Here is a 144,179-nt window from a genome sequence, read left to right on the forward strand (position 1 = left end):
CAAACCACTGAAACGATTTTGGAAGCATTATTTTAAGGTAAAAAATCTTACTTAGTGTTGCTTTAAGAGTTACACGTTTTGTCATAACAGTGAAGTAATTATGGAATGTGACTTTACATCTCGCAATTCTGACTTTTTTCTCAGAATTGTGAGTTTATATCTCTCAATTCTGAGAAAAAATATCATAATTTCAGAAAAACTAAATATAAATACTAGATATTAGCCTTTCACACATTCAGTCTTTACTGGTAATTTACCGCTAAATTACCAGTAACAGATCATGTGTGAACAGGACCTTTTCAAAAATACCTTTAAATTGGTTCTGGCATTTTACCAGTAAGGGAAGTTGTAACATTACCAGTAAATTACCGGTAATGTGCTCTGTGTGAACGCGGAATGAAGATTACCGGTATGATCGTGTACAAAGTCAGAATGTGCTGACGTAAGAAGTCTGCTTTGGGCCAATCATTAAGACTTATGAAGATGACATGACTACTCTGCGCTGTTTACAGTAAGCTTTTTATTATGTTTTCTATTTAAATATGCACTAAATGATCATCTTTGACCATTGCGCCACATCTCACAGCTTTTTCAACGTGCCGCGCTAGAGACCCTGACGCCTTTTCCATTCATCAGCAATACCGGCTCTTCAGTTGGTAATTATCATGCACGCCTCGCGTTTTTAAGAACAAAAATGCATTCTGTTTGATCATCCGTTATGCCTTTCACTCAGATGTAAAACTTTTTTTGTTAAATTGAACAGACAGTGAAACTAAAGCTCTTTTCCTCATGCGGGCGGCTGAAGACAATGGCACTGCGATTAAAGATAATTTCTGATGACTGACATCACAGAATTTACCGGTATATTGTTGCTGATGTGGGAATGGTCACTTACCGGTAAAAAGCCAGAGCGCCGTTGCTTGTGTGAACAGCATATTTGTAGCCTGGTAATACCAGACTCTGCTACTTCACTTTGCTTCGTAGACAGAGTCTGGAATGGCATAATAGAGAAGTGTTTTCTCTCTCGCAAGGGGGCGCTTCTCTGAAGTTTAAAATCATTGGTTACCCGTAAGCCAATCAGATAAGTTTATTTATGACGTATGTTATGCGCCGACACGGCCGCATCGAGACATTATGCATCGAACTCAAATCTATGATCGAACTTCCACTGTAAACAGGGAGCGGCGCTTTTGTAAGGGCTGCAAAATGTGTGCCAACCAGGAATGAACAATTCACAAACTAGGTTATTTATATGAATTACTGAGTTGCGGCCGCCCCGCAACTTCGGCGTGCCCCGCTCTCACGAGTCATGACTGATTTAGCTTCCGCCGCCCCGCAGCGCCGCGAGGGCAAGACTGAGCCGCTGCTCTCGCGAGTCATGAATAGGAAATGCATTTTACTGATTTTCCGAGTCATTTCATTTATTTAAGTGGCTTAATTTTATACTTTTAACAGCCAAATTCCCCAATCACATCCACCTACGCAATGTTGATCATATTCTGAATTAAGAAATTATAATGCAGTAAAAAATGATTTACATCACTTTACCTTCCGAGTCTTACATTCATTTGTCACGTGACATACGCAATGAACAGATCGTTCATGGATCACATATCTGGGACTAATGCAGCAGGATGTCGAAACGAAATATGGTGGATTGTTGTTATTATTATGATAATAATAATATGATAATAAGAGCACACCAGGAGCGTTCACAGCCGAGGAGACCGACTTTCTTGTCATGGCCGTAAAAGGCGGAGAACTGACGTTGAATGGGGGTAAGTTAAGTTATGTCCTTATAGTTAGGCATATAGTTATGGCCAAAACAGGTCTGATCCGTCATTACTACAATTAGCCTGAAAAAATTGGGTAGCCTAAATGCCTAAGCTTGAAGTGTTAATATTTTTCCTTGTTATAATGATTTGCAAAAATAAAAACGGCTGCATCTGTGTTGATGAGAGAATCAAAAGTGTATGCGCGTTGTGCAAGCTACATAATGGCCAAGCATGCTGGTTTTTGCTGGTATACGTTGCAAATAAATGGGCAGCAAAATAATTTTTTGCCTAGAGCGGCAGAAGTGCACGCGCCGGTCCTAGCTGTAAACACTGATGATGCGAGCAAAATACCGGAGTGAACATGGCTGTAAACGACTTTTGCTTCAGTTTGAAAAACCCTGGAATGTTCTCCATAACAGAGCGAATTGCATCCCGTGTCTTGTGTCCCATTTCTGCGGTTGTTTCGGTTTTCGATTTCTCTAACCTACAATGTAATCTCGGCGCTTAGCGTCTACGTCACGGCTCTCAGCCCGCCCTCTGTTTGTTGATTGGCCGGCTGTTTTCAGGCCGGTGGATAACTGAAAGATAGGCCGCTATCTCAGACTCACTACAGGAGCGAAATGAAATTAACGGAAGTAGGAAGTCTGACGTAGTCAGGCTAGCATATTTGTGCATTTACCGATAAAGTTATTCTGATAATTTTACGGTAATTTACCAGGATTGCTGTGTGAAAGGGGCTATAAACTCGCAATTGACCATTTGCAAAGGCCTGTCCCATACTGTTGCTTCGTCTGACAAGCCACAACACTCTCGCGCCACACATCATGTTCTCAATATACAAATACATCGTGGAACAGAGATGACATGGACAGCGCGCGACAAACAGGACAGAGCAGGTTACTTTTGTTATGAAAAAAAGTCTCAGCTTTCAAATATTGTCTTTTCTTTAAGAAATTTTGTGACTCTTTAAGTCGTGACAGATCGCTGTAGCCTCAGTTAAAGCTGCTTGCGAACCGATCAAGTCCATTTATAGTATCGAATGAACATCAGAAAGAATGTTGTTTCAACTGCTGAAAGACATCAGTACACACAGTTTTTCAAGTCCACCAACGTTAATCTACTAACTCTCCTGACTGTTTAGTCGGATAAAATGGTGGATTAGGCTGATGGCGGCCGGGATTATGATTGGTCAGATCGAAAAACACCCTGTCAATCAAACTCCCAGCGAAAGGGTGAATTCTGAGAAAAATGTCTCGCAACTCTTGACTTTACAATTCACGATTGTGTTTTTGTATTATGTAATTCTAACTTTTTTCACGTAATTCTTTTTTCTCGCAAATTGCAAGTTTATTTGACGCAACTTTGAGAGAAACACAGTGTGAATTGTAGCCTAAGATAAAAAGTCGTAACTTACTTTTTTTTTATTCAGTGGCGGAAACAAACTTCCATAGCCTACCATGCATCTTAGTTATTTTTAGTTTTTAGAAATCTTAATTTCAGTTCCTGAATGAAACGAATTTATAGCTTGATGCTGATATTCTACAGTCTAACAACTCTTTAAATAAAAAATAAATAAAAAAGAGATCAAACACTCTAAAAACATCAGGGATGATTTTTTCAATTAATAAAACCGTCTTAAACCCACTAAATGGCTGATTGTATGATTTATCCTGTCCAATATTGATTTTAGTTTAGAACTGAAATGCAACACTACTTTAAATTATGTCACTGTCAAGATTTAAATAATGCTTCACCCGTCGCCGAGGCGACAGACAGCGCGCGAGCTCGTTTCACACAGTTACGGCAAACCGAGAATTATATCTGCTCTGCGTTGGAGAGTAACATCATCACCCACTCACCTCAACTCACACACATACCCTCACACACCCAGTGAGGAGGAGAGACAGTGAGTGAGAGAATAAGCACAGCGGAAGGGAGGGTGAGAGCTCTGGTAGACGGAGGCAGTGTGGATATCAAACGGACGCTTCTATAGCTTTAGGATCTACACGACAGCATTTATTTTTTTTGCCTGAAGGACTCTTAAACCAGAGCAGAACAGGAAGGCAGCGAACAATCGCCGGCTTTCGCTTGTTTTATTTGGAAACGCGGGGTTTGTCTGTTGGCAAGCGGCAGTGGAAGATGCTCCTTTAATTGGATTCATCTGGAAAGCTCTCAAACCGCAAGGAGAGCTGCCGAAGTGACTATAACGCAGCGTAGTGAATTATCTTTCTTTCAGTCTTTCTCTCCATCCTCCTGTTTTCCATCGGCTGTGCTCCCCTCTCTTTTCTCGACAACCTCTCTCATCTTTTTCCCCACTAGCAGAAGAGTTTCTGTGGAACACGCAGGTCCTCGCGATGGGTGATAAAGGCACAAGGTAAGCCGTGTGTTTTTAGATGGATTAGCTGCTACAGGAGGACATTGTACTGCAATTGCTCAGTTTTTTTATTTTATTTTTATTACTGGTTTGTTTATTCTATGGTCTAGATGTAATTGGCCATTTAACATCACAACGCAGTTAGCTACTGTCAGTTTCTAATACATAGCCTACGGTCACTAAAATAATTCAATGAACATACATTTAACAACATAAGATGTAACATACAGCTCTAATGTACATTACTGATAAGATAAAAAAAAACTAAGAAGAAACATAATTATTAAAATAAAATAAAAAAACAGCAAACTCATATGTCAGTTTACAGCTTTTCACTGTAAATTATTATTATTTGTTCTTTTTGCATGCAAAACGGTACATTTAACAATATTTTATTGAAGAATTTGATGAAATGTAAGAATCTATTACAGTTTTCCATATAAGGGAAGTTACTGTTAACCAATTAGCAGGTTTTTAGCATTTTACAGTTGAAAAAAACAAAACAGAGTTTTATTTCAATTGAAAACAGTGAAATTGGACAGGTAAGTGGAGGGAGAGCATGTGATTGGGACACAGGCTGGATTTGGACCTGCCCTCTTTTTGAGCACTTGCACAGCCCAGCCTATTTGCTATGCTAAATGGATAATTAGCCAAATAGTCAGTTGCATTTTTATCCGCTCCTCTCTGTGACCCAAGCAGGAACAAACCTGCTACCCTTCAGAAACCACTGCAGAAATGTAACGTGTTTGTTGAACCGGTTATTCCTTTTCTTTAGTTCTCTATGAAGGTTTTAGAGGTTGGTGGAGGTATCAAACTGTTTTGGCATAGTGCCATTTCCATTGATATTTGACATTTCACACGAGGACACATTTGACCAGGACATACCCACTGTTTCTAAACTCTCAGCAGGATTGTAAGCCTGGTCAGTGTTCAAAGCCCAAAGCTTTGTGATATAACTCAACAGTTCATTAAACAAAATCATCTACATGATTAAAATGTTTCTTTATTGGTATCTGTGGTTCTTTGAAAAAGTTTTAACATCCATGGAACCTTGATTGCATAAAAGCCTCTTTAAGGTGTAAAATGATTTTTCCTTTTATTGCAATGTTCTTCAGAGTGAGGAAAATGTTTCTTTTAAGAAGTGTTTACTAGGGGTGTAACGGTACATCACAGTTCGGTACTTAACTTGGTTTCGGGGTCACGTTTCGATATGAATTCGGTACAACAGGAAAAAGCAACAAATCCCCAATGTTAGATTTCTTTTCAATTATTTTGAACAGACAGTAGTGCAAATTACTGTTTGTTCCACTTAGCGGCATTTAGTCCCACTCACAACTTAGTAACAATCACAATAAAAACGAAACAGTGTGCTTTTATAAAATAAAGAAAAAAGACAGGATGCCTCTTTCTGCTAGCCTGGCTAACGCCAGACCCAATTCTCGTTGACACTTGGGTCTGGGAACCACACGCACAATTTCTTGTATTTGAGGCGTGGTTTACGAAAGCCCGGCGCCGTTTATTGGGTGCTTGTCTATCAAATGCGCCTGTACGTAGCTCATATCGTTTCCATTAGAAAAACACAAGTATTAAGTACAGTTTAACATGTTGAAGTTGTTATTTGCATTGTAAATTGTTTGCGCTTGTACTTCACAAGTTAAACAAAATAAAAATTTAATTTAATGACTAAAGTGTCAAGTGTCAACCTTTAATCGGGTACGTGTGCACAGCTGGAAGTTACAGTATGCTACTAAAGCGGTAGCTGTATATTGATATTGAAAAACAACACTACTTAGTGGCACTGTGACAACCACAGTAGGTAGTCTACAGGCATAATGACAATATGATATTAATAAATACCTTGCTATTTATAAGTTAAAGGACTTCGTCGACGACGATGCCTAGCAGGATGGTACTATACAACTCCGTGGCTAACATGTCTTGCCACTTTGCGCTCATCCAGGCCTCGGGACTGCCGAACAGAAGTTGGTATCGGCAATTCTTTATCGCATTTTCTTTCTCGGGACACAGCTGAGCGGCAGATATTCCAAGGTTAACCACCTCCTGTACCTCCTGTAGATTAATGGCGAGACAACAATAACGACTGGGGTCTCGCGAAATTTAATGCCAAAAGCCAGGCTGATCTCATGAAGTAGCGTGTGTATGACACGCCAATTCGTATTTCCATTTTTGGCGTGCTATCAAGACGCATAATCGCCTTTCAGCGTGTTTATGAATGACGTTGACTTAACGTTATATAAATATATGACTTACCTTAACCCCGTCCCTAAACCTAACCGTCACTGGGGTTAATGGCATTTATGACTGTTCCCTTACCATCCTAGGTAGAAAAAAGATATGACTTACCTCAACCCCATCCCTAAACTTAACCGTCACTGGGGTAATGGCATTTATGACTGGAGATTTGACTGCGTGTTCGGACACGCGGAATGACGCGGACGTTAATGGCGTAGACATATACGCATACACGCGGATACACGCGGATAGCTCAAAATGCGTAGAGATAACACGCCACCTGACTCGAAAGTGGCGTATATGTTTACGCAAAAGTCATGATGTCATGTTGCAAAAGCGACTCTTTTTCTAAATAAACTTGCATTCTAAACTACTTAGAACAATATCTAAGGCTGCGTCAAAAGGTAGCTTCGTGTCTGCTGCCATGTTGAATCCATAGATATGAACAAACTGCTTTGGTGTGTGGCATAGATGTCGTCATCGTCTTGCTGCTCCCTCCCCGTTCTGTGATTGGTTCCCTAAATGAGGCGAAAATCTGGCCATGGTATCCAGACTCCCTTTCAGCGTGAATAAAATTGCGCATTATGGGGAAACTCAGACTATCTTTCTGCCATCTCGGTATCATTTTTCATGAAGTTAGTGGATTGTGTTTAAATTTTTATTTTTTTTTAATAATCGAAACAATGGCTTTTTTGCAGCCCAACAGCAAACTCTTGCGTGCCATCTGAAGTCTAGTTTTGGGTTGTGGAACGTCTCTTGTTGTTGTGGCGGTTAAATTTTTTTTGTGTGTATTTGAGGGTTTCTAAAAACTAATACTGTTATTGATATCTTTGTAAGACTGCCGATCTGAGGTGCCGGAACACAGTTACGGACCGTTCCAGCCCACTTTAACCCCTGGTGCAAAACCACTGCAAAAAACTTTTTTGGGAATCTAGCTTTGTAATTGAGATACTCTTAGGCAGTACCTCTTGGGGTGATGAACTGAGAAATCAAATTTTCCTTGAGTTTTTGACATCTAAGAGGTCATCATATTATAAGAATGTCCTGTAAGTTTCAGAACTGAAAACGTCCTTGTTAGTCCAATAAAAGCTTTTATTGACACCAGGCTCAGCAAACGACTCGTTTTTCAAAGTGGGGAACTATGACGTCAAAGAGGAAAAAACACCACCCCTGCAGAAGAAGAGCACCGCCTATGGCCGGTTTAGCCCCGCCCACCGATTCGCTCATTACACGCATAGCTGAATAACATAGGTCTGTCTACCTCGTGATGACAAACAGGATCGAGAGTGACACTCATTTTTATATGCAAAACTGTTATCCACTCACAGCACTGGGTGTTTACCTCCAAGTCTTCAATGTAAGACGCCCATAAAAACCGAACGTTTTTGAGCTGGGCATAAATCTAGGGTAGAAAATGGCCTATTACTTATTCATTTTGATGTTTTTTTTTAATGTAACCAAGCGAACATCATAAGTTGACCTCAGACAACAATATACATTTTTTTAAAAAGCCAGTTCATGACCCCTTTAAAGTAGGAAATATTTTTAAACTTTTAACTTTTAGTTGTTCCATCAGTGTTGTGGCTTGAAGTAGAATAGTGGGAATCAAGCGGACAGGTAGTACGGTGATTGGAAAGGAGGAGTTTGGAAACTTCTACCTCTGAAAGCTGAGAAAAGGAGTGTAGAATATGTGTGTTAGCTGGTAAAGATGTGTGTGTCAGTTTGTGGATTGGTGAATTGGTAAAACACATCATTCAGAATCACCAAAAAGATCCAGCAAAATACAGTCTTTTTAAAGAAAAGCACAGGCCTTTATGTTCAGTTTATGCATAAAAAGGGGGAATGTTGGAACATCTTGAAGAGAGTTTTACCTTGTGACATTCTGTTTGAATGTTGAATGGAGAATGATTTGCCCAATGCAGTTTCATAGCAATTTGTAACTATTTTAAGTTTTACTGCAAATTGGTGTACCAGTATCGAATTTGGAGCAGTCCTGTTTTTATTGATACCCAATTGGACCAATAAGATGAGTGTCAGATTGGCGCATTCAGCATTTCTTCACTCACTCACACCAGCTCAGAGATTCTCTCGGCCAACTTGCTGAGGTAAACGCTGCACAATGGTATCATTGTTTACAACTTCAGACACTTAAAGGACAACTCCGGCGCAAAATGAACCTTTGGTCTAATTACACATTGCTACCTAGTCAACCGTTATCCGAGATTTGTTTTCATGATTGCCGAATGTAAATAGTTTTATTTCTAAAAACAGTTTAGCCTATAACGCTAGTATAATGCTAGTATATAGGGCATAGAGTAATGACAAATAAAAATCGCTTGTTATTACCACTAACACGGCTCAAAATAGCCCCACACCAACGCAACAGCATAACAAGGGTCCCTACATTCAAACCGAAGCGTTGAGAACTTTGTCAGTGTCCAAACAGTTTAATAAGAAGATATTTTATACACACAGTCAACTTCGCGAATACAGGAAGAAGCCATCTTTGAAAAATAGTCTCGACCAGTCGATCTACGAGCGCCGATCCAAGTGCGCTGAACTGTGCAGAATCTCATATGGTCCGTTGTTTCCAGAAGAAACACAAACACAAACCGTTTACTTGTCTTCAATATGTACACGTAGCCTACTGTTCGCGCTCACATTATCACCTTATTCACATCTCACCAGCGCACATGGATCAGCGTTCGTAGATCGACTGGTCGAGACTATTTTTCCAAGATGGCTTCTTCCTGTATTCGCGAAGTTGACTGTGTGTATAAAATATCTTCTTATTAAACTGTTTGGACACTGACAAAGTTCTCAATGCTTCGGGACTCTTGTTATGCTGTCGCGTTGGTGTGGGGCTATTTTGAGCCTTTTTAGTGGTAATAACAAGCGATTTTTATTTGTCATTACTCTATGCCCTATATACTAGCATTATACTAGCGTTATAGGCTAAACTGTTTTTAGAGATAAAACTATTTACATTCGGCAATCATGAAAACAAATCTCAGATAACGGTTTACTAGGTAACAAATTAGACCAAAGGTTCATTTTGCGCCGGAGTTGTCCTTTAAAGCTGCAGTCCGTAGCTTTTTTTGGGTTAAAAATGATCCAAAATACATATTTGAGAAAATATATTACCAGCCAGTGTTCAAAACGATCTGCTTCTCTTAGCTCGTTTCAAAATGGTAAGCTTGTAATAATGTTTTTAATTCCAGTGGTACTGGTGGATTTCCGCAGGAGATTCGAGTATGTCTTTGTGTCATCACGTCACATCTGTTCACATAAAGAAGGAGTCTCTCGGGTAGTATAAGCCATATTGCGTGTGAGAAAGCTGGAGGTGGAGATTTATAAAAAAGAAGAAAAAGATAGTCTTTTCTCACAGCACTTGATATAATTAAACTTATCAATTTGAAACTTATCAAAAAATCACCAGTGACAACAGATTCGCCTGCTGTAAAATGCAAAAGTCTTCGTTCCTTCGTTCCAATTCCAGTTTCACTTACTGTTACACACTTACTTAACTATGTAACAAATTTTCATTATGCCAGTCTATGATCTCTATGGGCGAACATGCTTTGACCTTTTTAATTGTAGCTGAGGTCTGAAAGAGTTAAGTTCATATTAGGGACATATCGAGAAGGTGCTGTTTTCAATCAACTTTGTGTGCGCTTCAAAAGGATGAGGACTCATGCTGGAGTTGATATGGTAAAACCGACGCCATCATTATATTACTGTGCATCAAGCGCTGAGGACACCTCCAGAGCTGAGATTCTGATATGGCAATAGAAGTTTCGTGTCCAACATGCGCTGTAAGCAGTAGACCAATCACAACATTCTGGGCCATCTGACCAATCAGAGCTCTCGGAAAGTAGGGGTTCAGAGAGACTGAGGGTGTTTCTCAAAACCAAGAATGCAAAGAACGGACTTGTATTCTTGGGGAGAACTTGCTTGCTTGTTGTTTTTGCAAGAATGAACTGATGAGCACACAGAACGCTGCTGACAGTTTGAGACGATGTGTTCTTGCTGGTATTGCGCAATAATACCCCCGCACAGACACCATCTGTAGTACCCAAACAAAACGAGAATTATTGACGATAACAGACGGTAAAACGAGTCTGTGAGCAAACTGGCAGGTTGGCTCGCTAGCTAACAACCCGCAGGCGCTTATGGAGATACGCGCTTCCGAAAACGTTTGAGCACATTTTCGATTTGCCATAAATTTTTGTAAAAATGCCAATTTTTAAAATCTACACAGTTGATTTCTCGCATCAAATTAGAGATGCGCGGTTGGCGGTTACAGCCGCAGACTCCGCGGATAAACCACTGATCGGGTGGATGACGTGACTAAAAAAATATTTTAATTAAATTCGGGTGGGTGGCAGGCGGTTGAACCAATTTATGTGCGTGTATGTCTACGCCATTAACGTCCGAGTGATTCCTCGTGTCTGTACACGCCGTCAAATATTTTTCACACATTTTTTTTTTCACAATTTTTTTCACACATTAACATTTTTCAACTAAGCAAAATGTAGATCTACATCTGGGGAGCGATCTTTTTTTTTTCCCATGGTAAGGGAACAGTCATAATAGCCATTACCCCCAGTGACGGTTAGGTTTAGGGACGGGGTTGAGGTAAGTCATATATTTATATATACAGTAATAACGTTAAGTCAACAGCGTTCATAAACACGCTGAAAAGCGATTATGAGTCTTGATGGCACGCCAAAAATGGAAATACGAATTGGCATGTCAATGTCATACACACGCTACTTCATGAGATCAGTCTGTGAGGACACAGAAAGCATTCTTGTGAGAATTGAGATGTGCTGCAGTCTTGTTGCTCAGCTGACCGTCCTAGCATATAAGTAGCGGCTAATGGACAATTAATACAACATAACATCACAAACCCACATAACGTCACAACCTATTAAAACATTTCTTTCATATTATTATAGGCATTATTTTAATAGAGTTTTATATCTTTTTATTTTACTGTGTGTATATTTGAAAATGAGTAGCCTGTGTCTAACCTATGCTTTGTCAATGTTAAGATTTTTTTAATGTGCCTATAAAAAAGGCTGTAGGCTTTCTTCAGGCTATCACTTTATCAAAATTAAGCAAAACAAACAGACACGAGTTTACTTTCACAAATCAGATTTTAAAAACCTCTATGCTATCATGCTGACTTACACAGACATCAAGAATCAGCATATGAATCTCAACAATGGTGACCATTAGCCTCTTAACCGCTGCCAGAGCGCTGGCGCACTGAAGCGTTTTTCTTTTTTTTTTTTAAATATGAAAGTTACTGTCATATTTAAAAAAACGATTCATGCTGCAATGCATGCTGGGAGCCATGGATAAGGTTTGTATAATGGTAGTACCTAGCATGCATTGCAGTATGAATCATTTTTTAATGGTCACCATTGTTGAGAGTTTTGGTAATGAGTTTCATTTTCTGTAACCCCCCCTAGCGGTGATCTGAATGATGATTATGTGACTGAGCGTTTGTGCAGGGGTTTTCAAAACACTTATGAATGAGATAACAATAAAAGAGAACCATCTGAACTGTTCTCGAGTTTTCCCCTTTTGTACACCGCACACATCTGCAGCGCATTACAGCTCCAACAAGATTTTATTCTGTCCTCCACGCGGTGCCAACTCACACCAGGAGCATTTCAGAAGCAAAGCGACTGGTTCTTTGACCATTAGAGCCAGACACTGCGTGAAATTAAACATGGTTGTGAAAGAATCAGTTCTGCTTCTGCTCTTTGAAAGTTGTAGGAACATACAACCCCCTGAAAATCTATGGACTTGCATTATCAGCCATGTTACTTCTGAATCAACACCCCATTGAATCCAGAAACTAGGCCTCAGGCCTGACTGGCAGTTGATGTTTTGTGTGATAAAGTTCTGCATTATCTGCAACTCCTGCTTAAGTGCTTTTTTTGTGAGATAAAAATTCATTCCCTTTTTTTTTTTGCACTTAATCTAATTCAGGATTGTATCAGGCTATCAGCACTGATGTGGTCATTAAAATTCAGAGTTGATATCTGAGTTTCCGGTGCAGTAAGCAAGTTTAACATTTGTATAGCCCTTAATGGTTTATTGTTACTTGAAGTGCTTTTTATTTCAAAAGCCTTCGGTTCTAAAATTGTTGTTTTATGGATCTCTTGTGCAGTGATTTCAGCACATGGCGCCTGCTTGTGCTTCCCACATTTAAAATAAATTAGTATTCTTTCTGATTCATTGTTCACTTGGAAAAAATTTTATGCTTTAAGTGTCTTTGTGTGGGACTGTTTGAGTATCACAGAGCTCTTCAGTAGCTTTTGAATTCTCCTGCCAATCTGAAACTCCCATATGAGCACTTGAATCACAGTTTGAATGTCTACAATGAGTTGTCTCTTGTGCGGGATCCATTACGAGGCAAATCATTTAAATTGATGTGCAATCCAATAATAGAAGGCACATATTTAAACCTATAATGTTTTTGTTGTTGTATTTTTTTGTAAGAAAACTGTAATTACACAAGAAAAGCTGCTATTATAAACTACACCTGATAAGTGTCTTTAGACTTTCAAACAAAGGTTTTCTTCAACGTGGGTAACACTTATACTTAAATGATTATTGATGTATCTCTTCTTTGTTAAAAATAAAATGTCTCGTAATCTGTCAACAGGCTGTCGAAGTCCAACCCCCCATAATAAAAGCACACTGAAACAGCTGCAGTTTTCAACATTATTACTATTAAACAACTATTATTATGTGTAGATAATGATAAAACAAGACAAGAAATTATAAAAGCACACTGAATTAGCAGCTGTCATATTAGAAAATATAATATATTATATAATAATATAATAAACAGCTAAAAGATCATATTATTATTGCCAGATATGCATTTATAATATATAGCAATAATAGTAGCCTACAAATAATGTATAAAACTAACAGTTCCTGCATTTCAGGAGCCATTTACACTATGTTGCCAAATGTATTGGGACACTCCTCCAAATCATTTAATTCTGTTGTTCCAATCCCTTCCATGGCCACAGTTGGATAAAACGCCTCTACAAACATCGGTGGATCTCAGTGAGCTCAGTGAAGTCAAGCGTGGTGCAATGATGGGTTGCCGCCTGTGCAATAAGTCCATTCGTGAAATTTCCTCACTACTAAATACTCCATGTAGTGAGTATTTCAACAGATTGTGATGGTGGTATTGAGTGTGGCAACTCACACTCAACAACTCACTCCTAAACCTTAAGGAAAGCCTTCCCAGAAGAGTTGAAGCTGTTATAGATGCAAAGGGTGGGCCAACTCCATATTAAACCCATACTGTACATTGATCACTTAGACATCAAAATTCCATGTTTTGTAAAGAAAAAAACTATTTTCACCCTCTTGCATTTATAAATATAGGCTACCTAATTTGATAATTGAGAAATCAAAATCATGTAAATTCAAAACATTTTTGACCCTTGCATTCTTGTCTATTTTATAAATATATACCGCATATGTATTCAAATAAAGTCACCTTTATTTCTGTAGCACTTTATACAATACAAACAAATTCAAAATGTGTTTGGGTGTGTGCAGCTGTGTGTGTTTGTTTGTTTGGGTATTTGGTAAGATCACAGTATGTGCACATCTGTGACAACAACATCACTGGCTGGTATATTAAAAATAAAGTATGATTGGCATTCTGTTTGGTGTTCAGCACAATAAATGAGAATTTTGCAGATCTGCAGACTGATCTCATGAAGTAGCGTGTGTATGACACGCCAATTCGTATTTCCATTTTTGGCGTGCTATCAAGACGCATAATCGCCTTTCAGCGTGTTTATGAACGCCGTTGACTTAACGTTATAAATATGTGACTTACCTCAACCCCGTCCCTAAACTTAACCGTCACTGGGGTTAATGGCATTTATGACTGGAGATTTGACTGCGTGTTCGGACACGCGGAATGACGCGGACGTTAATGGCGTAGACATATACGCATACACGCGGATACACGCGGATAGCACAAAATGCGTGGAGATAGCACGCCACCTGACTCGAAAGTGGCGTATATGTTTACGCAAAAGTCATGATGTCATGTTGAGATCTGATTTCATTTACAGTAGTCAGGGATCAGTTATGTGCACCTTCCAGGTTACTTATTTTTTTTAAGTTAAACCAACAATATTTTTTTACAGTGTTAGTAATTTGAATGTTTTGAAAATGTTACAGTCTGTTAAGTGAGTAACTGTAATATATGTTACCCATATGGTTAAAATGTGCTTAAAATTTAACAAGGCGGTACACATAAAAGAACTACAAAATACAAACAAAAAAAACATTAAAAGATATGTAAATTACTACTAGTTTATAATAAATATTAAGCAAAGAGTACCACCTTAATTTAGAATATGTATGTGTTTTGATGGAATTTTGTCAATTAAAAAGCACATCCTTTTGAAAAACTGTTTTTCTATTTGTTATGTAAAGTTCTGGCAACTGCAGCCAGTGTTTTTATAGTGTATCGTATATCGTTTCAGTCCATTTTAACAAGAGTGGGACAATTTATTTTCACTTTGAACTGCAGATCTTAGATGCGTTAATCACAATAAATACCACTACCATTTTATTTGATGATTATCATAAGCACCTCTATTGGCTTAATGTAAAGGACGGCAGTTGTTTGCCACTGAATGAGTGGAGGTGGTGAGGGGAGAGGCTTTGCTCTCAGCCCACCATCTGAAAGGGCATGACCACTGTTTGTTAAGAGCACTGACTTCATTTATTGATTCAGCCTGAAAGCCTCTGACATAAGCATGAGCAAAATCTATTGCCACAGCAAGATCGTCTCAAGCAGCTGCCAATAAACTGGTTGTCTTCCCCTGAGTTTTGCCCTGTTGTTCTCTTTATTCATGGACTGCTAGAGAATGACTTTCTCTTCTTCAACATCTGATTAGTACAGCAGAGGTTATTCAGTGATCGCCTTGACCTGCTAATCGCTCACTTAGCTGTGCCAGCTTTGCTTTACTCTGGCTTACAAAAGATGATGCAAATGCTATTCTCTATGAATAGGGCACAAATGAAGGGCAGAAACAATTTTAAGTCGTTTTCTTTCTAGTCTAAGTCTATTTTTTGCAGTGAAGTGGACAATGAGGAGCTTAACCTTCTGAAATGTTAAAGGGTAACTAAACCCCTGGTCAGAGCCTGACTCCACCCACTGGCAATATTTGAAAAATGCTGGAAAAGTGGGCAGAGCCCAGCGGAGGGGGGCGTGCACCTGAGACGCATCTCTTTGTATGGAACTTGCCTACGTCACCAACAACCGCTGTGTCACGTACCACCGCAAACATGCAATAGGAAAATTCAACTGCAGTAGCCACCGTTCAACCTGAAGAGGGCAGCACTAAGACGTTTTTACACCATATATTGTAGAAATAGAACACTTTATAAACAAATGCCAAAAAAGTTACTCGAGTCAATGACTGGTATTAATAAAGATCCATTCTCACAGATCATTAATACTAAAAAAAGTTGGTTAAGTGTTTAGTTACTCTTTAATCATACCTCAGAATAAACATTAAAAGTGTATTATTTTATATGTTCTTTAAGTTAATTTTATTTTAGGTTAGATATTATTGCAGCCTTGTTACCTAATGTTGGACAATTCTTAATTATATGTTAATTAAAATCCTGATTTGTGTGAAATTGTTTTTGTTTTTATAGCAGTAAACATTTAAAAAACAAAATTCATTAAATTAAACAAATATATTGTAAAAACACAAACAAACAAAGGCAAACGGGGGTCAATTAGATTTGATTTAATTTATTTATTTTAAAGAAATTGTCACTTTTATTCAAGTTTTAACGTGTATTCATCCTGTTCCTGTTTTGCCTGCCTGAGTTTCTAGTTAGTTTCCTTGTTTGTTAATTAGTCCCTCACACCTGTTTCTTTTCAGTTTGATTATCCTCTCCGTGTATTTAAGCCCTCTGTTCCATTTTTTCTTAGTCAATTTCGACATTATGTACCACATACTGACATCTGGGGTCTTACTTGGTAGCCCCAATCACCTCTGAGTTTACAAAAAATTGGTGAAATTGGTGAGTGGAATTTTTATGCCTAGCTACTCCCCCAGACATACATGTATAGAAAATGATGCCTGCATCCATTGATTCAGATTAATGCTTCAGAGCCGAGTAGTTGCTGACACAACAATCAAAACTCTCTTGCTGGAAGAACTTACGAGGCATACAGCGATGTTTCGCCATCCCCATGCACAGTTAAGTGTAGCAATTCCCCCCTGGACGCTTCGTGTGAAAAAGCAGATTTCCCTGAAAGTGCAATTAGGGGCGGCGACAATCTTTTTCAAGATGCCGTTGTTTCCCGACCTCGCTGACAGCCATCATCCCCATATAATGATTGCCTTCATCACTGTCTCCTCTCCACCAGTAAGCTGGTGTGTGGTGGGTTTTCTGGCGTAATATGGCTGCCAGAACCAGGTGGATGCTGCACATTGGTGGTGGTTGAGGAGGTTCCCCCTTCAATGTAAAGAACTTTGAGTACCCAGAAATAAATCTATATAAATGTAACAAATTATTATTATTAATATTTACCTCGGTGGCAGGCAAAGACATGCCTGTCCTGTGAGTGAAGATTGCAGTCTTGTTGGCAAAGGACACAATAGAGCCTGTCCCTCCAGCATAGAGATGAAGTCAGGTTTTATTTCATCGTATCGAAGAAAGGCGGTGGGTTATGGCTAGGGTTGGGTATCGTTTGAATTTGAACGATTCTGATTCCGATTCCTTGTTTCGATTCCGGTTCCTAACGATTCTCGATTCCGATTCTTTTAAGAGGCAGGGTCAAAAAAGTTTAGCTAACCTTGCTAACCAATGGGCTTTCTGAAGGAAATAACCCTTTCTGAAGGAAATACTCCTTCTGTAAAAATACTCCTTTTGTCACAAATTTTGCATTTTGCCGAGATTTTGTTATTTTTAGAAAAGTGAAGCCACACTTTGGATCGCTGACGTAAGGTACTCATGTTCGACTCGCGTGGTTATGCCAACACTTCCGGTAGACGCTTCTTCGTTGGTGTTGTTCAGCGGTTTCTTCTTCCGCTCGGCGGACTGTGAATATCGAAACATTTTTTTTATTATTTTTTTTTTGTGAATATCGAAACTAGGAATCGAAATTGTAACTTTTGAACGATTCCAGGAAAAACGAAAAGTTAGTCCCGGTTCCAATCGATACTCGATTCTCGATACCCAACCCTAGTTCTGGCTCCCGTTCAAGAAGTTAACTCAGAAGCACATTCTCACGTGTGTTAGCCCTTGTGTGTTAGCCCTGAAGGAGACATGCTTCCACATACTTCGATTTTGCCTCGACACAGACCAGTTCTCTGGTTTGCTTTTGAGAGTCAGGTCTAGCTGTTCAAGGTCCTTCCCTTCCCTGTTTTTGTCTCTGTTTTAACAAAAGTTGCAGAGGCTGCCCTTGTCCCGTTAAGGGAAGTGGGCAGTCTCAACAGTCTAGCTCACTCTCGAGATTTTTTGTGCAAACACAGACCTGGTGCTCAGGCACCTCAGCCATCTGGGGCTTTGGGTCAACTGGGAGAAGCGCAAGCTCTCCCGTGTGCAAAGTATCTCTTTTTTGGACATAGAGGTAGACTCAGTCAATATGGTGGCGCGTCTCATGAACGAGCGTGCTGATCTGCATGAATATGCTTAGAGGAAGACAGCAGGCTCCAGGGGCATATGGCATACACCATCTTATATACCCGTATGTCTGGAGAGTGGCTAGGCATACAAATTCCACTCACCAATATCATTGGCCTTTTTTGTAAAATGGGTTCCCAAGTAAGACACCGAGACGTTTCCTTTGTTCCATTGTCCGGTAATGTCTTAATTTAATGTGGTTATGTTCGTTTGTGCTCCTACTGTATGATTTCTTGAGTGTTCCTTGTTTTTTTTTTTGTTGAAGACTATTTTTATTCTCTATCTTTTTCTTTGTGTGCTTCATTACAGCAATCGTGGAGTCATGCTGCATTAAATTGATTAAAAGTGAGAGCAAAATCTTACATTATTAAAATAGTTGCTCTAAAATGAATTTTCTATTTCTGTTCTTTCTATTCTTCAAATATTCCTAAAAAATAATGCTTTGCTGTTTTCAGAAAAAATATTAGGCAGCCCAACTGTTTTCAACATTGATGATAATAAGAAAATGTTTCATGAGCAGCAAATCAGCATATTAGAACGACTTCTAAATAATCATATGACAATGAAGACTAGAGTAATGATGATGAAAATTCAGCTTTGAATCACAGGAATATATAGTTATTTAAAATTATAATAATGGATTATAGTTTTGATTTTTAATCTAATAAATAAGATTTCTTTCAAAAATACAAAGATCTGATCCCAAATGTTTCAACTGTATACACTATTTTTGGTAACATGGTTAAATGGTTGACAAAAGCACATCAATTTAAAAATACAATGAGTTTATTTGTCTACCCATTATATGAAAAGGGTCCAGACAAGCTTTTAAACATTTTTGGCACAGTTACAGTACTTTTTTTCATCATTAAATTAGCTTTGTGTCTAAAAGGTTTTTAATTGAATAAAAATCAATTCAAAAGTTTTTTCCAAATGATGACAATACTGTATCATTTTAATTGTTGGTGACAGTCAAGAACATAAAGTTAGGCAGTGTAGAGCGCCAAATATTGTGAATCTCTCCTACGTCTGTCTCTATTGTTATTGATGGTGTTTAAGTGTTTTCTGCACTTTCCTCCTTGTCAGAATAGATGCTGATGTCCAGATAGTTTGGAGAATGAAGACTTGCATGTGTAAGACCGACAGAAGTCATGCTTAGCGTGCTAAACAGAGAGGGCCTGTCATCTATCCTTTCCGCTTCCTCCCCCAGTCAACCCCCACCTGCCTCAATCCCACCCATGCTCTTTGTTCCTGGGTGCACATCCTGTGTCTTCAGAGGCTGAGGGCTGGAGGCTGCATGGGATGAAGGGGAAGCAGTTGAACACAGATTTAACCTGTTCCTAGATGTCGTGGAAATGTGGAAGGCGTTTCTATGTAGTTTTTTATTTTTCTATGTAGAATGTCTAGGTTAGTAATGTAACCTCTGTTGCCTGAATGCGAGTAATGCCAGTGCTATTTATACTCGTTTGTCAGGGTAGGTGTGACTCGACATACAAATCTCACTGGCCAATGTTTTTTTTTTCTCTTACCACTTATGGGCTCCCAGGTGAGACCCCATGACATCAGTCTGACATAAGCCCCTTGTACACAGCGCGTTGATCTGGGAAATTGCCGGGAAATTGCCAGAATGCCTTCTGTGTGAACGCAAACACGACCTGGGATTGATACCAGCATCGATGCCGGGTTGGGGGCCTAGTAACATTGCCGTAATCAGTCCTGGAACGCGCGCTGTGTGAACAAAAGCCAGGACCAATGCCGTAAGGGGTGTGTCATAGTGATGACGCTCGTGCCATCGCGCGACTCTGTTGCTCTTTGAAAGTTTGTGTTCGTCATCATCTAAGAAAGGACGAACAAATGTCTGCAACTGCACTATCCGTACTGAAGCTGAGATCATTCACCTGCTTTGTGGAACGGTATGCGAGTGTACATGTTTTCGACGCGTACGTGACACGTCTCATCCTGACATCATGTGTCTTTCCGGGATCTTTCCGGGTTGTGTGGAAACGTACTCACAGATCCCAGCAAATCACTGGCAGTGTGAATGAACCGAAATCAAACAATCCGGATAGAAATGCCGGGTCACATTATCCCGAATCCGGAATTTCTATGTGAAAGGGGCTATAATGTCTCCGTACCCTCCTACAGGGAACGAGGGTTACATTAGTAGACGTTCTCATACAACGGTGTCGGTGCAGTCAGATCAATAATAATGTTGAATGTTAAAGGACAACTCCGGCGCAAAATGAACCTTTGGTCTAATTACACATTGCTATCTAGTCAACCGTTTTCTGAGATTTGTTCTCATGATTGCCGAATGTAAATAGTTTTATCTCTAAAAACAGTTTAGCCTATAACGCTAGTATAATGCTAGTATATGGGGCATAGAGTAATGACAAATAAAAATCGCTTGTTATTACCACTAACACGGCTCAAAATAGCCCCACACCAACACGACAGCATAACAAGGGTCCCTACATTCAAACCGAAGCATTGAGAACGTTGTCGGTGTCCATAAAGTTTAATAAGAAGATATTTTATACACACAGTCAACTTCGCGAATACAGGAAGAAGCCATCTTTGAAAAAAAGTCTCTACCAGTCGATCTACGAGCGCCGATCCAAATGCGCTGAACTGTGCAGAATCTCATAGGGTCCGTTGTTTCCAGTAGAAACACAAACACAAACCGTTTTCTTCTCTTCAATATGTACACGTAGCCTACTGTTCGCGCTCACCTTATCACCTTATTCACATCTCACCAGCGCACATGGATCGGCGTTCGTAGATCGACTGGTAGAGACTATTTTTCAAAGATGGCTTCTTCCTGTATTCGCGAAGTTTACTGTGTGTATAAAATATCTTCTTATTAAATTGTATGGACACTGACAAAGTTCTCAACGCTTCGGTTTGAATGTAGGGACCCTTGTTATGCTGTCGTGTTACTGTGGGGCTATTTTGAGCCTTTTTAGTGGTAATAACAGGCGATTTTTATTTGTCATTACTCTATGCCCTATATACTAGCATTGTACTAGCGTTATAGGCTAAACTGTTTTTAGAGATAAAACTATTTACATTAGGCAATCATGAAAACAAAACTCTGATAACGGTTGACTAGGTAACAATGTGTAATTAGACTAAAGGTTCATTTTGCGCCGGAGTTGTCCTTTAAGTGTCCCCAACTAAGCAAGCCAGATGCAAAAGTGGCAAGGAACCCAAACTCCCTCAGGTGACAGAAATGGAGAAAAAAAAACTTGGGAGAAACCAGGCTCAGTTGGGGGGCCAGTTCTAAATGAACACGGTGTCATTATGATTCAGGCTGCTTCACAAGTCAGAATTCAGACCGGGATCGGGGAAAAAAACTAATAAAGAATGGCAGTCACAGCAACAATCTTTCTCCCATCATTCATTTTTAAAGTTTATGGCTCCTCCGACTCGGGAATTTGGGTATCAAAATTACAAATGAGCAGGCTCGAATGCATCTTTTTGCTACTAGAGGAGCATACTGTACGCGTGTACTTGACATCATGGACTACTTTTATGATACATGTATCTTCCTTTTTGGAAATTTATAGCATCCATCCCCATCCTTTCCCATTGTCTATAGACAAGAGAAAGTCTAATGGGGCAAAGTGCTTTGACAGTTTTTCATTATTGGATGAGTTATTTTTTAATTTAGTGAGCCTTCATAACAATTAAATAAAAACGTTTTCAGAACATTCTACCCCCACAATGAGAACATTTTCACTAATTTAGAACAAGGTCTAAAAAATAACTTATTTAACGACACCAGTAGCCAGTATTGCTGCTTTTGCCTTTAGCTTGAAGAGTACATTAAAGATTGCATATAGTCTTGCATGCACCATATTTAAAAATTCATACTACATACACTTTAAAATCACTTACTTTATGTTCCCTGGCTATTAAAACCTGGAGTGAGATAGCACATTATGGCCAGAAAGCTTCCTGGTGCCTCTCAGGTTTATTTTCATGAAACCTTTGTCTTTGGCATGTTTATGTGAACACATAATCTAATGCTTTTAGGGAATGCTAGGTGTCTATGTATGGCCAAATCAGCCATTGTAGAGCTGTGGTGGGTCTGTAATTGCTCACAGCTATCTATAAAATTACATTTAGGTGACATTGCTGATATAAACATGCATAAACTTAAAATAATATTGAGGTAATTGCAAATCTGAAAACAGTGCTAAAAAAAACGCAAAGCCCAACAATTGGAGTTCAACTGTATCATAAGCAAGTTTATTTGGTCTCATGGTTATGCATCTGAAAATGATCATCTCTCTGAAGACTGTATGCAAGTTTTAGCAAAACGATTAATCAAATGTAGTTTCAAATGCACCTCAATACGTCCTTCCTTCCGTCGACTCTAATGTGGCTTTGTAAATGAGGCTAAATGTAGGTCAGAGAGACAGCTGCGAGTATTAGTTTATTTATTTATTCTGAGAAAAGAATGAATTCCTATGGCTGCATGTGGTGAAGTCTACTGTGCTGTGTGTTATGACCCAGAATTCTGAGGCAAAACATGTTGTAATTGCCTTGTTTATATCAGTGTTTCAGTCTGCAGTGGGAGCCATGACCCTCTGAAGATCACCAAGATATATTGTTTCATTTGACCAAATACAGTTTGAATATTATAGTAATAGCCTAGACATTTCCCTTCAAGGATACCACAGTTTGTTGTTTTTATGTCTTTTAGGCATTGGATTATCTGAAATACATTGTGCCAAAAAATAGATACATATACACATTTTTGAACGAAGTATGAATTAATCTTATGCTCACCAAGGCTCCATTTCTTCGACTAAATACAGTAAAAACAAAAATATAAAACATTTTTTTAAATGGCAGTCATGCATGGCTATTTCAGTAAAGTAGGTAGTAGTTTATGCATGCAGTTTAAAATCCTCTTGAAACCACAGCCACAAAGCGCCCTCATCACTTGAAGGTAAAAACCAATATACTGTAAATACTGTTCGTTTTCTCACACAAATCGCTCGTTTCGTGTCTTAGGCCATCAGTGTGTACTTACATTTACGACCTGCATTATATGACTGACAGACAACAACGGTTTGACCTAAAAATATCAAAATTGAAACTACTGCGGAAAAAAGACACCTACATCTTGGATGCCCTTGAGGTAAGCTAAGTGAACTATCCCTTTAAATAAATAAAAAAATATCACTGTGGCTGTCATAAATTATTTTTATTAGATTTTTCTACTTTGTAGAACAAAAAGTCGAATATCAAATCAAAATAAATCAACAAAAACATACATGACTGGTCTTTCTCGATTTGCATGTCAAAGGCAAACATTTTCATGAACACATTATTACAGGACATGCTGGGAGTGTCTCTCCAAACAAATTTCCTGCTAAATGAATCAGGGTTTATGGCATGACCACGTCATGTGCTCAGCTAAATATATAATTAATTTTTAATTCCTTCCTGGTTTGTAGAAGCAGCCAGGATGTATTAAAATTGAAATTAATAAATCATGTATACATCATACATATATTATTGACCTTCTGAAAATATGTATATATTGAGCATGTGACAATTTCAACTTTCTAGCATTAAATGTTAAAATATTAAGGATATTAAAGGATATATTAAAATGCCAAAAAGACATATGGTCACTTTAATCTGAAATGCACTGTATGGCCATCCATCATTTGATGGAATATTGAAATATGAGAAACTTTATAATAAAGGTTAAAAAATAAAATGTATCATTTTGAAGCAATAGTACGTTTTGGTGTCTCTCATGATACACACCTTTTCAGGTCGTAATGCAACACCAAGTAACTTTTCCTCTGCAGTCACCCTGCAGGTTGGAAGCGGAATTGTCAATTACCGCTGTCGTAAATAATTTAGCCTACCGCAGCCTATACTGTTGCACACACACACACACACACGTTGTTTATCCAGCACTGGCTTTGTAATGAACGATGTCCACAGACAAGGTAGAGTATGTTGCATGATTTCATAAATGTATGATGTATTGCGACATCAGAAACGAAGAAAAGCTAAATAATGACTATTGTAACGCTTGATGTAAAGCAAGTCAAATTTGTAGGTTTCTTATGTTTCATTAGATCCACAGAAGCGCGACCCGATCTGGCATAAGAACGGCGTTAGGTAACGATGTTATTTTTTTCAGTAAAGGGGTAATCTAACTAATTACTTTTCCCGCCGTTACAACGCCGTTAATGTTACTGGACGTTAAATGCGGTGCGCTAACACAGTTTGGTCTGAAATGTGCTGGGGACCGAGATGCATTCGGAAGTGCATTTTCAGAAGTGCTTAAAAACTTGTCAAACTGTACAGCCTCTCTGCTCAACCCGTAAATAAATCCATTGGTCCGCAAATATTGGTTGGGTTCTTAAATGGTTTTGTGGGAGATCTTTTGCCAAGCTTATCAGAGGTAATGGGTTCAGATCCGCATTCGTTTTTTTTTTTCTTATCAAAACTGAATATGTTCATCAATGGTTACTGTATATTTTTTAAGCAGGGACACGTTTGTGTGAATTTTATTTTGTGATTTCACCGAAATGAATAGAGAGTCTCCACAACGGCGATAGACTGAAGAGCGTGTAACGCAAATACTTACTTTCCCTGGTAACAAGTTACTTTTAGTAATTCAGTTACTAAGTCAGTTACTTTTAGAACAAGTAGTGAGTAACTATAACTAATGACTTTTTTTAAAGTAACAATCCCCTTCACTGGTTATTGTGTTTGTTGTTGATGAATGTTAAAATTTGGGTAAAACGCAGCGCTCATCACTGTCGCTTTTTACCCAGCCGTCCAATCGCAATGGAAGAGGGGCGGGGCAAATACCACACCAACCAACCGTCACATTCTGCCTGTATTACGTGAAGAACAAGATGACAACAAGCATAATAACGGAACAAAATCATTTTAAACAAGAGCCAGAGCAAATACTTTACATTGTATTGACATTTTTAAATAGAAACAATACAGAAACAAAATATCTATGAAGTTAGACACTAGTAACACTTCTGTGGATTGTTTCGATCATAGCAAACAAAGCATCTCAACTGAAAAAAATGCTGCACTGCCGAAACTCTCTCTAGCGGCCACAGCTAGGTGTTTTCACCAGTGCGACTAGTGTTTTCAGCTGGCTAAAAGCGCTTTGGTGGACACGCGGCCTAAGGCTATGTTCACACTGTCAGTGCGAATCCGACTATTTATGTAACCGATTGGAATCTGATCTAAAATGATTGACTGTCCACATTGTGTATCACAACTGTTCAGAACCGATTTGTGTTTTTCCATTGCGAATTTGCTCTGCGAGTCACGCATTGAATAAATGGTGCTCTTTAGCTGAGCAGCATCAATTACATCGGCCAGAGGCGAGCTAAACAGATGACAGATGTCATTAGTAAATTTATGACTTTTTCATATTCTCTTTGCAAAACCGGCAAAAGTCGTCTTGTTGATCCATTTCCATTAGCCTCCATTTACGTCTCTCAGTCCAACTATTCTCCAAAACAAACTTGTTTCCTTCGCTCTGGATACGTCACCCTGTGTATTGTTGTGATTGGTCATAGTGTTACCCAATTACGTGCAGTGAGATTTTCAAAGGCATGCTTGATGCCGCCCCTCGAATTGCGATTTTCATTACTCAATGCCAGACACTTAAAGCTGTAGTATACGATGTTGAAAATCGGTCGAGAAAGCCTGAAACGGGAGGGAAGTTTTAAAAAACTCATCCCGCCTCTCCACACAGACACACCCCTCCCCTCTGCTACCGCCCTCCCGGGAAACGAATTGAACAACGTCACTCAGTCAAGTTGTGATCATCATACTTTCACAACATTGCTTAGTCGCTTCAATCACATCATATGTAAAATTGCCTTTAGACACTTGAACTGCCTTTAGACACATTTTCTTGTAGGGGCAAGCATGGGACGCTTGCTGTTGCCTCTTTCGTTTTTATCCATTGCTGATATGCTACTTAGCTAGCTACCATATGCGGTCAGCTGCTAACGCGCGCGATTCTCATGACGCAGAAGGGGGGCGCGGTCGGGCGTGGTCGGGTGCGGTGGGGTGGAGACGCAAGCGCCAGGCGGAGTTTCAAGTGTAGCTGGTGATTGGATTAGAGCAGTTGACCAATGTAGCTTTGCGTCCGCAAAGCTTTTATTGGTCAACTTTTATGCGGCTGTACAGCCAATAGAGTGAATGGATTTTTTTCGTTCTTTTTTCTATTTATATTGTTAGGATTGTACTATATAACTATGACCAGCATATAAACGAGGATATTAATAATGAACAATCTTTGAAATCGTATACCCTAGCTTTAATCTTTCGGATTTGGGTCTGAATTTCCAGGCTAGTCTAGTAATACAAATCAACATTGACTTTTTTTTTCCGATTGATGGCTGACCGGGTGGGGAGTATTGGAAAATTTTGCTGTTCCAATCTTCAGAAATTACATGCTACGACTTTTAGTTTGATGCCATCACCTTAATTATTATCCCTATTGATAGATAGTTCAAAGTAGCTTCCCCGATGTTTCCAGTGTGAGTATAAAACATGGACACCTCTTGTAAAGGTTCTGATTATTATGACCAGTTTTTAGACACAACAGAAGGAAGAAACTCTATTTATGATCACATCTCACATCCCTTTCCTCTTCATGAATATTTTGTTACTCTAGAGCATTGCCTTTTCCTATTGATCCTCTTTATTTCTCTCAGGAAAGCTTGGTGTGAAAAGGCTGAATATTTCACTGTAATTGCCATAAATGATCTAAATCACTGTCTGTCATTATCTTGCTGCCAGTGCCTGAGCCATGGGAGCATAATAAGAGGCTCCACTGAATGAGCCATTGATTTAGATGAAGACAATTTGACTCTGGAGATTTCAGAGAGGCAAGTTGAATGGCTGCTTCTCTTCCCAGGTGTTTGCATACGCATGACAGATTCAGGAGCACTGTAGCTGCCAGTCTGTTCTCAACTCTTTGGTAGTAAGACATGACTTTTTTGGCTCATGGTACTGTAGTGGGATGTCTTGGTCCCATGGCTAATGATTCCAGCTGGTGACTGAAGAGGAACCCTTAAAGGGGGAATTTCACGGCTGGCAAAATGGATGATGCAAAATGACTGACAAACAAATGGGGGGATAGACACTTATATTTATCAGTTAGGGGTGTAACGGTTTACAGAAGTTAATGTACCTCGGTTTTGGGGTCACGGTTGAATGCAGGTTTTGTACAACAAGACAAAGCAAGAAATTGGGGCGTCCCAGATCCGGCCCACGTGGAAAGATCATCTGGTCCACATGAAGCGTGGAATAACAGGGAAATGGTAAATGGACTGCATTTATATAGCGCTTTCACAGACCCAATGGCCACCAAAGCGCTTTACATTTTGCCTCACATTCACTTACTCATTTATAGACCGACGGCGGTGTCAGCCATGCAAGGCGCCATCCAACTTGTTGTGAGCAGCTGGGGTTAGGTGTCTTGCTCATGGACACCTCGAGACTTAGTCAGGTGATTGAACCAATAACCTTTTGTAGACAACCTACATGAACCACTGAGCCACTGCCACACCACTGGGAATGTTGGGTGGCTTCTGTTTGCCAGATCTTGGCCACAAGCAGGCCATAGCAATGCCACATGTCAGCCAAGAGCAAAGAAACAAACCAGAACTGGACTGTATCTGAGCCACAAAATCTGTCATTTCAGCCTTAATAAGCCTGTTAACAAGCAGAATCGCTGAAGGAAAGAAAAGATTGGAAAAAGAGATGAGCCGAAGCACAAGAACTACAACTGACTTAAGACACAGCCTTAGAATAAATCAACTGAAGTGAAAAGAAGACATTAAATCTGTGAAGATCTCAGCAGAGGAGAATTAAACGACTCCACAAACAGCATTACCAGCTTCACTTATTACTAACCAGACTGACTTTATTTCTGTCAGATGTCTACAGAAGTTTTTATTGAGAATTAACAGGGGTTTGAGTGTTTCATTAGTCACCATAACAGTGATGAATTCCCATGGCTTGGGGTTATTTTATATTTTTATGTTTTTTTAGATCAAAAATAGTCATAATTTAGAAATAAAAGGCATTTTTACTAGCCTGGTTTTAGCCTCTGCTTTGAACGCTCTGTTTGAAGGGGCGTGTCTGCTGTGGGATTCAGTCTAGCCGCCCACTGCTGTGATTGGCTGAGATGCTTGCATATGAAATAGCTATGTATTACATGTGAAACTCTCTCGAATACTTTTACTACAGCTATTATAAATTTTTACTATTACAGCTATCGAGATTACCGAATCGTGAGAAGTTTTTAAAGCATTTAGATCTATTCCCATCACATAAAATGTTGCCGTGATGAGCATTGAGCAAGAAGAGGACAGTCTGTTGATAGCAAAAATGAAGATCTTATCATTGCAATGCAGTTTCTGCACTCTAATGCTTTCACAGATGCAAACACAAAGATGTACATACAGTAATTGCGTCATTGCGCGTCATTGATTTCACAACCAGTTGTCCAGATAAACTTGCGCTTGTGGAAAGATTGCTCATTGATCACTTTCTCTATATAATTTGTTGTTAATTTTAAATAAGATTATTTTCATCCTACTTAAAGAAATGATGTGAAGTTGATATTTAGTCACTGGTTTGACTTACTGATGAATAAAAAGTATTGAACGATTTTGAGAGAAACATTACTTGTCTGAACTTGAACAATTAGGCTAACGTACACATCAGAAATTGTTGCTGGGTAGTTCGATTGATTTATCATCAGACGTTCACTGAGAAATGTTTGGACCATATACAAAAAACTTTGGGAAGTTGTGTCGGGGCATTTCCAGAGAAAACTATACTGTTATCTCTGTGTAAACTACAAAAACACAAACACGTTTTTTTGTGAAAACGGTGATGTCATGCGAATACGAGTTACATGTTCAGTCTATTGGCGTGTGGTGTGTGTGTTTTTTTTTTTTAAATGACATGCCGACTGGTGGCCGAATACAGCATTTTAGTCGTTTTCTTGGATTAGTGTGAATGGGGATCATTTGACAACGTTGTCTTCTGTTCCATTTTTAGTACATCATTGTCGTGTAAACGTATATCAGTTAGTCTTTGAACATTTGTCTTTTTTACTTGATAATTGTTGTATATGTAGCCAGAGATTTTACCAGTAGCTTATAGAGCTGGTAAGTCCCGCCAATCCGTAAAACTCCAAGTGGACCTCTAGGTTGAAAAATCGTCAATGCAAGTGAATGAGAGAAAATAATTATTTTCTGATCTCGTTCGAATTGTGCCATCAATGTGAACATATGTTGTCTGTGAATTTTTTTATACAATTTCTCATGTAACGAGTTTGACAGTATATTGATTATTTTTACAATCATTTTACTATAAACACTTCTGCAGGATCTCCTATTGAGAATTTAATATCATTATTAACTATAATCACTTATGATTATCATAGCAGGCTAATATAAAGTTATTCTTATTGCACATACAGATTTTTTGTAATGTTTAAAAAATATTGAAAAATGTATTCTCAAAAATCATGTACAGTGAGTGGGAACATTTTCCCATGCTACTAACGTTGCACTGCAAACAATAATCATTTTTTGTTGTAAGTTGTAAATAAAACATATTGTAAAGTCAGTGCCCTAAAATGGTCATTTGCATTAAAAAACTATTTAATTTAATTAGAGCCATACCATTGAGTGTGTTAAAAGGCATCATTCATTGCCAATGCGACTGTTTCTTTCACTGACTGCCAATGTGCTTTCAGGGTCCATTTCTCTATTTTTTTGAACAGTGCCAGCTGTACCATGGTAACATAAGTGACCATCACTGATTTTTTTCATTCATTTACCATATGCTGTTAAAAAAAACAGCAATCAGGATATTTGTGGTACCAATAACATTGTGGAGAGTGAAAGTATCTTAACGTTGTTTTACATGACCTTTCATAACTCAGGGAATTTTAGACCAAATTGAAAATGTGTTTGTATTCATTCACAAATGATAAATAAACACAAATGTAAATAAAAAAAGAGAAAGAAAGAAGTCTCAAACCACACTTTTTGCAAAAACAGTAATAATAAAATGAAGATGGAGGCTTGTTCTTCCAGTGAGGGATATTTCAAATGATTTAAAATCTAAATGTTAAACATAGTGGTTGAAGACGTCTAATATTAAGTGAGACCACTTTTTTAGTTCACAGAAACTAAATAAAGCAGAAGTTTTGAGAGCTGAATGCTCTTATCACACTCTTTTTTAATGAATTTATATGACATTTCCAGCAATGCATGATTTATTGGATAAAGATTTTAATGTTAATGTAATAATTTAAATGTTAAAAACCTTTTCTTGACATAATTTGTCAATTTGAGGCCACCTCGAGTGGAGTTAATATTGTGAAACTAATACTGTGGTCTCTTTATATCAGTTTTCTACAAAACATTTTGTACATCAGTGCCATTAAAACCACTTCAAATTTGTCCTCTAATGCTAAAGTCATAAATATCCCTCAAACTTGTGTTTTTGAAGCCACTAATGGTTCACACTCACTGCTCTAATAGTAAACAGCTCTTTTGCTAACTGCCTGTAAGATCCCCATCATTACACACTTCTTTATCATATACCAAATTGCTTCCTCTGAAAGCTTAACGTCCATTAATGAGGACACTCCTCTAATAAGGATGTAAAGTTGAGAGGATATGCTGGTGTCCAGAGGGATTTCTGGAGACACCACAGCTAATTTACAGCAGCATTAGGGCTTAACAGAGAAGAAAGCAGGGTAATTTAATTGAAACCCTTTAACTAGAATAAACATGCCTGTAGGCTATCACTACATAGGACACTGAAAAGACAGGCTGAGAAGCTTTTGAGCCTCACCTGGCTAACTTTAGCCTTGGTCTGCTAGAGCAGTTTAACAAAGGCTTTAGAGATAGGATCCACGACACTGTGTCCCACAATGCAATGTGCTTGATTAGACCTTCCATTTCTTATGTCACAAATGAATACGAGTTTTAATGGAGATTTAAATGGTTAGTTCACCCAAAAATGAAAATTAAATCACCCTCACGTCATTCCAAACCCATAAGACTTTTATCATCTTCAAAACAAAAATGACGATATATTGAATGAAACATGAGATATTTTTGTTTCTATACTGAAAGTCCATTCTAAAATGTTGACACTTCAAAAATTTCATAAAGAAATCCTTGTGCATCAAGCGATTTAACCTAAGTCTTTTGAAGACACGCGGTTGTTTTATATGGTGAGTAAAAATAAAGTTGGCTTTTATTCACAAATAAACATTAATCAATGCAAATAGAGCATCAAATATGGTGAATTTAAGCATAAATGTGCATGCTTGACACTAATGAGAACTAATGTGGTTTGTTATTGCGCATCACGCAAACACATTTGAGCTTCCGCAAAAACCAGTGAGATTTGTTCGCACGCATTAAGATTTTTTGTTCATTCTCAGTACGTGACATTAGGATAAGTAATTGATTACACAATTTTCATTTTTGGTGAACAGCTGTCACATAGCTGTGGCTTAAGTGAAGCGCACAACAAAAAGGAATTGAACTTAACAGTCCTATAATAAACCCAACAAATAACGCAGGACATCAGCGGAGAATAGTGTTGTCAAAATATTCGGTACTTCAGTACCAAGTCGGTACTAACATTTTTTAAAGGGGTCATGAACTGGCTTTTTAAATTTTATTATATTGTTGTCTGAGGTCAACTTATGACATTCGCTTGGTTTTTGCATTCAAAAACATCAAAATCTATAAGTAATAGGCTCTTTTGTAGGCTCGGTTTTTATGGGCGTCTCTCACTGAAGACTTGGAAGTAAACGCCCACTGCTGTGAGTGGATAGCATTTTTGCATATTATAATGAGTTTCAACTCACCCGTCGATGCACGTGGGGGAAATTGTTTTGAAAACGTCCAATGTTGTAAAATGGCAACCGGAATGATTCGCCCATACATGTTCGACCCAGAGTCCGTATGTTGCACCATTCCTGTCAGATCCAATACAGACGGCACAGCACCGTTCTTTACTCTTAATCGGTCTGAAAATCCAGTCTTGTTTACAAAACAATCTTCAGTGAAATGAAGCGAACAGACGGACAACGTTTTACCCTCATCTGCTGGAACATCACTAAAAATAAAGTTTATCCATGCAGTCCTATTGGAATCCAGAGGAAGCTTCTGCAGCGACTGTCGTCTTTCACAACCAGGCACTGCACAATATTCTGTATTGCTCGGTAGATCGATCCGGTTTGTCATCACGAGTTAGGCCTATGTTATTTAGCTATGCGTGTAATGCGCGAATCGGTGGGCGGGGCTAAACCGGCCGTGTTGAAGTAGGCATTGATCTTCTCCTGCGGAGGTGGTGTTTTATCCTCTTTCACGTCATAGTTCCCCACTTTGAAAAACGAGTCGTTTGCTGAGTCTGGTGTCAATAAAAGCTTTTATTGGACTAACAAGAACGTTTTCAGTTCTGAAACTTACAGGATATTCTTATAATATGATGAAAATTTGATTTCTCATTTTATCACCCCTTTAAACGTCACGGTACCAAGTATCGTAGGTACCTAGTACCCGGTCAAACCCGGTTCTGGATGCGCATATAAAGACATGATTCATGATTCCATTCATCTCCGAGAGTCACTTCATTTGAGGAAAACTATCGTCATATTATACACGCATAGAAATGTAAAGGTCTTCGCGTCATTTTTGCTGTAAAAAAGTTATTAAATTAGTTAATTCATCTATACAGCAGCTCTGGAGAAAACAGTGATGTCATCGTTCATCTCAGGGGTGTGTTTTCCAAAAGCATCGATTGCCAACTATGGTTGCAAGTTCCATCGTTATCAGCATAGTTCAACGAGTTGTTGTTTCCCAAAAACAGTTCTAATGAACATTCGCAAACAGCATCGTGAAGTTGTGTGGTTGGAATGACAGCTCTCGACCTGTGGTTAGAAAAGCATAGTTTCTTGTTTACATGACATGTGGACTTGTCCGTAAATCCGTATCTCTAGCAAAATAAGCAAGCTGACATTCAGTACAACCTGTGTCTTTTATTTAGAATACATACAAATGTCATTTACATATTTGATTTTGTCAAGAGATTTAAAGCACCGTTTTTGAAGAGTGCCCATGCACGCATATTCCTACGACGTAAGAACGAGCCTGGAAATAGAGGAAACTGAGGCCCTGTTTACATGAGAACGCTCGCGGGTGAAAACGTAAAAATATTTTATCGGATGTGCCTTTAGTTTACACGGCGACAGCGTTTTTCGGGGCTTAAAAACGCAAAAAAGTGAAACCACCCTCCAGAGTGGAAATTTTTAAAACGCTCCACCGCCGCGTATCTGAGTAAACGGTAAAAACGCAAAGCTCTGCTTGAGAGTGAAGGTTGTACGCCGGCGCGCGGGCTTGGTGTTGTTGTAGTATGCACTCTTAGCCGCCTGGAGTGCATACTACAGTGAATTTCACAGACTTTTGCGTCACCATCTGCACGCAAATTTCACACCCAAAACGCTCGTCTAAACGCAGAATAAAAAGTGTTCAGTTCTCATATAATGATGTCAATGCAGGCAGTGAGGCAGATCAATATTATTGTTGGATTATAAGTGTCCACAACTAAGCAAGCCAAAAGCCAAAGTGGCGAGGAACCAAAACTACATCAGTGGCACGATGGAGGAAAAAAAACCTTGGGATACACTAGGCTCAGTCTGGGGCCAGTTCCCCTCTGGACAACGAACGAACAATGTATGATTATGATTCATACTAAGAATAAGGGCAGACAAACAGGAACATAACCAACGGAAACTCAACAAAACAGAACATGATCTTGTCATCTACTTGAAGACTAATAATAATTATATTGAAACATAATTAGATTAAAGATGCAGATTTATTTTCAAGGTTTCTTTTACACCTTTCACTAAATTGAGATCATGTCACATTGTCAGTCTGTTTTGATTTCTCAGTTCTGTCAATTAATTCAGTTCTGTCTTTCTCCTCCCCCTGCCTGTTTGTTTCTATGGTGTTTGATAGATTGTTAGTTGCGTTCAGGTGTGTTAATTTGCTCTTCAGTTCTATGTAAATCCTGTGTCTGGTTCTTGTCAGCTATTAACATTACTTGTTTTGGTTGTTCAGTTCCCGATCTGGTCCCTGAGTATCCGTTTGTTAAAGTTTGAGTTTGTTTTTTGTTTAATAAAGCTGCTGCACGTACGTAGATCCTGCTTCTATGACCTCTGCTACTGGTTGTTCTATTCTGAACATAGACAGTATCTCTGTGTATTTGACTTTATTTTTTATTTGTTTCTTCTGTTGTTGTTTACAAAAGGTGCAACATGACATCATGACTTTTGCGTAAACATATACGCCACTTTCGCGCCAGGTGGCGTGTTATCTCTACGCATTTTGAGCTATCCGCGTGTATGCGTATATGTCTACGCCATTAACGTCCGCGTCATTCCGCGTGTCTGTACACGCAGTCAAATCTCCAGTCATAAATGCCATTAACCCCAGTGACGGTTAAGTTTAGGGATGGGGTTGAGGTAAGTCATATCTTTTTCTTTCCTAGGATGGTAAGGGAACAGTCATAAATGCCATTAACCCCAGTGATGGTTAGGTTTAGGGACGGGGTTGAGGTAAGTCATATATTTATTTAACGTTAAGTCAACAGCGTTCATAAACACGCTGAAAGGCGATTATGCGTCTTGATAGCACGCCAAAAATGGAAATACGAATTGGCGTGTCATACACACGCTATTTCATGAGATCAGTCTGAAAGGTGGCATACTAAATCTTTGTCCAGAAAGAAAACAGCTCATTTCGTTTAGGCCATATACAAACAGATAAAATGCCTTCCGTAGGCCAATCAAATCAGCACAGGCTGATTTACGACTGAATTTATTGTTGTTTGCTGTAGGGTGCTATCTGTGAAAGTAATGAAGTAAAACTGTGAGTGAGGATCTAATAGATTTGGTATTATTTCAGACTGAGCCACTGAGGCAGTCAATCTTTCCACAAAGGCAAAACGATGTCTTGGAAAATGAACAGTACTTCTATGTAAGATAACCTGCTAATGGTTTCTGTGCAAATGCTGCAGATAAGGTGGCCTTTTTAAAGCTGTTTGACTACTTAATGGCACCAGATATTTGAGTACATTTCTTCTTCTTCTTTTTTTGTGGAAGACTTTTCACAATACACAAAGCAAATATTGATTTACTTTTGTCACTGGGTGATGATACAAACATCATACAAACATGAGATTTGCTATATTGCATCGCCATACATAAGTATACAAAATGTAGGCTTATGTGAATAAAGTTGTAAAACCCACCAAGTTAAGCTAACTCATTTCATTTGAGGAAACCGATTGCCTCAATTCATATAAATTTATATATAAAAACAAACAATATTTATGAGTACTCTGAAATTATTTCAGTTGAGTTCACTAAAAGTAGATATTGCAAAGTGATTATTTAAGTGATTGTTGACCATTAATGATGAACACCTGCTGTTAATATCACTGTAAGAAAAAGAAACACAAGAACTACTTCTGACTTCCAACCACAATATTAGATAAAATCAACTGAAGATAAAATATGTTTAAATCTCTCAAGATCTCAGCAGAGGATTGAACAACTCCACAAACGGCATTACCAGCTTTACTTATTACTAACCAGTTTGACTTTTATCATGCGTCTACAGAAGTTGCAATTGTGAATGAACAGAGGTTTAGATGAAGATGATTTATTGTTTAATTTAAAGACACCATGATAGTGGTCAGTGTTTGCTTTAGTTGGGCTCTTGATCCTCTGTCTGTTGTAACTGAGTGTTTATATAAGACATTTGTTATGGCACAAAAGCCAAAAGAAAATTTAGTTTCAATGATGATTTACGGAATGATGAATCATCATTTGGTGTCTTGATTCTCTTGATTCTGATCTTTTCTAGAGAATAATATCTGATTAAACAGGTGATAAAATAACTTGTATTATTCATTATAAAATAACTGCGATTCTGCTGCAAGCCCCATTGTTGTTTCAATCAATTTTAACAACCTCTATGGTATCCTGCTGCCTTAAACAAACATCAAGAATCAGTATATGAATCTCAACAATGGTGACCATTATTAAAATCGATTCATTCTGCAATGCATGCTGGGAGCCATGGATAAGGTTTGTTTTATGGTAGTACCCAGTATGCATTACTGTATGAATCGTTTTTCAATGGTCACCATTGTTGAGATTCATATGCTGATTCTTGATATCTGTGTTAGTTTTGGTAATTACATTTTCTGTAAAATCTTTCATATTGTATGAACTATAATAGTTGTAGAATCTATTTTCAAATACAGCTAATAATATAATCAGAGATTAGACTCTGAACAAGATCAGGGAAAGTGATGACTGTCATCATCAAACATTGACCATCATAATCTGATCATACTTTTCCTTGACTTTTGTGCAATACCAAATGTTTCATAAAACGCTCAATTGCAGCAGCCAAAGAAAAACTTGTACTCAAATGTCAAGGGTCAAGAGCTCAACTTAAGCAAACACTGATCTTTATCATGGTGATCTTAAACCATTTTTTGTGTTTCTCTTTCCTTCAGTGATTGTGCATGTTAACAGCAGGTATTCATCGCTAATTATCGCTAATAATTGATGATTGATTAATCAACTTAACTATATATTTTTTATTCAATTATCATTCTGGGATTTAGAAATGTTCTCATTCAGTTTGAGTTCTGTTTCAGTCATTCAAGCCTCTTCAAGTTTCAGTCTCAGTTGAGTGCAGTGAACCCAATTTAATTGAGTAAATATTACTGTTAGGTTTTACAGTATGTACATTTCCAACTTTATATATAGAGCTTTGCGATAAAATAGTTTACATTTTGCAACGGCATAAACAGTCAAGCAGTTGAGCTACACTAAATCTCACTAAATGTGAGAATATCCTACTTTTTATGCAAATATACAGTATAGTCTCAATCTGTAGTGTTTCTGTTCAGTTTTTCAAGAATTCTTAATTAGTTTATGGGTAATTCCTGTGTTTCTATTCCTAACATTTGTCGCCATGGATATTCATTGAATTACTGATTATCTTATCACACACCTGTTCCCTATTTGTTAATTAGTTCTCTGTGTACATAACACCCTCAGTTTCTCTTTTGTTTTGTTTAAGATATAGCTGCGCTATAATACATTTTGCAAAGATATAATCATGGCTGAGATTTACTACACTATATAATACATATATCCCTGGACTTGAGTGTATTGTATGTTTTTGGATAAAGTTGGATATACTGCTAAGTTGGAGATATTAACTCATTATTTAGACATATTGAGAATTTCAAAACCTTAATAACAATTTGCCTAAAATGTACTATTTGGTGATGTGTATCACTGTCATGGTTAGATCATGCATAAATATGACAAGGTTAAAATTCATGACTCAAAGCAAGTATTTTTGTTATACTGGTTGAAACTCTCATCACATCCTTTACAGATACTTCTATTCTTCAGATACTTCTTACAGATACTTGTACTCTTCTTTACAGATATCACTATTTCAGTGATACCTGTCAAAGGGTAATTTAATGTATGCTACTTATGTGTCACTCTTGTATTTCCACAGGGTGTTCAAGAAGGCAAGTCCGAATGGAAAGGTAATATATCACGTTAATTTTGTCCCTCCTTCATGTCCACTATTGTTTAGAATCTGATACTTTAAAGGTTTTCTGTCAGTGTCTACAGCATATAGCCTGATATGAAATGGTTATGTCTGAACAACCACAAATATCGAGCAACAAAGAATCTCTTGTTCCAAAATTTGATTTGATTCTTGTGATGGTAAGACCAGACTGATGGGTACCAGCTCAAAACGGCTGTGCGGTTAGCATTTAGCCTAGCCTGGAGTCTATATCATTAGCAGGGAGACCTGTGGTGCGCCACAACAGTCCTTGAGCAGGAAGCGGGCGTGGGGCGAATATGAAAGAGGGGCATGTGACTCAGTATCCAGCCTTCTGCAAAGCTGGAAAAGGCTTTTCTAAGGATCAGCACAACACAACTATATGTAAACATATATTTTTTGAATGGTACAAATTGGTCTTGATCAAAATGCACATTTAGTAACGTAATACTTAATAAAAGCATTTATTTTGATAAATTGAATGAAAGATAAATATTAAACTGTGCATACGCAATGGTGCAAATTGGCATTTTGGCTCAGTTCAAATTGTTCTGTGTTTGAATTATGCTGATTTTAATTATATGATCGTCTTTTCAGCTAACTGTGTACCTTGGTAAGAGGGATTTCGTTGACCATGTGGACCTTGTGGATCCTGTCGGTAGGCAAAACGAATCGCAATCTTAAATTTTAGTTTAACTTTACAGTATATTAGTAAACATGTTACATTGTAATTTCTTTGTAATTAATAAGTTTGTGTACTTCATTTGTAATTACTTATAAACTGTTCCCTTACAACTTATCCTAATTATACCACCAAACCTGTCCCTAACATTACCCGTATTTGACCTTAATAGCAGTAAAAGACATTAACACAATTATTCTGTATTAATCCAAAAAACAACAACACAATTTTACCTTTTAACTTTGTAAATAGTTGATGAATTCAATTTAAAAATTAAAGTAATAAAGAACAATAATTTCATAGCTAAGCTGTTATGCAGCTGACATTTTACCCCTAATCTATCTTGTTCCTATTGCAGATGGTGTGGTTTTAATTGATCCAGAGTACTTGAAAGAAAGAAAAGGTGAGGAGCCTTTTTTCTCTATTTTTTAAGAGCCATGGTATAGCAATATGTTATTTATGTGGTCTCATAAAAAAGCAATGGGTTTATACCACAGTTGTTCCTCCTAAACAAGATTTAAGTGCCTCTATTATGCTTTTTTCGGATATTATATATCATGTAGTGTGTTAAAAGCTGTTTGTGAGTGTAAAAGGTCTGCAAAGTTTTAAAGATGAAAGTGCAGGATAAATCGAGTTTCTGAACTGACTGTAATTAATCGTTATTAATTCCAGCCTGTCTTACTGCTCAAACGTAATTATGTGGGGTTGTAACAAATCTCCATAATGCCAACCTATGGTCTTCAATGGCTGCCTGCAAACATAGTCTACTTTGACCCTTACACACTGTTGTTGTAGCTGAGTCTGGAAGAGTTTGATCTGTGTTGTCGACATGTCGAAAAGACTATGTTCTCTGCACTGTCAAAGCAAATCCACTTTTACATGCACTTCCAAAGGATGAGGAATCTGGCTCGAATTGATATGGTAAGACCAACATCATGTACTGAGGAAGGGCCATCTGACCAATCCGAAAGGAGTAATTTAGAGAGGCTGAATCCTTTATCCTTTCAGACACTGTGAGAGAAGATGTGATGCTACCAATGTAGATTATGAGAAGTGTTTTTGACCATACTTGAAACCCTATTGTAGGAGACCCCCAAAAAAGTAAGCAAACGTATAAAATAACATAATGGAGGCGCTTTAAATGAAGAACAGATCGTTTGCAGAAGTTCCTTGATGCACAGATGTTTCTCCTAAGAAGAAGACCATGTTAATCGCACATTCAGAAGAGGTTTCAGTTACAAACCATACTCAGATTTTAAAGATATCAAAGTAGCTCTGTACACTTAGTCTATGTCAGTAATTGTTCCATTTGTTGCTGGTTTTCTTTTATTAGGAACTGGGAGAACAAAGTTGACTGTAAATCCATTAACTAAACAGTTAATGTTATTAATTCTCCCACAGTTTTTGTGACACTGACGTGTGCTTTCCGCTATGGACGGGAGGACTTGGACGTTCTTGGCTTGACGTTTCGCAAAGACCTTTTTGTGGCCAACATCCAGGCATTTCCTCCCGTGCCTGAAGAGAAAAAGGGCTTGACACGTCTACAAGAGCGATTGATAAAGAAACTTGGAGAACATGCTTACCCCTTCACCTTCGAGGTGAAACTTCTTTATGATTTCCTTAATATAATGGCAACTATGTTATGTTATTAGGTCCCTTCATCCCCATTTCAATCTCAAATTTAAATGTCAAACCTTTACTCACAGATTACTCCGAATTTACCCTGTTCTGTCACGTTACAACCAGGGCCAGAAGATACAGGAAAGGTACATTTTCCTGCAAATAATGTTTTATGATGTTTTTTTTTTTTATGGATATACGTAAAAAGGGCTATTCAGAATTCTGCACTCTCCAGAGTAATATTTTCTTTCTTCTTGTCTGCAAAGGCCTGCGGGGTTGACTTTGAAGTCAAAGCTTTTTGTGCAGAAAATGTTGAAGAAAAAATCCACAAAAGGTATAACCTTTCACAATGGCACCCAACTGAATAACAGACACACATGTTTGCAACATTGTTGGTATGTGTTTTTGAAAAACGTATGCTACAGTTTTTTTTATCAAGGTGACTATCACTGTGCTGAAGATAGCACAGCCGTTACTTTTTAAATAAAGTGAGACAGGGGCATAGGAGCAATTCTGATTCTGATTCAATCGTCCACCGAACCACAGGCTCTACTCTTCAGGACAATGGGAACTCCAAAAACTCACACATATCAGAAAATCTTTTAAATTACAAAATAATAGAACATTAAACACTAACAGAGCTATATACACTCACCGGCCACTTTATTAGGTACACCTGTCCAACTGCTCGTTAACACTTAATTTCTAAGCAGCCAATCACATGGCGGCAACTCAGTGCATTTTGGCATGTAGACATGGTCAAGACAATCTCCTGCAGTTCAAACCGAGCATCAGTATGGGGAAGAAAGGTGATTTGAGTGACTTTGAACGTGGCATGATTGTTGGTGCCAGAAGGGCTGGTCTGAGTATTTCAGAAACTGCTAATCTACTGGGATTTTCACGCACAACCATCTCTAGGGTTTACAGAGAATGGTCCGAAAAAGAAAAAACATCCAGTGAGTGGCAGTTCTGTGGGCGGAAATGCCTTGTTGATGCCAGAGGTCAGAGGAGAATGGCCAGACTGGTTCGAGCTGATAGAAGGGCAACAGTGACTCAAATAACCACCCGTTACAACCAAGGTGGGCAGAAGAGCATCTCTGAACGCACAGTATGTCGAACTTTGAGGCAGATGGGCTACAGCAGCAGAAGACCACACAGGGTGCCACTCCTTTCAGCTAAGAACAGGAAACTGAGGCTACAATTTGCACAAGCTTATCGAAATTGGACAATAGAAGATTGGAAAAACGTTGCCTGGTCTGATGAGTCTCGATTTCTGCTGCGACATTCAGATGGTAGGGTTAGAATTTGGCGTCTACAACACGAAAGCATGGATCCATCCTGCCTTGTATCAACGGTTCAGGCTGGTGGTGGTGGTGTCATGGTGTGGGGAATATTTTCTTGGCACTCTTTGGGCCCCTTGGTACCAATTGACCATCGTTGCAACGCCACAGCCTACCTGAGTATTGTTGCTGACCATGTCCATCCCATTATGACCACAATGTACCCAACTTCTGATGGCTACTTTCAGCAGGATAATGCGCCATGTCATAAAGCTGGAATCATCTCAGACTGGTTTCTTGAACATGACAATGAGTTCGCTGTACTCAAATGGCCTCCACAGTCACCAGATCTCAATCCAATAGAGCATCTTTGGGATGTGGTGGAACGGGAGATTCGCATCATAGATGTGCAGCCGACAAATCTGCGGCAACTGTGTGATGCCATCATGTCAATATGGACCAAACTCCCTGAGGAATGCTTCCAGCACCTTGTTGAATCTATGCCACAAAGAATTGAGGCAGTTCTGAAGGCAAAAGGGGGTCCAACCCGTTACTAGCATGGGGTACCTAATAAAGTGGCCGGTGAGTGTATATTAAAGGGCACCTATTATGCCCCTTTTTACAAGATGTAATATTGGTCTCGGGTGTCCCCAGAATGTATTTGTGAAGTTTCAGCTCAAAATACCCCACAGTTAATTTATTATAACCATTTGAAAATGTCATTTTGGGGCCTGTTAAAAATAGAGCTGTTTTGGGGAATACGACCTTAAATGCAAATGAGCTGCATATCCCCGTCCTGCCTTTGGATGAGGGCGTAACTCGATACCTATGGCAGTCGGTAAGTAGAAGGGCTGAGAGTGAGAGACCCGCTGTTTTGAATGTCATTCAGCCGAACATGTTTGAATCGGAATATATAAATAGTCTCTGATCAGACCCAGATGATGAAGAGACTTCGGAAGAATAAACACAAATGAGAATGGACCTGTTCGTCTCGGTATGGTTATTTGATACATTTATGCACTTATAGAGTTGTTATCGGGTCCCCTTTGAAATTATGGATGTGCAACACACACACAAACACTAACGTTGGCGCAATTTTTTGAAACTATATACACATACTGTGATAAAGTTTGCTATGTACAAGCGAAATTACATTTATGCGAGGGCGGGGTCACAACCACACTGTCAATCAAACCCCTTGCTCAATTCCACGTCACAAAGGGCTGAATCTTAGAACAGCTCGTTCTGAGACAGTGCATATGATTTATTGAGATTGTAAAAAAAAAAAAAAACACTGGGTGGATTTTTATCATTCTAGGGTGGTTTCGCTCACACACTGCCAACACACATTTATGTTCAATCACCATGTAAAAGTGAATTTCCTATAATAGGGGCCCTTTAATATCAAGGAAAAGCACTAGTTTCCCATGTATAGAAATGTATTATGTAATTTATTGCATTATATTTTGCAGTATATTCCCATTTTTGTTCCATAAGTGTATTACTCTTGCTCACACTCATAAATAGTCTCATACCATTTGTGCCATGTATATAAATGATACTTTAAAAAGGCGATTTGTTGAAGAAAGATTATGGTCTAAATGATCCAGAAAATCACAGAGATTTATTAAATAGATTGCAACATATATTTTTGTTGAAGTCAATAAATGTCACAAATTATGATATGGTTCTCCTATTACTGGCCCTTTCACAGGAATTCAGTGCGTCTCGTCATCAGAAAAGTGCAGTATGCTCCAGAGAAGCCGGGCCCGCAGCCAATGGCTGAAACCACTAGGCAGTTTCTCATGTCAGACAAACCATTACACCTGGAGGCCTCACTTGACAAAGAGGTGGGTTTGTGTTCAGCTGCTCTGAATAAAATGAAATATCTGACGTTTGATTGAGGAAAGGCAACAGCAGTAGGATTTACGGCTATACTGACATACATCTACATCTAGTGATGGAAAAAGGGCATTACAACTGAAATGCTGTGGGTGCAATGTTATGTACAGTATAGTAGGATACTAGAACTATTATTAGTTAGTAGTATCTAATAATATATATTAGAAATATCTGGCATATGAAAATTCATTCGATTTATTTACAGACTTGACGTATTAAATCGTATGCCTTTTGTAAAATAAAAATAAAAATTCACAAATAAGATAAACAGTATCACAAATATTTAGGCCTAAATTTAATATTTATATACTTGAATTGTTTATTCCATTTAGAAAACGCAGTTTTAACATAGACAAAGTATATAATCATTAATAATCTTAATGTGATGTAAATGAGTAGATAATAATAATATAAATTTTTTTTCAGAAACACAAACTTTTTGGGAGGGCCTGTGCTGCTGTTAACAATTCGTTTTGCTGTTTGCATGATGCTGTATGTGCATAATGTCTTTCAGATTTACTATCATGGTGAACCAATTAGTGTCAACGTCCATGTCACAAACAACACAAACAAGACAGTAAAAAAAATGAAGATTTCAGGTCATTCAGTTATTTATATAGATGGACTTTGTATTTACATCAGTGTGTAGTTAAGAAACTTTTGGCAATAACACTTATTTCTATTCTAAAACGTTGCAGTGCGTCAATATGCTGATATTTGCCTCTTCAACACTGCCCAGTACAAGTGTCCAGTGGCGACAGAGGAATCAGAGTATGTACACTGCAAACTAAACCATACGCTTAATCCGGATGAGAACACACCTTAACATCTGTCTCATTTCTCTCTGCTTTGTGCCGTGTTAAAGTGATTTTGTGGCTCCTAGTGCCACGTTTTGCAAAGTATACACTCTCACCCCATTCCTGGCGAATAACCGAGAGAAACGCGGCTTGGCTCTGGATGGCAAACTCAAACATGAAGACACAAATTTAGCATCGAGTACATTGTAAGTATAATCTCTGATTCTTCCATTTGAAAGTGTGTTGTGTTTCTTGTCATGTTTATTAATTCACCTTTCCATGGCATTGTTGTCATTAAAGGTTAAGAGAGGGAGCCAATAAAGAAATTCTGGGCATCATTGTTTCTTATAAGGTGAAAGTGAAGCTGGTGGTGTCCCGCGGAGGGTAAGTTTGCATTTTACTCATGTGTTTTACAATTTGCTTAACAAAAATGTACAAAGCACTTGCCAGGAATTTAATGGCAAGGGCCATTGGATGTAATTTGGTCAGGGCAAGAAGTGGCATGGGATTTTTAATAACCACAGAGATTCAGGACCTTGGTTTAACGTCTCATCCAAAGGACGGGTTGATTTTTATTTTTAAACTTATGATATTTATGTGGTTGACCATAAATTTGGGTGGGTGGGGGGGATGGTTCTCTTTTACTATCCAATGAGGCCACGGGAGAGGATTTGTAAATGGGAGTGATGCGACTAAAAATTACGCTGGTAGATCACATGATAATGAAAACATAGCGGATGTAGTTTGTCCAGATTACAATCTTACTATACATATTCCATAAGATACAGAACATACTTTTTAGCAGTAAGGAAGTAATTACTTATTCAAACTAAGTACCTACTCAAGAGACTATTCGATTTTCGGACGCAGCCTCTGTCAATGTAACTGAGTTTAGCAGAGAGGAGGACAACTCAAAAAACATTTAGAAAGAGTAAAAATCTTGTTACATTATTAGTCAAATTGCTTGGAAAAGTATTTTTATTTTAGACCCAGAGTGCATGACCATAAAACTTGCACTAATGCATTAAGGGGTTCAAGATGACCCATACTGGTTCAGTGGATTTTTTAAAAGAAAATGTATTTATTTTTTATATATTCATGTACATATACAATAAAAATGTAATTCACTATAACAGTATATATTTATTAACATATACAGTTATATATACACAGTATAAATATTTATATATTAAGGGTTAGTGATACAAAAACAACAAAAATATTTTCCTGAACCCATGACCAACAAATATGTACTGTAAATGAGGCACAAACATGACTTAGAAAGAATACATAGTTCCCGTTCAGGGAACTTCGAGCTGCGTGTAATCGCAACGGGAACGCCTTTGCGTGTGTGCGTATGAAGCACGTATGAAATCAGTCCAATGGCGAGACGGAACGTCATAGGCGGGGTGACGTATCGACCAGGATACTATAAAGCACACCAAAAACACAAGCGCGACAGCTTCTGAAGTCTTCAGCAAGCGCTCTTTGTGATATCATATCAGTCTCTGTCCATTAAGTGTTTTTGTCTGTCCTTAGAGATTTCTAGGCAGGAGTTTTTCACATTAAAAAAAAAAAAAAACTAAAAAGACACGATCATTATGGCGAGCGAGCAGCAGTTTAGGAAGTGTGTTCCTCCCTGCCCACGATACATCACGGGTGGGGATACACATGACCTGTGTGTTGCTTGTCTGGGAGTACAGCATGCTCAGTCAGCGCTCGAGGGAGCTGGCTGTGAGCATTGCGAGCGTCTGCCCATGAAGACGCTCCGCTCCCGCCGGGCTCTCTTTGAGGAGAGTGGCTCGGTTCGCGCTCCCCGCGGTTCGGGTCCCGCTGCTGCCGAGGCACGGCGAAGGCTTGCATCGTGGGGATCGCAGATGGATCTGTCAGCGGGGATGGAGACGAGTTCCTAAGGGACTCTATCTCTGCCCTTACCTGACAGATCCGGCACCTCTGATCGGGCGGGGGTCCGCGATGCGGCTTCTCCCGCTCAGGATCAGGCTCCATCACTGCAGCTATCCAGTTCCTAGGAGCTGGATGTTGTGAGTGTGGACACTGTGGAGACAAGGGACTCGCCATCCCAGTCTCCAGCACAAGAGGAGCTAATGGAGGTTTTAACTCGTGCAGTACAGAAGCTAATCATTGAGTGGCCAGCAGAGAAGCGTGAATCTAAAGTAAAAAATGTAAACTAGATGAGCTTTTTCTTTCATCTCATTCATTACCTCCACGCCGGCATTTACCATTCTTTCCAGATCTACACACTGAGGTGTCGAGATCTTGGAACAGACCAGTTTCTGCTAGAATTTTTACCCAGCAAACATCGATGTACTCTAACGTCACTGGGGCAAAAAAGTAATGGGTACGGGATGGTGCCGAGGATGGAGGAAGTGTTGGCGAGCCACCTTTCTCCTGATACGGCATTGTCCTTTAAAGTGCCGGCGTTGCCCAAGCCGCTTCGAAATACCTCGGCGCTGGTGGGCAAAGCTTATTCGGCGACGGGACAGGCAGCCTCATGTCTTCACACTATGGCTATTCTTCAGGCTTACCAGGCAGATATACTGAAGGATATTAGCGAGGGGGAGGTTATAAGCCCGGACACTATAAGAGAGCTACGTCAAGCAGCTGATATTTCTCTCCGTGCCACCAAGGAGACGGCCAGATCAGTCGGAGAGGCATCTTTGGCTCAATTTGTCCAATATGAAAGAAAAAGAAAAAGCTTTCCTTCTGGATGCGCCGCTGTCTTCTGCTGGCCTCTTTGGTGACTCTGTAAATTCGGTCATCGAGAGGTTTCAGGAAGAAAAGAAGCAGGCAGCGGCGCTCCAGAAATATCTCTCCCTCCGGGTGCATGTCTCCGGGGCTGCTGGGCGGGAGCAGCCCCGCCCGTCGTCTAGCTCCTCGCACAGGGCGCAACAAAAGAAGAGTGTCGCGTCTTGCGCTCCTCCCCAGCAGAACTGGGCAGAGACGCAGCGCTCTCAGCCGAGGTCTTCCAGGGACAAAACTGATTTGTGGACGGTTATTGTCGCCAGGAAGGCCTCGTTGAAGAAGCCCTGACGCCAAGGGTGCTGTCAGGGTGCTGAGGGTGGTCCCCACCGTGAAAGAGAGGTGTTCACCGTTGTATACGGTGCCCGTTCTTTTGCAGTGCCCCAGCCTGCGGGTGGGGGCGTGGTCGGTCCCGGTGAGTGTTTTCCCGAGGGACGCTCGCCGACACAGAGGAGCGATTTACAACATCCAGAGGCCAGCCTTGAGAGACTGGTACCCCTAGTAGAATTTTTGGCGGAATGGAAAAGTCTTCCAAATGTGTCTCAATGGGTCCTGCAGAACATCGCAAGCGATCCAGATCGCGCCCGCCTCACTTTCGGGGGGTTTTACCCACAGTGGGGGCCCCCGAGCAGGCTCTGTTTATGGAACAGGAGGTGGAAACGCTGTTACTGAAGAGAGTCAGGTTATTACAGCCGATATTTCATCGTTTCGAAGAAGGATGGGGGGTTACGTCAGATTTTAGATCTGCGCCTGTTAAATCGTTCTGTGGGGAAACTCAAGTTCAAAATGCTTACTCTCAAGCAGATCATGTCACAAATCAGATCCGAGGACTGGTTTGTCACGATAGATCTAAAGGGCGCATACTTCCACATTTCCATCCTTCCATAACATCGGAAGTTCCTGAGGTTCGCTTTTGGGGGCGAAGCGTACCAATATCGGGTTCTTCCGTTCGGCCTAGCTTTGTCTCCTCGAACCTTCACGAAATGCATGGATGCGGCTCTGGCTCCGCTGCGGCTCCAGGGCATTCGCATTCTGAATTATATCGACGATTGGTTGATTCTGGCTCAATCGGAGCATCAGGCGATTCGGCATCGAGATGTCGTCCTCGCCCATATAAGAAGGTTGGGGTTGAGACTCAACACCAAGAAAAGTGTGCTTTCTCCGGTACAGAGGACCACTTTTCTGGGCGTCGTTTGGGATTCAACGACAATGCAGGCTCATCTGTCTTCTACCCATATAGCGGCGATCCTCGCAGCTGTCAGGCAAGCGAAGCTAGGCCAGTCACTCACGGTCAAGGATTATCAGAGAATTCTGGGTCTATTAGCGGCAGCGTCCAACGTTATTCCCCGTGGCCTGCTGCATATGAGACCGATACAGTGGTGGCTCAGAACCAAAGGGTTCTCCCCGAGGGGAAACCCATTCCGCACGATCAGGGTCACGCGACGTTGCCTCCGTGCCCTGGCTATGTGGAAAGAGACTTGGTTCCTATCCCTGGGACCGGTGCTGGGAGCTCCGTGTCACCGTGTGACTATAACAACGGATGCCTCCCTCACAGGCTTGGGGACGATCATGAGTGGTCGCTCAGCCCAGGGTCTGTGGCAGGACCATCTCCGTCATCTGCATATAAATTGCTTGGAGATGTTGGCGGTGTTTTGGGCTTTGAAACACTTCCTGTCAGACCTGAGGGCCACCATGTGCTCGTCCGGTCAGACAACACATTGGTGGTCTCTTATATAAACCATCAGGGGGGCCAGCGCTCTCGCCCTCTGTACAAACTGGCTCTCCAGATCCTTTTGGGGTCCCAGGGGAAACTTCTTTCTTTAAGAGCGATGTATATTCCAGGTTATCTGAATCAGGGAGCAGACATCCTGTCGAGGCAGGGGCCGAGGCCCGGGGAGTGGAGACTCCACCCCGAGGTGGTGGAGCTCCTATGGGAACATTTCGGTCGTGCCGAGGTAGACCTTTTTGCATCCAGTGAGAATTCACAGTGCCCGCTGTGGTTCGCTCTAAGTCCACCAGCCCTGTTGGGGGTGGATGCGATGGTACAGGAGTGGCCGAGGTCACCCCTGTACACTTTTCCCCCGATTGCTCTCCTCCCAGGAGTTCTGGAGATTTCCTCCAGTCCAGAGCTCCGTCCACGAGGAAATTGTATGCCTTGAGGTGGAAAATGTTCACCTCTTGGTGTGGAGAGCACCAGTTGGACCCAGTTAACTGCCCGGTGTCGGCGGTGCTGGAATTCCTTCAGGAGCGTTTCTCCACAGGATTATCCCACTCCACACTGAAGGTGTATGTGGCGGGGTTGTCAGCTTACCATGTCCCTTTGAGTGGAGCTTCTCTCGGGAGACACCCACTGGTAATCCGTTTCCTGCGTGGTATTTTGAGGCTGAGGCCAGCAGTGCGCACGAGGGTACCGACATGGGACCTTGCGGTTGTTCTGGAGAGGCTCTGCCAAGCACCGTTTGAGCCCATTGAAGATGTCCCTGAAAAATTGGTCACCTTAAAGACCATCTTCCTCCTAGCCATCTCTTCCCTGAAGAGGATAGGAGATATTCAGGCTCTGTCGGTTTCTCCCTCGTGCCTTGAGTTTGCTCCCGGTATGGCGAAGACCTTTCTCCTCCCTAAACCGGGGTACGTTCCTAAGGTCCCAACAAATGTTGTCAGGCCTATCGTCCTGCAGGCCTTCTGTCCTCCTCCGTTCCGGACTTCAGACCAGGAGAGGTTAAATCTGCTCTGCCCTGTGAGGGCCCTGGATGCCTACGTCCACAGAGCTGCCCTGTGGAGAAAATCTGAGCAGCTGTTTGTCTGCTTTGGACCTCCTAAGAGAGGTTGTCCGGCAGGTCAGCCTTCCCCTTTGGCTGTCCGTGCTCATTCTACTCGGGTTATGGCTGCCTCTAAGGCATTTGTGTCAGGAGTTCCTATTGGTGACATTTGTGATGCAGGGGGGTGGTCTTCCCCGCACACATTTGTGAAGTTCTACCATGACTTTAGCTCCACTCCGGGAGTGCAGGTGCTTTCGTCAGAATATGCTTTGTGATCTCACACTACGGACACCTGCTCGCATGGCGGCGTTGGTATTAGCGTTCCCATTGCGATTACACGCAGCTCGAAGTTCCCTGAACGGGAACGTCTCTCGTTACGTATGTAACCTTAGTTCCCTGAAGGGAACGAGACGCTGCGTGTCCACGCCATACTCCCAGCATGCCCGTGAGCACTTGCTTCAGTCTTATCAGAAGCTGTCGCGCTTGTGTTTTTGGTGTGCTTTATAGTTTCCTGGTCGATACGTCACCCCGCCTATGACGTTCCGTCTTGCCATTGGACTGATTTCATACGTGCTTAATACGCACACATGCAAAGGCGTTCCCGTTGCGATTACACGCAGCGTCTCGTTCCCTTCAGTGAACTAAGGTTACATACGTAACCAGAGACGATTATCAAATAATTTAATAAGTGAAAATCACACACTAACTGAACAATTTGAGCCTCTTTATGCATTCTAGGGTTAAATTAAAATGACTTTGCTGAGTCGATATGACACACCAAATCAATAATGCCTTACGCTAATTATTTTAATACAGTAAGATCATGTTTAATTGTTTTTTCCAGACTGCTGGGAGATCTTGCCTCAAGGTACTGTGCTATTTTTGTTCATTCCCTGTTTCTGTGTAATGTGTGTAAATGTTTGACACCTTCACTTTGAAACCGGATTAAAGCTGTTCCATTACTAAGACTGCATGACCGTAAACTGAAGAGTGTGTCTTACACAGCCCATTGTGCATACTATAGATTCCTATAAGTAGCCAAGCTTTTGGCCAGAAACACAGACAGGCTCAGACACTTGATAAGATGCCATCAATTACTGGACCATTTGTGCTGATGCTTTTAGGCCTGTGGTTCCAGCACTCTGTTAGCACCGCATGAGTGGTGGGATTGAGGTTTAGGGGCAGTGTTGGCTGGCGTTTATTTGGTTATCATGTCTACTGGATGCATGATTTGTGTTTCCCTCTCCAGTGATGTTGCAGTCGAGCTCCCCTTTACATTAATGCATCCCAAACCATTGGAGGAATCGTTCTACAGAGATGGTATTTGCCAGACTGCCTTTTATCTGCTTTCATTTGTTGGTCTAGTTATGATTTATTTTTAGTATGTTCTGGCACCTAAAACATATACTTTCACTTGTACAGGAAATATAAATATATATTTTTTGAGTAACATATAAAAATATAATCAAAATGTAAATATTTATTAAAAAAAAAAAGATATACTTAAATATAAGACTTTTAAAGTTCATGTCCTAAGTACTGAATTCCAGCTTTAAAAATCAATGCAGAAGAGTCCAAAGTTAAATATTTTTTTATTTATCTGAACAATTATTGCTTTTTTGTTGTTTGGTTGAAAAGGTGCCAGCGGGGGAAAATCAAAAATAATGACTGTTTTCACAAATAAAAACATCTCTATGTGCGGAGACCTTATAAATGGGGTTTACAGAGTTTTATTTAAATTGAGAAATGGAAGTATATTACCTATAGAGTTCAATTCAATGTTAATTTCTGTAACCTTTCTGTTCTAGCCCCAGAAAACGATGCCCCCATTGACACAAACCTCATTGAATTTGACACAAAGTAAGTGAAATTCTTGTTTAATTGGATTTTAAACTACTAAAATGCTTTGAGCTTTATAGTCATAAATATAGTTATAGTTTATAGTTACACATATGTCTTTGGATGGTGGTTTAATTTAATGTATTCATTTATTTTGTTTAATCAAAAATTCTGTCAGTCATATACACTACCGGTCAAAAATTTGGAATAATTAAGGTTTGTCATGTTTTTGTAAGAAACGCTCTGCCACGTCCGGGCCAAGGGTTTTTGAAGGACTCAATAGGTTTTTCACACTGTAGTTAAAAGGATGCACAGTAGGGTGCAGCAGACCGACAGAGCCGAGCCTCTCAGTGCATCAACCCATTTAAGGTGGGAACACGGGAGCAGACCGGCTTTACACATAGGCTATAATATCTAGCGAACGTGTTAGGTGTCGCCCAGCCCACAGCTGTACAGAAATCTGTTATCGAGGAGCCACGTGCCAGTGCCTAGGAGGATGCAACACCTCTCATGGAGTGAGCAGGCAACCTGAGCGGGCAGGGCACGCCTTGTACTTGGTAAGCCAAGGCGATTGCATCCGCTATCTGGTGGGCCAACCTCTGCTTGGAGAGTGGTTTGGATTTGGGAGTGGTAGGAACCTTTGGTACATAGCCAGGTCCTCTTTTAGGTAAGAAGAACACCAATCGACGAACAGGTTCCACTTCAAGGTGTACGCACATCTCGTAGACGGCGTCCTCGCTGAAGTGATGCCGTTGAGTACCTCTGGGGGTAAGTCACCTAGAACCTCCGCTGGACGGTCCGGACGCAGGTGCCGTAGGGTTCCCTGTATCTGAGTCAGAATGTCCTTCCTCAGAGGAATGGGCCAGGGAGGGACTGTCACGAGGAGCATGAGTTCTGGGAACCAGGTCTGGATAGGCCAATAGGGAGCCACCAGAAGGACCCGCTTCTCATTTTCCTTGACTTTGCACAGGGTCTGTGGAAGTAGGCTCACTGGGGAAAATTAATATTTGCGAGCTCTCTGAGGAGGAAAACAGGTCTACCTGAGCATCCTGAAACTTTCTCTAGATCAGCTGAACCGCCTGGGGGTTGAGTGGCCATTCTCCCTGGAGCACAGCTCATGATAGCTCGTCGGCCACAAAGTTGAGCACACCGGGGACGTACATGGCCCGAAGTGACCTGAGATGCTTCTGACTCCAGAGGAGGAGATGGTGGGCAAGTTGCGACATGCGAGGTGGGGTATAGACTACCTTGTTGGTTGATCCATGGGGTGAAGGTCTGGCGGCATGCTGGTGTGATTGTCACGTGAATAAATCATATTGGAGAGAGTTTTACCATGCATCCTATTGTAACCGGACAAGGAATTTTGACCGGTTCACGAATTTCCGTGAACTTTAATTTAACAATGTAAATATACATCTGTCGCTCACATTAAGCAATGGAATGGCTTCAATGGCATTGAATATATAGCAGGACAACTTAATTAGTGCTTGTCTATTTCTTTAGGTCCATGACTCCCCTTTGTGGCATAGGCCTATAAAAGAGCGCAATAATCGCAGTTGTCTAAAACAATCACGGTTAGATCAAATATTCGTGATCAGACGGTTATTTAATTATCGCGACAGGCGTAGTCTCTCTCATGTCAGCCAGAGACAGCCAGAGATGGCGTTACTGGATCCTGGATGTAAGTTCTTTGAGGGGAACAAAAGATGGAGAGAAAATCAACCCCATTGCCGTGCTGTATCGCCCGCACCAGCCACTAGAGATCCTCCTGAGCAATTGTTCACACTCTGTAAAAATCTGAAGTGCAATTGCCCCGTGCTGCGTGGTAGAGCAGCTGTTGCAAATGATTGCAAGCCAACGTGCATTTGCTCGTTTAGTTTCGCTTGAAGTAGATTGGCCTCTTAAATGAGATTCCTATTTGTCGGTCAATATGTTCGCCGAGAGTGACCGACTGATAGGGAACCGCTTTTTAATAAATCCTCTGCACAGGGGAGAGTTTTGCTCTTTTTCTTTTCGCTCCTCTTGCTTTTGCTGCCTGCTGCCTGTTTAGCTCATGCATGTTTGCCAGGTTCAGCCTCAGGTGTAGGTGCAGTGACTTTTGTTGCCCATGGGGCGAGGTCCGTTGCTGTATGCAGTTCCTGCATAACCCCTGAGTCAGAACTTCCCTTCATTTCATTTCAATTCATTGAGCGCTTTGGCCTGGTAGACCTGCAGGTGCGCCATGGCACACAGGGTGGAGGCAGCTTCTCCGCAGGCTAAGTAAGCCTTACCCGTGAGAGTGGACGAGAACATGCACGCCCAGGGTAGCGGTCTTGGGACACAATTGCATTGCAACAGACCGCTCCACTGGGGGGAACTCCACATACCCTTTAGCCACTCCGTCATTGAGGTTAGTGAGGGAGGAAAAGGCACAAGACTGGTTTCAACACTTGTGGCGGCCCAGGAAAGCGCAGCCTTGAGCTCTGGGTCTGACTCGGGCAACGCTGCCACACAGGAAGGGGGCAGTGCAGCCGAATCTTTCACCCCGAGGACATAAGTTCACCCTCCGATGCAGCAACCGACATCTGATCATCCGGTGGAGCCCCAATAGAAACGACTGGCACCCCCAGGGAGGGTCAGCATGCTCTCTTGGAAGCTGCATGGTTTGCAACATTAAAGAGGAGTGAGGGCCCAGAGGAGGTTGACTCGGCGGGGAAGCCCTCACTGTGATCCACAGGTCATCAAGGCTATTAACCGAAGTAGGCCTTTTCTGGCCAGAAGAAGAACCAAATCGGGAAATATGCGAGGGGGCTCCACCATCGTAACACCGTGATGGTCATATTCCCACAGTGAGGACACGAGTCATCCATGAACGCTACCTCAGCATGCCAATAGCCCAAGCACGTGATGACTGCCAGCACATGGTCTGAATGGTATCTTGAAAAAGACGCAGATTCAGACTGTGTTAGCTCTTTTAGGAAGTTGCTCTCTCTGGTGCCGAAGCGCACAGGGGGATGGCCGTGGCTACACAATGGTGGATAACGATTAGGGTTGGGTAACGAAACTCGGTGTCAATAGGGAACCGGTTCTGATGTAAGTTACAGTAGTAACCAGACCGAATTAGAATGAACATTTCGGTGCCTGATTTCAATGCCTAAGTCTGTGGCATGAGGCGCACACACGCAGTCTCTCACTGTCTCCCTCTCCTTCTCCGACGTGGGCGCACTATACGGTTTATTGAAGGACTGTCTGATCTGTCTTGCACGCGCGCTCTTGCTCGCTCGCTCTAGATTCCGGGAGATTTTAACTAATTTGCGATCATCCGGGAGCCGTTATCAATATGCGGGAGACTCCCCGAACGTCTGGTGATAGCGAGGAGATTGAACACATGTGAAACACACATTTCACGTGTAAAATTACGCGTCAGAATAACGATTGTCTATAGAAGAATCACCATTCGCGCCGTGTTGACGCTCATGTCGTCATATTATATTACCGCGCGCATCATCTGCTCCTCAGAGTTCTCTGCCGAAAAAGGAAGCTTGTCGGCAGCGCGAGATATTTGGCAGCGAACGCAGCGTCTCGTTCCCTATTCAGAGAACATGGGTTACAGAGACGTTCTACTCAAAGCTGAGTATAAGACGCAGTGGGAACGAAATATCAAACTGGCTAAGAGCTTAACTAGTAAATGACAAGATAACTTAGCCTACATGACTAGTTAAAGCAAACAAAACATGGAAACCTGCAGCCATGTCGATATTATATTACCCTGGTAGTAATCTTTATTAATCTCCAGTATAATTACATTGTTTCATATAATATTGTTTTATTTGATCTTATGTAAATATGAACTTTTATTTTATATTGGTTTATTTATTATTATCATATGTTACCTGTATTTATATTGTAAGTAAATATTGTGTCCAGTTTGGCCCTGTAAATAAAGGGGTATTATTATTTTTTTGACAAAATGTGTGCGGTTTCGTTTTCTTAAGTACCGTTTAGGCACCGGAACCATTTAAAAAATACAGAGTAGGTACTGGTATCGGATAAAACCCAACCGATACCCAACCCTAATAGCGATAAAACAAAAACATAATTCACCGTCTGGCTCCGAAGCGAAATACAAATATGCGACCCACTTGCATTTTTAATTTAAAGGGTAACTAAACCCCTGGACAGAGCCTGACTCCACCCACTGGCAATATTTGAAAAATGCTGGAAAAGTGGGCAGAGCCCAGCGGAGGGGGGCGTGCACCTGAGACGCATCTCTTTGTATGGAACTTGCCTACGTCACCAACAACCGCTGTGTCACGTACCACCGCAAACATCCAATAGGAAAATTCAACTGCAGTAGCCACCGTTCAACCTGAAGAGGGCAGCACTAAGACGTTTTTACACCATATATTGTAGAAATAGAACACTTTATAAACAAATGCCATAAAAGTTACTCGAGTCAATGACTGGTATTAATAAAGATCCATTCTTACAGATCTTAAAACTACAAAAAGTTGGTTAAGTGTTTAGTTACTCTTTAAAATAGAAAAAAACTTTTATAATGTTGCAAACGATTTCTGTTTTTCAACATTGATAATAATCAGAAATGTTTCCTGAGCAGCAAATCATCATATTAGTATGATTTCTGAAGGATCATGTGACACTGATGTAATGATCCTGAAAATTCAGCTTTGATCACATGAAAAAATAATATTTTTAAATATTTTAAAATAGAAACAGAAATTGTAATAATGTTTAACAATATTACTGTTTTTCTGTATTTTCCGATTAAATAAATGTAGCCTTAGTGAGCAGAAGAAACTTTCAAAACTTTATAAAATCCTAATTATTCCTAACTTTTGACTGGTATTGAATAATTTATTGTAATATTACTGTTTTTCTGTATTTTTGGTAGTGAATCATTTATTGTAAATTACTGTTTTTCTGTATTTTACAGAAGAGACTTTCAAAACATTATAAAATCCTAATTATTCCTAACTTGACTGGTAGTGAATAATTTATTGTAATATATATATATTTATATATATATATATATGTGTAATTTTAAATATATATTTCATTTTTATATTCAAATAAATGTTTTTCTTCAAAAAGGCATCTTCTGAAAGAAAAAAAAAACATCTGCTTCTACCTACAAATTCTTTAGCTCTGGCATTTTTGAAACAACAACAGTGTGTAATGCACAGGGGAAAACGTGCTTTTTGCACAACACGACAACTGAATTGTTCTCTGACTGTTTGTCCCTAGTGATGATGACATCATCTTCGAGGACTTTGCTCGGCAACGACTGATTGGGGCGAAAGACGACAAAGATGAAGAAGAGGAGGGTGCAGATTCGCCCAAACTGAATGACAGATAGACGCGCAGATAAGAGTTTCCTGTGTTGTGACGATACAAGAGAGACCCTTTGGAGATAACCTGGAAAAATGGGACACCCTTTAACACTCTCACAGTGGTGACGTCGTTGTGTTCTTGTTCACATTCGTCTCTTCCATCATGCGAGGGTGTAAAATAAAAAACTTAAGTGTAGAAAAATGTGACCTTGTCGTTGAAGCGATTAGAAGGTGAGATTTAGTCGATAGGCCACCCACTGAGTGCCTCGGATATTTGAGGGTCTTTTGGGGTTGAGGCAATGGTTTCTCATCATAGCTAAATCAAACGTCAGTGGTAGCATGCCTTTAATGTTGCTTTGTTTCATAGATTCTTCCTTTGATTAGAACAGAGGAGAGTTTGAGGGCCGTGGCTTAGTATTAAACCATATTTAATGTATGGAATTTGATCTGTTTTAATTACTCAAAAAGGAACTGGATTTAGTATTTTTATTATAAAAAGCTGCCAAATCGAATAATCTTTCTAATGTCTTGTGTCTCAACTGAGAACTTTTTTCCACTTTTCAAAAGAACCAATGTATCATCTAATCTAAAAAGTTATGGGTATTGGTAAAAGTTATGGGTACATATATATATATATGATACATGACAATGCAACAACCGTTTATGACTTTTTTTCTCTTCAATCGTTTGTAAAAGTGGGTTTCTATGAAATCATTTAATTGTAAACAATGCCTATATATCTTTAAAGGGACAATATATTACTATATGATATTTTTACATAATTGAAGCTTCTCAAACAAAGCACCTAGATGTGCTACAAACATTCCAGTTACAATATCTAGAAAGTATATGTATCCTTAAATCTGTTTTAAAACCATCTTCTGTGGAACAGAAAAGGAGAAATTTTGAATATACTGGTTATTTTTCCAGTGCTATCACAATTAATAGGGACTGCAGCTTTCAACTGTCAATAAAGTTTTAAGCACCATAAAAAGAGGCTTTTTCAATTAACAGTCTGGCAACACTTTATTTTAAGGTGCTTGTAATAAGCAGTAATTAACAGTTAATAAGACACTTAAGATGCATTTAAGCATTAACTACTTCATATAACTTCTGAGGACGCTTTGTTTCACTTCTATCGTGCCGCTGACAAGGCTCACGACAGTTACAGCCAGGGTGAGTGTAGACTCCATCCTCTGGGGTCCAACTGGGTCATGACCACTCCGGGGCCGCTCAGTTGCCTCTCCGGGTTTGTCTTGTGCTTTAATTAACCCTTATATGACGTAGTTATGCTTACATGCATCTTATATGATCTTATAAGTGTCTTATTAACTGTTAATTACTGCTTATTACAAGCACCTTAAAATAAAGTGTTACCAACAGTCTCGTGTAAAGAAATCAAGAAGTTTGCCAAGTTTGCGAATTAATAATGTAGTGTGATTCAGATTAAACATTAAATTCATTAAAAAAATAAATAAACTTGTTGAATCAGGAATCACTTCTTGAACTAGCCAAGGAGATGTTGGGCAGATGCCAAGATTTTCATTGAAAAAAAAGATTAGCATTGTTAGAAGAACAAACAGATATTTAAGTGTACAGACTCGCTTTTATAATTCTTTAAGGAGGATTTTGCTCCATATGGTCATATTGGAAACTTGAAAGCTCCAGTCTCTATTTTAATTTTAATCATGCAGGTATATAAATGACAGAATTTTTATTTTGGGGCAAACTATTCGTTTAGATCTTCTATGGACAATTTCAAACTTGTACTCATCGAGCAATTTTTCAAGACTCATCCAGTAATTCTCTGAGCTGGAGAGCCACTAAAATCAAAAGACTCTTGATTGGAAATGTAGCCATTTTTACATTGCAAAGATTATGTGCTTTCTATATGAATGAGGCCTTGACTTACTGCATGAAACATGTCAATAATTTGTATGTTTTGTGAATGAAGCATTTGTAAGAAAGGAAGAAAGACAGATAGACAGAAAGAAATCTAAATAGAAATGGATTGTTTAATGAACTGATATATTATAATTTCCATGTGCTGGATAAACCACAAACTTGATTATTGACAAGGCAAGAAAATTATATTGATGATAAAATGTAAGTAGAAATTACAATATATTAAATACATACTATGTTGTATATATCATAGTCTTTGTTTCTTCTTTATATTCTATGAATATATTTATATAACCCTCATGAACCTGCAGAGAACAGCGTCATCTTGGCCAGTCCTTTGGGAATTGTATGTAGATAGCGGTTAAACAAGGTATCATTTCTTTGGGGTATATTAAACGGCCAATCTTTGGTTTTACTCCCACATAGCAAATTTTATCTGGCCCAGCTCTGTTCCACAGAACCCCTTTTCCCTCAGGGCCAACACTAGCCCAATTCTCAGCCATTTAAAGCAGCACTATACAGTTTTTTTTTTTTTTTTTACCTTAACTTAACTGAATAGCTTCGGAGTTATTGCAATGGTTATATGACTATTTTCGGGTTGAATGCTGGGCGTCTCACCTCCCCCCTGTTACCTGTGAGCGGAAAAAAACACACTTGCAACTTTGAGCCAGCGAGCCACCGGCCGCAGCATCAGGAAGTGTCGCGTGATATCAGGTCTCCCAATGTAACGAATTGCTTTACGGCAAGAAAGATCTGCTAAAATGAGCATCAAACAGAAATAACCCGGTTCTATGAATATGTGGTGTTCGAGGCACATACAATACAGACTGCTGACAGCTCAACAGGGTTTCCACTCATTACAGCTTCCATCTTACTGAACAGGTATCGGTATACAGGGGGAGGGGATCAGGCCTTGAGTGCAGAGACATCTCTGAGTGAGTGCTATTTCTGGCAGTACAAGTACTCCACTTGACTCTAGGGGTCACAGTTTGACAAAAACGCAAATCCTGCAAAGTGCTGCTTTAATAACCATTACAGGGACTGAACTGGGCCAGAACTGGTTTTAATGGTGGGTGGCACTGATTCTCAGCTATTAATAAAGCATATCAACACCAGCTTTTAACCAGACCCTCATCCATTTAACATCCACAACTAGCCCTGTCCTGAGACAGAATTGGTTTTATTCTTGATATCGATTATCAGCCTTAAAGCTGCAATACCTAAGATTTAGATGCCGCTAGAGGGCGCTACATTCAAAACAACAACAACGGCTTTGCTTGATGACGACGTGGAGGAACGCGGAATGATGGGAACTGTTGTTTTCAACTCCACCGTGGATAAATCAGTCAGACGGGAATCGAAAATTAGTTGTCATGGATGAGGTAAAGTTCGATTTCTATAAACGTTGCGTTTAATGAGATGCTTGTTTTTCATTAAACTGAAATAACCGCAAGAAAAGTCAGGTTTAAAAGTAAATTAGTTACTGTACGAGTCACTGGACGAAGCTATGGTGGAGAGGGTTTGAAGGGGCAGGTCTCTTGCAAGGAGTTGACGTGGCTGGTCCTCCTTGGTAACTTTATAAAAATAAAAATCAATTTAATGTACATTTGACGCATCTTTTCATGTCGTGTAAGTATTCAACCACAGCTACAGTTTCACAAAATTAACGTTAAGGGGGTCGCAAACCGGACGAGAAGCTGCAGCGCCGCGTCGCGCCACATCTTTAAAATTCGAAAACATTATTATCTATAAGTGTAACGTTACACATACCGGCAGCGCCATTCGGCGTCTGTCCGCGGCGCCCAGCAACAACGCCTCAGGACCGTGTTCAAAATCCTGCTGCGCCACAGAGCGCCATTTACATAGTTTTATATAAAATTTTAATTATTTTTGGCTCAAATCGTTGCTAATGGATCCTGACTTCGCCCTATGCTGCAATATGCATTTAGTTTTGCAGTCATTTACAGAAATCAGCTGCTTGAATGACAATTGCTGATGTTATCATTAGATTTTTCAGGTGAGATTCTCAATTCATTCAGTGAACGGATGCTCTGAGGTAAAGTTTTCAGAATGCAAACTCAGCAACGATTGTATTTAATTGTAGAGTACAATCATAACATAGAACAGACATTATCTTCATTTCATGTCATTAAACATAACAATATTGCTGGCCATACACTGATGAGAAAGTGCGCGTCCGGCGTTCGATACTGTGGAGTTGTCCTAAACGTGGCGCGACGCTTCTCGTCCGGTGTGTGACCCCCTTTACAGCCAACAGTTCACATTCCGAGAATAAATGAAAAGAATAATTGTGCTCCATTCCATAACAAATGCGCGAAACAAGCTGACGTTTGTTGCTTGATAGACGCTAACACACAACTACAACTACCGCATTTGTCCAGGACTACACGTAGTACGAGCGGAAACCGCGGTAACACGGAGATGACGCGATTGACTGGCGACTCCCAGCTCACCCCTGCTCACACGCCCCGTTTCCTTGGTTAAAATCTCAATTTTCTCGCGATTTAAACATTGTTTGAAACATTTGGAATATTGTGAGTTATCATCATAACTAAATATATAACACTAGCCTTGTGATTTTGGGATATTTGAATGCAAAAATCTTAGGTATTGCACCTTTAAGTAAACCAAAACAGAGCCACACCTAAGCCTTATCTAGCCCAGTCCCAAAACAGAATTGTTATCTTGTATACATTGCGTACAACCTATATTTTTTTTACTGTGATGTAAGGTATTATTATTCTTTACCTGAGGATGGCGCTCTCAGTCTAAAGATGTGTATGTGTTGGGTTGTAACCTATAAAAGAGAAGAATAAGAAAGTTCAGTAAAACAGCAAGGCATGAAACCAGTGTCTTCATGAATTATTCAAACTTGCATCCAATAAACATCACATGGTGTCAGAAGAAAACTATGGATCAGTTGAAACCTACTAACAGTTTGGATTTTGAAGGATATCTGGCGAAAATCTGGGGAACATGGATTCAAAAGTTCTGATCTCTATCTAACTGCAACTGGCATTGCAGAAAAGAGTGACAAGGTAAAATTTGTGACATTTTTTCACATGGTGGGAGATGATGCCATAAAGGTATTTAATACCATGGACTTTGATGGCCATGTGGATGATTTTGAAGTGCTTTGAGAAAATTTGAGAAAAAAGTCCATAAGAAAGAACAACAAGAAGATGCTGAATTGTTTATAGGTGCCATAGAAATTGAACAAAGTGAGCAAACAGCTATAGCAAATGGCTGACACAAATGAATACAGTCTCTACCATGGAAACTGAAAACAAGAAATGGACTCAAGAACTCAGAACAAACAAATTCATACTTATCTTTAAGCTAGATATAGGAGCAGAGTCCAACGTGTTGTCATTTAAATATTTTAAGAAAATCTCAAACAAGACACCAACAACTCTAAAGAAGTCAAATGCACGTCAGTTACATATTCTGGCCACACGATGGAGACAGGGTAAAGTGATGGTTTAAATGGTTTAGGATGTGTCCAACATTTATGAGAAAAGTACCCATAGCTTTAAAGGACAGGGTCAAAATGGAACTGAAACGAATGGAAGATCTTGGATTCAAAGTGAAGCAAACCAAGCCCACATCAATGTAAAGTTGAACAAAAACAAGTGCAAGATCAGGATGACCAAGTCAGCTATTTTGGACACATTCTGACTGTAGAAGGGTTGAAAGTCAGAGTGATACAGAACATGCCAGAGCCAGAGGACAAAGCTGCACTAATGAGGTTTATAGGCCTGCTTCAGTCTCTGTCCAAGTTCATTCCATGTCAGAAATCAATGCTTCGCTGAGGAAACTGCTAGAGGGAGATGTACCATGGCATTGGGAGTCAGAACAACAGGAGCGCTTTGAAATACTGAAGTTACTTGTGAGCAACGTCCCAGTGTTAAAGGGTTGATGAACTGAGAAATCAAATTTTCCTTGAGCCTTTGACATCTATACGTTCACACCGGACGCGAATAGGGCGTCAGGCGCGAATGATTTCAATGTTAAGTCAATGCAAAGACGCTTTACGCGCGTGAAAAATTCCTGTGGTGCGAATGAGGCGTGGAGCGCGGCGCGGAAGACGCGAATACGCCTCATTCGATGAATGGCGCGAATTGAGCGTCTGGCGCTTTACACGCGAATGATTCAGTTAGTGCCATTTGTGCATTCACGCGTTTGACGTCTGCCGCCCGAGTTGAAAAATCTGAACTTTGGCGTGAATTCGCGCCGCGTTAACCAATCAGGAGCCTAGCTGCTTGCTCACGTGGTGAAGTGTCTGGATGCTTAAATTATTTTGTTAATAGGCCTATGACTAAATGCATGTTGGGTTTATGCACAACAAAGCGAATGTTTTATCTCTTAAAACATTATTTCTATATACGAGACATGTTCATTTTGTATTGAATGTTATTAATTCCATATCTAGATTATGTGAAATAGCTATTATGTTATTATTAAAGACATCATATTATAAGAATATCCTGTAAGTTTCAGAGCTGAAAACGTCATTGTTAGTCCAATAAAAGCTTTTATTGACACCAGCCTCAGCAAACGACTCGTTTTTCAAAGTGGGGAACTATGACGACAAAGAGGATAAAACCCCACCCCCGCAGAAGATGATCAACGCCTGCTTCAACACGGCCGGTTTAGCCCCGCCCACCGATTCGCGCATCACACGCATAGCTAAATAACACTTCAACAGGACATCCTCAATTTGTTTTGCCATACTGGGCCAAAACATCAAATCTCTTGCTCTCTCTTTGCATTTGTGATTCATGAAATGTTTTTAGCATGTCTGCTCTCAAGCTTTGTTCAACCACTACCCAGTTCTTGAAGAGAAACCCATCGGAACAGGTAAATTCATAAGTCCAGTACTTTTTTATGTCTGCTGGAACTTGTCTTATGTCTGCAGGCCACCCTGACTGAACTACTTCCACGATTTTTGCAACTCTTCATCTTCTGCTGTTGCTGCTTTGTATTTTGTATTTTGCTTTTCCTTTGAGATTGGCAGACAAACTGACAAAGTATGAACTTGTAACTCATCTTCCAGAAGTGGTTACGCTTGTTCTTTTAGGTAGGCTCGACTCAGAGTTTCTGCGAAAGTAGGAGTAGACTTGTTCGAAGACGACAGAGGTAAAAATTTGATGTGTGTAGATTACTTTTCAAAGTTTCTGGAGATTGCTAAACAAGAAAACATGTGGTGACAGCTTTTAAAATATCTTTGCGAAACATGGGATCCCAGATGAAGTGGGGTCGGATAATGGTCCACAATTCTCGAGTGCAGAATTCAAAGCATTTGCGGAAATCTGGGAGTTTGGACATACCACCTCGAGTGGAGGGGAGGGCTGTTGCCTGTGTTTATGTGTCTGTGTGTGTGTCTGGCTGCGATTTTTCCTGCAAGTCCTTGTCTCTAAGTCCTTGTCTTTTAGCATAACAATTTTGTATTTTTTTAAATGACAAAAAATGCATATAACCCCAAAATATGCATTTTATTTGCATAGTTTGTGTAAGGGCGTGGCCAAGAACAGGCAGGACAGGTTGTAAACAAGAAAGAAGATTTATTTCTTCTAAATAATAATTACACACAGGGGCAGATCCAATGAAAGTAATTTCCAAAATAAAGTCCATAAAAATCATAGACCTAAGATGGAAGTCAACTGAAACAAACAAAAATTAAACTGGCCTCAAAATAAATAAATCTCCCCTGGTAAACAAAATAAAAACAACTAAGGTCAGCAAACCATGATGTTAATATAGCTGGGCAAAAATCTGACTACAATTCACACATTCCCTCTCCTAAATATACCCCTTAACCTCTACCAAGAAAAAAAAGAAAAGGTAAGTATCAAAAATAAATCTTTCCCCAATTAACAACAAATATTTAACTAAAAATATACACTATCATAAGAAACATAATTTAATCAACTGCTTGAAGCGCAATACAAAACTACTTCAAACAAACAAAATAGAAATTAAACTGGATGAAATAATAAAAAGGAATCCCCCTCCTTATCGGATCAAGATGGTACAGTCCAATTTCCTCTGGAACAGCTCAAAAGTGGAGGCTGAAGCCCCGCCTCTTCCTTTGTTGGCCTTCACATGGAATGCGGCCGCTCACTCCATGGACCAGAGGAATCCAGGACTCAGGTAAAATCAACCAGTAAAGAGAGAATGTAAGTAGTGTGTGCACCCTTCCATACGTTCAAACTTTAATAAACTGTTTAACTCATAACCTTGTCCTGTGTTTATTAATAATACTAAGGGATTTTAAATCAAGTAACAAACCATAATAAATTATAAATTGTACTTCAGAATAAACAATATAAATCATGATAGAATTAATGTGAGGTGAGCAACGCACCCGTCACAGTTTGCTTTAAATAAAAGTAAGATTGTATGTGCTATCTTTCAATATATTTGTTTTCCTTAAAATTTTAAAACACTAACCTCATTCTCAGTCAAATTCCTTTGTTCTCACTCAATAAACGATTGGGTTAAAACAACTTGGAAAAAGTATATTGTGCTCTTAAATACACAACTACTGGTTTCTTATTCTTTATGACATAAATACAATCACAGTAAAAATTAATCTACTTGCCACAATGATGTGCATAATGCATGTGTTAATTAATGGTCTTCATGTGGGTCTTGCCAGATAAAGTGGATAAAATGACAAAATAAGAAACAGAAATGAGAATAACTATTGGACACACTGTTATGGTGACTTCAGATGAAACACATTAAAGTTAAACCCTTCTTAATTCTCAATAAAACCTTCTGTAGACGTCTGACAGAAATAAAGTCAGTCTGGTTGGTAATAAGTGAAGCTGGTAATGCTGTTTGTGGAGTCGTTTAATCCTCCTCTGCTGAGATCTTCAGAGATTTAATGTCTTCTTTTCTCTTCAGTTGATTTCATCTGCAGTGGATGAAGTCAATTCTAGTTCTTGTGTTTTTGCTCGTCTCTTTTTCTGTTCTTCTTATTTCCTTCAGTGATTCTGCTTGTAATTAAGGCTGAAATGATGTGGGAATGCCAGATCATCTTTTCACATGTGCCAGATGTGGGCCGGATCTAGGCCGTCACTATGTTACTATGTGGGTCAGTGGGGGAATTTTTTCAGCCCTGCGATTTGGCGTAAATTCTGTATTGTTTTTGGGAGTTGTATAAATTTCAGTTTCTGTAAATTACTGTTTCTATCTGTTGCATATTACCCTTTTTGTTTATTGTTATTGCAGTTCTATTTAAATCCGAGAGCTGTCAGAACCTGGACATTTAGCAATGAAGGTATGTTAAAGGAAAAATATCTCATTTCTCTTTTAAAATAAATTGCTTTTTAATGTTTTTGTAAGTTGTACTATGATTTACCATATAGCCTACTTTTATAAATACATTTCTTGCAAGATGGTAAGCAAGAATTCAAAAAATGTAGTTTTTAAAGAAGTTATATGTATTTGTTAAAATGAATTACTGATGGCATCAACAAAATAACATAGGCAATTGTTTTAGGTAATGATTGCCATGGGCAAAGGGTTTATAATAATAAATAAATAAATAAATAAATATACTGTATATATATATGGAAAAGTTATTTTGTTCCAGCAATACAGGCGGCTACCAGGAGAGGGAGACAATAATTTATGTTTGTTTTTGTTTTTTTTAACTTAAATCTGTATATGAATCTTAATTTACACCTCCGATTATCATTACAGATAACTACAGATTCTAAGCTTTAGTACACCCTATATTAGTAAAAATTATGAAATGGTTGAATACCTTTTTTTTTAACTTTATTCTGGTAGTAAGTTTTGTTTACTCCATAGATTTCTTAGAGGTGTGTATACTGTAAGAACTAACAGAAAACATACAGGTTACAGGTTGTATTTCTTTTATTAGGAAAAAGTATAAATGGAGTAAAAAAAGTTTTTTGTTTTTTTTTGCTAATTGAATTAGTCAATAACTCCAGTTCTTTATACAAAAACATTGTGCACAAGGATATCATTCTTGTAAATTATCATCAGTGTTTACATTATGTTTATTATTAACTACATATATATATATTCAAATGGCCATATTAAACTTTATAGCTTTAACAAAACACATTGTTTTTTTAAAATGTTACAGTATCAGCAATATTGTTGATCTTTATTTTAAAAAACATATTTCTTTGCAAAGGAAAGATTTTTACTTCTCTAATAAACTGAAGACACCTTTGTCTTATTTCTTTTGTTCTCACTCCATAAACGATTGGATTAAAACAACTTGGAAAAAGTAAGTACATTGTGCTCACAAATACACGACTACTGGTAGAAAAATCATTTCTTATTCTGTATGACATAAACGCAATCAGGGCAAAAGTCAAACTACATGTCATAACAATAATGTGAGTAATGCAGGTGTTTATGGCCTTAATCTGGGCCTTACCAGATCTAAACACAGAGACAAAAATCACAGCATAGGATGCAGTAATGAGAATAAAATCAGCAGTTGGTATAAGGAAAGCATTCAATAGTCCTACCATGTTATTAACAGATACATCTCCACATGCTAACTGAACCAAAGCCATGTGTTCACAAAAACAGTGATCGATCACATTTGTTGCACAAAATGACAGTCTTCCTGCCAGAGAGACCATGGTGATAACAAGGAGTCCATTTCTCATTACTGGCAAAATGATAAACTTTAGGAAGTTAGAGATTTCCATGAATTTATGATAATGAAGAGGTTTGCATATTGCAAAGTAACGGTCCAGTGCCATCCAAAAAAGTAAAGTGGACTGAAATGATCCAACAAGATGAAGGCCAAACATTTGTATCAAACAACCTGTTAGAGATATCCCACTCCAATTAAACAAAAAGCTAAGAAGCATGTTGGGTACAAAAAATATAGGTGAGATTAAGTCTACAACAGCCATTAAACCTATTAGTACATACATAGGGGAATGCAGAGACTTTTGACATATGATTAAATATATGAGAAAACTATTTGCTGTGATAGACAGAAAAAACATCAGAAAGAAAGGGATAAATAACAAAGGCCTCCATTCTCCTAGGCTGTAGAAACCGATCAGATTGAAGTCTGTGAATGAAATATTTTGTGCAGACGGATTCTTCATGCTGTTAATCATAAAAAAGGAATTAATGCCTAAAAATCCCATCCAGATGCCAACATTTCAGAGTGATAAATAAAATAAAACTACAATATTTTTCACAATTCTGCGATTTCAATTTCACAATATGAATTAAAATGCAAAGTGAATGTGCTTTTCATCTATTATCATTAGAATACACTTAATTTTACCTTATTTGTGAGGCCTTTTTTGTTGTACTGTGTTGCTGTGCAGAGAAAAAAAATCAAGCAGACTTTTACAAGTTAGATGTTCAATTAATGTTTCATTATATAAACAGCAGAAAATTGTAGTAATATAGTAAACACGATATGTTATCTTTGATAACATAGGCCTTTCATGCGTTAACCTGTCCCCATTACATTGATCAACTGAAATCTTTGCTCATTTGTTTAACTATTGTAATTCATTTTCTTGCATGTAAGAGTGAAATGAAAGGTTGAAATGAAAACATGGTCTCTAAATACACTATGCCGTATTCCCATGAGTCTGTAAACTATTCCCATGTTGAAATGGAACCAGCCACAGGTTTTCACTTGCATTTCACCTTTATGAAAAAAATATTTCAAGTTAATTTTATTAAGTAGGCTATACTTTAGTAAAGTTCAAGTATATTTTTAAGAATACTCTATGTAGTAAGTATATCAATGTACTAGACATTGTAAGTGTACTGTTTTAATTATACTTGGGACTTAATTGGCCCACTTTTAAAAAAAAAAAATCTATTCTTACAATTTAAAAATACTTTAAGTGTAACTGTAACTGCTTAAATTGCCACGAGGGGGCAGTGCGAGTCAAATGTGTGTAAGTGTTAATAATGTGTTGATATATATATTAGTGTTGATATATTCACGTGTCCTGCTGTACTCAGCAATCTCATGTACAGATGTATGTGTAGACTAGCAGTCACATAACAGCATCATCAAAACACTAGTGAAGCCTGCATTGAGTGCAGTTAGGTTCACTTCAGGTTTGTGGAATCACTGGCGCTTTAGTCTATAGGCCAATATTTGAACACTTTTTTGTGTATTGTGGAATATTGACTGTGTAGTCATTTTTTACGATTTTTTTTCTGTCTTTTTTTCTATTTTGAATGTACCTTATTTTGCATAGTGCTATGGACCATTTTATATGTATGTCCTGAATAAGGATATGATGATGATGATGATGAAGAAGTAAACTAAGGGCCCTATCATACACCCGTCGCAATGCAGCACCCGGCACAACAAGTGTTTTTTGCTAGGGTCAGCCCGATACAGTTATCTTTTTTCACGCCCTGCGTTGTTTAAATGCATTTTCGCCCATTTGTGGCTGGTGTGTTCAGGCCATAGACTGTAAAAAAAGATGGACGACGCCCCTTCGCTCTTTTCCATCAGAGAGACCTGAAGCCGCCAGTGTCTCGATATGACGCTGACATCTGGAACTTAAAGGACAACTCCGGCGCAAAATGAACCTTTAGTCTAATTACACATTGTTACCTAGTCAACCGTTATCTGAGATTTGTTTTCATGATTGCCGAATGTAAATAGTTTTATCTCTAAAAACAGTTTAGCCTATAACGCTGGTATAATGCTAGCATATAGGGCATAGAGTAATGACAAATAAAAATCGCTTGTTATTACCACTAAAAAGGCTCAAAATAGCCCCACAGTAACACGACAGCATAAAAAGAGTCCCTACATTCAAACCGAAGCATTGAGAACTTTGTTAGTGTCCATACAGTTTAATAAGCAGATGTTTTATACACACAGTAAATTTCGCGAATTCAGGAAGAAGCCATCTTGGAAAAATAGTCTCTACCAGTCGATCTATGAACGCCAATCCATGTGCGCTGGTGAGATGTGAATAAGGTGATAAGGTGAGCGCGAACAGTAGGCTACGTGTACATATTGAAGACAAGTAAACGGTTTGTGTTTGTGTTTCTTCCGTAAACAACGGACCATATGAGATTCTGCACAGTTCAGCGCACTTGGATCGGCGTTCGTAGATCGACTGGTAGAGACTATTTTTCAAAGATGGCTTCTTCCTGTATTCGCGAAATTTACTGTGTGTATAAAATATCTTCTTATTAAACTGTGTGGACACTGACAACGTTCTCAACGCTTCGGTTTGAATGTAGGGACCCTTGTTATGCTGTCGTGTTGGTGTGGGGCTATTTTGAGCCGTGTTAGTGGTAATAACAAGCGATTTTTATTTGTCATTACTCTATGCCCTATATACTAGCATTGTACTAGCGTTATAGGCTAAACTGTTTTTAGAGATAAAACTATTTACATTCGGCAATCATGAAAACAAATCTCAGATAACGGTTGACTATAGGTAGCAATGTGTAATTAGACCAAAGGTTCATTTTGCGCCGGAGTTGTCCTTTAAGTCTGCGCACTTGCATGTTTCGGGACCAGTCATGCGCAGTCGTGAGCAGGAAGTAAAGCCGCGAAATCAAGGCCGCGCCCTCATTCTCGCTAAATCAAACGCGAGCACACGCCCCGCACACTGTCCTCTGTCTGCTTCGTTCTTCTCCAATGATGTCTGCTGATTACAGAACCTCGATCGTTAAAATAAGGTAAATACAACTACTAACCACATAATCAACATTATTAAAAAAAGTCCGCTGGTGCTTCAGTGACTACCTCGCACAGAGAACCTGTCAATCACAGCTGTCAATCATGATGTCACAGCACCGTTTTGTCATCACATAACTAACTAAAAACAAACTTATTTTAAAAACGAACACTTGAAATTACATCAATGTGATAGAAACTACAGTAAATGACAGAAACTATCTTTGGAAGAAGGATATGTGAAGTGTAATTTAATTGTTTAGTTGGTCTCGCGTCCCATTGAATAACATGGGGAGGTGGGGGTTATGAGCTATACTAGGTCCGGCCACAGGGGGGCGATCGAGACGTTTTGGCTTCAACTTTGAGGGCTTGTGCGGCACACTTGGTTCAGGCGCATTGTTGGCGCATTGCTATATTTGAGGAAACTGAAATAGACTTAACACTGATCAATTGAAACCTGGTCTAAAGTCAATGGGGCAATATTTTATTTTGTGTTATTTAAAGGGTGCATTAGTAATTCGAGCTTATATGCGGATACACATCGTGCGTACACTTTAATAGAGTGCCGAAGAATCACGTCACTATAGCCCAAAACGCAGAATTTTAGCACTCCCGGTTCCCTCGCTCTAAAGTCTATGGCATTTTTGAATGGTTTTTTGCTAAATCGCCTGAAATAAAGTCTGTGGTGAACAAAGCCTCTAAATATTTTCACGTTTTTTTTGATAAACACACCAGTTATTACTGCTTGTGTTTTTTTTTTATGAAGTTTTATGTAAACAAAGTTCGGGAGGAGCATGTTCAGCAACCAATCAACTCAAGAGAAAGCCGGTATAAATAAAGCTTTTCTCACCTCATGTCTCACGACAAGTCTCTCAGCATCCCTCCACCACCCCATCACCTCACTCTCGGCTGGGTCTACCCCAGTATAGGGGGGAGTACTCTGGGTTCGGGCAAAATTCCGAGCTCGGAGCTCTCCCCCGGACAGCAAGCCAAATACGCATCAAATTTATATTTGATTTCATGTACGTGTGAACTAGTGAAAAATGCGCAGCTTTTCGATCGGGGAACCCATGCACTGTTAACGTCCGAGTTGTCCTACAAATTGACGTCATCACTTAGGCACTCTATTTTGTATAGCATTTTCACAATACACATCATTTCAAATCAGCTTTACAGAAACTGGATGAGTCCATTTTACAATTTAGAGTGATCTAGTTATCAGAGGTAATTGTCTAAGTTGAGTATTTCAGAAATGTAAATATACAAAGTCACAGTTAGTTACAAATGTATTAATTTAAACAATGTAATAATATAATGATATAACAGTTTAAACTGGGAGAGTGAGTCTGAGCCCTGGACAATATCAGGAAGGATTCCATTGTTTAGGAGCCAAATGTGGAAACGCTCAACACTCTTTAGTGGGCTTCGATATTCTATGTACTGTCAAAAGACACGAGAGTACAATCTAAACACTCTGCTTATTACACACACAGTCCAAATAAATGGAGTACAATGTAAAAGATTAATAATGTGTACATAAAGATATGGTGAAATCTGGCTTATCCCAAGACAGTCTTTAACCTCGTGCACGAGCAGATCCGTTTCCTCGCAAGAGAAGAGTTCAGTTTTTCCGCTTACAAATTCCGTCATGTAAATTGCGACTCTTCCATAGCGCGAGCGCAACTGGCTTTGCATCACAAACCACATCCTGCAAAGAGGATATGAATGGAAGCGTGCTAAACTCACTAATTCAAACTTTCGCTTCGGAGCTGAGCATTTCCCGTGATTCTGCTCTGCAATCATCACACTGCAGTACAGACTACCTTAAGTGAGTTTTGCAAACATCCATTTAAGTCACTAAAGCATTCTTCTTCCAGATGAGTACACTTCGCGGCTTTAGCCAGCTCTTCACTGGACTCATTCAGAGAGAAGGGAGGCGAGTACACTTCACAGCTTTAGTCGGCTCTTCACTGGACTCAGGCAGAGAGATGGGAGGCGAGTACACTTCACGGCTTTAGTCGGCTCTTCACTGGACTCAGGCAGAGAGATGGGAGGCGAGTACACTTCACGGCTTTAGCCGCCTCTTCAGAGAGAGAAGGGAGGTGAGTACACTTTGCAGCTTTAGTCGGCTCTTCACTGGACTCAGGCAGAGAGAAGGAAGGCGAGTACACTTCGCGGCTTTAGCCGCCTCTTCACAGAGAGAAGGGAGGTGAGTACACTTTGCAGCTTTAGTCGGCTCTTCACTGGACTCCGGCAGAGAGAAGGGAGGCGAGTACACTTCGCGGCTTTAGTCGGCTCTTCACTGGACTCCGGCAGAGAGAAGGGTGGTGAGTACACTTTGCGGCTTTTTCGCCGCCTCTTCACAGAAAGAGAAGGGAGGCGAGTACACTTCGCAGCTTTAGTCGGCTCTTCACTGGACTCAGGGAGAGAGAAGGAAGGCGAGTACACTTCACGGCTTTAGCCGCCTCTTCACAGAGAGAAGGGAGGTGAGTACACTTTGCAGCTTTAGTCGGCTCTTCACTGGACTCCGGCAGAGAGAAGGGAGGCGAGTACACTTCACGGCTTTAGTCGGCTCTTCACTGGACTCCGGCAGAGAGAAGGGTGGTGAGTACACTTTGCGGCTTTTTCGCCGCCTCTTCACAGAAAGAGAAGGGAGGTGAGTACACTTCGCAGCTTTAGTCGGCTCTTCACTGGACTCAGGCAGAGAGAAGGAAGGTGAGTACACTTCACGGCTTTAGCCGGCTCTTCACTGGACTCCGGCAGAGAGAAGGGAGGCGAGTACACTTCACGGCTTTAGTCGGCTCTTCACTGGACTCAGGCAGAGAGAAGGGAGGCGAGTACACTTCACGGCTTTAGTCGGCTCTTCACTGGACTCAGGCAGAGAGAAGGAAGGTGAGTACACTTCACGGCTTTAGTCGGCTCTTCACTGGACTCCGGCAGAGAGAAGGGAGGCGAGTACACTTCACGGCTTTAGTCGGCTCTTCACTGGACTCAGGCAGAGAGAAGGAAGGTGAGTACACTTCACGGCTTTAGTCGGCTCTTCACTGGACTCCGGCAGAGAGAAGGGAGGCGAGTACACTTCACGGCTTTAGTCGGCTCTTCACTGGACTCAGGCAGAGAGAAGGAAGGTGAGTACACTTCACGGCTTTAGTCGGCTCTTCACTGGACTCAGACAGAGAGAAGGGAGGCGAGTACACTTTGCAGCTTTAGTCGGCTCTTCACTGGACTCAGGCAGAGAGAAGGAAGGCGAGTACACTTCATGGCTTTAGCCGCCTCTTCAGAGAGAGAAGGGAGGTGAGTACACTTCGCAGCTTTAGTCGGCTCTTCACTGGACTCAGGCAGAGAGAAGGAAGGCGAGTACACTTTGCGGCTTTAGCCGCCTCTTCACAGAGAGAAGGGAGGTGAGTACACTTTGCAGCTTTAGTCGGCTCTTCACTGGACTCCGGCAGAGAGAAGGGAGGCGAGTACACTTCACGGCTTTAGTCAGCTCTTCACTGGACTCCGGCAGAGAGAAGGGAGGCGAGGACACTTCACGGCTTTAGTCGGCTCTTCACTGGACTCCGGCAGAGAGAAGGGAGGCGAGTACACTTCACAGCTTTAGCCGCCTCTTCACAAAGAGAAGGGAGGTGAGTACACATCGCAGCTTCAGTCGGCTCTTCACTGGACTCTGGCAGAGAGAAGGGAGGCGAGTACACTTTGCGGCTTTAGCCGCCTCTTCACAGAGAGAAGGGAGGTGAGTACATGTGGTGAGCAGGACGGCCGAGGGACGTGAGAGAAAGTCGCGAGGCCGGTGTTGCGATTGCTAATGAGCAGCACCTGCGAAGCACACCGGTCTCGCATCTCTCACGAAGGAGCGGAGCCATAAAGGGGGAGCGACGGAGTGGATGATCGAGAGAGGAACAGGCCTGCTTTTGTTTGTGTTTTATATTTTATTTGGTAAGCCAGCAGTCGTCCGTGAGGGGCTGCTGGCCGGTATTTTATATTTTATTTGCGGTAACCAGCAGTCGTCCGTGAGGGGCTGCTGGCAGGTATTTTGTTTGTTTATTTTATTTAAATAAAGTTTTATTTTATTATTATTATCCGGTTCCTGCCTCCTTCTTCCCTGAACTTTGTTACACTGGTGCCGAAACCCGGGAAGAGAGAGGAACAGGCCTGCTTTTGTTTGTGTTTTATATTTTATTTGGTAAGCCAGCAGTCGTCCGCGAGGGGCTGCTGGCCGGTATTTTATATTTTATTTTCGGTAGCCAGCAGTCGTCCGTGAGGGGCTGCTGGCAGGTATTTTGTTTGTTTTTTTTTTTAAATAAAGTTTTATTTTATTATTATTATCCGGTTCCTGCCTCCTTCTTCCCTGAACTTTGTTACAGTACACATCGCAGCTTTAGCCGGCTCTTTACTGGACTCAGGCTGAGAGAAGGGAGGCGAGTACACTTCGCGGCTTTAGCCGCCTCTTCAGAGAGATAAGGGAGGTGAGTACACTTCGCAGCTTTAGCCGGCTCTTCACTGGACTCAGGCAGAGAGAAGGGAGGTGAGTACACTTCACGGCTTCAGTCGGCTCGTCACTAGACTCGGTATTTCACTGAGAAATCGGTATTTTCAACCAAAACAACAGGCTTCCACCACTTTTAGCGTCTTCTGCAACTGGATTCAAACAGAAATAAGTGAGCATTTTCAACCACATCAACGGGATTTCACAGCTTTTAACGTCTTCTGGAACTGGATTTGAACAGAGACGAGTATTTTGACTAGGACTTCCAATTATTCCATAATCTTGCTAGAGTTCGAAACTTATCTCACCAAAGGTGCTGACTTGTTTTTAGGTTCACTTTCTCCTCCAGCCCGTCTTTCTCCTTGCCCGAGTCCAAATCTCTCTCTTCCTCTCACACCCGAATAACTCGACGGCCGAGCCCCTCTTCCCTCAAGCTCCTTGCAGTCCTCTCGTTTTTCCTTTCTCCTCTCCTTCCCCCTCTTGAAGTTGAAGCCCATTAGAAGCACTCACTTCCTGATAGCAAAGTGTACGGCGCAGGCTGAAACTGAGCTTGACGACGTAGATGTGAAGGGAAGTGAGTACACTTTGCGGCTTTATCCGGCTCTTCACTGGACTCAGACAAAGATGAGAATGGTGACCATCCATTCTGACCTTCTAGTAGCCGTGCCAAGAACAATCTGAATTGAAATCTGAAACAAATCCATCCATCCATCCATCCATCCATCCATCCATCCATCTTCTTCCGCTTCATCCGGGGCTGGGTTGCGGGGGCAGCAGTCTAAGCAGAGATGCCCAGACTTCCCTCTCCCTAGACACTTCCTCCAGCTCTTCTGGGGGGATGCCGAGGCGTTCTCAGGCCAGCCGGGAGACATCTCTCCAGTCTGTCCTAGGTCTTCCCCGGGGCCTCCGCCCAGTGGGACGTGCCCGGAACACCTCCCCGGGGAGGCGTCCAGGACAAATCTGTTGTTGAAATATTTTATACTGTTGCTTTTATGAACTATATATATATATATATATATATATATATATATATATATAAGCTTCTCCCGTGACTTTATGCCTCCATGTCCACCTGATAAAAAATTGCCTGCGAGCTTCTCCTTCTGTCTATACGGTAATTTTTCTACTATGTGACAGAGAGTCCCGAGAGTTTTTATTTTTGGAAATCATACATTATAACAAGGTAAAATATTAACACATGAGGGAAATCATTGTGGTTTACATAAAGATGAAAAAACCTTATTACCCATTTTTTAAGGCTAATTGTAGTACTAAAGGATCAGACGTGTTTGCCCAATAGTGGCAAGAAACATATGTATATAATGTTTAACCGTTCGCTGATGTGCGAGGGTTTCTCCCATCCCCATACAACGTCACTTTCACTGCCCTGACAAGAATGTAGGTCTTATCGGCTGTGAACGCTCCTGGCGCGCGCCTGGTAAACCCGCCGTTATAATAACAATCCGTCATGCAACATGCGCACCTGTTCTTAAAGGGTATGTTGGATGGCGCTCTGATTGGTTTATTTCATGTTACGCCCAAACCACACCTATGAATAATGAAGCTACTTCAGACCAACCCCTTTTAGATTTGCGCCAGGTGCAAGAGGCATTTATCCCGCCGGGAAAATAGCAACAACGCTGGGACACGCCCACAAAGTTACTTGCGCTTTGCGCTTTGACAATTGCGTTTCAGATTGTTAAAATAGGGCCCATTATGTTTATTAAAAAATACACAATGGTTTGTTCTTTTGCACAACTCTATATTGTTCTGTACATATTGTACAAAAAAGTAAAATGATCAAGTAAATTTCAAGTTCCCGAAAATTGCTTTGTGCCCTTCATTCCACTTCTATGTAATTTGTAGTTATTTATACATTTGCTTTTATACTCATTTTGTTTTCCTACTTTAAGCATTTGCAAGGTCTAGCAAGTGTATAACAGGTGTAAATAACAATAAAACATAGATTGTACCTTGATTTCTTGTCATTGGTGTAATCAAATTGTACAAAATTGTAGAAGGCAAGTTTTAAAAGATCAAAGTTCAGAATACGAACAGGCTGCATCAGGTGATTTTTCCATCTATCCATTATTTTTCCAAGCAGTTCGTCCAATATAGAGTTGCGGAATTGGAGCCTATAACAGTATCTCAGGCCAATCAAATTATGTTTTGCTTTATTTTCCTATTTATTATAATTATTATAAGGTCCGAATGACATTTAAGAGTCATGGTGATAAACTTTGTGTAACTTTGTCCCCTTATGATAGTAGTTAGAGAACTCTTAGAAAGCTCTAATTCATCACTCATTACTGGACTTTGTTTAGCTAGACCCATCTCAAGGGTCCAATATGTTTTTGTTGCAATAACAAGGGTCAAACTTAACACTTGGTGGTAAACACACTAAGTAGCACTCAAGGGGAGGCGACATCAACAAGGGTCCAATTATCTTATTGTGTGTTAATTAGACTCTGACCACTTATAACAAGAGATATCATACCTGTTTATTGATAAAAGAAAACACCAGGTTCATATTGCATCATTGGTCAGCTGCTGATTGTTTACTTCTAATTTTTTATTTTATTTAATTTGAATAAGAATCAGGTGTTGAAACAATTTTATTTGTAATCTCCGGTCACGTTTCCTTTTACATTCTATTTTGGACTTTTTTACCAATGACTTCTTCTCCTCTGCCATTAAAAATAACAGTGCAATGCAGCCTTTTAAACTTGCAAGGGCAATGAAGCGCCTCTCACTGCTCTGCTCCTCCGTTTCTGCTGTTTTCAGTTACTGGCTCTGAATGAAAACGCGTTGTGGCAATGCATTGGCCTAGTACTTTTTGTCCCTCTCTGCTATTACAGTTTTTCAAGATGGCGGAACTACATGGAAACCTCTGTGGACCTACCCATATATATAAAGATAATAAATTCTTTGTTTACGAGGATAAGTCAGATAACCATTAAACACTAGGCAGCATCCTATCAGAGACAACGATATCAATCACAAAATCTACAACCGAATAAAACAAACCTTTGCAGACTTTGGCAATTTCAGATGAAAGGTCTGTCAAAACAACGACGTTCACACAAAAGTTACTATCATTTAAGGCATTTGCAGTTGTAAATTTGATAAATCAGATTTTGAGTGCAGTAAATGATGGGAGCCATCAATCAAAAGTCATCAATATCTCCCAGCATGCATTGCAGCATTCATAAATTATGCTGAATTGCCTTAATATTTGTATCAAAGTTGTATCAGATTATGTTTTTATTGTCACCATTGTTGAGATTCATATCAACAATTATGTCACAGGCCCTGTCAGGTGCAGCCCTCAGACACTGAAATCTTTCCTTTAGTTGCTCAAAGGTCATTTCAATGCGTGCCCTTGTCCTGGCTAGAGCTGCATTGTAACGGGTTTGTGGTCCAGGGTTTGGGTCAGGGAATGGCGTCATGAAGTACTGCCTGCAGGCATAGCCCCTGTCACCAAGCGGGATCCCGTCAAAATCCCCTGTATAATGGAAAAATGCAGTTTTGTTAGGCTCAGCATAAGTGTGTGTAATACTGTGAGCTTGACATTTATAAGTTCCCTTACCACGATCAAATAATGTGCATAAATGTGACTCTCTGAAAATTCCTGAGTCATGCACTGATCCTGGACATTTTGCTTCCACATTTGTTATATGGAACATAGCGTCACACACCATCTAAGAGATTTTAATCAGTCAACTGCATACTTTTTGATTACATTCCTTTTTTTATGTAATATATTACTAATCTGGTAACTTACCTGCACATTTACACTGTGAACCCGCTTTCGGTTCACAAAATCCCCTTCATTGGGCCCTGGTGGGTCCTTGATGGGGACATGTGTGCAGTCTATGGCACCAATCACGTTAGGGAAGCCTGAAGGACCATATTGTTTGGCATGGTCATGATTGCATGTCATTAACAATTATAAGTACCTGCAATAGCAAAAAAATTCTGCTTTACAACCTGGGTTCTTAAGTGGCTTGAAAATACCACAAAAACCCCTAAAAACTGCTTGAGTTCTCTAAGTGAACGTGCCACTCGCAAAGAATCTCAGGGCAATGCACACAGTCTGTGCAGTTGTCAAAGCCCGACTCCTCCATGTTGAACATTTAATGTGTGTTTCCAGCAAATTAATGATGTAAATAACACCCTCACGAGAAAAACGATACCTCTGTAAAATATTACACTGTCGTGCTGCGCTAAAGGGTCCTGTCTATCCCACAATACGCGATTAATTCGAAAAGCTCTGCAAATTATCCTCGCACCTTCCGCAACAGGTCGCTGTCGTAAATATGGACAAGACATGGCTACGACAAACTTCCCGTATCACCTCCGCTTATAAAGCCGCAATCTAATCCTGTTTACATGAAATAAGCCTCGTGAGCAGGTTCAAGCTAACGCACCTGTTGCTATGACAGCAAGCCCAGGATGAGCTTCGAAGAACCAAACGATCCAAGATCATGCCAAATCGCCAACAATCAAATCCAGCTAAGTGAGTTAGCGATGTACGAAGAACGAGCCCCTGAATATAATGCTAAAATCAACACTTTTCAGGTTCTTTAGTAAACCTTGAGAACTATATAGTGAATAAAACTATCGAGTAAAAACTCAATCTTGTTACTTTCAGCCTGTTACTCATGAAAAAAATAACAGGAGTGAGTAGAGTCTTCTGTTTTTCTTTTATTTAATACTGTAAATATTAGTTGTTATAATATTGAATACATAGTATTAACTATTATTAATAGTGTTAAGGTTTCAATTACTTAAATTGACATTGTTTTACAATGTGAATACTATACTTCCAGGAAGCCTGTCTACAACAAAAGACTTGCTGTCTTTCTTATACTTTGTAGATTAGAAGATAGAGAACCCATATTATGCAGGTGCCAGAAACACCCATGGCATACCGCAAGGGAAGGAGCGAGACACACCCGCAACCTTCTCTTTCCCCCCTTTTTGTCTTAACGTCCCTCCTCCCCTCTCTCTCCTTCTTTCGCTTTCCACCTCCTTCGCTGTGGAGTACCACAAGCACATAGTACATCACTTCAACACAGAAATATCGTGCACACACAGTCATGTAACTCTCTCTCATACACACTCATTCCTCTTAATGTTCATTCCTGTTAATACATTTATTTCTACAAAAATAAAGTTAACCCACTGTTTAATAAATTGAATTATAAAACAATTTTAAAAACTTGAGGCTTCCATCTTTAAAATTAAAGAGCTTTGTTTTTTAATAGTGATTTTTTCACCTTCACAAATTTTTTAATAGTGTTTTCACAAATTATTTGAACAAATAGCCAACAATTTATTTCAAATAAACACTTTCTTGTGGGGAAAAAAAGGAATTAATTGAAATGCTTTTAAACGTGTTGTAAATGGCAGTTTCGGTAACAAGACTGAGAAAACATGCGTCTATCTTCTGCTTACAAATCTTGTAAAGAATTAAATAAAGTTGCCTGAGATTGACCAATACATATTTTGAATAGTTAAACTTGTATTAGATTCAGTGTTGAAAAAAGATAACAAAGAAAGTTTCATTTTAAGAGATACAAGAAGCAAACGTACCCCATTAGGTGGAATGGCCGAGTTATCAGTAAACTGTAAGTGTTTCTAAACATGGTTTGCATTGGTCTACATGTTAATCACAATGATCAAACTAATTAGATTTAGGCCTACACATATCTTCACAGTGAAGTTTTTCTTCTTTTGCCAGTCTTCAACTACAAGCAAAAGTCTATAGACATGCTTGGAAATAATCCATTTTTTTTTTTCAAAATAATTTGACAATTTATTAATGAATGCATTCATGTTTATTCAATTTGGTTGTAAATTAACCACAATACACAATGCATGAGTACAATAAAGCAGTTCATTATAAAATATAATTTCTTAAACATTTAGTTATCAAATAAGTGCAATGGAACTAGCAGCAGTCTTAATACCAATACAGAGCAAGTTGTGAGTAGAATGAACTCAGGCACATACATGTATGTGTCACAAAACATTGGTTGCAGTACAAATGAAGTTGTCAGTACCCAGATGCAATGCCTTCTCCTTATTAAACTTATCCAACAAACACAAAATTTTACAAAACACTGGAGATTCTCTGCAATAAGGACTTAAAAACCAACATAGTCAAAACGTAGAACTGACCCTGAACAGAAAGACACACAGGGCTTAAGTACATTGCAAACAGAGGGACAAACAATACTTATTAACTAGACACACCCGAACTCAAACGCTAATCAATATGTAACTATGGTGACAAACAGGCAAGGGAACCTGAGAATGACAGAACCAATCGACACACTGACAGCAAAACACAAGACAAGAAATACAGACATGAATGAAAACACACTTAAAACATGACAATATGGTAAACAACAAACTAGAAAAAATTCTTAAATAGAATTTCCAATAGACAATTTTGTAATTATATTATATTATAAATATCTTACATGGAGCGTATTTAACAATCAATATGAAGTAACTTTATTCAATTTAAAAAGATTCACAATTTGAGTTCTAATTTCTGTGGTTCTGAGACCATAAATAATAGGGTTACATATTGCAGGAACAAGGTGATACATTACGCTAGTTAAGACACGGATATCTCGGGGTATTGTAGGTACTCTGTACCCAACAAATGCAGCAGTAACACTAATATAGGCTATTACTATGGTCATTATGTGTGTGGTGCATGTATGGATGGCTTTGTGGCGGGATTCACCAGAAGGAGAGCGAAATATAACTACAAAAATGATGACATAAGAGCAGAATATCACAAAACAATCAGCGGATGTTATACCAAAAGCTACTGTAAGAGCTAAATAGTTTTTAGTAATATCATTACAAGCTAGATTGACAACAGATGTATGCTCACAGAAACTGTGGTAAATCAAATCTGTTCTACAAAAAGTAAGTGGCACAACTAGACCAACCATGACAATAATGGCAAGTGCGTTCCGAATGCTAAGAACTGCGGAGAAAATAAGTGAGTTTGTCAAATTTACAAAATCATTGTAACGTAAAGGATAAATAATAGCAAAAAATCGGTCCACAGCCATCCCAAGCAATATGGTGGACTGAAAACAACCAGAAAAATGCAAACAAAACATTTGTATTAGGCATTCATGTCGTGTAATTGTATTCCAGTCCAACAAAAAACCGACCAACATCCTTGGAATAAAGTAAATGGGCACACAAAATCCCAAAGCTGCAATCAGTCCAATTAAAATATACATGGGAGCATGCAATTTTCTATGTTTTGAAATGACAATAATCAAAATGGCATTAGCAAATGATGTATAGATTATGATTATGCAAAAAGGAATGAAGAGTAGAGGCCGGTACCCTTTAAGGTCTGTGAACCCGATTAACTGGAAACTAGTAAAAGAGTTGTTGTTTGATTGGTCACCCATTCTGCTTTTTTTAAAAGTGTGTAGTACAGACCTTCAAAAATAAAACAGCAAAAATAAACTTGTTAATCTCAATGTCAAATACATAAAATATAAACGTTTGAAATATATACAAAACAATGACAAAACATTACCTATCCTAACAAATTAAGCATAAAAAAATCAAGAAGATTTAGCAAAATGATTGTTTTTCATATTAAGTTTAAAGTTCTCCTGTACTTCCATGAAACAGTCTGTCTTATCTACCTGTCCCCTGCTCTGTCTTTCCCTACCAATGAGCAAACTCTTCCCTGCTCTTAAATATTCTGTTTCCCTCCCTCAGCATTGCATGGGGATTTGTTTAATTGGACCACATAGTCACAGCATTCATTTCAGACTGTTTTTTTTTTTTTTTTGCATGCTTTGATTTATTTACAACTTAATGAAGCTAAAAGGGAATGCCTAGTATTTAGCTCCATTAGGTTACCCATGCTGCAAAAAGAGATGTGTTAAAATGACATGTGTAGAATTTTAACACATGAGAATTTAACACACAACCTGTGTCGTTTTTGAACACATCTCTGTTTTTACAAAGACAGCACAATGTGCTATTCCTCTTAAAGAGAAGTGTGTTGAAACGTTTTACACACTAATGTGGTATAGTTACACAACTTGTGTCAGATATGCGTCACATGTGACTGTAGTCGTTGTGTATTGTGTTTACAACAGTGTTTGGATGAACACTGGAAAGTATTGTTAATTTGTGTTTATGTAGTCTAGTGATGTTTAATGAACATTTGGATGTTTTAGATATGAATCTACATAGACAAGCTCTTATTGAGAATTAACAGAGGTTTGATGTTTCTTTGAATGTTTTATTTGAAATCACCAGACTCGTAATTAATGACTCCTTTATTTGGGCTCTTGCCACTTTACTCTTCATTTAGTTTTTCTCTGGCTGCTGTAACTGTATTTTCATAAAATACATCTGTTTTGGCGAGAGAAAATATGATCAGATGGTTCTTGATGATGTCATAATCAGCAAGTTCTGATCAAGTTTTTGAGTATATGGATGGTGTGCATATATTTTAATTATACTGTTAGTTAAAATGGTTTTGAGCTGAAAGCTACCCAAAAGCGCAGAATGACTTAAAAAAAAAAAGGTCAGAAAGTTTAAAGCTGCAGCAGAAACCAGTCAAACACAGATATCATGAAGCTCAGCAGTGGTGACAAACGAAAAGTTTCATGCTGCAATGCATGCTGTGACTCATGGATGAGCTTTGTACTAGCGACATGAAGCATTGTCACCATTGTTGAGATTCATACGCTGAGTCTTGATGTCTGTATTTGACTCGTTTCTGTTGCAGCTTAAAATTTTTTAACCATCTTTTTTTAAAGATGTATAGGATAAGGTAGCATAGACTGTGAGATCCTGCACACTTAGTATTTGTAATCAAATTATGAGTTAATACCTTGCTTATCCTTTTATAAGTCATCTTTCATATATTAAACTCATCTTGCTAAGTTTGAAAAAATCTACATGATGACAATATTACCATCTGATATTTTTTTTCTTATAATAAAATCAGCTGTTTCATATGTGCAAAATAAATACACAGAAGAAAACAGCATTTGAAAAAAAAACATTGAAAAAGAGGCATGATGTGATTGGCTGCCATAAACACCCAGTAATCTTTGTTTTTATGAATTAAGATTTTATTTATCTATTGTAATGTATTGTTTTATTTATTTTAGAGCTTGTTATGGGATACCATATAAAATATACTTCCTATAATTATTTTCATAAACACAAACTTCCCTCCACCTGGTGCTGTTCATCCAGTTACATTTTAACGTGTTAAAAATCTACACAACGTGTCAAAATACAGTTTTTTAACACTCTTGTTTTTTAAAACTCTTTTTAGAGTGAACTCGCATACTTGACTGTTTAGGACCTCTTGCCTCTAATGTAAAGCAAGCAAATAATCTGGGTGGTGTCTTTGATTGAGAGCTTCTGTGGTGAAGGCTGGCTTCTTTCATTTAAGGTGCAATGCTAAAATTAAACCCAGGTTATACAGACTTGGATATTTTCAAGGTTGGACAATTATAATACATTATATCCATGGGCTTCCTTGTTTAATGTTGAATCGCCTTCGACTCTAACAAAATGCAGCAGGTTTGACAGTAAGAAGCAGGTCAGTTTTTTCCCAGTACTAGCTTCACTGCAGTTGCTCCCAGTTAATTTCAGGGTCCAGTTAAATGTTTTAATGTTTGTTTTTAAGGCCTTGCATGTCTAGCATCAGAATATATTTACGATCTTCTCCAGGTTTATCAGACGACAAGGCCATTTAGGTAATCTCAAACATTACAGTTAAAGATCCCTAAATCTAGTCTAAAGTCCAAAGGGGATTGTGCCTTCACTGTTGCTGCACCTTGCCTCTGGAATAAACTGATTTGGACATTAGATGTTGTACTACATTTGGTATTTTTAAATCTCATTTAAGAGCAGATTTCCTTGCCCAGGCGTGGTTGAGCTGGCAGTTGATTGTACCTTGTTTTACCTTGTCTTGCATTCTAAGTGTCTTTTTCGTTTGGTGTTTAATGTTTTTTGTACTTTTTGGAATATTGTTTTAATGGAAAGCACTTTGGCCACCTCGTGTTTTTAAATGTGACATACAAATAAACTAAACTAACTACAACAATATGCACACATGGTGATGTAAATTGCTCTTTTGTTTACTTTACCTAGTCAGTTTATGTTTCGGTAACATTTTGAGTAACTCAGTCACGAGTGGCCAATTATGAGCAGATGTATCTAGTAGATGGTTATTTAATTAGTTTTGAAGTGGTTATAATTGGCCCTCTCTTTGCACACTTGATCACTTTGGGATTTTCGGATGATCCCTAAACTCATTTAATCTGTTGTCACTGCTTAATTTAGAGCCCTTTCGTTGGAGTTAGCACAATAAGTGTAATGAGTTTGAGCAAATTACCAACCTGTGCCTTTTTATGTAAACAGATACTGTATTGGCAATGTGTGTCAAGATAATTTAATTTGGAGCTGTTTTCATGAGATGTACAGTATGAAATTAAGCAAAATATGCACAAATATTAAAGGTCACAACTTTTATTTTTTTTAAAGTTGTTTATAGGAGGCTACTTTCATCCAAAACTTGATTGTTCAGGAGAAAGATTTGGATTAAGAATTTTTCAGGGCATCAGTGTAATGACTAAATACTTCCTATATAATTACTGAAAACATTAAGCCAAAGCCATATATTTCTTGTTAAAAGAGGCTGATGAGAACGTTTGCTCCCACTTTTTTAATTTTTTGTATACACCTAACTGTAATAAAACATTTTTGAATTGTTCATAATATTAGTGAACTTCCTGTTCCCTCACAACTTCAAACAAAACTTCATGATCCCTCCACTGGATTGTTAGCAGGTAAGATATGTACTCTTAAAGCTACAAGCACATTCCATTTCCATTTTTTCCATTTTCATTGAAACTTCAGTTTTATAGAATGACCCATATAGTTTAGCAATACAATGTGACCTCTATAATAAATGGCCATTATCACATATTTAGCTACTCAATGAATTGAAAGCTAGTGTCACGGTGTGGGTGCGGGTTGAAGAAGGAGTGCAGGCAGAAGGAGCGGGAGGAGTCCAGATGAACACGAAGATAAGGATTTATTTCAAACATACAGGCAGGAAGACAGGGTTTCACCAAGTAACATTTAACATCGACCGACCATGACAGACTGAATAAGGAGGAACTAAATACACAGAGGAATCAAACTAAACGGGGTGCAAACAGGTGAAAATAATGATGACAGGACGAGGAACAGGTGGCTGATTGGGGAGTGAGTCCGGGAGTAGAAACAAAAGGATCCGGGGAAGTGTAGTGCAGATGACGAGACAGACTGGTGCAGACGGAGGACTGTGACAGCTAGACACAATTACTCCAAATTACAGCAAACGCATCATCTATTAAATATCTACCAATTGTCTGGTAAATTGTCCTGTATTCACCAATGCATTTAGGGGTGTGGTCCTGGTCAAGACAATCTCCTGAACTCCAAACTGAATGTCAGAATGGGAAAGTAAGGTGATTTAAGCAATTTTGAGCGTGGCTTGATTGTTGGTGCCAGACGGGCCGGTCTGAGTATTTCACAATCTGCTCAGTTACTGGGATTTTCACGCACAACCATTTCTAGGCTTTACAAAGAATGGTGTGAAAATGGAAAAACATGTGCCAGTCCTGTGGGTGAAAATGCCTTGTTGATGCTAGAGGTCAGAGGAGAATGGGCCGACTGATTCAAGCTGATTGAAGAGCAACTTTGACTGAAATAACCACTCGTTACAACCGAGGTATGCAGCAAAGCATTTGTGAAGCCACAACACACACAACCTTGAGGCGGATGGGCTACAACAGCAGAAGACCCCACCGGGTACCACTCATCTCCACTACAAATAGGAAAAAGAGGCTACAATTTGCAAGAGCTCACCAAAATTGGACAGTTGAAGACTGGAAAAATGTTGCCTGGTCTGATGAGTCTGGATTTCTGTTGAGACATTCAGATGGTAGAGTCAGAATTTGGCGTAAACCGAATGAGAACATGGATCCATCATGCCTTGTTACCACTGTGCAGGCTGGTGGTGGTGGTGTAATGGTGTGGGGGATATTTTCTTGGCACAATTGGGCATCGTTTAAATGCCACGGCCTACCTGTGCATTGTTTCTGACCATGTCCATCCCTTTATGGCCACCATGTACCCATCCTCTGATGGCTACTTCCAGCAGGATAATGCACCATGTCACAAAGCTCGAATCATTTCAAATTGGTTTCTTGAACATGACAATGAGTTGACTGTACTAAAATGGCCCCTACAGTCACCAGATCTCAACCCAATAGAGCATCTTTGGGATGTGGTGGAACAGGAGCTTCGTACCCTGGATGTGCATCCCACAAATCTCCATCGACTGCAAGATGCTATCCTATCAATATGGGCCAACATTTCTAAAGAATGCTTTCAGCTCCTTGTTGAATCAATGCCACGTAGAATTAAGGCAGTTCTGAAGGCGAAAGGGGGTCAAACACAGTATTAGTACGGTGTTCCTAATAATCCTTTAGGTAAGTATATATATCTCCATATATGTACATATTGGATGGGCATGTTCTCATATATGTACACATATGTTGTGCATACATTTTACAATATATATGTATTGTCATATTTTAAATATATTTAAAATATATTATACCATATATTAAACATGTGACACTATATCTTTACATATATTATCAATACATTTTCCCATTTAAATCGGAATTCATTATAGTCGTAATTTATAAATATAAAATTGCAAAATATGCCAAAATAATATATATATATATATATATATATATATATATATATATTCATTTTCAATATATTGAAAGCGGCAAACATTTGTATATTTTGCAATATATTGCAGTATATTACATGAATATATATTGTATAATAATATGTTGTATAATATATGTATCATTAATATATTATTCCATGTATTTCCAATATATAATATATTGGAAAATGGAAAGGAAAAATAAAATATTACAATATATTTCAAGTAATATATTGCTAAATATATTTTCCTTTTGTTAGGGTATTCTGCCCAGTGATTGAATAAGAGCTCTGTAAGTGGTTTACATTCATTATTATTGTAGACATGTGGTAATTTAATGCTGTCTCTCTTTTCGTGATGCTTTGCAGACTCTGCTGTCTGCGTTCATATGTTTTGTAGGAGACGTGGCGTTGGGGATGCTGGGATCTTATGTTTTCAAAGCTAGCTTGCTATTGCTATCCTCTCTGAAATTGCCTACCTTACAGGTAATACTTTAAAGCTGCTGGCTTTAAATTTGATAAAGTGTTATACAAACATGAAGTGACTTTATTTGACTTGAGATCAGAATTTCAGAGCTCACACATTGTTATGAACAGATGCTTTCTTAATTGCTATTTTCTCAACACTGTCATTTTTGTTTTGTTGTAATTGAGAGGTAAATGTGCTGCAAATATTTACATATTTGTGATGTTGGGATATTTGCTAAAAGTATACAGTTGCTTAGGTGTTTCAAACTTTTTTTTTACCCTTTAGTGAAGAACTTTGCTTAGGAACTTAATCCTATACTGGCTTACAAGTCACATTTCTGAGTGCTATACTGTGTGCTAACTTGTGCTGTCATGAATTCTCTTGTGGCTTCAGAATCCCATGGCATTGATCTTTATTAGTCATATGGCATCTGCTTAGCAGTAAGTGAAAACACAATAAGTCAGACAAAATGGAAAAGGTAGATATATTTAGCAAATTAAATACATCTGATGAGACATCTGTTAATCAAGACATGCAGAAAGTACAGAGGCAGTGGCAGTAGAAAGTTGATTCGCATGTGCAAATATTAGAGTTGTCCGGTTAATTTAGTGTAACTAATTATGGAAAAAACATTTATATTTAATCTGCCCACCACTCTTGGGCCTGACAAATTTGCAAAACAACCCGATCTGAGAAGTGGGAGAGTGGCGTAAACAGCAAGTTTAGTGGAAAAAAAGTTCCAGTCACCCTTTTCCCGATCCCATTATTCTCCCTATATAGCACTCGACGCTAATCAGTTTGGAGAGGAGTTCAATTTCAAAGAAAATTAAGATAATATTTTTAAATATGTAGATAAAGTGCCTAACATACGCAGAGGCGACAGAAAGCAATGGGAGGAGGAGAGAGGGGAACAGGATTGGGACAGAAGGACAGTGAGCCAAATTTTCACTTTGACGGATTTTTACAGTAGTGAAAATCTATTTAAACCTATTTAAATTTACTTTAAATTTACATTGGAAAATCAATAGTGTTAATAAAGGCTGAACAGTTTCCCTGTGCTGTTAAAGTGCATTTGTAATCTATTACAAAAGACTTGATATATAAAATGTGGTGTTGATTATTATTCTAGAACTACAGCAAATGTTTCAAGTCAAGTCACCTTAATTTATATCGTCTAGCTCAGTCCAGTTCTCATACAACAGCAGCATCATGACAGTCAGATGAATTATATTGACTTTTAAGTGTCCCAAACTAATCAAACCAGAGGCGACAGTGGCAAGGAGCCCAAACTCCATCATGTGACAGAATGGAGAAAAACCTTAGGAGAAACCAGGCTCAGTGGCCCAGACTCTGGCCGACGAACAAACATGATCTCATTATGATACATCACAAGTCAGAATTCAGATTGGGATTGGTAGAATTGAAATATTCATTCAGTTACTTTTGCTTGAAGAATGATTCATCACGCCTGCATGGAGCCAAAGCTGGCATAGGGTTTACATAGTTGGGGAAAAACATACTTCTACTACTACTTCTGTATGGATATTGGTAATGGCAAAGGGTCAGTTCTTGGTTAAACACTGCTGAAAGCACAATGAACATGTACATATAGTGTGTGTGTATATATACAGTTTAACACGCATACATACACATACATATAAACATAAACTAATAACATTTTCCTTCAAGTACAATGAACAATTAAAGTAAAGTGAAAGAGAGAAAGTTAATAGGATTCATGATTTCTTATAAGATAAATATTTAACAACCTGAACTCTGATTTCCTTTGTTCTAATTCCATAGATTACAGGGTTAAAGCAGTTCGGAATAAGATGATATGACAAGGTGCTTAACACACGGATATCTCTCGGTATGGTAGACACCCTGTAGCCAACAAATGCAACAAGAACACAAAAAAAGGCCAACGCTATGACCATTAAATGTGTGCCACATGTCAAGATGGCTTTTTGTCGTGACTCACCAGAAGGAGAGCGAGATATAATGACAAAAATAACAATGTAAGAGCAGATTACAACTGCGCAGTCACATGATACTATGATGAAAGCGATTGTTCCAGCCTCGAGATTCTTGCGCACATCACCACAGGCTGCATTGACAACTGAAGTATGCTCACAAACACAATGATAAATCGCATTTGATTTACAAAAATAGAGTGGCCCGATCAGGCCGACCATCGAAGCGACACAAAGCAAGTTACGGAAAAAAAAGGACAAAAAGGATATTATTGATGTTTTAACATTTACATAGTCATGGTACTTTAAGGGAAAAATAATGGCAAAAAATCTGTCGACTGCCATCAAAACTAAAATTGACGCCTGGAAACAACCTGCCATATGCAGACAAAACATTTGAACAAGACATTCATCTTTGTAAATCATATTTCTACCAAACAAAAAACTGATTAACATTCTTGGAACAAGAAATATTGGCTGTATAAACCCAAGAGCTGCCATAAACCCGATCAGAATGTACATGGGTGCATGTAACTTGCTTTCTTTTACAATCACTAGCATTATAATTGAGTTTGCGAACAACGTGAAAGCAAAGATTACAAGAAAAGGAATGAAAAGGTACTGCCGATACTCTTGCAGATCCGTGAATCCAATCAAGTAGAGTTCCCGATGAGAGAAGTTGAGTGTCCTGTTGTCCATTCCTTGGATCAAAGTTTGCTTTGAATACATAAAAACAGTTCATAGTAACAGTTTACAGTTGATGCGCAGAAAACATGTTGACAGAAGCAATTAACAACATAAGCAAATATATATATATATACATACATTTAAGCATAAATTGTGTCCTTTAACCTCCAAATGTGGTTTGCATTTTATGCTCAGACCTGCATCAAAGGAAGCTTAGAGATTTAATAAAGTATTAAAACATGCTAAACATTAGATCAGCAAATTTATTTCTCTTTTCATGTCTGTAAAATGAAGCCTAATATCTATAAAAGCATGCACAAAGGCTTTTTAAATGTTATTCGTATAGCTCCCCCTCTTTTGATTTAGGTCATGCTACTTCTCTTAAATATTCCTGCTCCCCTCCCCTGATACCTGGGTCAACAGCTTGCCATTGTAATTACTGTTATTTGTTGGACAAATTTTCCTTAATGTGTATGGCTGAGGCAGGATTCACTTTTGAAAGGACAGAATAGAATCTGCAATCTTAACAGGCAAAATTAAGGTAATATGTCTTTCTATAGAAAGGGTATTAATGCTTTTTAATTGAATTACTAATTAAAGCACTCAATGGAAAGAAAACACTGCATTTTTAGGAATCTTTTAAAAAAAAAAGAGAAATAACTTTAAGCAAAATGGACAGAATGCTATTTTCTAAAATATCTAAGATTTAATTATTCCAATGGAAATTTGAAGAGAACTGAAGAAATTCCACACTTCCGAGACAAAATTACATACACCCATAAAAACATTATGTTCATGAACGAATATGAGAATATATATACAGTATATATATATATATATATATATATATATATATATTTATTTATTTATCACACTGACACCTTTATATTCTCAAAGTCATACTATTTACATAAAAAACAATAACATATAATTGTGATAAACAAATTCAAAAAAATTGTGTTTTTCATGAAATTCATTTGGTTGTTACTTTGGTTTCAATTGGAGAGGGATGGAAATTATTTTGAGGTGATATCTTGGGACCAGGACAGGACATTCTCGTTAGTAAAGTGCTAATGATCAAAACACTAAGAGTACTTACTGTTCCTGTTTTGATCATTCCTTTTAATTACTAAAAACCTTCTAATTAAACAGGAAGATATGAACACACATGGGTCACATTGTGTCGATGTCTCCATGTAGAGTTGATTTACTAATCAGTCAGTCCAATTAATTTCGGTTCACGATCACTTAGTGTCTCAGCAACTATTGTCATAAGTGACTAATTATGACCAGATGTATCCAGTAGCTGTTGATTTAATTAGCTTCAGACTGGTTAAGAGTGGCCTTCTCTTTGGATACTTTCTAACTTCAGGGATCTCCGATGTTCCCTTGGCTCATTTACTGCTCTCACTGCTTGAACAGTCCGCTGGGAAACTTGGATTGAGTACCTCAAAAACAAAACTCTGATGAAGCAGAAGTATGACTTTAATAACTCTAGTTGCTGGAACGCCCCACTTTACTACCTTTTCAGCAACCCCACGATTCTGAAAAGACAACTAACCAAAATAACATGTAATTTACTAGAGACACAATGGGATCTGCCTAAGTGTTAACTAAATAACAGATTAATTAGAACTAAATACAGTCTGTGCTAGCAAAGATAATAATGCTGTATAGGTTTATCTTTCGTTTAGTCCTTTTACTTCCACATTGCTTGAAATGAAATATAAATCATATATTGTATCACCATATCATATTTGTCTTTTATTATAGAAATACATTGTAGCATAAGAAAACGTCCTGTTGAAGAAAAAAAAACCTGTCTGAATGCAGATCAACGATGTGTGAAATGCAAATTAGCTATATTATAATAAAATGTAAATGTACAATATGTAGGATTTTTGCAGTAAAATATCCAAAAACCACTAGGCCAATGTTATATATTTTGTTTAGTTGATTACTACAATATCCCAACTATTTGTAAATCGTGAGAAAAATGTGATTTTTAAACAAGGAAACGGGGTGTGTGAGCATGGGTGAGGAGTCACCAGTCAATGGCGTCATATCCGCGTTAGCCTTGGTTTCCGCCAGGTTCTGCCTAGCAGGACGCTCACGCTGTTGTTGTTTTGTTTAAACAACTAAAATGAAGATCAAAATCTTAGGAAATGCCGAGAGCTCCACGTTCACGACTAACTTCGACTTGACAGAGACGCAAATGTTGCATGTACTTAGACAGGTGAGCAAATGTACATAAAACTAATCAATGTTATTTAGTTGAACATGTTGAAATGTTGATAGACGTATACTAGTGCGTGTGGCACTGTATACGTCTAGCAATCACGCCATGCTTCATACCACAGTCATGTTAAAAACATCAATGTATTCACTTATCCATAAAAGATACATTAGCTTGATGACAAGATCCACAATTCCACTTAATGCGGAATATACTGTACATCATCAATATGCGCCTTGGTTATTGTAAGAGGTTAACGACCCCTGGTGGTGAAAAATACTGCATAATTTTACCTTTAACATTACCATGTTATAATAGTGCTTTAACTATAAAATGAGAGGAGGCCAACACACTGGCCACAGGTAGGCTTACCCACATTTGTTTACCACACAAGCCACCAATTCAAACCTGCAAGAATAATGCAAGCAGGCACGTGCAAAGGTAGGGCTCAGCCTGTGCAGAGCACATGCCCTTTTTGTCGAAGTGCCCTTTTTTGGTGGTGTTAGTTTTTTTTTTCAATAAATCAATACTACTGGTCACCCGAGTGCAAAAATGGAGGCTCTAGACCTTCCTGAGCTGAGATATTGCGATCCCACGTAGCATGTATCCCATTATAAACCACTATTTTTATAATGGGATAAATGCAATGTGGGATGTCCATATCTCAGCTCTGGAAGGGTCTAGTCTAGAGCCTCCATTTTTGCACTCAGGTCTAAGTCTCATGGCTCTCTATCAGAATCTAGAGTTTTGAGAAGATCGGAGAAACTCAAAATTTCGACCCAAAAAAAACAAAAAACGACAGTGGTACCCCTTTCGTTTTTTTTTTTTTGTGCGAAAAAATAAGTTTCTCCAATCTTCTTGAAACAATGGATTCTGATAGAGACTTAGACCTGAGTGCAGAAATAGAGTCTCTAGACCCTTCCAGAGCTGAGATATTGAGATCCCACATAGCATTTATGCCATTATAAACATCTCAATATGCGAGCTTTTGCACTCAGAGCAGAGCAACTCAAAATTTCGACCCGAAAAAAAAAACACTGTGGTACCCCTTTCGTTTTTTTTTTGTGCGAAACAATAAGTTTCTCCAATCTTCTTGAAACTCTGGATTCTGATAGAGGGCCATGGGACTTTAGCCTGGCTGCGCCCTCCTACGCACTTCCGCTCAATTTCAGTACTGCGTCTGGGATCGCTCCATATCCTTAGGTTTCCAGAAATCAATTTTTTGTAGGACCAATCAGCGAATAGAGGGAGTGGCTGAGAACGATGACGTTGATGTAAGCGCGTCAGGTTGAGTGCAGTAATGGCAGCGAAGAAAGACGTGAGAAAAGCTATTCGGTCCGTTGTTGGAAAAGAAACTGCCGAATATACAGAATTTAAAGCCGGATTGTTATCGTCTCACCTCTTGTTGCACAACTGAGGACCAAGTGAAGGAGGCAGAAAGTTTGGAAGTTTGTGCTGGGCAGTTCGTGCACGATGACCGTGACATTTTGGACGGACGGTTTAGCCTGGTGTTCGCGGTGTTCGGAAGCCCCGAGTCCTGGCTGCTAAACTATTGTTGAAGATCCGCTCAGGAGTCATGTCAGTCGCTCATATTCCCAACTGTATATTTACTGATTCTTGTGATGAATAGAACATTTTGAGCCCCTTTGTGCACTGGTGCAGGAGGTTGGTGTGTCAGTTTTACATGTTGTAAATCATACAAATTGGTTGTGATTTAAAAAAAAATAATTGTCATAAATAAAAATGTGAAAAACCATACTTTGAAGATATTTGATTTTCAGTTTTAGATGGCAATGGTTGATTTACTAAAAAAACTAAATGCCATATAAAAATGTACAAACACATACTTTGAAGACCAGAATTAAGGTAATTAAGAAACAATAAGACGTAATATGAAAAATTGTTGTTTATTACACATCTGCAGATAGAGACAGACTGATCATTCACTGTAGCAGCTAACGTTACAGCATTTGCGGCAGATCAGAAAACGACCACAGCGGCGTATTTGTAATGATTAGACACAGCTTCCACCGTTGGATGAATATATCACTGTCCTTCGTGTCAAATATACATTTCGAATTAATAATTGTTCCTAGATTAACAAAACCTGCGGCGCTCGTTGACTGAAATCCTATTGTAAACATAAACCTCTTCGGCGCATGACATACGTCACTCACGACACCCCGTTAGCGATTGGCTATGGCAGATCGTGAGTGACTTTGGGCAGATCCAATAGATTTGAACTTTAATAGTGAACCCGCCTACAAGGAAGGAAACGTTTCTTAATGGAGCGGTTCCAGACTCTATGTGGAAATGAAATGAACTAGAGTCTGGTTGAACCAGGCTAATGGGACTTAGACCTGAGTGCAAAAATGGAGTCTCTAGACCCTTCCTGAGCTGAGATATTGAGATCCCACATAGCATTTATGCCACTATAATATGTCAATATCTCAGCTCAGGAAGGTTCTAGAGCCTCCATTTTTGCACTCTGGTCTAAGTCTCATGGCCCTATATCAGAATCCAGATTTTTGAGAAGATCGGAGAAACTCAAAATTTCGACCCCCCAAAAAACCGACAGTGGTACCCCTTTCATTTTTTTTTTATGCGAAAAAATACGTTTCTCCAATCTCCTTGAAACTCTGGTTTCTGATAGAGGGCCATGAGACTTTGATCTGAGGGCAAAAATGGAGGCTCTAGACCCTTCCAGAGCTGAGATATTGAGATCCCACGTAGCATGTATCCCATTATAAACCACTATTTTTATAATGGGATAAATGCTATGCGGGATGCCCATATCTCAGCTCTGGAAGGGTCTAGTCTAGAGCCTCCATTTTTGCACTCAGGTCTAAGTCTCATGGCTCTCTATCAGAATCTAGAGTTTTGAGAAGATCGGAGAAACTCAAAATTTCGACCCCAAAAAAAAAAAAAAAACGACAGTGGTATCCCTTTGGTTTTTTTTTTTGTGCGAAAAAATAAGTTTCTCCAATCTTCTTGAAACAATGGATTCTGATAGAGGGCCATGAGACTTAGACCTGAGTGCAGAAATAGAGTCTCTAGACCCTTCCAGAGCTGAGATATTAAGATCCCACATAGCATTTATGCCATTATAAATATCTCAATATGTGAGCTTTTGCACTCAGAGCAGAGCAACTCAAAATTTCGACCCGAAAAAAAAAAAAAAAAAACACTGTGGTACCCCTTTCGGTTTTTTTTTTTTTTGTGCGAAACAATAAGTTTCTCCAATCTTCTTGAAACTCTGGATTCTGATAGAGGGCCATGGGACTTAGACCTGAGTGCAAAAATGGAGTCTCTAGACCCTTCCTGAGCTGAGATATTGAGATCCCACGTAGCATTTATGCCACTATAATATGTCAATATCTCAGCTCAGGAAGGTTCTAGAGCCTCCATTTTTGCACTCTGGTCTAAGTCTCATGGCCCTATATCAGAATCCAGATTTTTGAGAAGATCGGAGAAACTCAAAATTTCGACCCCCCAAAAAACCGACAGTGGTACCCCTTTCATTTTTTTTTATGCGAAAAAATACGTTTCTCCAATCTCCTTGAAACTCTGGTTTCTGATAGAGGGCCATGAGACTTTGATCTGAGGGCAAAAATGGAGGCTCTAGACCCTTCCAGAGCTGAGATATTGAGATCCCACGTAGCATGTATCCCATTATAAACCACTATTTTTATAATGGGATAAATGCTATGCGGGATGCCCATATCTCAGCTCTGGAAGGGTCTAGTCTAGAGCCTCCATTTTTGCACTCAGGTCTAAGTCTCATGGCTCTCTATCAGAATCTAGAGTTTTGAGAAGATCGGAGAAACTCAAAATTTCGACCCCAAAAAAAAAAAAAAAACGACAGTGGTATCCCTTTGGTTTTTTTTTTTGTGCGAAAAAATAAGTTTCTCCAATCTTCTTGAAACAATGGATTCTGATAGAGGGCCATGAGACTTAGACCTGAGTGCAGAAATAGAGTCTCTAGACCCTTCCAGAGCTGAGATATTAAGATCCCACATAGCATTTATGCCATTATAAATATCTCAATATGTGAGCTTTTGCACTCAGAGCAGAGCAACTCAAAATTTCGACCCGAAAAAAAAAAAAAAAACACTGTGGTACCCCTTTCGTTTTTTTTTTTTTTTGTGCGAAACAATAAGTTTCTCCAATCTTCTTGAAACTCTGGATTCTGATAGAGGGCCATGGGACTTAGACCTGAGTGCAAAAATGGAGTCTCTAGACCCTTCCTGAGCTGAGATATTGAGATCCCACGTAGCATTTATGCCACTATAATATGTCAATATCTCAGCTCAGGAAGGTTCTAGAGCCTCCATTTTTGCACTCTGGTCTAAGTCTCATGGCCCTCTATCAGAATCCAGATTTTTGAGAAGATCGGAGAAACTCAAAATTTCGACCCCCCAAAAAACCGACAGTGGTACCCCTTTCGTTTTTTTTTTGTGCGAAAAAATACGTTTCTCCAATCTTCTTGAAACTCCGGATTCTGATAGAGGGCCATGAGACTTAGACCTGAGTGCAAAAATGGAGGCTCTAGACCCTTCATGAGCTGAGGTATTGCGATCCCACGTAGCATTTATGCCAAATTTATAACTCACTATTTTTATAATGGGATAAATGCTACGTGGGATGTCTATATCTCAGATCTGGAAGGGTCTAGAACCTCCATTTTTGCACTCAGGTCTAAGTCTCATGGCCCTCTATCAGAATCCAGAGTTTCAAGAAGATCAGAGAAACTCAAAATTTCGACCCCCCCCCCCCCCCAAAAAAAAAAAAAATGACAGTGGTACCCCTTTCGTTTTTTTTTGTGCGAAAAAATAAGTTTCTCCAATCTTCTTGAAACTCTGGTTTCTGATAGAGGGCCATGAGACTTTGATCTGAGGGCAAAAATGGAGGCTCTAGACCCTTCCTGAGCTCACATATTGAGATATTTATAATGGCATAAATGCTACATGGGATCTCAATATCTCAGCTCTTGAAGGGTCTAGAGACTCCATTTTTGCACTCAGGTCTAAGTCCCATGGCCCTCTATCAGAATCCAGAGTTTTGAGAAGATCGGAGAAACCCAAAATTTCGACCCAAAAAAAAAAAAAAACGACAGTGGTACCCCTTTCGGTTTTTTTTTTTTTTTGTGCGAAAAAATACGTTTCCCCAATCTTCTTGAAACTCTGGATTCTGATAGAGGGCCATTACACTTAGACCTGAGTGCAAAAATGGAGGCTCTAGACCCTTCATGAGCGGAGGTATTGCGATCCCATGTAGCATTTATGCCATTACAAACCACTATTTTTATAATGGGCTAAATGCTACGTGGGATGTCCATATCTCAGCTCTGGAAGGGTCTAGAGCCTCCATTTTTGCACTCTTGTCTAAGTCTCATGGCCCTCTATCAGAATCCAGAGTTCCCTTTCGTAGTCACTTCGAGTTACGTTAGAAGTGACGGAGATTGGGGTTTCGCATAGAAAGCCAATCCTCTTCGAGTATTTAAAAACGAGCCAATGGCATGCAATGCCTTGGGGCTGCGGAAATTTGCATAGCGTACTCCGCCCTACTTCGTGAGTATAAAAGGAGGAAGTGAACGCAACCGCAGTATGTTTTCGCTTCGGAGCCAAGAGAACCTCTTCACTCCTGAAAGCCATTCTCACTGTTCAAGACTCTTCGAGACGAGCGTCCTCTTCAGTGTTGGTGTGACGGCGGTACCCAGCGAGATTCTGCATCGCCTGCGATCTGAGCAGTGGTCTGCCAGACTTTGCACTTCTCCCTGGTCGCTTCAGCGCTGAAAGAGTGAATTTCCTCCTCTCATTGAAAGAGCTGCACGCGGCACGTCTTTTTAAAGATGGTTCGCCCGTGCTCTTCTGGGTGTGGTAGATTTCTATCGTCATCTGATGGTCACGAGCGCTGCTTTGTATGCCTGGGCATTCAGCATGCAGCAGCAGCGTTCGTGGATGACTCATGTTCTTTTTGTGGGAACATGACCATCTCTTCACTGAGGTCGAGACTCAATGATCTCACTAGAGTGAGAGCTCCGGTCCCCCCTACTCGATCGGCTTTCTTCACGGAAGAGGGCCCGTCGACCCGGGGACCCGGTGGTTTAACGGTGACGGTGTGGGATAAAGCCCCGACGATTTCTCGGGCCACACCTCCCGCCTCAGTGCGAGAGCCAGCGAGTGTTAGCTCGATTCAGTCGGCTGCTTCTTCGGCGGCGCCGGCTGCTTCGGGCAGCGCTCCAGATGATGATGTGATGTCTATCACAGCATCACTAGGCGGGCTAGAGTCCTCGGGAGATGAGGATGCGGCTGCGTTGCCTCCTTCGGGGGTGCCAGCGTTGCCCGCATCGGATCCCGAGCTGACGGCCATGCTGTCTCGAGCCGCTGGGAGTATCGGGCTAGAATGCAAACCTCCGTCCTGCCCCGATCTCTCACGGATGGATAATTGGTTTTTGGACAAAGCTGTCGCCGCAAGGCCACGGCCAACTCCAATACCTTTTTTCCCCGAGCTGCATGCAGAATTATCGCGCTCTTGGGGGGCTCCCCTGTCCACTCGAGAGCGCGATCTCTCCCCCGCCTTTCCCCCCCTCGATGGTGGGGCCGCTCGTGGGTACACTGGGATGCCCTCAGTGGAGCGCTCTGTTGCGATGCAGCTGTGTCCACAGAGCACCTCCTCCCGTGGTCCTCCTAAGCACCCATCCAAAGCCTGTGGGTTCTCATCTGCTATGGCGGCGCGATCCTATAGAGCGGCGGGACAGGCGGCCTCCGCTTTGCATGCGATGAGCACTTTGCAGGTCTTCCAAGCGAAGATGCTCAGAGATATGCACGAGGGCGGGACTGATCCAACGGCATTTAAAGATTTGCGGTCCGCCACTGACCTTGCTCTCCGGGCAACGAAAGTGGCCGCTCGCGCCGTTGGTCAGGTGATGGCCACCAGTGTGGTCCAGGAGCGTCATCTCTGGCTCAACCTGGCAGACGTTAGGAGCGCTGAGCAGACTCGTCTGCTCAACGCTCCACTCTCCCAGGTTGGCCTTTTCGGCGGTGCAGTCGAGGACTTCGCCCAGCAGTTCTCCACTGCCCAGAAGCAGACGGAGGCAATTAAACACATTCTGCCCCGGCGACCAGCTGCTGCCTCCACCCACTCGCCGGCACAGATGCCTCCCGCTGCTCGCCGCCGAGGACGCCCCCCTGCGGCTCCCCTCCCTCCCGCCCGGCCCCAGCAGCAGCCTTCACCCGGGCCACGGCGTGGAGGAGGCCGCAGGCAGGCGTCACAGCCCTCTCAGGCCGCACGCCCCGCTAAACGCCAGGCTAAGCGACGATCCTGACACGGGCTGCTCAGTGACGAAGTCGAGTCTTTCCCAGGAGGCGGTAACAGGCCCCCTCCTTCCCCCGGTGGAGGGCCGGGGAGAATCTTTTGTTCTCAGCTCCCCGCTGCTCACCCACGGGTGGGCAGCACCCTGAGTTGGTTAAAGAAAGACTTGACATCATCACTGAGCCCACAGACTGGAGTGGGTGTGCTCGATGTTCCAGTGCGTCAGCCCACACACTCCTCTCTGTCTCTGAGGGCGCGGAAGGGTGCGTGTGTCGTCCCCGGGCTACGCCAATCCCTTCCCCCTCTATCGCCAGACCCCCGGCAGAACAGACCTGCTTTCCCTGGTCCCTTCTGTTGGGGAGCGGGCTTCGACGGTGCATCCGGGCGGGGTAACTCCTGCACGCATGCCGGTCGACCCGCCTCGCTGCCCCTCCGGGGGGACATTTGTGGTTCAAATGACCCCGCTGGTTCGCTTCCTGGAAGCCTGGCTAGCGCTTCCTGGGCTGTCCCGCTGGGTCATCAGAACAATCAGATTCGGCTACGCGATTCAGTTTGCACGGTCTCCTCCCCGTTTCAGGGGAGTTCGCTCCACGATGGTCGGTGGCAATGCCCCGGTCTTGAGAGCGGAGATTGCGACCCTGCTGGCGAAGGGTGCAATCGAGACGGTCCCTCCAGCCGAGGTGAGGTCCGGGTTTTACAGCCCCTACTTCATTGTCCCCAAAAAGACCGGTGGGTTACGACCGATCCTGGACCTGCGCATTTTGAACCGTTCTCTCCATCGACTACTGTTCAAAATGCTCACAGCCAAACGCATTCTCGAATGCGTTCGGTTTCAGGATTGGTTTGCAGCGATCGACCTGAAGGACGCGTACTTTCATGTCTCCATGACACAGACCGTTTCTTCGGTTTGCTTTTGAGGGCCAGGCATATCAGTACACGGTTCTCCCATTCGGGTTAGCTCTGTCCCCTCGCGTCTTCACGAAGATCGTCGAGGCAGCCCTTGTTCCTCTTCGCGAGCACGGGGTTCGCATCCTGAATTATCTCGACGACTGGCTGATACTGGCACACTCTCGAGCTCAGGTTTGCGAACACAGAGACCTGGTGCTCCGGCACCTAGCCCGTCTGGGCCTTCGGGTCAACCGGGAAAAGAGCAAACTTTGCCCCGTGCAGAGGATCTCTTTTCTCGGCATGGAGATAGACTCGGTCGCCATGTCCGCGCAGCTCACGAGCGAGCGCGCGCACTCACTGCTGACTTGTCTTCGACAGTTCGAGGGCAAGAGTGCGGTTCCACTGAAACTATTTCAGAGGCTCCTGGGGCATATGGCATCCGTGGCCGCGGTGACGCCGCTCGGTTTGCTTCATATGAGACCGCTTCAGCTGTGGCTTCGCGATCGAGTCCCGAGGTGGGCATGGCATCGCGGTTCGCTCCGAGTTCCAGTGACTCCAGCGTGCCGCCGAACCTTCTTCCCGTGGTCGAACCTCAGCTTCTTACGGACCGGCGTCCCTATTCAGCGAGTTTCCAGGCATCTCGTTGTCTCCACGGATGCGTCTACCACGGGTTGGGGTGCCATGTGCAATGGGCATGCAGCCGCCGGTTCCTGGACAGGAGCCCAGCGCCTCATGCACATCAATTGCCTCGAGCTGCTGGCAGTACGGCTCGCCCTGCACCGCTTCAGAGCGTTGCTCTCGGGCCAGCACGTGCTTGTCCGTTCAGACAACACTACGGCAGTAGCGTACATTAACCACCAGGGGGGTCTACGCTCGCGCCGGTTGTCGCAGCTCGCCCGCCACCTCTTGATATGGAGTCAGAAGCACCTGAGGTCCCTTCGTGCAGTATACATTCCGGGAGACCGGAACCTGGCAGCCGACGAGCTGTCACGGGCCGTCCCATCTCCGGCGAATGGCGACTCCATCCCCAGTCGGTCCAGCTGATTTGGGACCAGTTCGGGGAGGCACAGATAGATCTGTTCGCCTCTCGGGACTCGTCCCACTGCGCCCAGTTTTATTCCCTGACCTGGGGTACGCTCGGCTCAGATGCGCTGGCGCACAGCTGGCCACGGGGCCCACGCAAGTATGCTTGCCCCCCAGTGAGCCTCCTTGCACGGGTGTTGTGCAAGATCAAGGAGGACGAGGAGCAGGTCTTGCTGGTAGCCCCCTACTGGCCCACCAAGACGTGGTTCTCCGAACTCATGCTCCTCGCGACAGCACCTCCTTGGCCTATTCCTCTGAGACAGGACCTACTCTCTCAGAGACGGGGCACTCTGTGCCACCCTCGTCCCGATCTTTGGAGGCTGCACGTGTGGCTCCTGGACGGGACGATGCAGGTTTGAGTTCGCTGCCACCTGCGGTGGCGGCAACCATCACTTCTGCAAGAGCGTCGTCCACGAGACACCTTTATGCGTTGAAGTGGAACCTCTTCGTCAATTGGTGTTCTTCTCGCGGAGAAGACCCCCGGAGGTGTTCGATCGAGGTCGTGCTTTCCTTCCTGCAAGAAGGGTTGGAGCGCAGGTCTGTCGCCCTCCACCCTTAAGGTTTACGTCGTGGCCATTGCCGCTTCTCATGAAGCAGTGGATGTGGAAGTCCTTAGGGAAGCACGACCTGGTCATCAGGTTCCTGAGGGGAGCGAGGAGGCTGCATCCGCCTCGTCCTCCCCTCGTGCCCTCTTGGGACCTCTCGGTAGTTTTAAGTGCTCTGCAGAGGCATCCCTTTGAGCCTTTGCAATCGGTACTGTTAAAGTTTCTGTCCATGAAGACAGCACTCCTGGTTGCATTGGCCTCCATCAAGAGGGTGGGGGACCTGCACGCATTCTCCGTTGACGAAGCGTGCCTGGAGTTCGGGCCGGCTTACTCTCACGTGATCCTGAGACCCCGGCCTGGATATGTGCCCTAGGTTCCCACCACTCCCTTCCGGGACCAGGTGGTGAACCTGCAAGCGCTGCCCCTGGAGGAGGCAGACCCAGCCTTGGTGCTGCTCTGTCCGGTACGTGCCCTCCGCACCTATGTCGACAGAACGCAGTGTTTCAGGACCTCAGACCAGCTCTTTGTCTGTCATGGGGGGAGCCAGAAGGGAAGGGCTCTCTCAAAGCAACGGCTGTCCCACTGGATAGTGGACGCCATTGCTTTGTCTTACCAGCAGCAAGGCCGTCCGTGCCCCCTTGGTGTGACGGCCCATTCCACTCGGAGTGTGGCCTCCTCTTGGGCTCTAGCGCACGGCGCCTCGCTAACAGACATCTGCAGAGCTGCAGGCTGGGCGACACCCAACACCTTCGCCAGATTCTATAATCTGCGAATTGAGCCGGTATCCTCTCACGTACTCGTTTCGGCCAGTTCTGGATCCGCTCAGGTGTCTTCGCTTGCTCGCCACTCCACTCCCCGGACTGGATAAGTGCGATATTTCCTCAGTTCTTCCATTGAAGTCTTGAGTCCTCCAGCACCGACGATGCGGGCACCACTGCTGTTGCTCTGGATGCTGGCTAGGTGCCTCCATGCGTACGGTTCCCCATGGTAACCGTCTCATGTGTATTATCCACTGTAAGCCTCTCTGAGCATGTGTCTTCCCTTGGCAAGCCATCTGCCACCCCTGGAGTTAAATTTTAGTAGCCACCTGCGGTTGGTGCTCCAGTGATTCCATATGCGTTCCTATGTGGCCATATGTGTATTCGTAAGTCCTCCCTTTGGTGGGAAACTGGTAGCATGTCCCACCCGGGATTGGTACCCCTTTCGTTTTTTGTTTTTTTTTGTGCGAAAAAATAAGTTTCTCCAATCTTCTTGAAACTCCGGATTCTGATAGAGGGCCATGAGACTTAGACCTGAGTGCAAAAATGGAGGCTCTAGACCCTTCCTGAGCTGAGGTATTGCGATCCCACGTAGCATTTATGCCATTACAAACCACTATTTTTATAATGGGCTAAATGCTACGTGGGATGTCCATATCTCAGCTCTGGAAGGGTCTAGAGCCTCCATTTTTTGCACTGAGGTCTAAGTCTCATGGCTCTCTATCAGAATCCAGAGTTTTGAGAAGATCGGAGAAACTCAAAATTTCGACCCCCCCCCCCAAAAAAAAACGACAGTGGTACCCCTTTCGTTTTTTTTTTTTGTGCGAAAAAATAAGTTTCTCCAATCTTCTTGAAACTCTGGATTCTGATAGAGGGCCATGAGACTTAGACCTGAGTGCAAAAACGGAGGCACTAGACCCTTCCAGAGCTGATATATTGAGATATTTATAATGGCATAAATGCTACGTGGGATCTCAATATCTCAGCTCTGGAAGGGTCTAGAGACTCCATTTTTGCATTCAGGTCTAAGGCTGCGTTCCAAACCGCATACTCACTTAATTTGAATAACTTACTCATCGAGCGCTAAAAGAGTAGGTACTTTATAGCCAAATCTCGTTGAGTATGAATGCGAACCAGACATCTAGCATGTTGACGTTATCATGTGACCTACTACACGTTATCACAAGCGCAACACCTTATAATATATGAACAATACATTTAATTCATCTGTCTATAAATATCTTGATATTGATTAAACTTGCTCATTTTGTTGTGGTATTGTTGAAGAATCAGCTGCCCATTTATTTTGTGAATACATTTAGGGTTGATTTAAGTTGTTATATTTTAAACCGTATTAATGTGACCAACAGTGTTATTCTTATAACGATATTTTTTTATTAGGAAACCCCAAAATCATCATCTCTTGATCATGTTGTTAATTTCTTTATTTTATACCCAAAAAGTTTCTCCTTTAAGTTTTCCTCTTTTTCTTCATGAATTTACCTGATTTCATCCCTCAGACATTTAACAACTTTTTTTATGTATTATGAAGAACTATAATGAAGATATTTAGCCTTTTTTATTGTTCTTTTTTCCTGTGTATAAATATAATTTTATGTCATATTATGATGTACACAAACCAATGATCTTTATATTTTCTGTTTTGTCATTATGATTGTTACATAAACTATAGTATCTTTCCATGATCTTGCATGTAATAAGTTTAAATTATATGAGCGACAGGTGCACTAACACTTCATAACATCAGTAACTTGACAGCACAACCTAGAACAGTTTTCCTCTGCATTTGTAATGTCTGCACAAAGGAGACGGGCAGCTGTTCGAAGATCTCTTTTGGAGAAAACTGTTGATTTTATACTCAAAAAAATCTAAGTATCACTCCTTAAAAATTAATATTACCTCAGAATGAATTGCATTGTTAGCCCACCCCAAAACTTCAACAAAATAATATTAAATGCTGACCAATACTTAATTATATAACTTTTTTATATACTAAAAATATAATTTAATAAAACAAGCAAAATGTATTTTTTTTGTCATATGACAGTTATGCATGAATACATTTATATTGCTAAATGCAGTGAAACATATCAATTGTCAGTCAATCGATGAATTACTGCATACATTAGTTAAATTTTATATACTGACAACAATAAGAAACATGAATGTATAGGTAAAAGAACAAATAAAAGTAACCATCACAATAAGCAAATGCATATTCAAGTCAACAACACATGAAACAAAGCTTTATTCAAACTACAAGCCGCTGAACACCACATCCTACTGCCTCAACACAGCGGTTCCCATTCTGTGGCTTTATTCTGATGGATTCACCAGAGGGGACTGTGCCTTCGTGCCGGAGCTTGTTGCTGCGCTGCGCTTCACAATCTGAGGCAATAAGGGCAGGTGGAGTGATGGAGGAACTCATCCATGGCACCACTTCCAGGATTCAGCTCTGGGCTCCTCAGGGCTCACACCAGTCTGCAGACTTTTCAGATCCTACAAAAATGCTCACAAACATTAAACAAAAGCAGTCATTTTAACGGCACAATGTCATTTGATTTATGCATTAAAAATAGCTTTACTTTATATTTGAGTAAAATGCCTGAAACCTTTTTTCCCCCAACAAATGCTGCCATCATCTTTCCTTGCAGGTCCTGCTCCACCACAAAAGCTCTGCAGCAAATGCAGAAATCAAGACTCAGAAAGATGTTGTTGTATTTTCTCAGTTTGAAATTACAATCATTCAAATAAACTACAACTTGTTATCCATTTCTGTACTATACTCACTCAGAGCCATTGATGACAGAATTCAGCATCATGAGCCTCTCTCCACCGGATAAACACACACGTGTTCTTCTGTCCCTGTAACATACAGACAAGATTCTCATTACGAGCTCAACACTGCACTTACATGCTGAGGTTGATGTGTTAACTCACTTTTAATCCAACTTAAATGTTCCTCAATATATCAACACCAATAAGGGACAAATAAAATACATATCATGTTTAGTTACTTTATAGATGTGTTTATTTACAGCACATATTTGTCTAATGTAAGCAGTGTTGACAACAGTGAATTATCCTTCATAATAGCACACTCATGTATTTTTTATGTTGGATATGCTGCAATACTTATACAATATTTTCCTTCCTGATGTAAATAGGCATTTTAAATAAGCGTATTTCAGATGTATGGTTATGTAAATCCACTTTGGAAAACGTAAAAGAAGATCAGAGAAACTAAAAATTTCGATCCCCAAAAAAAAAAAAAAAACGACAGTGTTACCCCTTTCGTCTTTTTTGGGGGTGTCGAAATTTTGAGTTTTTCTGATCTTCTTGAAACTCTGGATTCTGGTAGAGGGCCATGAGACTTAGACCTGAGTGCAAAAATGGATGCTCTAGACCCTTCCTGAGCAGAGATATTGCGACCCCACGTAGCATTTATCCCATTATAAACCACTATTTTTTATAATGGGATAAATGCTATGAGGGATGTCCATATCTCAGTTCTGGAAGGTTCTAAAGCCTCCATTTTTGCACTCAGGTCTAAGTCTAATGGCCATCTATCAGAATCCAGAGTTTTGAGAAGATTGGGGATACTTAATTTTTCACCCAAAAAAAAAAAAAACGTAAGGGGTAACACTGTCGTTTTTTTTTTCTGGTCAAAATTTTGAGTTTCGATATCTCAGCTCTGGAAGGGTCTAGAGCCTCCATTTTTGCACTCAGGTCTAAGTCTCATGGACCTCTATCAGAATTCAGAGTTTTGAGAAGATTGGAGATACTTAATTTTTCACCCAAAAAAAAAAAACCGTAAGGGGTAACACTGTCGTTTTTTTTTCTGGTCGAAATTTTGAGTTTCGATATCTCAGCTCTGGAAGGGTCTAGAGCCTCCATTTTTGCACTTAGGTCTAAGTCTCATGGCCCTCTATCAGAATCCAGAGTTTTGAGAAGATTGGAGATACTTAATTTTTCACCCGAAAAAAAAAAAAAAACGTAAGGGGTAACACTGTCGTTTTTTTTTTTCTGGTCGAAATTTTGAGTTTCGATATCTCAGCTCTGGAAGGGTCTAGAGCCTCCATTTTTGCTCTCAGGTCTAAGTCTCATAGCCCTCTATCAGAATCCAGAGTTTTGAGAAGATTGGGGATACTTAATTTTTCACCCAAAAAAAAAAAAACGTAAGGGGTAACACTGTCGTTTTTTTTTCTGGTCGAAACTTTGAGTTTCAAAATCTCAGCTCTGGAAGGGTCTAGAGCCTTTATTTTTGCACTCAGGTCTAAGTCTCATGGCCCTCTATCAGAATCCAGAGTTTTGAGAAGATTGGGGATACTTAATTTTTCACCCAAAAAAAAAAACGTAAGGGGTAACACTGTCGTTTTTTTTTTCTGGTCGAAATTTTGAGTTTCGATATCTCAGCTCTGGAAGGGTCTAGAGCCTCCATATTTGCACTCAGGTCTAAGTCTCATGGCCCTCTATCAGAATACAGAGTTTTGAGAAGATTGGAGATACTTAATTTTTCACCCCCCCAAAAAAAACGTAAGGGGTAACACTGTCGTTTTTTTTTCCGGTCGAAATTTTGAGTTTCGATATCTCAGCTCTGGAAGGGTCTAGAGCCTCCATTTTTGCACTCAGGTCTAAGTCTCATGGCCCTCTATCAGAATCCAGAGTTTTGAGAAGATTGGAGATACTTAATTTTTCACCCGAAAAAAAAAAAAAAACGTAAGGGGTAACACTGTCGTTTTTTTTTTCTGGTCGAAATTTTGAGTTTCGATATCTCAGCTCGGGAAGGGTCTAGAGCCTCCATTTTTGCACTCAGGTCTAAGTCTCATGGCCATCTATCAGAATCCAGAGTTTTGAGAAGATTGGAGATACTTAATTTTTCACCCGAAAAAAAACGTAAGGGGTAACACTGTCGTTTTTTTTTTTCTGGTCGAAACTTTGAGTTTCAAAATCTCAGCTCTGGAAGGGTCTAGAGCCTCCATTTTTGCACTCAGGTCTAAGTCTCATGGCCCTCTATCAGAATCCAGAGTTTTGAGAAGATTGGGGATACTTAATTTTTCACCCAAAAAAAAAAAACGTAAGGGGTAACACTGTCGTTTTTTTTTTCTGGTCGAAATTTTGAGTTTCGATATCTCAGCTCTGGAAGGGTCTAGAGCCTCCATTTTTGCACTCAGGTCTAAGTCTCATGGCCCTCTATCAGAATCCAGAGTTTTGAGAAGACTGGAGATACTTAATTTTTCACCCGAAAAAAAAACCCGTAAGGGGTAACACTGTCGTTTTTTTTTCTGGTCGAAATTTTGAGTTTCAAAATCTCAGCTCTGGAAGGGTCTAGAGCCTCCATTTTTGCACTCAGGTCTAAGTCTCATGGCCCTCTATCAGAATCCAGAGGTTTGAGAAGATTGGGGATACTTAATTTTTCACCCAAAAAAAAAAACGTAAGGGGTAACACTGTCGTTTTTTTTTTTCTGGTCAAAATTTTGAGTTTCGATATCTCAGCTCTGGAAGGGTCTAGAGCCTCCATTTTTGCACTAAGGTCTAAGTCTCATGGCCCTCTATCAGAATCCAGAGTTTTGAGAAGATTGGGGATTCTTAATTTTTCACCCAAAAAAAAAAAACGTAAGGGGTAACACTGTCGTTTTTTTTCCAGTCGAAATTTTGAGTTTCGATATCTCAGCTCTGGAAGGGGCTAGAACCTCCATTTTTGCACTCAGGTCTAAGTCTCATGGCCCTCTTTTAGAATGTGGGAAGATTGGAGAAACTTAATTTTTCGCCCAAAAAAAAAACGTAAGGGGTACCACTGTCGTTTTTTTTTTTCGGGCCGAATTTTTGAGTTTCGATATCTCAGCTCTGGAAGGGGCTAGAGCCTCCATTTTTGCACTCAGGTCTAAGTCTCATGGCCCTCTATCAGAATTTGGGAAGATTGGAGAAACTTAATTTTTCGCCCCAAAAAAAAAAAAAAAACGTAAGGGGTACCACTGTCATTTTTTTTTTCGGGCCGAATTTTTGAGTTTCGATATCTCAGCTCTGGAAGGGGCTAGAGCCTCCATTTTTGCACTCAGGTCTAAGTCTCATGGCCCTCTATCAGAATTTGGGAAGATTGGAGAAACTTAATTTTTCGCCCAAAAAAAAAAACGTAAGGGGTATCATTGTCGTTTTTTTTTTTCGGGCCGAATTTTTGAGTTTCGATATCTCAGCTCTGGAAGGGGCTAGAGCCTCCATTTTTGCACTCAGGTCTAAGTCTCATGGCCCTCTATCAGAATTTGGGAAGATTGGAGAAACTTAATTTTTCGCCCAAAAAAAAAACGTAAGGGGTACCACTGTCGTTTTTTTTTCGGGCCGAATTTTTGAGTTTCGATATCTCAGCTCTGGAAGGGGCTAGAGCCTCCATTTTTGCACTCAGGTCTAAGTCTCATGGCCCTCTACCAGAATTTGGGAAGATTGGAGAAACTTAATTTTTCGCCCAAAAAAAAAAAACGTAAGGGGTACCACTGTCGTTTTTTTTTTCGGGCCGAATTTTTGAGTTTCGATATCTCAGCTCTGGAAGGGGCTAGAGCCTCCATTTTTGCACCCAGGTCTAAGTCTCATGGCCCTCTATCAGAATTTGGGAAGATTGGAGAAACTTAATTTTTTGCCCAAAAAAAAAAAACGTAAGGGGTACCACTGTCGTTTTTTTTTCGGGCCGAATTTTTGAGTTTCGATATCTCAGCTCTGGAAGGGGCTAGAGCCTCCATTTTTGCACTCAGGTCTAAGTCTCATGGCCCTCTACCAGAATTTGGGAAGATTTGAGAAACTTAATTTTTCGCCCAAAAAAAAAAACGTAAGGGGTACCACTGTCGTTTGTTTTTCGGGCCGAATTTTTGAGTTTTGATATCTCAGCTCTGGAAGGGGCTAGAGCCTCCGTTTTTGCACCCAGGTCTAAGTCTCATGGCCCTCTATCAGAATTTGGGAAGATTGGAGAAACTTAATTTTTTGCCCAAAAAAAAAACGTAAGGGGTACCACTGTCGTTTTTTTTTTCGGGCCGAATTTTTGAGTTTCGATATCTCAGCTCTGGAAGGGGCTAGAGCCTCCATTTTTGCACTCAGGTCTTAGTCTCATGGCCCTCTACCAGAATTTGGGAAGATTTGAGAAACTTAATTTTTCGCCCAAAAAAAAAAAACGTAAGGGGTACCACTGTCGTTTGTTTTTCGGGCCGAATTTTTGAGTTTTGATATCTCAGCTCTGGAAGGGGCTAGAGCCTCCATTTTTGCACTCAGGTCTAAGTCTCATGGCCCTCTATCAGAATTTGGGAAGATTGGAGAAACTTAATTTTTCGCCCAAAAAAAACGTAAGGGGTACCACTGTCGTTTTTTTTTCGGGCCGAATTTTTGAGTTTCGATATCTCAGCTCTGGAAGGGGCTAGAGCCTCCATTTTTGCACTCAGGTCTAAGTCTCATGGCCCTCTATCAGAATTTGGGAAGATTGGAGAAACTTAATTTTTCGCCCCAAAAAAAAAACGTAAGGGGTACCACTGTCGTTTTTTTTTTCGGGCCGAATTTTTGAGTTTCGATATCTCAGCTCTGGAAGGGGCTAGAGCCTCCATTTTTGCACTCAGGTCTAAGTCTCATGGCCCTCTATCAGAATTTGGGAAGATTGGAGAAACTTAATTTTTTGCCCAAAAAAAAAACGTAAGGGGTACCACTGTCGTTTTTTTTTCGGGCCGAATTTTTGAGTTTCGATATCTCAGCTCTGGAAGGGGCTAGAGCCTCCATTTTTGCACTCAGGTCTAAGTCTCATGGCCCTCTATCAGAATCCAGAGTTTTGGGAAGATTGGAGAAACTTAATTTTTCGCCCAAAAAAAAAACGTAAGGGGTACCACTGTCGTTTTTTTTTCGGGCCGAATTTTTGAGTTTCGATATCTCAGCTCTGGAAGGGGCTAGAGCCTCCATTTTTGCACTCAGGTCTAAGTCTCATGGCCCTCTACCAGAATTTGGGAAGATTGGAGAAACTTAATTTTTCGCCCAAAAAAAAAAACGTAAGGGGTACCACTGTCGTTTTTTTTTTCGGGCCGAATTTTTGAGTTTCGATATCTCAGCTCTGGAAGGGGCTAGAGCCTCCATTTTTGCACCCAGGTCTAAGTCTCATGGCCCTCTATCAGAATTTGGGAAGATTGGAGAAACTTAATTTTTTGCCCAAAAAAAAAAAACGTAAGGGGTACCACTGTCGTTTTTTTTTCGGGCCGAATTTTTGAGTTTCGATATCTCAGCTCTGGAAGGGGCTAGAGCCTCCATTTTTGCACTCAGGTCTAAGTCTCATGGCCCTCTACCAGAATTTGGGAAGATTTGAGAAACTTAATTTTTCGCCCAAAAAAAAAAACGTAAGGGGTACCACTGTCGTTTGTTTTTCGGGCCGAATTTTTGAGTTTTGATATCTCAGCTCTGGAAGGGGCTAGAGCCTCCATTTTTGCACCCAGGTCTAAGTCTCATGGCCCTCTATCAGAATTTGGGAAGATTGGAGAAACTTAATTTTTTGCCCAAAAAAAAAACGTAAGGGGTACCACTGTCGTTTTTTTTTTCGGGCCGAATTTTTGAGTTTCGATATCTCAGCTCTGGAAGGGGCTAGAGCCTCCATTTTTGCACTCAGGTCTTAGTCTCATGGCCCTCTACCAGAATTTGGGAAGATTTGAGAAACTTAATTTTTCGCCCAAAAAAAAAAAACGTAAGGGGTACCACTGTCGTTTGTTTTTCGGGCCGAATTTTTGAGTTTTGATATCTCAGCTCTGGAAGGGGCTAGAGCCTCCATTTTTGCACCCAGGTCTAAGTCTCATGGCCCTCTATCAGAATTTGGGAAGATTGGAGAAACTTAATTTTTTGCCCAAAAAAAAAACGTAAGGGGTACCACTGTCGTTTTTTTTTTCGGGCCGAATTTTTGAGTTTCGATATCTCAGCTCTGGAAGGGGCTAGAGCCTCCATTTTTGCACTCAGGTCTTAGTCTCATGGCCCTCTACCAGAATTTGGGAAGATTTGAGAAACTTAATTTTTCGCCCAAAAAAAAAAAACGTAAGGGGTACCACTGTCGTTTGTTTTTCGGGCCGAATTTTTGAGTTTTGATATCTCAGCTCTGGAAGGGGCTAGAGCCTCCATTTTTGCACTCAGGTCTAAGTCTCATGGCCCTCTATCAGAATTTGGGAAGATTGGAGAAACTTAATTTTTCGCCCAAAAAAAACGTAAGGGGTACCACTGTCGTTTTTTTTTCGGGCCGAATTTTTGAGTTTCGATATCTCAGCTCTGGAAGGGGCTAGAGCCTCCATTTTTGCACTCAGGTCTAAGTCTCATGGCCCTCTATCAGAATTTGGGAAGATTGGAGAAACTTAATTTTTCGCCCCAAAAAAAAAACGTAAGGGGTACCACTGTCGTTTTTTTTTTCGGGCCGAATTTTTGAGTTTCGATATCTCAGCTCTGGAAGGGGCTAGAGCCTCCATTTTTGCACTCAGGTCTAAGTCTCATGGCCCTCTATCAGAATTTGGGAAGATTGGAGAAACTTAATTTTTTGCCCAAAAAAAAAACGTAAGGGGTACCACTGTCGTTTTTTTTTCGGGCCGAATTTTTGAGTTTCGATATCTCAGCTCTGGAAGGGGCTAGAGCCTCCATTTTTGCACTCAGGTCTAAGTCTCATGGCCCTCTATCAGAATCCAGAGTTTTGGGAAGATTGGAGAAACTTAATTTTTCGCCCCAAAAAAAAAACGTAAGGGGTACCACTGTCGTTTTTTTTTTTTCGGGCCGAATTTTTGAGTTTCGATATCTCAGCTCTGGAAGGGGCTAGAGCCTCCATTTTTGCACTCAGGTCTAAGTCTCATGGCCCTCTATCGGAATTTGGGAAGATTGGAGAAACTTAATTTTTCGCCCAAAAAAAAAAACGTAAGGGGTACCACTGTCGTTTTTTTTTCGGGCCGAATTTTTGAGTTTCGATATCTCAGCTCTGGAAGGGGCAAGAGCCTCCATTTTTGCACTCAGGTCTAAGTCTCATGGCCCTCTATCAGAATTTGGGAAGATTGGAGAAACTTAATTTTTCGCCCCAAAAAAAAAAAACGTAAGGGGTACCACTGTCGTTTTTTTTTTTCGGGCCGAATTTTTGAGTTTCGATATCTCAGCTCTGGAAGGGGCTAGAGCCTCCATTTTTGCACTCAGGTCTAAGTCTCATGGCCCTCTATCAGAATTTGGGAAGATTGGAGAAACTTAATTTTTCGCCCCAAAAAAAAAACGTAAGGGGTACCACTGTCGTTTTTTTTTTCGGGCCGAATTTTTGAGTTTCGATATCTCAGCTCTGGAAGGGGCTAGAGCCTCCATTTTTGCACTCAGGTCTAAGTCTCATGGCCCTCTATCAGAATTTGGGAAGATTGGAGAAACTTAATTTTTTGCCCAAAAAAAAAACGTAAGGGGTACCACTGTCGTTTTTTTTTCGGGCCGAATTTTTGAGTTTCGATATCTCAGCTCTGGAAGGGGCTAGAGCCTCCATTTTTGCACTCAGGTCTAAGTCTCATGGCCCTCTATCAGAATCCAGAGTTTTGGGAAGATTGGAGAAACTTAATTTTTCGCCCCAAAAAAAAAACGTAAGGGGTACCACTGTCGTTTTTTTTTTTTTTCGGGCCGAATTTTTGAGTTTCGATATCTCAGCTCTGGAAGGGGCTAGAGCCTCCATTTTTGCACTCAGGTCTAAGTCTCATGGCCCTCTATCGGAATTTGGGAAGATTGGAGAAACTTAATTTTTCGCCCAAAAAAAAAAACGTAAGGGGTACCACTGTCGTTTTTTTTTCGGGCCGAATTTTTGAGTTTCGATATCTCAGCTCTGGAAGGGGCAAGAGCCTCCATTTTTGCACTCAGGTCTAAGTCTCATGGCCCTCTATCAGAATTTGGGAAGATTGGAGAAACTTAATTTTTCGCCCCAAAAAAAAAAACGTAAGGGGTACCACTGTCGTTTTTTTTTTCGGGCCGAATTTTTGAGTTTCGATATCTCAGCTCTGGAAGGGGCTAGAGCCTCCATTTTTGCACTCAGGTCTAAGTCTCATGGCCCTCTATCAGAATTTGGGAAGATTGGAGAAACTTAATTTTTCGCCCAAAAAAAAAAACGTAAGGGGTACCACTGTCGTTTTTTTTTTCGGGCCGAATTTTTGAGTTTCGATATCTCAGCTCTGGAAGGGGCTAGAGCCTCCATTTTTGCACTCAGGTCTAAGTCTCATGGCCCTCTACCAGAATTTGGGAAGATTGGAGAAACTTAATTTTTCGCCCCAAAAAAAAAACGTAAGGGGTACCACTGTCGTTTTTTTTTTTCGGGCCGAATTTTTGAGTTTCGATATCTCAGCTCTGGAAGGGGCTAGAGCCTCCATTCTTGCACTCAGGTCTAAGTCTCATGGCCCTCTATCAGAATTTGGGAAGATTGGAGAAACTTAATTTTTCGCCCCCAAAAAAAAAAAACGTAAGGGGTACCACTGTCGTTTTTTTTTCGGGCCGAATTTTTGAGTTTCGATATCTCAGCTCTGGAAGGGGCTAGAGCCTCCATTTTTGCACTCAGGTCTAAGTCTCATGGCCCTCTATCAGAATTTGGGAAGATTGGAGAAACGTAATTTTTCGCCCCAAAAAAAAAAACGTAAGGGGTACCACTGTCGTTTTTTTTTTTCAGGCCGAATTTTTGAGTTTCGATATCTCAGCTCTGGAAGGGGCTAGAGCCTCCATTTTTGCACTCAGGTCTAAGTCTCATGGCCCTCTATCAGAATTTGGGAAGATTGGAGAAACTTAATTTTTCGCCCAAAAAAAAAACGTAAGGGGTACCACTGTCGTTTTTTTTTCGGGCCGAATTTTTGAGTTTCGATATCTCAGCTCTGGAAGGGGCTAGAGCCTCCATTTTTGCACTCCGGTCTAAGTCTCATGGCCCTCTATCAGAATCCAGAGTTTTGGGAAGATTGGAGAAACTTAATTTTTCGCCCCCCAAAAAAAACGTAAGGGGTACCACTGTCGTTTTTTTTTTTTCGGGCCGAATTTTTGAGTTTCGATATCTCAGCTCTGGAAGGGGCTAGAGCCTCCATTTTTGCACTCAGGTCTAAGTCTCATGGCCCTCTATCGGAATTTGGGAAGATTGGAGAAACTTAATTTTTCGCCCAAAAAAAAAAACGTAAGGGGTACCACTGTCGTTTTTTTTTCGGGCCGAATTTTTGAGTTTCGATATCTCAGCTCTGGAAGGGGCAAGAGCCTCCATTTTTGCACTCAGGTCTAAGTCTCATGGCCCTCTATCAGAATTTGGGAAGATTGGAGAAACTTAATTTTTCGCCCCGAAAAAAAAAACGTAAGGGGTACCACTGTCGTTTTTTTTTTTTCGGGCCGAATTTTTGAGTTTCGATATCTCAGCTCTGGAAGGGGCTAGAGCCTCCATTTTTGCACTCAGGTCTAAGTCTCATGGCCCTCTACCAGAATTTGGGAAGATTGGAGAAACTTAATTTTTCGCCCCAAAAAAAAAAACGTAAGGGGTACCACTGTCGTTTTTTTTTTGGGCCGAATTTTTGAGTTTCGATATCTCAGCTCTGGAAGGGGCTAGAGCCTCCATTTTTGCACTCAGGTCTTAGTCTCATGGCCCTCTACCAGAATTTGGGAAGATTGGAGAAACTTAATTTTTCGCCCAAAAAAAAAAACGTAAGGGGTACCACTGTCGTTTTTTTTTTCGGGCCGAATTTTTGAGTTTCGATATCTCAGCTCTGGAAGGGGCTAGAGCCTCCATTTTTGCACTCAGGTCTAAGTCTCATGGCCCTCTACCAGAATTTGGGAAGATTGGAGAAACTTAATTTTTCGCCCCAAAAAAAAAACGTAAGGGGTACCACTGTCGTTTTTTTTTGTCGGGCCGAATTTTTGAGTTTCGATATCTCAGCTCTGGAAGGGGCTAGAGCCTCCATTTTTGCACTCAGGTCTAAGTCTCATGGCCCTCTATCAGAATTTGGGAAGATTGGAGAAACTTAATTTTTTGCCCAAAAAAAAAAAACGTAAGGGGTACCACTGTCGTTTTTTTTTCGGGCCGAATTTTTGAGTTTCGATATCTCAGCTCTGGAAGGGGCTAGAGCCTCCATTTTTGCACTCAGGTCTAAGTCTCATGGCCCTCTACCAGAATTTGGGAAGATTGGAGAAACTTAATTTTTCGCCCCAAAAAAAAAAAACGTAAGGGGTACCACTGTCGTTTTTTTTTCGGGCCGAATTTTTGAGTTTCGATATCTCAGCTCTGGAAGGGGCTAGAGCCTCCATTTTTGCACTCAGGTCTAAGTCTCATGGCCCTCTACCAGAATTTGGGAAGATTGGAGAAACTTAATTTTTCGCCCAAAAAAAAAAACGTAAGGGGTACCACTGTCGTTTTTTTTTTCGGGCCGAATTTTTGAGTTTCGATATCTCAGCTCTGGAAGGGGCTAGAGCCTCCATTTTTGCACTCAGGTCTAAGTCTCATGGCCCTCTATCAGAATTTGGGAAGATTGGAGAAACTTAATTTTTCGCCCAAAAAAAAAAACGTAAGGGGTACCACTGTCGTTTTTTTTTTTCGGGCCGAATTTTTGATTTTCGATATCTCAGCTCTGGAAGGGGCTAGAGCCTCCATTTTTGCACTCAGGTCTAAGTCTCATGGCTCTCTATCAGAATTTGGGAAGATTGGAGAAACTTAATTTTTCGCCCAAAAAAAAAAACGTAAGGGGTACCACTGTCGTTTTTTTTTCGGGCCGAATTTTTGAGTTTCGATATCTCAGCTCTGGAAGGGGCTAGAGCCTCCATTTTTGCACTCAGGTCTAAGTCTCATGGCCCTCTATCAGAATCCAGAGTTTTGGGAAGATTGGAGAAACTTAATTTTTCGCCCCCCAAAAAAAACGTAAGGGGTACCACTGTCGTTTTTTTTTTTTCGGGCCGAATTTTTGAGTTTCGATATCTCAGCTCTGGAAGGGGCTAGAGCCTCCATTTTTGCACTCAGGTCTAAGTCTCATGGCCCTCTATCGGAATTTGGGAAGATTGGAGAAACTTAATTTTTCGCCCAAAAAAAAAACGTAAGGGGTACCACTGTCGTTTTTTTTTCGGGCCGAATTTTTGAGTTTCGATATCTCAGCTCTGGAAGGGGCTAGAGCCTCCATTTTTGCACTCAGGTCTAAGTCTCATGGCCCTCTATCAGAATCCAGAGTTTTGGGAAGATTGGAGAAACTTAATTTTTCGCCCCCCAAAAAAAACGTAAGGGGTACCACTGTCGTTTTTTTTTTTTCGGGCCGAATTTTTGAGTTTCGATATCTCAGCTCTGGAAGGGGCTAGAGCCTCCATTTTTGCACTCAGGTCTAAGTCTCATGGCCCTCTATCGGAATTTGGGAAGATTGGAGAAACTTAATTTTTCGCCCAAAAAAAAAAACGTAAGGGGTACCACTGTCGTTTTTTTTTCGGGCCGAATTTTTGAGTTTCGATATCTCAGCTCTGGAAGGGGCAAGAGCCTCCATTTTTGCACTCAGGTCTAAGTCTCATGGCCCTCTATCAGAATTTGGGAAGATTGGAGAAACTTAATTTTTCGCCCCGAAAAAAAAAACGTAAGGGGTACCACTGTCGTTTTTTTTTTTCGGGCCGAATTTTTGAGTTTCGATATCTCAGCTCTGGAAGGGGCTAGAGCCTCCATTTTTGCACTCAGGTCTAAGTCTCATGGCCCTCTACCAGAATTTGGGAAGATTGGAGAAACTTAATTTTTCGCCCCAAAAAAAAAAACGTAAGGGGTACCACTGTCGTTTTTTTTTTGGGCCGAATTTTTGAGTTTCGATATCTCAGCTCTGGAAGGGGCTAGAGCCTCCATTTTTGCACTCAGGTCTTAGTCTCATGGCCCTCTACCAGAATTTGGGAAGATTGGAGAAACTTAATTTTTCGCCCAAAAAAAAAAACGTAAGGGGTACCACTGTCGTTTTTTTTTTCGGGCCGAATTTTTGAGTTTCGATATCTCAGCTCTGGAAGGGGCTAGAGCCTCCATTTTTGCACTCAGGTCTAAGTCTCATGGCCCTCTACCAGAATTTGGGAAGATTGGAGAAACTTAATTTTTCGCCCCAAAAAAAAAACGTAAGGGGTACCACTGTCGTTTTTTTTTGTCGGGCCGAATTTTTGAGTTTCGATATCTCAGCTCTGGAAGGGGCTAGAGCCTCCATTTTTGCACTCAGGTCTAAGTCTCATGGCCCTCTATCAGAATTTGGGAAGATTGGAGAAACTTAATTTTTTGCCCAAAAAAAAAAAACGTAAGGGGTACCACTGTCGTTTTTTTTTCGGGCCGAATTTTTGAGTTTCGATATCTCAGCTCTGGAAGGGGCTAGAGCCTCCATTTTTGCACTCAGGTCTAAGTCTCATGGCCCTCTACCAGAATTTGGGAAGATTGGAGAAACTTAATTTTTCGCCCCAAAAAAAAAAAACGTAAGGGGTACCACTGTCGTTTTTTTTTCGGGCCGAATTTTTGAGTTTCGATATCTCAGCTCTGGAAGGGGCTAGAGCCTCCATTTTTGCACTCAGGTCTAAGTCTCATGGCCCTCTACCAGAATTTGGGAAGATTGGAGAAACTTAATTTTTCGCCCAAAAAAAAAAACGTAAGGGGTACCACTGTCGTTTTTTTTTTCGGGCCGAATTTTTGAGTTTCGATATCTCAGCTCTGGAAGGGGCTAGAGCCTCCATTTTTGCACTCAGGTCTAAGTCTCATGGCCCTCTATCAGAATTTGGGAAGATTGGAGAAACTTAATTTTTCGCCCAAAAAAAAAAACGTAAGGGGTACCACTGTCGTTTTTTTTTTTCGGGCCGAATTTTTGATTTTCGATATCTCAGCTCTGGAAGGGGCTAGAGCCTCCATTTTTGCACTCAGGTCTAAGTCTCATGGCTCTCTATCAGAATTTGGGAAGATTGGAGAAACTTAATTTTTCGCCCAAAAAAAAAAACGTAAGGGGTACCACTGTCGTTTTTTTTTCGGGCCGAATTTTTGAGTTTCGATATCTCAGCTCTGGAAGGGGCTAGAGCCTCCATTTTTGCACTCAGGTCTAAGTCTCATGGCCCTCTATCAGAATCCAGAGTTTTGGGAAGATTGGAGAAACTTAATTTTTCGCCCCCCAAAAAAAACGTAAGGGGTACCACTGTCGTTTTTTTTTTTTCGGGCCGAATTTTTGAGTTTCGATATCTCAGCTCTGGAAGGGGCTAGAGCCTCCATTTTTGCACTCAGGTCTAAGTCTCATGGCCCTCTATCGGAATTTGGGAAGATTGGAGAAACTTAATTTTTCGCCCAAAAAAAAAAACGTAAGGGGTACCACTGTCGTTTTTTTTTCGGGCCGAATTTTTGAGTTTCGATATCTCAGCTCTGGAAGGGGCAAGAGCCTCCATTTTTGCACTCAGGTCTAAGTCTCATGGCCCTCTATCAGAATTTGGGAAGATTGGAGAAACTTAATTTTTCGCCCCGAAAAAAAAAACGTAAGGGGTACCACTGTCGTTTTTTTTTTTCGGGCCGAATTTTTGAGTTTCGATATCTCAGCTCTGGAAGGGGCTAGAGCCTCCATTTTTGCACTCAGGTCTAAGTCTCATGGCCCTCTACCAGAATTTGGGAAGATTGGAGAAACTTAATTTTTCGCCCCAAAAAAAAAAACGTAAGGGGTACCACTGTCGTTTTTTTTTTGGGCCGAATTTTTGAGTTTCGATATCTCAGCTCTGGAAGGGGCTAGAGCCTCCATTTTTGCACTCAGGTCTTAGTCTCATGGCCCTCTACCAGAATTTGGGAAGATTGGAGAAACTTAATTTTTCGCCCAAAAAAAAAAACGTAAGGGGTACCACTGTCGTTTTTTTTTTTCGGGCCGAATTTTTGAGTTTCGATATCTCAGCTCTGGAAGGGGCTAGAGCCTCCATTTTTGCACTCAGGTCTAAGTCTCATGGCCCTCGATCGGAATCCAGAGTTTTGGGAAGATTGGAGAAACTTAATTTTTCGCCCTAAAAAAAAAAAACGTAAGGGGTACCACTGTCGTTTTTTTTTTCGGGCCGAATTTTTGAGTTTCGATATCTCAGCTCTGGAAGGGGCTAGAGCCTCCATTTTTGCACTCAGGTCTAAGTCTCATGGCCCTCTATCAGAATTTGGGAAGATTGGAGAAACTTAATTTTTTGCCCAAAAAAAAAAAACGTAAGGGGTACCACTGTCGTTTTTTTTTTCTGGCTGAATTTTTGAGTTTCGATATCTCAGCTCTGGAAGGGGCTAGAGCCTCCATTTTTGCACTCAGGTCTAAGTCTCATGGCCCTCTACCAGAATTTGGGAAGATTGGAGAAACTTAATTTTTCGCCCCAAAAAAAAAAAACGTAAGGGGTACCACTGTCGTTTTTTTTTCGGGCCGAATTTTTGAGTTTCGATATCTCAGCTCTGGAAGGGGCTAGAGCCTCCATTTTTGCACTCAGGTCTAAGTCTCATGGCCCTCTACCAGAATTTGGGAAGATTGGAGAAACTTAATTTTTCGCCCAAAAAAAAAAACGTAAGGGGTACCACTGTCGTTTTTTTTTTCGGGCCGAATTTTTGAGTTTCGATATCTCAGCTCTGGAAGGGGCTAGAGCCTCCATTTTTGCACTCAGGTCTAAGTCTCATGGCCCTCTATCAGAATTTGGGAAGATTGGAGAAACTTAATTTTTCGCCCAAAAAAAAAAACGTAAGGGGTACCACTGTCGTTTTTTTTTTCGGGCCGAATTTTTGATTTTCGATATCTCAGCTCTGGAAGGGGCTAGAGCCTCCATTTTTGCACTCAGGTCTAAGTCTCATGGCTCTCTATCAGAATTTGGGAAGATTGGAGAAACTTAATTTTTCGCCCAAAAAAAAAAACGTAAGGGGTACCACTGTCGTTTTTTTTTCGGGCCGAATTTTTGAGTTTCGATATCTCAGCTCTGGAAGGGGCTAGAGCCTCCATTTTTGCACTCAGGTCTAAGTCTCATGGCCCTCTATCAGAATTTGGAAAGATTGGAGAAACTTAATTTTTCGCCCCAAAAAAAAAAACGTAAGGGGTACCACTGTCGTTTTTTTTTTCGGGCCGAATTTTTGAGTTTCGATATCTCAGCTCTGGAAGGGGCTAGAGCCTCCATTTTTGCACTCAGGTCTAAGTCTCATGGCCCTCTATCAGAATTTGGGAAGATTGGAGAAACTTAATTTTTCGCCCAAAAAAAAAAACGTAAGGGGTACCACTGTCGTTTTTTTTTCGGGCCGAATTTTTGAGTTTCGATATCTCAGCTCTGGAAGGGGCTAGAGCCTCCATTTTTGCACTCAGGTCTAAGTCTCATGGCCCTCTATCAGAATTTGGGAAGATTGGAGAAACTTAATTTTCTGCCCCCAAAAAAAACGTAAGGGGTACCACTGTCCTTTTTTTTCGGGCCGAATTTTTGAGTTTCGATATCTCAGCTCTGGAAGGGGCTAGAGCCCCCGTTTTTGCACTCAGGTCTAAGTCTCATGGCCCTCTATCAGAATTTGGGAAGATTGGAGAAACTTAATTTTTCGCCCCAAAAAAAAACCGTAAGGGGTACCACTGTCGTTTTTTTTTTTCGGGCCGAATTTTTGAGTTTCGATATCTCAGCTCTGGAAGGGGCTAGAGCCTCCATTTTTGCACCCAGGTCTAAGTCTCATGGCCCTCTATCAGAATTTGGGAAGATTGGAGAAACGTAATTTTTCGCCCAAAAAAAAAAACGTAAGGGGTACCACTGTCGTTTTTTTTTTTCGGGCCGAATTTTTGAGTTTCGATATCTCAGCTCTGGAAGGGGCTAGAGCCTCCATTTTTGCACTCAGGTCTAAGTCTCATGGCCCTCGATCGGAATCCAGAGTTTTGGGAAGATTGGAGAAACTTAATTTTTCGCCCTAAAAAAAAAAACGTAAGGGGTACCACTGTCGTTTTTTTTTTCGGGCCGAATTTTTGAGTTTCGATATCTCAGCTCTGGAAGGGGCTAGAGCCTCCATTTTTGCACTCAGGTCTAAGTCTCATGGCCCTCTATCAGAATTTGGGAAGATTGGAGAAACTTAATTTTTCGCCCAAAAAAAAAAACGTAAGGGGTACCACTGTCGTTTTTTTTTTCTGGCTGAATTTTTGAGTTTCGATATCTCAGCTCTGGAAGGGGCTAGAGCCTCCATTTTTGCACTCAGGTCTAAGTCTCATGGCCCTCTATCAGAATTTGGGAAGATTGGAGAAACTTAATTTTTCGCCCCAAAAAAAAAACGTAAGGGGTACCACTGTCGTTTTTTTTGGGCCGAATTTTTGAGTTTCGATATCTCAGCTCTGGAAGGGGCTAGAACCTCCATTTTTGCACTCAGGTCTAAGTCTCATGGCCCTCTTTTAGAATGTGGGAAGATTGGAGAAACTTAATTTTTCGCCCAAAAAAAAAACGTAAGGGGTACCACTGTCGTTTTTTTTTCGGGCCGAATTTTTGAGTTTCGATATCTCAGCTCTGGAAGGGGCTAGAGCCTCCATTTTTGCACTCAGGTCTAAGTCTCATGGCCCTCTATCAGAATTTGGGAAGATTGGAGAAACTTAATTTTTCGCCCCCCAAAAAAAAAACGTAAGGGGTACCACTGTCGTTTTTTTTTCGGGCCGAATTTTTGAGTTTCGATATCTCAGCTCTGGAAGGGGCTAGAGCCTCCATTTTTGCACTCAGGTCTAAGTCTCATGGCCCTCTATCAGAATTTGGGAAGATTGGAGAAACGTAATTTTTCGCCCCAAAAAAAAAACGTAAGGGGTACCACTGTCGTTTTTTTTTTTCAGGCCGAATTTTTGAGTTTCGATATCTCAGCTCTGGAAGGGGCTAGAGCCTCCATTTTTGCACTCAGGTCTAAGTCTCATGGCCCTCTATCAGAATTTGGGAAGATTGGAGAAACTTAATTTTTCGCCCAAAAAAAAAACGTAAGGGGTACCACTGTCGTTTTTTTTTCGGGCCGAATTTTTGAGTTTCGATATCTCAGCTCTGGAAGGGGCTAGAGCCTCCATTTTTGCACTCAGGTCTAAGTCTCATGGCCCTCTACCAGAATTTGGGAAGATTGGAGAAACTTAATTTTTCGCCCAAAAAAAAAAACGTAAGGGGTACCACTGTCGTTTTTTTTTTTTCGGGCCGAATTTTTGAGTTTCGATATCTCAGCTCTGGAAGGGGCTAGAGCCTCCATTTTTGCACTCAGGTCTTAGTCTCATGGCCCTCTACCAGAATTTGGGAAGATTTGAGAAACTTAATTTTTCGCCCAAAAAAAAAAACGTAAGGGGTACCACTGTCGTTTGTTTTTCGGGCCGAATTTTTGAGTTTTGATATCTCAGCTCTGGAAGGGGCTAGAGCCTCCATTTTTGCACTCAGGTCTAAGTCTCATGGCCCTCTATCAGAATTTGGGAAGATTGGAGAAACTTAATTTTTCGCCCAAAAAAAACGTAAGGGGTACCACTGTCGTTTTTTTTTCGGGCCGAATTTTTGAGTTTCGATATCTCAGCTCTGGAAGGGGCTAGAGCCTCCATTTTTGCACTCAGGTCTAAGTCTCATGGCCCTCTATCAGAATTTGGGAAGATTGGAGAAACTTAATTTTTCGCCCCAAAAAAAAAAACGTAAGGGGTACCACTGTCGTTTTTTTTTTCGGGCCGAATTTTTGAGTTTCGATATCTCAGCTCTGGAAGGGGCTAGAGCCTCCATTTTTGCACTCAGGTCTAAGTCTCATGGCCCTCTATCAGAATTTGGAAAGATTGGAGAAACTTAATTTTTTGCCCAAAAAAAAAACGTAAGGGGTACCACTGTCGTTTTTTTTTCGGGCCGAATTTTTGAGTTTCGATATCTCAGCTCTGGAAGGGGCTAGAGCCTCCATTTTTGCACTCAGGTCTAAGTCTCATGGCCCTCTATCAGAATCCAGAGTTTTGGGAAGATTGGAGAAACGTAATTTTTCGCCCAAAAAAAAAAACGTAAGGGGTACCACTGTCGTTTTTTTTTTTTCGGGCCGAATTTTTGAGTTTCGATATCTCAGCTCTGGAAGGGGCTAGAGCCTCCATTTTTGCACTCAGGTCTAAGTCTCATGGCCCTCTATCGGAATTTGGGAAGATTGGAGAAACTTAATTTTTCGCCCAAAAAAAAAAACGTAAGGGGTACCACTGTCGTTTTTTTTTTCGGGCCGAATTTTTGAGTTTCGATATCTCAGCTCTGGAAGGGGCAAGAGCCTCCATTTTTGCACTCAGGTCTAAGTCTCATGGCCCTCTATCAGAATTTGGGAAGATTGGAGAAACTTAATTTTTCGCCCCAAAAAAAAAAACGTAAGGGGTACCACTGTCGTTTTTTTTTTTCGGGCCGAATTTTTGAGTTTCGATATCTCAGCTCTGGAAGGGGCTAGAGCCTCCATTTTTGCACTCAGGTCTAAGTCTCATGGCCCTCTATCAGAATTTGGGAAGATTGGAGAAACTTAATTTTTCGCCCAAAAAAAAAACGTAAGGGGTACCACTGTCGTTTTTTTTTTCGGGCCGAATTTTTGAGTTTCGATATCTCAGCTCTGGAAGGGGCTAGAGCCTCCATTTTTGCACTCAGGTCTAAGTCTCATGGCCCTCTACCAGAATTTGGGAAGATTGGAGAAACTTAATTTTTCGCCCCAAAAAAAAAACGTAAGGGGTACCACTGTCGTTTTTTTTTTTCGGGCCGAATTTTTGAGTTTCGATATCTCAGCTCTGGAAGGGGCTAGAGCCTCCATTTTTGCACTCAGGTCTAAGTCTCATGGCCCTCTATCAGAATTTGGGAAGATTGGAGAAACTTAATTTTTTGCCCAAAAAAAAAAAACGTAAGGGGTACCACTGTCGTTTTTTTTTCGGGCCGAATTTTTGAGTTTCGATATCTCAGCTCTGGAAGGGGCTAGAGCCTCCATTTTTGCACTCAGGTCTAAGTCTCATGGCCCTCTATCAGAATTTGGGAAGATTGGAGAATATTAATTTTTCGCCCCCCAAAAAAAAAAACGTAAGGGGTACCACTGTCGTTTTTTTTTCGGGCCGAATTTTTGAGTTTCGATATCTCAGCTCTGGAAGGGGCTAGAGCCTCCATTTTTGCACTCAGGTCTAAGTCTCATGGCCCTCTATCAGAATTTGGGAAGATTGGAGAAACGTAATTTTTCGCCCCAAAAAAAAAACGTAAGGGGTACCACTGTCGTTTTTTTTTTTCAGGCCGAATTTTTGAGTTTCGATATCTCAGCTCTGGAAGGGGCTAGAGCCTCCATTTTTGCACTCAGGTCTAAGTCTCATGGCCCTCTATCAGAATTTGGGAAGATTGGAGAAACTTAATTTTTCGCCCAAAAAAAAAAACGTAAGGGGTACCACTGTCGTTTTTTTTTCGGGCCGAATTTTTGAGTTTCGATATCTCAGCTCTGGAAGGGGCTAGAGCCTCCATTTTTGCACTCAGGTCTAAGTCTCATGGCCCTCTACCAGAATTTGGGAAGATTGGAGAAACTTAATTTTTCGCCCAAAAAAAAAAACGTAAGGGGTACCACTGTCGTTTTTTTTTTCGGGCCGAATTTTTGAGTTTCGATATCTCAGCTCTGGAAGGGGCTAGAGCCTCCATTTTTGCACTCAGGTCTAAGTCTCATGGCCCTCTACCAGAATTTGGGAAGATTTGAGAAACTTTATTTTTCGCCCAAAAAAAAAAACGTAAGGGGTACCACTGTCGTTTGTTTTTCGGGCCGAATTTTTGAGTTTTGATATCTCAGCTCTGGAAGGGGCTAGAGCTTCCATTTTTGCACCCAGGTCTAAGTCTCATGGCCCTCTATCAGAATTTGGGAAGATTGGAGAAACTTAATTTTTTGCCCAAAAAAAAAACGTAAGGGGTACCACTGTCGTTTTTTTTTCGGGCCGAATTTTTGAGTTTCGATATCTCAGCTCTGGAAGGGGCTAGAGCCTCCATTTTTGCACTCAGGTCTTAGTCTCATGGCCCTCTACCAGAATTTGGGAAGATTTGAGAAACTTAATTTTTCGCCCAAAAAAAAAAACGTAAGGGGTACCACTGTCGTTTGTTTTTCGGGCCGAATTTTTGAGTTTTGATATCTCAGCTCTGGAAGGGGCTAGAGCCTCCATTTTTGCACTCAGGTCTAAGTCTCATGGCCCTCTATCAGAATTTGGGAAGATTGGAGAAACTTAATTTTTCGCCCAAAAAAAATGTAAGGGGTACCACTGTCGTTTTTTTTTCGGGCCGAATTTTTGAGTTTCGATATCTCAGCTCTGGAAGGGGCTAGAGCCTCCATTTTTGCACTCAGGTCTAAGTCTCATGGCCCTCTATCAGAATTTGGGAAGATTGGAGAAACTTAATTTTTCGCCCCAAAAAAAAAACGTAAGGGGTACCACTGTCGTTTTTTTTTTCGGGCCGAATTTTTGAGTTTCGATATCTCAGCTCTGGAAGGGGCTAGAGCCTCCATTTTTGCACTCAGGTCTAAGTCTCATGGCCCTCTATCAGAATTTGGGAAGATTGGAGAAACTTAATTTTTTGCCCAAAAAAAAAACGTAAGGGGTACCACTGTCGTTTTTTTTTCGGGCCGAATTTTTGAGTTTCGATATCTCAGCTCTGGAAGGGGCTAGAGCCTCCATTTTTGCACTCAGGTCTAAGTCTCATGGCCCTCTATCAGAATCCAGAGTTTTGGGAAGATTGGAGAAACTTAATTTTTCGCCCCCCAAAAAAAACGTAAGGGGTACCACTGTCGTTTTTTTTTTTTTCGGGCCGAATTTTTGAGTTTCGATATCTCAGCTCTGGAAGGGGCTAGAGCCTCCATTTTTGCACTCAGGTCTAAGTCTCATGGCCCTCTATCGGAATTTGGGAAGATTGGAGAAACTTAATTTTTCGCCCAAAAAAAAAAACGTAAGGGGTACCACTGTCGTTTTTTTTTCGGGCCGAATTTTTGAGTTTCGATATCTCAGCTCTGGAAGGGGCAAGAGCCTCCATTTTTGCACTCAGGTCTAAGTCTCATGGCCCTCTATCAGAATTTGGGAAGATTGGAGAAACTTAATTTTTCGCCCCAAAAAAAAAAACGTAAGGGGTACCACTGTCGTTTTTTTTTTTTCGGGCCGAATTTTTGAGTTTCGATATCTCAGCTCTGGAAGGGGCTAGAGCCTCCATTTTTGCACTCAGGTCTAAGTCTCATGGCCCTCTACCAGAATTTGGGAAGATTGGAGAAACTTAATTTTTCGCCCCAAAAAAAAAAACGTAAGGGGTACCACTGTCGTTTTTTTTTTGGGCCGAATTTTTGAGTTTCGATATCTCAGCTCTGGAAGGGGCTAGAGCCTCCATTTTTGCACTCAGGTCTAAGTCTCATGGCCCTCTACCAGAATTTGGGAAGATTGGAGAAACTTAATTTTTCGCCCAAAAAAAAAACGTAAGGGGTACCACTGTCGTTTTTTTTTTTCGGGCCGAATTTTTGAGTTTCGATATCTCAGCTCTGGAAGGGGCTAGAGCCTCCATTTTTGCACTCAGGTCTAAGTCTCATGGCCCTCTACCAGAATTTGGGAAGATTGGAGAAACTTAATTTTTCGCCCCAAAAAAAAAACGTAAGGGGTACCACTGTCGTTTTTTTTTTTCGGGCCGAATTTTTGAGTTTCGATATCTCAGCTCTGGAAGGGGCTAGAGCCTCCATTTTTGCACTCAGGTCTAAGTCTCATGGCCCTCTATCAGAATTTGGGAAGATTGGAGAAACTTAATTTTTTGCCCAAAAAAAAAAAAACGTAAGGGGTACCACTGTCGTTTTTTTTTCGGGCCGAATTTTTGAGTTTCGATATCTCAGCTCTGGAAGGGGCTAGAGCCTCCATTTTTGCACTCAGGTCTAAGTCTCATGGCCCTCTACCAGAATTTGGGAAGATTGGAGAAACTTAATTTTTCGCCCCAAAAAAAAAAAACGTAAGGGGTACCACTGTCGTTTTTTTTTCGGGCCGAATTTTTGAGTTTCGATATCTCAGCTCTGGAAGGGGCTAGAGCCTCCATTTTTGCACTCAGGTCTAAGTCTCATGGCCCTCTACCAGAATTTGGGAAGATTGGAGAAACTTAATTTTTCGCCCCAAAAAAAAAACGTAAGGGGTACCACTGTCGTTTTTTTTTTTCGGGCCGAATTTTTGAGTTTCGATATCTCAGCTCTGGAAGGGGCTAGAGCCTCCATTTTTGCACTCAGGTCTAAGTCTCATGGCCCTCTACCAGAATTTGGGAAGATTGGAGAAACTTAATTTTTCGCCCCAAAAAAAAAACGTAAGGGGTACCACTGTCGTTTTTTTTTTTCGGGCCGAATTTTTGAGTTTCGATATCTCAGCTCTGGAAGGGGCTAGAGCCTCCATTTTTGCACTCAGGTCTAAGTCTCATGGCCCTCTATCAGAATTTGGGAAGATTGGAGAAACTTAATTTTTTGCCCAAAAAAAAAAAAACGTAAGGGGTACCACTGTCGTTTTTTTTTCGGGCCGAATTTTTGAGTTTCGATATCTCAGCTCTGGAAGGGGCTAGAGCCTCCATTTTTGCACTCAGGTCTAAGTCTCATGGCCCTCTACCAGAATTTGGGAAGATTGGAGAAACTTAATTTTTCGCCCCAAAAAAAAAAAACGTAAGGGGTACCACTGTCGTTTTTTTTTCGGGCCGAATTTTTGAGTTTCGATATCTCAGCTCTGGAAGGGGCTAGAGCCTCCATTTTTGCACTCAGGTCTAAGTCTCATGGCCCTCTACCAGAATTTGGGAAGATTGGAGAAACTTAATTTTTCGCCCAAAAAAAAAAACGTAAGGGGTACCACTGTCGTTTTTTTTTCGGGCCGAATTTTTGAGTTTCGATATCTCAGCTCTGGAAGGGGCTAGAGCCTCCATTTTTGCACTCAGGTCTAAGTCTCATGGCCCTCTATCAGAATTTGGGAAGATTGGAGAAACTTAATTTTTCGCCCAAAAAAAAACGTAAGGGGTACCACTGTCGTTTTTTTTTTTTCGGGCCGAATTTTTGAGTTTCGATATCTCAGCTCTGGAAGGGGCTAGAGCCTCCATTTTTGCACTCAGGTCTAAGTCTCATGGCCCTCTATCAGAATTTGGGAAGATTGGAGAAACTTAATTTTTCGCCCAAAAAAAAAACGTAAGGGGTACCACTGTCGTTTTTTTTTCGGGCCAAATTTTTGAGTTTCAATATCTCAGCTCTGGAAGGGGCTAGAGCCTCCATTTTTGCACTCAGGTCTAAGTCTCATGGCCCTCTATCAGAATTTGGGAAGATTGGAGAAACTTAATTTTTCGCCCCAAAAAAAAAAAAACGTAAGGGGTACCACTGTCGTTTTTTTTTTCGGGCCGAATTTTTGAGTTTCGATATCTCAGCTCTGGAAGGGGCTAGAGCCTCCATTTTTGCACTCAGGTCTAAGTCTCATGGCCCTCTATCAGAATTTGGGAAGATTGGAGAAACTTAATTTTTCGCCCCAAAAAAAAAAAAACGTAAGGGGTACCACTGTCGTTTTTTTTTTCGGGCCGAATTTTTGAGTTTCGATATCTCAGCTCTGGAAGGGGCTAGAGCCTCCATTTTTGCACTCAGGTCTAAGTCTCATGGCCCTCTATCAGAATTTGGGAAGATTGGAGAAACTTAATTTTTCGCCCCAAAAAAAAAAACGTAAGGGGTACCACTGTCGTTTTTTTTTTTCGGGCCGAATTTTTGAGTTTCGATATCTCAGCTCTGGAAGGGGCTAGAGCCTCCATTTTTGCACTCAGGTCTAAGTCTCATGGCCCTCTATCAGAATTTGGGAAGATTGGAGAAACTTAATTTTTCGCCCCAAAAAAAAAAAAAACGTAAGGGGTACCACTGTCGTTTTTTTTTTTCGGGACGAATTTTTGAGTTTCGATATCTCAGCTCTGGAAGGGGCAAGAGCCTCCATTTTTGCACTCAGGTCTAAGTCTCATGGCCCTCTATCAGAATTTGGGAAGATTGGAGAAACTTAATTTTTCGCCCCAAAAAAAAAAACGTAAGGGGTACCACTGTCGTTTTTTTTTTTTCGGGCCGAATTTTTGAGTTTCGATATCTCAGCTCTGGAAGGGGCTAGAGCCTCCATTTTTGCACTCAGGTCTAAGTCTCATGGCCCTCTACCAGAATTTGGGAAGATTGGAGAAACTTAATTTTTCGCCCCAAAAAAAAAAACGTAAGGGGTACCACTGTCGTTTTTTTTTTGGGCCGAATTTTTGAGTTTCGATATCTCAGCTCTGGAAGGGGCTAGAGCCTCCATTTTTGCACTCAGGTCTAAGTCTCATGGCCCTCTACCAGAATTTGGGAAGATTGGAGAAACTTAATTTTTCGCCCAAAAAAAAAAACGTAAGGGGTACCACTGTCGTTTTTTTTTTTCGGGCCGAATTTTTGAGTTTCGATATCTCAGCTCTGGAAGGGGCAAGAGCCTCCATTTTTGCACTCAGGTCTAAGTCTCATGGCCCTCTATCAGAATTTGGGAAGATTGGAGAAACTTAATTTTTCGCCCCAAAAAAAAAAACGTAAGGGGTACCACTGTCGTTTTTTTTTTTTCGGGCCGAATTTTTGAGTTTCGATATCTCAGCTCTGGAAGGGGCTAGAGCCTCCATTTTTGCACTCAGGTCTAAGTCTCATGGCCCTCTACCAGAATTTGGGAAGATTGGAGAAACTTAATTTTTCGCCCCAAAAAAAAAAACGTAAGGGGTACCACTGTCGTTTTTTTTTTGGGCCGAATTTTTGAGTTTCGATATCTCAGCTCTGGAAGGGGCTAGAGCCTCCATTTTTGCACTCAGGTCTAAGTCTCATGGCCCTCTACCAGAATTTGGGAAGATTGGAGAAACTTAATTTTTCGCCCAAAAAAAAAAACGTAAGGGGTACCACTGTCGTTTTTTTTTCGGGCCGAATTTTTGAGTTTCGATATCTCAGCTCTGGAAGGGGCTAGAGCCTCCATTTTTGCACTCAGGTCTAAGTCTCATGGCCCTCTATCAGAATTTGGGAAGATTGGAGAAACTTAATTTTTCGCCCAAAAAAAAAAACGTAAGGGGTACCACTGTCGTTTTTTTTTTTCGGGCCGAATTTTTGATTTTCGATATCTCAGCTCTGGAAGGGGCTAGAGCCTCCATTTTTGCACTCAGGTCTAAGTCTCATGGCCCTCTATCAGAATTTGGGAAGATTGGAGAAACTTAATTTTTCGCCCAAAAAAAAAAACGTAAGGGGTACCACTGTCGTTTTTTTTTCGGGCCGAATTTTTGAGTTTCGATATCTCAGCTCTGGAAGGGGCTAGAGCCTCCATTTTTGCACTCAGGTCTAAGTCTCATGGCCCTCTATCAGAATTTGGAAAGATTGGAGAAACTTAATTTTTCGCCCCAAAAAAAAAAAACGTAAGGGGTACCACTGTCGTTTTTTTTTTCGGGCCGAATTTTTGAGTTTCGATATCTCAGCTCTGGAAGGGGCTAGAGCCTCCATTTTTGCACTCAGGTCTAAGTCTCATGGCCCTCTATCAGAATTTGGGAAGATTGGAGAAACTTAATTTTTCGCCCAAAAAAAAAAACCGTAAGGGGTACCACTGTCGTTTTTTTTTTTCTGGCTGAATTTTTGAGTTTCGATATCTCAGCTCTGGAAGGGGCTAGAGCCTCCATTTTTGCACTCAGGTCTAAGTCTCATGGCCCTCTATCAGAATTTGGGAAGATTGGAGAAACTTAATTTTCTGCCCCAAAAAAAAACGTAAGGGGTACCACTGTCCTTTTTTTTCGGGCCGAATTTTTGAGTTTCGATATCTCAGCTCTGGAAGGGGCTAGAGCCCCCGTTTTTGCACTCAGGTCTAAGTCTCATGGCCCTCTATCAGAATTTGGGAAGATTGGAGAAACTTAATTTTTCGCCCCAACAAAAAAAACGTAAGGGGTACCACTGTCGTTTTTTTTTTTCGGGCCGAATTTTTGAGTTTCGATATCTCAGCTCTGGAAGGGGCTAGAGCCTCCATTTTTGCACTCAGGTCTAAGTCTCATGGCCCTCTATCAGAATTTGGGAAGATTGGAGAAACTTAATTTTTCGCCCCAAAAAAAAAACGTAAGGGGTACCACTGTCGTTTTTTTTTCGGGCCGAATTTTTGAGTTTCGATATCTCAGCTCTGGAAGGGGCTAGAGCCTCCATTTTTGCACTCAGGTCTAAGTCTCATGGCCCTCTATCAGAATTTGGGAAGATTGGAGAAACTTAATTTTTCGCCCCAAAAAAAAAAAACGTAAGGGGTACCACTGTCGTTTTTTTTTTCGGGCCGAATTTTTGAGTTTCGATATCTCAGCTCTGGAAGGGGCTAGAGCCTCCATTTTTGCACTCAGGTCTAAGTCTCATGGCCCTCTATCAGAATTTGGGAAGATTGGAGAAACTTAATTTTTCGCCCCAAAAAAAAAAAAAACGTAAGGGGTACCACTGTCGTTTTTTTTTTTCGGGCCGAATTTTTGAGTTTCGATATCTCAGCTCTGGAAGGGGCTAGAGCCTCCATTTTTGCACTCAGGTCTAAGTCTCATGGCCCTCTATCAGAATTTGGGAAGATTGGAGAAACTTAATTTTTCACCCAAAAAAAAAACGTAAGGGGTACCATTGTCGTTTTTTTTTCGGGCCGAATTTTTGAGTTTTGATATCTCAGCTCTGGAAGGGGCTAGAGCCTCCATTTTTGCACTCAGGTCTAAGTCTCATGGCCCTCTATCAGAATCCAGAGTTTTGGGAAGATTGGAGAAACTTAATTTTTCGCCCCCCAAAAAAAAACGTAAGGGGTACCACTGTCGTTTTTTTTTTCGGGCCGAATTTTTGAGTTTCGATATCTCAGCTCTGGAAGGGGCTAGAGCCTCCATTTTTGCACTCAGGTCTAAGTCTCATGGCCCTCTATCAGAATTTGGGAAGATTGGAGAAACTTAATTTTTCGCCCAAAAAAAAAACCGTAAGGGGTACCACTGTCGTTTTTTTTTTCGGGCCGAATTTTTGAGTTTCGATATCTCAGCTCTGGAAGGGGCTAGAGCCTCCATTTTTGCACTCAGGTCTAAGTCTCATGGCCCTCTATCAGAATTTGGGAAGATTGGAGAAACTTAATTTTTCGCCCCAAAAAAAAACGTAAGGGGTACCACTGTCGTTTTTTTTTTTCGGGCCGAATTTTTGAGTTTCGATATCTCAGCTCTGGAAGGGGCTAGAGCCTCCATTTTTGCACTCAGGTCTAAGTCTCATGGCCCTCTACCAGAATTTGAGAAGATTGGAGAAACTTAATTTTTCGCCCAAAAAAAAAACGTAAGGGGTACCACTGTCGTTTTTTTTTTCGGGCCGAATTTTTGAGTTTCGATATCTCAGCTCTGGAAGGGGCTAGAGCCTCCATTTTTGCACTCAGGTCTAAGTCTCATGGCCCTCTACCAGAATTTGGGAAGATTGGAGAAACTTAATTTTTCGCCCAAAAAAAAAAACGTAAGGGGTACCACTGTCGGTTTTTTTTCGGGCCGAATTTTTGAGTTTCGATATCTCAGCTCTGGAAGGGGCTAGAGCCTCCATTTTTGCACTCAGGTCTAAGTCTCATGGCCCTCTATCAGAATTTGGGAAGATTGGAGAAACTTAATTTTTCGCCCAAAAAAAAAAACGTAAGGGGTACCACTGTCGTTTTTTTTTCCGGCCGAATTTTTGAGTTTCGATATCTCAGCTCTGGAAGGGGCTAGAGCCTCCATTTTTGCACTCAGGTCTAAGTCTCATGGCCCTCTATCAGAATTTGGGAAGATTGGAGAAACTTAATTTTTCACCCCAAAAAAAAAAAAACATAAGGGGTACCACTGTCGTTTTTTTTTCGGGCCGAATTTTTGAGTTTCGATATCTCAGCTCTGGAAGGGGCTAGAGCCTCCATTTTTGCACTCAGGTCTAAGTCTCATGGCCCTCTATCAGAATTTGGGAAGATTGGAGAAACTGAATTTTTCGCCCAAAAAAAAAAAACGTAAGGGGTACCACTGTCGTTTTTTTTTCGGGCCGAATTTTTGAGTTTCGATATCTCAGCTCTGGAAGGGGCTAGAGCCTCCATTTTTGCACTCAGGTCTAAGTCTCATGGCCCTCTACCAGAATTTGGGAAGATTGGAGAAACTTAATTTTTCGCCCAAAAAAAAAAACGTAAGGGGTACCACTGTCGTTTTTTTTTCGGGCCGAATTTTTGAGTTTCGATATCTCAGCTCTGGAAGGGGCTAGAGCCTCCATTTTTGCACTCAGGTCTAAGTCTCATGGCCCTCTATCAGAATTTGGGAAGATTGGAGAAACTTAATTTTTCGCCCAAAAAAAAACGTAAGGGGTACCACTGTCGTTTTTTTTTTTCGGGCCGAATTTTTGAGTTTCGATATCTCAGCTCTGGAAGGGGCTAGAGCCTCCATTTTTGCACTCAGGTCTAAGTCTCATGGCCCTCTATCAGAATTTGGGAAGATTGGAGAAACTTAATTTTTCGCCCAAAAAAAAAACGTAAGGGGTACCACTGTCGTTTTTTTTTCGGGCCAAATTTTTGAGTTTCAATATCTCAGCTCTGGAAGGGGCTAGAGCCTCCATTTTTGCACTCAGGTCTAAGTCTCATGGCCCTCTATCAGAATTTGGGAAGATTGGAGAAACTTAATTTTTCGCCCCAAAAAAAAAAAACGTAAGGGGTACCACTGTCGTTTTTTTTTTCGGGCCGAATTTTTGAGTTTCGATATCTCAGCTCTGGAAGGGGCTAGAGCCTCCATTTTTGCACTCAGGTCTAAGTCTCATGGCCCTCTATCAGAATTTGGGAAGATTGGAGAAACTTAATTTTTCGCCCCAAAAAAAAAAAAACGTAAGGGGTACCACTGTCGTTTTTTTTTTCGGGCCGAATTTTTGAGTTTCGATATCTCAGCTCTGGAAGGGGCTAGAGCCTCCATTTTTGCACTCAGGTCTAAGTCTCATGGCCCTCTATCAGAATTTGGGAAGATTGGAGAAACTTAATTTTTCGCCCCCAAAAAAAAAACGTAAGGGGTACCACTGTCGTTTTTTTTTTTCGGGCCGAATTTTTGAGTTTCGATATCTCAGCTCTGGAAGGGGCTAGAGCCTCCATTTTTGCACTCAGGTCTAAGTCTCATGGCCCTCTATCAGAATTTGGGAAGATTGGAGAAACTTAATTTTTCGCCCCAAAAAAAAAAAAAAACGTAAGGGGTACCACTGTCGTTTTTTTTTTTCGGGCCGAATTTTTGAGTTTCGATATCTCAGCTCTGGAAGGGGCAAGAGCCTCCATTTTTGCACTCAGGTCTAAGTCTCATGGCCCTCTATCAGAATTTGGGAAGATTGGAGAAACTTAATTTTTCGCCCCAAAAAAAAAAACGTAAGGGGTACCACTGTCGTTTTTTTTTTTCGGGCCGAATTTTTGAGTTTCGATATCTCAGCTCTGGAAGGGGCTAGAGCCTCCATTTTTGCACTCAGGTCTAAGTCTCATGGCCCTCTACCAGAATTTGGGAAGATTGGAGAAACTTAATTTTTCGCCCCAAAAAAAAAAACGTAAGGGGTACCACTGTCGTTTTTTTTTTTGGGCCGAATTTTTGAGTTTCGATATCTCAGCTCTGGAAGGGGCTAGAGCCTCCATTTTTGCACTCAGGTCTAAGTCTCATGGCCCTCTACCAGAATTTGGGAAGATTGGAGAAACTTAATTTTTCGCCCAAAAAAAAAAACGTAAGGGGTACCACTGTCGTTTTTTTTTTCGGGCCGAATTTTTGAGTTTCGATATCTCAGCTCTGGAAGGGGCAAGAGCCTCCATTTTTGCACTCAGGTCTAAGTCTCATGGCCCTCTATCAGAATTTGGGAAGATTGGAGAAACTTAATTTTTCGCCCCAAAAAAAAAAACGTAAGGGGTACCACTGTCGGTTTTTTTTCGGGCCGAATTTTTGAGTTTCGATATCTCAGCTCTGGAAGGGGCTAGAGCCTCCATTTTTGCACTCAGGTCTAAGTCTCATGGCCCTCTATCAGAATTTGGGAAGATTGGAGAAACTTAATTTTTCGCCCAAAAAAAAAAACGTAAGGGGTACCACTGTCGTTTTTTTTTCCGGCCGAATTTTTGAGTTTCGATATCTCAGCTCTGGAAGGGGCTAGAGCCTCCATTTTTGCACTCAGGTCTAAGTCTCATGGCCCTCTATCAGAATTTGGGAAGATTGGAGAAACTTAATTTTTCACCCCAAAAAAAAAAAACATAAGGGGTACCACTGTCGTTTTTTTTTCGGGCCGAATTTTTGAGTTTCGATATCTCAGCTCTGGAAGGGGCTAGAGCCTCCATTTTTGCACTCAGGTCTAAGTCTCATGGCCCTCTATCAGAATTTGGGAAGATTGGAGAAACTGAATTTTTCGCCCAAAAAAAAAAACGTAAGGGGTACCACTGTCGTTTTTTTTTCGGGCCGAATTTTTGAGTTTCGATATCTCAGCTCTGGAAGGGGCTAGAGCCTCCATTTTTGCACTCAGGTCTAAGTCTCATGGCCCTCTACCAGAATTTGGGAAGATTGGAGAAACTTAATTTTTCGCCCAAAAAAAAAAACGTAAGGGGTACCACTGTCGTTTTTTTTTCGGGCCGAATTTTTGAGTTTCGATATCTCAGCTCTGGAAGGGGCTAGAGCCTCCATTTTTGCACTCAGGTCTAAGTCTCATGGCCCTCTATCAGAATTTGGGAAGATTGGAGAAACTTAATTTTTCGCCCAAAAAAAAACGTAAGGGGTACCACTGTCGTTTTTTTTTTCGGGCCGAATTTTTGAGTTTCGATATCTCAGCTCTGGAAGGGGCTAGAGCCTCCATTTTTGCACTCAGGTCTAAGTCTCATGGCCCTCTATCAGAATTTGGGAAGATTGGAGAAACTTAATTTTTCGCCCAAAAAAAAAACGTAAGGGGTACCACTGTCGTTTTTTTTTCGGGCCAAATTTTTGAGTTTCAATATCTCAGCTCTGGAAGGGGCTAGAGCCTCCATTTTTGCACTCAGGTCTAAGTCTCATGGCCCTCTATCAGAATTTGGGAAGATTGGAGAAACTTAATTTTTCGCCCCAAAAAAAAAAAAACGTAAGGGGTACCACTGTCGTTTTTTTTTTCGGGCCGAATTTTTGAGTTTCGATATCTCAGCTCTGGAAGGGGCTAGAGCCTCCATTTTTGCACTCAGGTCTAAGTCTCATGGCCCTCTATCAGAATTTGGGAAGATTGGAGAAACTTAATTTTTCGCCCCAAAAAAAAAAAAAACGTAAGGGGTACCACTGTCGTTTTTTTTTTTCGGGCCGAATTTTTGAGTTTCGATATCTCAGCTCTGGAAGGGGCTAGAGCCTCCATTTTTGCACTCAGGTCTAAGTCTCATGGCCCTCTATCAGAATTTGGGAAGATTGGAGAAACTTAATTTTTCGCCCCCAAAAAAAAAACGTAAGGGGTACCACTGTCGTTTTTTTTTTTTCGGGCCGAATTTTTGAGTTTCGATATCTCAGCTCTGGAAGGGGCTAGAGCCTCCATTTTTGCACTCAGGTCTAAGTCTCATGGCCCTCTATCAGAATTTGGGAAGATTGGAGAAACTTAATTTTTCGCCCCAAAAAAAAAAAAAACGTAAGGGGTACCACTGTCGTTTTTTTTTTTCGGGCCGAATTTTTGAGTTTCGATATCTCAGCTCTGGAAGGGGCAAGAGCCTCCATTTTTGCACTCAGGTCTAAGTCTCATGGCCCTCTATCAGAATTTGGGAAGATTGGAGAAACTTAATTTTTCGCCCCAAAAAAAAAAACGTAAGGGGTACCACTGTCGTTTTTTTTTTTTCGGGCCGAATTTTTGAGTTTCGATATCTCAGCTCTGGAAGGGGCTAGAGCCTCCATTTTTGCACTCAGGTCTAAGTCTCATGGCCCTCTACCAGAATTTGGGAAGATTGGAGAAACTTAATTTTTCGCCCCAAAAAAAAAAACGTAAGGGGTACCACTGTCGTTTTTTTTTTTGGGCCGAATTTTTGAGTTTCGATATCTCAGCTCTGGAAGGGGCTAGAGCCTCCATTTTTGCACTCAGGTCTAAGTCTCATGGCCCTCTACCAGAATTTGGGAAGATTGGAGAAACTTAATTTTTCGCCCAAAAAAAAAAACGTAAGGGGTACCACTGTCGTTTTTTTTTTTCGGGCCGAATTTTTGAGTTTCGATATCTCAGCTCTGGAAGGGGCAAGAGCCTCCATTTTTGCACTCAGGTCTAAGTCTCATGGCCCTCTATCAGAATTTGGGAAGATTGGAGAAACTTAATTTTTCGCCCCAAAAAAAAAAACGTAAGGGGTACCACTGTCGTTTTTTTTTTTTCGGGCCGAATTTTTGAGTTTCGATATCTCAGCTCTGGAAGGGGCTAGAGCCTCCATTTTTGCACTCAGGTCTAAGTCTCATGGCCCTCTACCAGAATTTGGGAAGATTGGAGAAACTTAATTTTTCGCCCCAAAAAAAAAAACGTAAGGGGTACCACTGTCGTTTTTTTTTTGGGCCGAATTTTTGAGTTTCGATATCTCAGCTCTGGAAGGGGCTAGAGCCTCCATTTTTGCACTCAGGTCTAAGTCTCATGGCCCTCTACCAGAATTTGGGAAGATTGGAGAAACTTAATTTTTCGCCCAAAAAAAAAAACGTAAGGGGTACCACTGTCGTTTTTTTTTCGGGCCGAATTTTTGAGTTTCGATATCTCAGCTCTGGAAGGGGCTAGAGCCTCCATTTTTGCACTCAGGTCTAAGTCTCATGGCCCTCTATCAGAATTTGGGAAGATTGGAGAAACTTAATTTTTCGCCCAAAAAAAAAAACGTAAGGGGTACCACTGTCGTTTTTTTTTTTCGGGCCGAATTTTTGATTTTCGATATCTCAGCTCTGGAAGGGGCTAGAGCCTCCATTTTTGCACTCAGGTCTAAGTCTCATGGCCCTCTATCAGAATTTGGGAAGATTGGAGAAACTTAATTTTTCGCCCAAAAAAAAAAACGTAAGGGGTACCACTGTCGTTTTTTTTTCGGGCCGAATTTTTGAGTTTCGATATCTCAGCTCTGGAAGGGGCTAGAGCCTCCATTTTTGCACTCAGGTCTAAGTCTCATGGCCCTCTATCAGAATTTGGAAAGATTGGAGAAACTTAATTTTTCGCCCCAAAAAAAAAAACGTAAGGGGTACCACTGTCGTTTTTTTTTTCGGGCCGAATTTTTGAGTTTCGATATCTCAGCTCTGGAAGGGGCTAGAGCCTCCATTTTTGCACTCAGGTCTAAGTCTCATGGCCCTCTATCAGAATTTGGGAAGATTGGAGAAACTTAATTTTTCGCCCAAAAAAAAAAACCGTAAGGGGTACCACTGTCGTTTTTTTTTTTCTGGCTGAATTTTTGAGTTTCGATATCTCAGCTCTGGAAGGGGCTAGAGCCTCCATTTTTGCACTCAGGTCTAAGTCTCATGGCCCTCTATCAGAATTTGGGAAGATTGGAGAAACTTAATTTTCTGCCCCAAAAAAAAACGTAAGGGGTACCACTGTCCTTTTTTTTCGGGCCGAATTTTTGAGTTTCGATATCTCAGCTCTGGAAGGGGCTAGAGCCCCCGTTTTTGCACTCAGGTCTAAGTCTCATGGCCCTCTATCAGAATTTGGGAAGATTGGAGAAACTTAATTTTTCGCCCCAACAAAAAAAACGTAAGGGGTACCACTGTCGTTTTTTTTTTTCGGGCCGAATTTTTGAGTTTCGATATCTCAGCTCTGGAAGGGGCTAGAGCCTCCATTTTTGCACTCAGGTCTAAGTCTCATGGCCCTCTATCAGAATTTGGGAAGATTGGAGAAACTTAATTTTTCGCCCCAAAAAAAAAACGTAAGGGGTACCACTGTCGTTTTTTTTTCGGGCCGAATTTTTGAGTTTCGATATCTCAGCTCTGGAAGGGGCTAGAGCCTCCATTTTTGCACTCAGGTCTAAGTCTCATGGCCCTCTATCAGAATTTGGGAAGATTGGAGAAACTTAATTTTTCGCCCCAAAAAAAAAAAACGTAAGGGGTACCACTGTCGTTTTTTTTTTCGGGCCGAATTTTTGAGTTTCAATATCTCAGCTCTGGAAGGGGCTAGAGCCTCCATTTTTGCACTCAGGTCTAAGTCTCATGGCCCTCTATCAGAATTTGGGAAGATTGGAGAAACTTAATTTTTCGCCCCAAAAAAAAAAAAACGTAAGGGGTACCACTGTCGTTTTTTTTTTTCGGGCCGAATTTTTGAGTTTCGATATCTCAGCTCTGGAAGGGGCTAGAGCCTCCATTTTTGCACTCAGGTCTAAGTCTCATGGCCCTCTATCAGAATTTGGGAAGATTGGAGAAACTTAATTTTTCACCCAAAAAAAAAACGTAAGGGGTACCATTGTCGTTTTTTTTTCGGGCCGAATTTTTGAGTTTTGATATCTCAGCTCTGGAAGGGGCTAGAGCCTCCATTTTTGCACTCAGGTCTAAGTCTCATGGCCCTCTATCAGAATCCAGAGTTTTGGGAAGATTGGAGAAACTTAATTTTTCGCCCCCCAAAAAAAAACGTAAGGGGTACCACTGTCGTTTTTTTTTTCGGGCCGAATTTTTGAGTTTCGATATCTCAGCTCTGGAAGGGGCTAGAGCCTCCATTTTTGCACTCAGGTCTAAGTCTCATGGCCCTCTATCAGAATTTGGGAAGATTGGAGAAACTTAATTTTTCGCCCAAAAAAAAAACCGTAAGGGGTACCACTGTCGTTTTTTTTTTCGGGCCGAATTTTTGAGTTTCGATATCTCAGCTCTGGAAGGGGCTAGAGCCTCCATTTTTGCACTCAGGTCTAAGTCTCATGGCCCTCTATCAGAATTTGGGAAGATTGGAGAAACTTAATTTTTCGCCCCAAAAAAAAACGTAAGGGGTACCACTGTCGTTTTTTTTTTTCGGGCCGAATTTTTGAGTTTCGATATCTCAGCTCTGGAAGGGGCTAGAGCCTCCATTTTTGCACTCAGGTCTAAGTCTCATGGCCCTCTACCAGAATTTGAGAAGATTGGAGAAACTTAATTTTTCGCCCAAAAAAAAAACGTAAGGGGTACCACTGTCGTTTTTTTTTCGGGCCGAATTTTTGAGTTTCGATATCTCAGCTCTGGAAGGGGCTAGAGCCTCCATTTTTGCACTCAGGTCTAAGTCTCATGGCCCTCTACCAGAATTTGGGAAGATTGGAGAAACTTAATTTTTCGCCCAAAAAAAAAAACGTAAGGGGTACCACTGTCGGTTTTTCTTCGGGCCGAATTTTTGAGTTTCGATATCTCAGCTCTGGAAGGGGCTAGAGCCTCCATTTTTGCACTCAGGTCTAAGTCTCATGGCCCTCTATCAGAATTTGGGAAGATTGGAGAAACTTAATTTTTCGCCCAAAAAAAAAAACGTAAGGGGTACCACTGTCGTTTTTTTTTCGGGCCGAATTTTTGAGTTTCGATATCTCAGCTCTGGAAGGGGCTAGAGCCTCCATTTTTGCACTCAGGTCTAAGTCTCATGGCCCTCTATCAGAATTTGGGAAGATTGGAGAAACTTAATTTTTCGCCCCAAAAAAAAACGTAAGGGGTACCACTGTCGTTTTTTTTTTTTCGGGCCGAATTTTTGAGTTTCGATATCTCAGCTCTGGAAGGGGCTAGAGCCTCCATTTTTGCACTCAGGTCTAAGTCTCATGGCCCTCTATCAGAATTTGGGAAGATTGGAGAAACTTAATTTTTCACCCCAAAAAAAAAAAAACATAAGGGGTACCACTGTCGTTTTTTTTTCGGGCCGAATTTTTGAGTTTCGATATCTCAGCTCTGGAAGGGGCTAGAGCCTCCATTTTTGCACTCAGGTCTAAGTCTCATGGCCCTCTATCAGAATTTGGGAAGATTGGAGAAACTTAATTTTTCGCCCAAAAAAAAAAACGTAAGGGGTACCACTGTCGTTTTTTTTTTTCGGGCCGAATTTTTGATTTTCGATATCTCAGCTCTGGAAGGGGCTAGAGCCTCCATTTTTGCACTCAGGTCTAAGTCTCATGGCCCTCTATCAGAATTTGGGAAGATTGGAGAAACTGAATTTTTCGCCCAAAAAAAAAAACGTAAGGGGTACCACTGTCGTTTTTTTTTCGGGCCGAATTTTTGAGTTTCGATATCTCAGCTCTGGAAGGGGCTAGAGCCTCCATTTTTGCACTCAGGTCTAAGTCTCATGGCCCTCTATCAGAATTTGGAAAGATTGGAGAAACTTATTTTTTCGCCCCAAAAAAAAAAAATGTAAGGGGTACCACTGTCGTTTTTTTTTTCGGGCCGAATTTTTGAGTTTCGATATCTCAGCTCTGGAAGGGGCTAGAGCCTCCATTTTTGCACTCAGGTCTAAGTCTCATGGCCCTCTATCAGAATTTGGGAAGATTGGAGAAACTTAATTTTTCGCCCAAAAAAAAAAACCGTAAGGGGTACCACTGTCGTTTTTTTTTTTCTGGCTGAATTTTTGAGTTTCGATATCTCAGCTCTGGAAGGGGCTAGAGCCTCCATTTTTGCACTCAGGTCTAAGTCTCATGGCCCTCTATCAGAATTTGGGAAGATTGGAGAAACTTAATTTTCTGCCCCAAAAAAAAACGTAAGGGGTACCACTGTCCTTTTTTTTCGGGCCGAATTTTTGAGTTTCGATATCTCAGCTCTGGAAGGGGCTAGAGCCCCCGTTTTTGCACTCAGGTCTAAGTCTCATGGCCCTCTATCAGAATTTGGGAAGATTGGAGAAACTTAATTTTTCGCCCCAACAAAAAAAACGTAAGGGGTACCACTGTCGTTTTTTTTTTTCGGGCCGAATTTTTGAGTTTCGATATCTCAGCTCTGGAAGGGGCTAGAGCCTCCATTTTTGCACTCAGGTCTAAGTCTCATGGCCCTCTATCAGAATTTGGGAAGATTGGAGAAACTTAATTTTTCGCCCCAAAAAAAAAACGTAAGGGGTACCACTGTCGTTTTTTTTTCGGGCCGAATTTTTGAGTTTCGATATCTCAGCTCTGGAAGGGGCTAGAGCCTCCATTTTTGCACTCAGGTCTAAGTCTCATGGCCCTCTATCAGAATTTGGGAAGATTGGAGAAACTTAATTTTTCGCCCCAAAAAAAAAACGTAAGGGGTACCACTGTCGTTTTTTTTGGGCCGAATTTTTGAGTTTCGATATCTCAGCTCTGGAAGGGGCTAGAACCTCCATTTTTGCACTCAGGTCTAAGTCTCATGGCCCTCTATCAGAATTTGGGAAGATTGGAGAAACTTAATTTTTCGCCCAAAAAAAAAACGTAAGGGGTACCACTGTCGTTTTTTTTTTCGGGCCGAATTTTTGAGTTTCGATATCTCAGCTCTGGAAGGGGCTAGAGCCTCCATTTTTGCACTCAGGTCTAAGTCTCATGGCCCTCTATCAGAATCCAGAGTTTTGAGACGACTGGAGATACTTAATTTTTCACCCGAAAAAAAAACCGTAAGGGGTAACACTGTCGTTTTTTTTTCTGGTCGAAATTTTGAGTTTCAAAATCTCAGCTCTGGAAGGGTCTAGAGCCTCCATTTTTGCACTCAGGTCTAAGTCTCATGGCCCTCTATCA

At 40.8% G+C, this 144,179-nt stretch overlaps 4 protein-coding genes across 4 annotated transcripts; 1 reads left to right on the top strand and 3 right to left on the bottom strand.

Annotated features, from left to right (window-relative positions):
- The first annotated feature begins 3,686 nt into the window (after positions 1-3,686).
- On the top strand, positions 3,687-57,038 carry arrb1 (arrestin, beta 1). Its single transcript, XM_039666421.2, has 16 exons — positions 3,687-4,149; positions 37,803-37,833; positions 38,454-38,514; positions 38,897-38,941; positions 39,940-40,136; positions 40,245-40,304; positions 40,425-40,492; positions 43,153-43,288; positions 43,855-43,939; positions 44,039-44,111; positions 44,206-44,343; positions 44,438-44,521; positions 50,501-50,524; positions 50,906-50,976; positions 51,465-51,516; positions 56,740-57,038. Exons 1-16 carry the CDS (start codon positions 4,130-4,132, stop codon positions 56,849-56,851), a joined length of 1,257 nt encoding a protein of 418 aa, XP_039522355.1. The 5' UTR covers positions 3,687-4,129; the 3' UTR covers positions 56,852-57,038.
- A 9,824-nt stretch (positions 57,039-66,862) lies between these two features.
- LOC120476151 (olfactory receptor 52K2-like) lies at positions 66,863-67,867 on the bottom strand. The gene has a single exon (XM_039667108.2). It carries the CDS (start codon positions 67,865-67,867, stop codon positions 66,863-66,865), a length of 1,005 nt encoding a protein of 334 aa, XP_039523042.2.
- Positions 67,868-81,435: 13,568 nt separating this feature from the next.
- On the bottom strand, positions 81,436-82,380 carry LOC120492991 (olfactory receptor 52D1-like). The gene has a single exon (XM_039691345.2). It carries the CDS (start codon positions 82,378-82,380, stop codon positions 81,436-81,438), a length of 945 nt encoding a protein of 314 aa, XP_039547279.1.
- Positions 82,381-89,953: 7,573 nt separating this feature from the next.
- Positions 89,954-90,919, bottom strand: or55d1 (odorant receptor, family 55, subfamily D, member 1). The gene has a single exon (XM_039691346.2). It carries the CDS (start codon positions 90,917-90,919, stop codon positions 89,954-89,956), a length of 966 nt encoding a protein of 321 aa, XP_039547280.2.
- Positions 90,920-144,179: the final 53,260 nt, after the last annotated feature.

The sequence above is a fragment of the Pimephales promelas genome, chromosome 16, assembly GCF_988280905.1.
Source record: "Pimephales promelas chromosome 16, fPimPro1.hap1.1, whole genome shotgun sequence".
Lineage (NCBI taxonomy): Eukaryota > Metazoa > Chordata > Actinopteri > Cypriniformes > Leuciscidae > Pimephales > Pimephales promelas.

What these genes read in the sequence shown, in the direction of transcription:
- arrb1 (XM_039666421.2), top strand. Translation starts at nt 4,130, where the DNA reads ATGGGTGATAAAGGCACAAG. An exon ending in AAAAAAAATGAAGATTTCAG is followed by an intron (nt 43,940 to 44,038) that starts GTCATTCAGTTA and finishes AAAACGTTGCAG; the next exon opens with TGCGTCAATATGCTGATATT. An exon ending in CTCATTGAATTTGACACAAA is followed by an intron (nt 51,517 to 56,739) that starts GTAAGTGAAATT and finishes GTTTGTCCCTAG; the next exon opens with TGATGATGACATCATCTTCG.
- LOC120476151 (XM_039667108.2), bottom strand. Translation starts at nt 67,867, where the DNA reads ATGAAGAATCCGTCTGCACAAAATATTTCATTCACAGACTTCAATCTG.
- LOC120492991 (XM_039691345.2), bottom strand. Translation starts at nt 82,380, where the DNA reads ATGGGTGACCAATCAAACAACAACTCTTTTACTAGTTTCCAGTTAATC.
- or55d1 (XM_039691346.2), bottom strand. Translation starts at nt 90,919, where the DNA reads ATGTATTCAAAGCAAACTTTGATCCAAGGAATGGACAACAGGACACTC.